The sequence below is a fragment of the Spermophilus citellus genome (genome assembly GCF_964194105.1).
Source record: "Spermophilus citellus genome assembly, chromosome: 15".
Taxonomy (NCBI): Eukaryota; Metazoa; Chordata; class Mammalia; order Rodentia; family Sciuridae; genus Spermophilus; species Spermophilus citellus.
In genome coordinates, this window is record NC_138195.1 from 97,497,164 (window position 1) to 97,637,106 (window position 139,943).

Below are 139,943 nucleotides of genomic sequence, written 5' to 3' on the forward strand. Positions count from 1 at the left end.
CACTTTCCTTCCAAGAACTTTAATATTTCCCTCTCCCTCTCTTTCCTTCTCCATCCACCTTCTCTTCCTCCACCGCTGTCATCGTTATCCCACCGCCTCCTCCTCCTTCCTTCTCTCTCTCTCTCTCTTTCTCTCTCTCTCTCTCTCTCTCTCTCTCTCTCTCGGCCAGTGACTGGACCCAGGACCTTGCACATGCTAGACCACCACTCTACGCCAAGCTGTACCCACAGCCCTTTTTATTTTTCCTGTTGAAGCAGAGTCTAACTAAGCTGACCAGGCTGGCCCGGAACCTGCCTCCATCTCCTGAGTTGTTGGGTTCACAGACTTGCACCACCTCAGCTGGTAGGGTGAGTTTTCTGATAGTCACTTTTCAGTTTTGTCTGAAAATTTATTTATTTTTATTCAATATTAAAAGATTTTTCTGGATATAGTTTCAAATCGACAAACTGTCCCCCCACCCCCAGCATATCACTCCACTGTCTTCTCACTTGCACTATTTCCAGTGGAAGTCAGCTGCTCTCCTTATCCTTGTCTCTGTGCACATAGTGTCTTTTGTCTCTGACTACTTTCAAGATTTTATCTTTGTGCTTGGTGTTGAGCAGTTGGTCATGGGGGCCTGAGCTAATTTTAGTCACATGTCATATGCTTCAGTTTTGATGAGTTTCTTGGATCTATAGTTTCATAGTTTTAATCAAATTTGGAAAATTATCAGCCATTACTTAAACTTTTCTTTTCTGATTTCTACTTGCTTTGGGGATTCCAGTTACTTATATCTTAGGCCTGCCAAAGTTGTACCATGTCTCATTGATATGCTTCATTTAAAAAAAAAAACAAAAAACATTTCCCTGTGTTTTATTTTGAACACTTTCTATACTGTCTTTAAGTTTACTGATTTTTTTCTTCTGTAATATGTATTCCATCATTAACATTAATCAGTGTATTTTCAAATTTCAGATATCATAGTTCTCACCTACAGAAGTTCTGTTGGGTCTCTTTTCTTTCTCTCACGTCTGTGCTTATCTTTCCCACCAATGGAATACCTTTTTGTTGGTTTGTGATACTGGGTATTGAGCCAGGTGTGCTCTAGCACTGAGCTAAACACCAGCTCTTTTTATTTTTTCATTTTGAGACAGAGCCTTGCTAATTTGTCCAGGCTGGCCTGGGACTTGGGATCCTCCTGCCTCCTGAGTGGATGGCAGGTGTGGTCACAGTGCCTGGTGGAATATTGATATAATAACACTCTAACAGGTTTGTCTGCCAGTTCTGTCTTTGGTACCAGTTCTTGGGTGGTTTTGACTGGTTTTTCTTTTTATCAGACATCTATTTTCCCACTTTTCTGTGTGCTTGTACTTTACAATTGGATGCTATACTTTTGTGAATTGCCTTTCTGGATGCTGGACATTTTTGCCCTTCCACCACCTGCTCTGGGACAGCTGTGCTATTAGAAGCAGTCTGATCCTTTCAGGTCTTCCTTTAGGATTCCTAGGCAAGGTCTGCTGGGGTGCTTGTTGGGCTGATCAGCCCCCACCTGAGGCCAGGCCCTTTGTGCATACCCTGAGTGCCCCAGGGCTGGGGAGCACCAGGCATTATTCTCCAAGGAGGAGGATACAAGCGTAGGGAACTCCTCACACTGGCCTGGTCCTACCATCTCCTCAGCAGCCCAAAGGACAGTGCCACTCATTCTGGAAACCACAGAGAGGCTGGTAGGCTGGGAACTCACTAATCACCCCTAACCAGTGTAAGGTCCTTCCTATAGGGTGGGGGGTACTCATAGAGTACAGACAGGCCTTGGCTTAGGAGGAGGAAAGGGAAAGCTGAACAGAGAGACATTTGGGACAGAGGCAGAGTTGGCCACAGGGGCCATGGAAGTCAGAGGAGGTCCTGAAGACCATAGTGCAGGAAGTCACAGAGCCTGAAACCTTGAAGCCCCCCCCCCTTTGCAGAGACAGTATCTCCCCAGCCTGCAGTCCAGAGGTGCTACAGAGTGCCTGCCCCACACCCATCTTCCTCCCATGTCTCCTAGGGCTATCTGGGCAGTCCATGGAGATGTTCACTGCACTGAGTGGAAGAATGGGGCACAGGTGGGTGGAGGTAGAGGAGGCAACGGCCTCTAGCTTGGGGCCTACAGGGCATCCGGAGGCAATGGGTCAGACCTGGGTACAGAAGTGCAGCCTGGCTGCCCTACTGTGCCACGGGTCCCTCCTCTGCTGCTGGGATGCTGGATCCCCCAACTGTGGATGGGAGGTGGTCTCAGGTCTGGTGGGGACAGAGGAACAAGGTTGAGGTGGCTCTGTCCACCCTGGCAGCCTTCCTGCCAGCCCTCTGTGTTGAGCCTCTTCACCTCACTACCTGAGGGCTCTTATGAGCCCACCAAGACCTAGGAAGGGCGATGCTCTCCAACCACACTCAAGGTGGAAACAGATCCTCCTCTTGGGCCCAGTCCCCCCCCCCCCCGGGGAATTTAGGACAGAGGTGCTTGGTCCTCCCACAGGCCACAATGCCTGAAGTCCTGGGGTCCCACCTCAGCTGACCAGGGTGTATCCTGGCTCTGGACACGTTGGCCCTGCACCCTGAGGGTTATGCCAATGTCACTGGAGAGGTCTGTGTCCCAGCTTCTGTCCCTGGGGACAGCGTTTCTCCGGTGCTGGCTGGTGAGGGCTACTGGGCCCTTTAATCACTGCCCACGGCAGCAGTGCATTGTACATTGCCGGGCAGGACTCTCCCAGGCAGCCTGACAATGTGTTCAAAGGGCCTGGATAAATAGGCAGACACGCAGGGGACAAAGGGTTGCTGTCTCCAGGCCTGGAGCTGGGCCTGCAGGTGAGGCAGCCCTTGTGTGGGGTTTAATGAGCTGGAAAATACAATTGGCTCCCCTGGCTGTGAAATTGCTTCAAGGGTCACTTAGCTGCTGGGAGACCCTGGAATTGATCTCCTTTGTTCACAGGGCCCAGCACATCCTTGCAGTTGTGGAGGCCGAGCAGGGCCTCCTCCCAGGAAGACCCCAAGCAGCCCCCAGGTCAGAAGGGACTCAGGAACTCAACCTTCAACCAAATGTCACAGGCCTTCCTGTGCTAGCCATTTCCAGAGCTCCCTTTGGAGTCTTCTCATAGGGTGTGCCCTCCCTTCTGGCCAGGCCAGGAGGGTGCTCACTGGCAGGGACTCCACAGAGGACTCTGGTCACTCACTACTGGGGGCTTCTTGGGCAACCACGTTGCTGCCTGGTAGACCTTGCAGCCGTGGGGCTCATTTCTCTCCAGTCTTCTGTGCTGATCTGAGTTGGGTCATGATGCTCATGAAGCTGTCAGGGCTGCTGTGACCACTGGGAAGGACACGTTGGGGAAAAGCAGCCTCAGCTGTGACAGAGAGGGTGACGCCTTCTTGTGTGCATGGGGCATCAGTTTCTGGAATTCCTGCTGGCTCTCACATCCCTAGGGCAGATGGGCTGGCTGTGCTCAGCTGACCTTGGGAGTTTCGCTGCCTAGCTCAGGGACTGTAGCAGAGGAGACCAAAAGCGGTAAGTGAGCATTTTTATGTCAATCCTAGAGGGTTCATATAGTCATTTCCTACTGGTCTGGATTCAGAGCAGAGATACTGATTCTAGAACCTCCTCCCTGTGGTCTCCCAAAGCCTGGAGAATCAGAGTGAGGAGGGGGTCTGCAGACCTAGGCAGGGTTCTCAGGACAGCATGGTGTCGAGGGGCATCAGCCTCAGGAGCACTGCCCTCAGATGGTCCGTAGAGCTGAGCATCTGCAGGCAGGTGCTGTGGAGCAAGGATGGGAGTGCCACAGGAAGGAAAGTCCCCTCTGCAGAGTTCAGAGGTGCTCTCAGAGCTGGGCCCTCCCAGGCAGGCATGTGGTTTCCTTCCTGCAGCGGGCTCCTAGTTTCCTTCCCCCAAGTCCTGAGAGCAGCTTTCTTCCCTAGCCATCATATCCTTGATATCACAGCCTTCCCTGATATCATAACCTGGCCTAGAAGCCAGTCCTGGGGCTGCCTGCGAGCACTGCACAGACCACTTGTCCACCCAGCTGGCCCAGGCCTTGAGCAAGATGTCCTCTCACCATTCTGGTCCTTGGTACAGACTGTAGTGTGAGAAGCAGGGCTGCTGGGTTCCACAGAGGTGCCCTCCTTCCCCTCCCCACCAGCCCTGCAGCAGGGGTAAGTCCACCAGGGCACAGAGGTCCCTGCTGCGTCTCAGACACTACTAGAGGACTTCTGGGTATGTAATCCAGCTTAATCCTGTTGGGCCTCAGATCAGCCTGTCAGCAGCCCTGCAGGCACAGAAGGCCACACAAAGTAGTCTCCATGGATGGACTCTGGCCCAGTCTGCGGACACAGGTCCCCTGGCACTAGGGCTAACTGCCAGTGCATATAGGCATGGATTCTGGGCATCCAGTGACAGGCACATGTGCAGCCTCATCCTGAAAGAGTCCAATGCACAAGGCAACATCAGCTGTGCTACCCTCTGTTGGGCAGGCCAGACAAACAGGTGACTGCACCGACACATGGTCTTGTCTTGGGAGTGAGGACAAGAGAAGGGTGGCATCCCCTCAGAGCCATGGCTTTTGTTTCTAGAAAGGGGAAAACTGAAGGCCATAACTCAGGTGAGAACCAATCCCGCAAGCTCCAGAAAAAGTCAGCTTTCCCTGCTGGCTCCACCACAGATCCCAGCCCATACAGCCGGACAAGGGGCAAGGGGCTGCACAAGGCCAGTCCACTCTCCACAGTGGCCACGGTGTGAGTGCCTTGACCACTCCAGGGACAGAAAAAAGTGAAGGTCAGTCGCTCATAACTTGGCTTCCCCCAGAGCAGATGGAGAGAGAGGAGAGGGCTGTAACCCTGGTCACCTGGTCACCACTGCCTTATTCCAGCCTTCATGCAAGTCACCAAGCCCAGCCACACTCAAGGGCTAGGAAAAGTATCAAGGACTTTGTGAACACATTTTAAAACTACTTCAAGCCTGAGGCAGTGGTGATCCCAGTGACTAGGATTGCCAGTTCAAGCCCAGTCTGGGCATCTTAGAAAGATCCTGTCTCAAAAAGTAAAAAGGAGTTGGGGATGTAGCTCAGTGGCAGAATGTCCCCAGCACTGCAAAACAAAATGGAACAAGGTAACAACAAACCATACAAAGGCCCAGCCAGGGAGAGAGAGGAAAGAGGTGCAGGTGGTGGACACCAGGCCACTGTGCAAGGGAATGGTGCTAAGGAGGTGACTCCCAGGGCATGGGGCCCCAGGAACAGCCAGGTGGTGCCAGCTTGCCTGCCTGGGAGTGCCCCCTAGGGGTAAAACAGGACTGTCCCCAGTGGGGACAATTCCAACAGGCAGGCCAAAAGGTGGGGCAGTGGGTGTCTGGCCCAGGAGAGGCAGGGAGCAGAAGCACAGCCACCCTGGACAGGGAGACCCCAGAAAGGGGAGGTAGCAACAAGGAACTCCTCAGAGATCGAGGGCCAGTTGGGGCTTGGCAGGGGCCCAGGGAATTCCCCTTCCTGACCAAAAGCAAGCTACTAAGAGTGTGAACAACCCATGGCCCAAGGCTCTTATGTTTGAAAACAATCTAAGACAGAATGTGACCAACGGCTGAGCTTCCAGCATTGGAATAAAACATGGGTGTTGGGTCTGACCTCCAGCTTCTTCCAGGTCCTGGGGGATGGAGACCTCTGGGCACAGGCATGGGTTAGGAAGATCAGCACCTGTTATCACTGAGGTTTTGGCCCTGGGCTGCTACAATGTGTCCAGGACCCTGACTGGCATGTGTGACCTGTGCGCAGTGTTGGCTGATCTTGAACCAGGCCCTGTCTGGCACCTGAGATCTTTATCCATTCTTCATTCTGGGTGACCGACTCCCCAGTGGGCCCTCACTGTGGTCTGTCAAGCTGTCACCCTCCTCATCTCTGGACTTTCTCTGAGCTATGTATGGAATCCTGGAGTAGCAGGTAGAAGGGCCAACAGCAACCTGTGGACAGCCTAGGATGCCGGGGAGGCCCAGGGCCCTGGCTGGGAGATAAGCTAAGGCAGAAGCTCAAGGGTGAGGCCCTGATGCCTTTTGTCCTTACCAAGGACAAGCATGACCCCAAAGGGCTGAGCACAGTTAGGGAGGACATTTCTAACCCCCTGCCTATCCCCAGAGCCCCCTAGGGCCAGTTCCCTGATTTATGGTCACCCTGTCTGGAAGGCTGTGACTGAGAAGGGGGAAGCAGGCAGCCAGCTGTTGGAAGACTGTGGGTTCCTCAGCACCAACCCACCTCTGGGTGGGCTTGTTGGATATCTAGGGGCAGATGCCAGGGCCTGGGATGTCCCTACTTCCTGCTTCAGACCCTGTGTTGAGGAAGAGAAACAGCCCTGGCCTGCAGGTAAGAAGCCACTGCTGGTCACAGGTTTCCAAGGCAGTCTCCGGAACACTGAATGCCCCTCCTAGGCCTTCTCCTAGCAGCAACAGGAAAATCAGCTCAATTTGGCCTACATCCCTGGCTCCCCTCTGCCATAGAAAGCCCCGCCCCGAATCAGCTCTGCTACACTCTAGCACTGTAGTCGTAGCAGGGGTATTTCTTCTTATTCGCTTTTACCCCTGAATAGAGCAGTGCTGCTTTGGTAATCCACGGCGGGCGCGGGGAGCCCTCTGGCCCTTCCTCCACCTCTTGGGGTGTGGGTGGGGTTGAGGGGGCGGGCGCTGGCCGCGACTCTTGGCTTTCCTGCACGCGGGCCGGGCTGCCGGACCAGCGAGAAGTTCCGAGAGGCCAGGGAGCGCTCAGGAGCCAGGCTCGGCGGCCGCATGGAGCGCCAGAGGCGGCGGACCCGCTCGGCTCCCGCGCCCGGGCTCTTTGTCATGCACATGAGGGCGCTGGACTGAGAAAAGGTCTCCGTCAATGCGTCGCCACATGAAGGGCACTTTTCTTCCCCGGTCTGCGTCTTGGCACAGGCCTGCTGCTTCCAAGTGGCCTCTTATTCAAAGGGCCCGGCCCCCATTCTTTGTCCCCCTAGGTGCCCGGCCCGCGGCCCCTGGCAGCTGCTGCGCCGTCAGAGGCCCGATAAAGCCCGCTCCGCAGGTGAGCCTCCCGGTCAAAGGCGCTTTCAGGCGTGTCACCCGGGAACGGATTCCGAGCGTGTCGCTGCTCGCGGCGCCCGCACAATGACTGCGCCACTCAACAGCCACCGCCGGCCTCTTGGCAGCTCTCCTCCTCTTCCTCCCGATCCCTCCTCCTCCTCCCCCCAGCCGTTCACCCCCCCCCCCTCCCAGCTTCTTCCCCTCTCGCTCCACCGTCCCGGTCCCTGGTCTCCGTCTCCACCCCACCCCACCCGGGTAATTGTCCTGGGAGGCGTGGGGCTGCCATCCAGCCGCTTATCTTAATACCTCTTTATCTTTTCCTTTCCATCCTTTGAATCCCGCCAGTGGTTCCGGGCACCAGTTCTGCTCAACGGGGTGACCAGGGAGGATGGGTTGAGGGGGCATTCAAGACCCACAGAAGCCGCCTTGCATCCTGCTGGCCCGCACTGCCCCCGCCTCCCCGCGTCCCATAGCTCTAGTCCTCTGGTTGTGCTAATGTTTGTTAAAAGAATGAGAAAACAAAATTAGAGCTTTAGGTGTCAGACAGCCAACAGGCTGTGCCCCGCTTTCATATAGGACCCCAGAGCTCCAGAGCTGTGCTGCCCCCACCCCCACCCCCAGCCGGAGTGAAGTGTGCCAGGTAGTGGCCCAGGGAAAGAGTCCCTGGGATTCAGCTCCTCTTGCCTCTCCAGCTTGCTTTTGTTTTTTCCTTTTCTTTTTCTTTTTTCTTTTCTTTTCTTTTTTTTTTTCTTTTTTGTACTAGGGATTGTTGAACCAAGAGTGCTTAACCATTGAGCATCCCCAGTCCTTTTTCTTTTCATTTTGAGACCAGGTCTCACTAAGTTGCTTTAGGTCTCGCTAAATTGCTGAGGCTGGCTTTGGACTTTCCATCCTCCTGTCTCAACCTCCTGAGTAGCTGGGATTATAGGGATGCACCACCATGCCCCACTAGAGTTTGCTTTTAAAGCTGAATGTATTTGCTCACATTAGGGAAACTTGGTGTCTGGGTCAGCTCTGTGTTGCTATAATAAATCTCTGAAGCTGCAAAGAGAAAAGGTTATTTAGTCCATGGTTCTGGAGATGGAACTGGTGCTACTCTGAGAACACTTGGAAGAGCTGACTGCAGCTGAATGGGTGTGGTCAAGGCTCTGTCCCGGAGTCCCTCCTTTCTGGGATGACCCAAGACACCCTGAGGCTGGGCCTTCTCCTTCATCAGGTCCTGCAAAGCTGACTTGGATGTGGTGTTTGTTGTGCTGTACAGTCACCTACCAGGGCTCACTCTCCTGGGTCCTAGAGCCCAAGGCCTTGGCAGTCCAGATCTGTTGGTCACTGTGGCCATTGGAGGAACAGGGCCAGGTGTCTCAGTCCCCACATGCCTCACCTTTCAGGTGGGCACCTGAAGTCCAGAGCAGCCTACCTCAGGGCTGTCAGCGCTTCTTTTGAGTTTTCCTATGCTGTCATGTTCCTAAGGCTGTTGTCCCTGGACACAGATAGCATCCATAGGCTGACAGGGCCTCACTGCCACCCACACCGAGACTGGCTTCCAGGGTCAGAATAGGTGGAAAAACATGGCCCTGGACCTGCCTCACCTGGAGCCAGGCAGAGATGGTTCCAGAGATAGCCCTGGATCTGGCTCTGCCCCACCCCATCAGGCACCCCTCAGTGTAGGCCCTTCTTTCAAGCCTGGGACTATAACATGGAGATGTCTCCAAGCCAAGATGCTGTCTGGCCAACCCAGAGGAGGCCTGCACAGCTGGCAGGCACACCCCAGCCACTGCAGCCTGGTATCTTCCTAGCCCTCAGGACAAGTGGAAGGACAACCCGCTTCTCTTCTGTCCTGTCCCATGGGTAGAAACAACATCTGTGTTTTCAGGGGGGTGACAGCATAGAGCCAGGCTAGGCAGGATGGTGCTAAGCAAGCATCTCTTGAAGCTGCTATGGACACAGATGTCCAGGACATTTGGGGCCTCAGGTGCCTGCTCTCCATTCTGAACCCCCGGGCCTAAGGGCAAGATGGGCAGAAAGGTGCTGCAATGCTCATCACTGCCAGTGTCCAGATGCCTGTGCAAAGGGAGTTGGGCTGGTGTTGACTGTCCTATGGTTACCCCAACAGGGCCTGAGTCCCCCGGCATGTCCAGTGGAGCTTCATGGGGAATCAGCACCTCAGTCTATTGAGCCACTGGGGCTGGGATTTCAGGTTGGGCTTTCCCCCAGCTGGGCCTGAGAGTCACTGCTGGTCTCTGGCAGCCTCAGGTTGGCAGCATACTGACTCTACTGCCCCCTTGGGCATGTCCCCTCTTCTAGGGTCTGCTGTGCTCCATGGCTGCCTGGGCCATCTCTGGTTCCTTTTCACCACACACTGGTCTTGCTGACCATGCCTGGTTCATTCCTTGGTAGCTCATCCTCCCCTGGACACCTGCTCCCCTAACAAGCCTGAGGTCCAGGCAGCAGTGGCTGGGACTTGTGGACCAGGCCTAGGCTGTCTCAACATGTCATGTTCCAGCATGAGTCAGCCCAGCCTGGGACTTGGCCTCCTGGGGGAAGAGGCACCCTAAGAGGCACCCAGTAGAACAGACAACGGGCTAGATGGGAGGCTCTGTTGGGGAGACCTTTATCTTCCAGGGATTTTCTCTATATGGAGTTTCAGGGTAGGGGGATGTATGGACTAATCATGAGACTGCCAGATCTTCTGACCTCAAGCTATGGCCTCTAAGGGGCCAGACAGCCCCAACATCACAGGGGCTGAGGGACTCTGGGCATTTGTGCCCAGGCCCCTGAGATGCCCCTCTGCTCAGTGGTTGGAACAGCCTGTTTCTGGCCATCCCCCAAGCTCCTGCCTCCTTGCCAGCCTCCTGCAGTGGGCAGGGTCAGCACCGGGTCCTTGGCAGCCCCCCGGGTGCACCCTGGTTCAGGTGGTTTCTGAGAAGCTGAGACGACACAATGTGGCTCAGAGATCCAGGCAGGGGCAGGCTGTACCTTCCAGGGGTTTGGGGCCCCAGAAGCCCTGCCAAGATGCATGATCCAGTCTGTCTCCCAGGTTGCCCGGCTCTGTCCTTCCCAGCCTCAGGCTCATACTCGTGGGCTGCGTAAGACCGAGACCCTTGCCCCAGCCCAGCCCACCCTGGGTCCTGTCTGTGCTCTGGTTTGGAGTGTCCAGCTTAGGCTTAGCAGGGCAGGGATGGCTGCAGCAGCTTGAACCCCAGGACAGAGAATGGAGTACCTCCTTTGCCCTGGAGCCAGGCTCCTTGGGGTGCAGGACAGTGGGATGTGGCCCACGCTGCTCTGCTCTGCCCCCGACCCACACTGTTGGCTGTTGAGGTGGGCTCAAAGCCAGGCCTGTTTCCAAACCATTTCAGGGAACAAACAAGGTGGGAAGAAAGTGTTCCTGTGCAGCCAGGATTACAGTATGGTCACGTGGGCCTGCTGCCTGAGGGCCTCTTCTGGGCAGCTGCCTTAGAGACCAATTAACGGCTGTGTCCACCCCCACAGTGTGTGCCATCTTGCCCGGAGACAGGGTGCTTTCTCGCTGTGAAGTGTTCTTGACTTGGAAGGCTTCTGGAGGCGCTGGGATACCACTGAGCACCAGTGACCCTTTCTATGGCCAGTGGGCACCTTGGACCCAGCTTGAACAGCCCTGAGTCCTGAGCGCTGAGTCCTGCTTGCAGTTTCAGTTTCCACTTGGTGTCTTGCTCAATGAAGAGACCCCAGAGTATGTTGCCTTCCAGCCTGGCACCCCAGTGCTACTACCCCTTCGTAGTGTGTCCACCCTTCCAAGGCCACATGTGCCTACTTTCAAGACCATATGTGCCTCCCTTCCAAGGCCAAGTGTTTCCTGGGCATCCACAGAGATGTCCTTCAGACATGAGCACAGGCTAGCTTCCAGCAGGGCGAAACTCAGGGCAGTGGAGGTTGGGAAAGCTTCACTGCACAAGGACAGGCCCTGGAGTGGCCAGTGGAAGCTGCTGGTGGGGGCAACTGCAGGCAGGAACTGGCATCTGTGGGGCATACTTGGCTTTCTCAAGCTGGTCTTAAGTTGCAACTGTGCCATTCTGTCTTACTGGAGGAGGCACAGCTCCACTGTGCAGCCAACCCCTACCTGCGCCGCTGCAGTGATAAGACCCTGGCGAGTGGCCCTGCACTGCTGACAGAGGCAATGCCCTTGGGGCTGGCACTTTCGACACTCAGGCCTCCCGGCTCCTGGGGCAGTGCTGGGCCACATGCACAGGAGTGCAGGGAGTCTTAGCAGGCCCTGCTGACACCTAAGCTGCAGTCCCTGCCCCCCCCACCTCTCTCCTCAGTTCCATGTTCCTTCCTTTAATTTTGGAGCAACCCTGCTGTTTTGCTGCCAGTACATTTCTCTGTCCCTCTGTGTGGTTTTTGGAGGTGATTCCCCAAGCAGTTCTGAAGGCTTTTTTTTTTTTTTGGAGAGATACAGAAGCTGGTCCTGGAGCCAGGAACCCAAAGTCCTGCTGTCAGAGGCCAGCATTTCTGCAGAGCCCCAAGTGGGGTCAGTGTATTGCAATGACAGCAGGGTCCAAGGAGCATCTTTTCCCTGCCTGTGGTTGAGCTGCCCTTGGCTGGCTGTGTGGACATGGCTGTAAGTGAGGCCAGGAAAGTATGCACCGGCATCTCACCTCTGCTGAAACCCTTTCTGAGTCCCTGCTACCTGTACAGGCTCCCCAGACATCTGCTGGGTTGCAGATACCAGAAGAAGTCAGACAGACCCTGCCATGGGCCCTAGTCCAAAGCACGAAGGCCACCCCTCCTGCTCCTGCTGTCTGTACTGAGAGCCCAGGGGGTGCTGGTCAGCCATCAGTCCTGTCAGCAGGAAACTGGGAGGCCAGGGGAGGCCTGCATTTGTCCTCAGCATGGGTGCCCCACCACCATAAGACCTGGGCCTGGGTCTTCTCACATAGCAGGCACTTGGCCTTAGCTCTCTGTTCCCCCTCCCCTCCCACTCCCACTCCCACCCTTGAGTTTTGCAGTAGCGGCCTCTGTGAGTGATGTCACCCCTTCCTAGGTTGGTGTGCCTGCCTACAGCGCCACCTCCTGGAGGCAAGTGCCAAGTCTGGATCTCAAGGCTGCAGTGGCGGCCTTGTGCTAGGGTTGCTGGGGTGTCTGCGGGCACTGTCTCTGGGAAACAGGAGCTGTGGGACCTGAATTGCCTGGGCTTTTGGGGTGCTGGAACCAGGGACTTGCGTGTGATGGGCAAGTGCTATATTGCTGAATCTGTTCTACCAGAGCTTCATGTTTGAGTGTACTGGGGACACAGCAGGAAGCAATGCAAAGGTCCATTATCACAGACACATGCAGGACCAAGCTCTGTTTTCCTTTTCCAGAGCCTGTGGTCAGAGGGAGGAGGAAGGATCCTTGTCCTGCTCCAGGAAGGGGTCCTCAAAGATCCCTTTGACTCCAGGCCCCAGCAACAAGGCAGTACCATGGAGGTTAGGGGTGGGCCCTGGACCTCTGTTCTGGGCCTGAGTTTATCCATCTGTACATGAGCAGCTGATCTCCAAAGATCAGTCAACTTTTCATTTTTATTGTTTGCAGGACTGGGGCTCCAACCCAGGGCTTCATACCTGCCAGGCAAATACTCTGCCATTGAGCTATACCACCAGTCCCAACGTAAGCCAAACTGAAGTCTGGTGCTGGGTGGATGTTCCTGGCACCCTCAGACAGCAGCCAGGTGCTGTGGTGCTGTTGGGAACCAGAGGCTGGAGAGCACTGGCTCCTGGGGCCTGGACACCAGCAGGCAGGGGTGTGAGAACCAGAGAAAGAGGCACTCTGGGCAGGGAGATGGCTCTGACCCACTGCTCTCGTCAGTGGTGGGACAGACCCCCTTGCAATTTAAGGGCTGGGCACTGACTGGGACAGCGCAGCCAGGAGTTGGTGGTGGGCACTGCTGCTCTCCAGGAGTGCATCTTGGAAGACCCAGGCCTGCTGAGGAAGCTTGGGGTGCCCAAAACTTTCTTGGGGGCTGTGCTAGGTACCAGGATCTGCTCCAAGCTCCTAGCACCTGTCTCTGAGTGGTTCGAGGCAGGGGCTCAGTTGAACATCCCTCGCACCCCAGGAACCTCAAGGAACTGTGGGGGCATCCTGAGACTCCTGCCTCTGCTCATGGGGCTTCTGTAGCCTTCTAGGGCCCACAAGACTCCACTGATACCTGCGTAGGACCTGTCTCTCAGAGTTGCAGCCTGGGCAGGGACCATGCAAGTCAGTCCAGAGAGCCGGGCCACCCCACCACACCCATGTGGGACCAGGTCAAGCCTATGGATGGCAGAATAGGCTCCCAGGACATGGAGGGGCTGACTCCACACCATGCAGGCAGCACCTACCTTGGCCCCAGAGCCATTCAGCCCCAGAATGCAGATGTTCCAGAGAGCACGGGCGTGCCAGGGCCTTTCCAGAACCCAGACTCCAGGCTCAGCACAGGAAGTCCTGGGCCCAGGGAAGGTGGCTTGACTTCTTTGCCATGTCCAGACACATGCTCACGGACACAGGGACAGGGACATGCACATCCACACATACCCTCGAGCATATGTGCACACACAGATACAGGCACACACACAAACATGTGAACACACACTTGAGCACACACATGCACACATGGCCCCTCAGGCTCTTCCAAGCAGGCCGGTGACTACAATGGCATTCCTGTCCCCCGCAGCTGGCGCCTGGTAGCCAAGAGACAGAGCAGACCAAAAGGATCTCACAAAGTTCTGTCACTTCAAAAAGCCAAGATTTTTTGAAGTCATGAAATAACACATTTGTACACACAGTAAGGGGAGTGTTGAAAAGGAGCCATTTTACGGGGCCATTGACCTTTCACAGGGCGGTGGGAAATCAAAGCCTTTGGAAAGTTCCGCCTCTTTCCAGTAGCGTTAGGGACAGTGATGTGCCTGGTCCCTGCAGTCTGGAGCCCTAACCCAGTCCCTCTCCATTGGGTCACCCAGCACCCACCCCAGGGCTGTGTGGCCCAGACCTGTAGCTGCAGAACACCAGGTTTCAGGCCACCTCCCAGGGCCCTGGACCTAGGGCTGTGCCACATGCTGCAGGTCAGTAGCATCTGTCAGGCCCTGTCCTCTGGATGCCCTACTGAAGTCCCCTTGAGCCCCAGAGGGGGCCCTGGAGTAGAGACCTTCTGTAGGCCTGACCTCCACTACCAGCCCCAGGCAGCCCTCTGAACCTGAGAGACAGCCTTGCAGCACCCCAGACACACTGGCACATCAGGTCCCAGCAGGCTGGGGCGGCTACAGAGGAGGAAGGTGGCATGGGGCTCTCTGTGACCCCAGTCTGGGAGCTCCACCCCCACACACACCTATGGGAAGCATCTTTTGCTGCTGGTCCAGGACAGAGGGAGATGAAGATACTTTACCAGGCTGATGGTCCCCAGGAGCTCCTTCGAGGCCATGGCCTGGCCATCAGTCATGATGAGCCATCCCAGTGGTCTCTCTGCGGGTGGGTGCTGAGGCCTCTGGAGCAGCCCCTCCCTGTCCCAGTGGGTTTCCCATGAGACAGGAGAGGAATGAGGCTGCTGCATCCTGGTAGCCCCCTCCCCCAATTAAACCATGGGCCTGGTTTCAACCCGACTCATCTGGCCCTAATGGCAGGCTCCAGTATCTTGAGGGACCCTCCAGGTCCCTTCATTTGTCTGGACTCTGCCCAGGCTCCTGTGGGCCATCTGAGTCTCACCATGAATCCTGCGGATGGGACAGGACCCCTGTCACAACATTCCTCATCCCTCCTCAAGGACAGCAGGGGCCATCCTGTACCAGTTGAGTGTCTGGGCTTTGGGTCTATGTGCCAGAACAGGAAGACCAGAACGACCATTGGAAGCCCACCTGACGTCCCGAGGCAGGGCTGCAGGCAGTCCCAGCCTCCTGGGTGAAAAGCCTGAGCAGGAGATCTAGGCTGTGAGGGTTTGGCCTCATAGACTCATCTTGGTGGGCAGGAGAAGCAGGGGCCTGAGAGCCTGAGAGCCTTGTTCTGGAGTGAGTTACCCACTCCTTGAAAGAGGGCCCCCGATCCAGTCCCAAGCAACATCTTACAGACGGGAAACTGTAGCCTCAGGGCACAGCTGGCCACATCCCTCCCCATCTACCTGAGCCCCAACTGCTGGCCACCACAGAACCTTCTCAGGGGTGGGAGCCCACCTGGCCCCAGTGGTCTTGGCAGCATGTTCCGAGCAAAGTCCCTTAAATGCCTCTGGCTAACTCCAGCTGTAAGAGGAGTCCTTTCAGACATCTAGGGTGAGCTGCCACCTCTGCCTGTCCCCATACTGCCTGCATCCCAGTAGAACGTGGACACACGAGGAGAGGAAGGCTCCGTACTACAGGACTCCTGGGAGAAGAGCGCACCCCGCTCTTGATTTCCTAAAGCTGCAGCATCACAGGGTCATGCCTGGGTCATTCAGTGGGGTCACCCAGGAACTGGCAGTGCTAAGAGGTACCCATACAAGAGTCACATGGCAACTGATGTCCAGGTAGGGTGGTGAGTGAGACAGTGAGTCCTCAGGCTTGTCCTGGGACGGCACATCTTTGAGGCCACCTCCTGACACATAGCTCCCTCAGATGGCCCACCTGGAGGGAGTTTCCAGGGTCCACTGCAAGAGGGTGATCACCTTCAAGACCATTTTGAGAGGTTTCAGTAAAACCTGGGCAAGAGCAGACCTTACAGGCACCTCAGAAATCCTTACAGAATGCAAGGGATCCCAGGCAGGGTCTGGCTGACAGGCCCAGGAGGGGTCTGGATGCCTCTGGGGCAGGGCCTGGCTTTAGTGGAGGGGGCCAGGGTCCCACCCTCAACTGAGAGACCTGGCCAGCAGGTGCACTGGCTCACCTGAGGTGCCGGGGGTGCAGGGCTCTTACTTGTGGGCAGAGATTAGGAACGATCTTCTCAAACCGTGTGGAGATTTTAAGTTCACAAAGTACGCTCAACTTGTCTAGATTCGAATCTTTAAATTCTGTCTCATGAGCCTGTGGTTTTCGTTTTAAAACAGGTCACCAGATTGTGCCGCTGGCCATCCCAAAGAGTATGTGGTGTATAAGTGGCCTTGCATTTCCCCAGGAAGCATGCCAGTCTGCACTGTGGGATGGTTGAGGTGCCCAAGAGGGTCAGATACATTGATTTGTGATTCCAGTTTGAAACACCTGGGGAGTTTAATCAAGTTTGACATGTCTGCAAAATGTCTATATAAAGTTTAGAGATTTGGCATGGGTTCGATTCTCAGCACCACATATAAATAAATAAATACATAAATAATAAAGGCCCATCAACAACTCAAAAAAATAAAATAAATAAAATCTATCCAAACCATTTAAAAAATGTTTAGAGGATTTAATGTATCAAGTATAAGTGAATGGAATGTTAAAAAATAAGTGGTGTATTTTCACACTAACACAAAAATTACTGGGTTTATAAATAAACTTTTAGGTTGAGCTTTCAAGCTTGAAAAAAAAACTTGTTTTAAGTTTATAATTATAAAACATGCTTTTAGAGCTGGCGTTGTGGCTCAGTGGTGGAGTGCTTGCCTCACACATGTGAGGCACTGGGTTTGATTCTCAGAACTGCAGATAAATAAATGAATAAAATAAAGTCCATCAACAACTAAAAAAATATTTTAAAAAGATGTTTAGCCCAGAAATACCACTTCTAGAACTTAACCCTGAAGATAAATCACCAACCAGAAAAAAACACATGTGCATGACTTAGTCCTGGCAGCACTGTTTGTGTAGCCGACACCTAGAGCAGCACAGCACCACACTCAGCAGGGCACTCAGCGAGGCATGGCTGCACAGCCGTCCTCTGCCCCAGGTCCTGCTGGGCACAGAGCCCCGAGCATGCCTGAGCTGCTCCTGCAGCCACTGCGGACCACACCTTTATGAAGGCCTGAGCTTGTGCTGGGGACGTGACTCAGGCTGGGGGCCCTGATGCTTCAGGAGGGGCTGGTCACCAGAACCCTGAGTCAAGGGTGACAGCTCTGCCCTCTGCCCTGGCAGGGTGTGCCCGTCCCCCGCCACCTTGCCCCCTGCCTTCTACGTGGCTGACCAGGTGTGCCTTCATGACAAACTGCAAACAGGAAATGGAAAATAAAATTACAGGGGCCACTGCTTTGGACTGGGCTCCTGTACTAGGCCCGACAGGCCAACCAAACCAGAATGGAGTCACCTCACGGAAGCTCCACAGGCCAAATAAAAAACAACAACAAAAACAAAACAAAACAAAACAAAACGAGGCTGTTACTTGTCCCATCCGAGGCCAGGAAAGACTCTAGAGTGAGTTCCCAACAGGCCAGCTCCAGTTGGCTCTAGTCCTCTTGCAGAGGTGACCCCAGGCTGTTTGTCCCAACCTTACCAGGACACTAACTTTGAAATGGCCCATCAAGTTCTGTGTTTTTGCTTCCCTCACTCTCTAAAGCCAGCACTTCTGCCCAGCACTCGATATGATTAACATGACTGACCCAAGCCATCAGTTGTTCTAGAGAAGTACTGAGCCTGCCAAGGGGTCCAGGAGTGCGCGGGTCTGCCACCTAGTTGGACAGAAGTGCAGGTGGCCTGTGGATCCTGGGATTCCAGCTTTTGCCCCCTGAGAGAGAGGGCATGTGGGGGTCTGAACCTGTGACCTGTGGGTGTGTGCCCACTCCAGGTAGCACCAGGACAGGATGAAGGACAGGACCTGAGCTGGGGCCAGACAACTGGGGGTTGTCACTGTGGACAAAAGCCCTTCAGTTAAAGTCTAGGAAAGGAGCAGAAAGAGGAAAGTGTATCTGATTATTTTTGCAAAGGAGTTGGAGGAAAGCCAAACTAGACACGAATAAGATGCATTTCCTGATGGGTGGGATGCGGGGGTGGGGTGGGGGTGGCAGGGGTGTCTCATCTGAGCTGACTTTTGGAACCACGTCAAGGTCTTACATAATAGAATAAAAATAACAAAGTGGGGAGAGGCCTAAAACAGAGTACAAGCAATAATGAGCCTCACCCCTCACCGTATTTCAAATCAATAATGTAATCTCACTGATGTGGAAAAAAGGACTAACTCAAATGACCTTTGAGTGTACACTTGGACTTTGTACCTTCAGATTAAAGACCCAAAAGACCCTAAGTTCCAGTTTGCAGGCTCCTTTTTGTCATGTTTGAGTTGCCGACTCTGATGCATTTTAGGACTGAGCAAATAAACACATGAAGGACAAGAGGGACTGGTCTTCTCCCAGTAGAGGGGGCTACAAATAAGGGGAGACTGGAGTCAACCCCAGGGTACTGCTGTCACATGAACTCAAGCAGATTTTACATGTGTGTGTACCGATGTGTTTACAGAGAGGAGATGCAGGGTGTGTGTATAGTGTGTGCACAGAGATGGGGACATGAGGTGTGTGTGTGGTGTGTGCAGAGTCAGGGGACATGGTGTGTGTACAGAGACAGGGGACATGGGGCTTGTGTGGCAGGTGTGCACTGAGATGGGGACATGGTGTGTATCCTCCCAGATCTGCTTCCGACACACAGGTTCTGGTCCATGTTGTCTGGTCCACACTGGAGTAGGGGGCTCTCCCAGGGACTTCCACTGGGGGGCCCCCTGGATGCTAGTGCCCCTCCTGCTCCAGCCGGGACACAGTGGCCCCTCCTGCTTGGAGCTGCTTCCTCATGCCCCACCAAGTACTCTCTGTCATGGCCCCTAACTGCCACCACAGTCCCCAGGCCTGAGCTCACCTCCAACCAGGTGGGATGTCTGGGCCCCAAAATGGAAGCAACAGAGAACAGGTGCTGAGGTAGGCAAGGTGACAGCTGGGGTCATGCAGAGTTGCAAGCTGGCTTGATGGAAGGGCTGGTAGGAGTGAGGGATCTTCCCACTGGGCCCCCTGAGACTGTCCTGTCTAGCTCCCAGCTGGCGGGGCCAGAGCTCACAGACCCTGCAAGGCCCCATTCCCTATCCAGGTGAAGCATTCGCTCATTGCTTCATTAGGACATTCATGGTGACAGTAAGTGATTCCTCTTGGGGTAGAAACCCAGTGCAGGTGCTGCCAGGAGTGTGTGTGTGTGTGTGGGGGTAACCCCAGGAGCCGGGCTACTGCTAGACACGGGTGGCTCAAGGACTAGGCCCAAAACCCAGCAGACAAGCCGGGGATATGGCAGAACATGGGTTTGGCGGTTGACAGAGTCCACCCAGGACTCTTAGAATTCCCTGAGGGCAAGTGAAGTTGTTCCATTGTGGCCAGTCAGGGCAAGTGGAGGACAAGGCCCCTTCGCAGGGCTATGGCCCCCAGCCCAACTAGCAAGGTAGTGGGATCTTCCTCAGCAAGAGCATCCCTGATCCTCCGCCTCAGGAGCAGGACTTCAGGGGTCCCTCTGGGCCCCAGGAGCTCCATCACATGGGGGTTGGGGGCGGGCGGTAGGTGCAGAAAACACAAAGGTCCAGTAGACGGGAATCTTTACTTACAGAAAAGCGACAGAGGCAGAGGCCCCCGGGGCGGGGCTTCAGCAGGGTGCCTGGGGGTAGGGGCACAAACACTGGGTGGGAGAGCAGCGGGGGCGATGCTCTGGTCACAGGAGCTGGCTGGGGAACGCTGCGAAGATGGAGGGGCTGGGGCTGAGCGGGAGGGGCAAGGCCCGGTGTGCAGCCCGCTCCCCGCCCCCCACGCCCACCCGGTGGGAAGAGGCGCCTTGCAGCCCCCTTTCCGTTCGCCTCGCTCCCTGCTCGCCCCAACTACTGCTCAGACTCTGCGTGGTGGGAGTGGGAAGGCGCCGCCTGGGTGAGGTTCTGGCGGGCCGGGCCGGAATGAGGGGTTCCCAGGAAAGCCGAGAGGGGAGGAAGGAGTGTCCCGTGCTCAGAAAAGGCGGCAAGAGGTCAGAGGGAGGCCTCGATGGGGCAGGTCAGCGCCACGAAGTGGCGGACACACCTACCCGGGCCAGGCTGGCTGGAGGGCTCTCACTGTGGGGCCGGGGGAGGTGCGCTACTCGCTGCCTGGCGGGCCTGCTCCTTCTCTCCTTGGGTCGAGGGCTGCCCGGGGGTCTCGGTGGTCACCGCCGCTGCAGCTGCCGCCGCCGCCGCCGGAGTGGACCCCTTGTGCACCTCCTTGGCGGCGCGGTAGCTGTCTCCCCAGGCCGCGGGCATCTCGGTGCCGTGCTTTCGGCCCAGCGGATAGGCCCCAATGGCTGCCAGGATGCTGCGATGGCGCTCGGGGTCCATCTCAGTGTAGTACATCTCCAGGGTCAGCGGCGTACAAATCTTGTGCTGCGGGGGCGGGGGCAGGGGCGGGGCTGGGTCAGGGGCTAGCTGGGGCAGGTGAGGAAGGGGGGTTGGAAGTCCAGGCACAGGGTGCGGCGGGTCTATGGAAATGGAGATCGGTTCCAGTTAAGATCCACCTCCAGGTCAGAATCCACGGAGGCTTCGTGGAGAGCCACAGGACCAGGTGGTCGTGGTTAAGAGGAGGGGGCTCCCAGGGAGAAGCATGTCTGGCGTCAGCCTGGAAGGACTTGTGAAGTATTTGAAGGCATGCAAGGGCCAGGGTGGTTTCTGCTGCTCCCCGCCCAGGCCTCTGGTCTTACCCGAAGCAGAAAACCATCTGGGCAGGTGAACTGGTCATACCAGATGGCCTTGTACATGATCAGCACGCAGCCCAGGAAGGCCATAGCGAAGGCGATCATCCTGGCAGTGGGCAGCTGGTGGAGGGAAAAGAGATATTTGGTTTAGGCAGGGAACCAAGTTGGCCAGCTTCCTAGGGAGAGCCCCCTTTGGGGCTGGGGATGGGAAAGGGATTACCATCCCCAAGCCTTGGCACCTTTCAGGAGGTCAGCCCCAGGGCCAAGTGCCCAGGAACCACTCTTCAGGGTCCAGGCTATGTTGGTGCCCCCTCTGATGGGATTCTGGAAGCATCTGCCATCCAGAAAAGTGCATGTGGCCTTTGACCAGCAGGTGCTTATAAGAACTTGTCCCTGCCCACATGGCACCCAGGGAGGTTAGTGGCCACCATGGCCAGGGTATTGTTTGTTGGGAACATCTCCAGGCCTCCCCAATGAGGAGGGTGCTGGAGCCCCAGACTAGATGGACCTGCTGAAGTGCAGCCAGGCCTCAGTGCCTCTGTGGGGCCCGTCATTGAAGGAACTATGGGGTTAAAAGTGACAGATGTCACTTTTGAAAAATGAGAGGCTTTAGAAATAGTCCACTAAAAATTATTATTAAAGCCACCTTTAGGGGCTGGGGTTGTGGCTCAATGGTAGAGTGCTTGCCTAGTGTGCGTGAGGCAATGGTTTCGATCCCTGACACTACATAAAAATAAACAAATAAAATAAAGGTATTGTGTCCTTCTGAAAAAAAAAAAAGCCACCATTAATAAAGAGGCTAAAAGAAGATGAGGGAAGGTATCATGCCATATGTGCTACAGAAAAGTTAACATCTATATTACGTAGAAAGTCAGCAAGTAGCTTAAGAAAAGACAGTGGTGCCGGACCTGATGGCGCATGCCTGCAATCCCAGCAGTTTGGGGAGCTGAGACAGGAGGTTGTGAGTTCAAAGCCAGCCTCAGCAAAAGCAAGTAACTAAGCAACTCAGTGAAACTCTGTCCCTAAATAAAATACAAAATGGGGCTAGGAAAATGGCATAGTGGTTTAGTGTCCCTGAGTTCAATCCCGGGTACCTCCCCACCCCCCAAAAAAAAGGAAGAAAGAAAAAGAGAAGACAGTGGCCAATTGGGGAGAGGCTGCTTCCCTGGGAAGGGGCAAAAGCCCCAGCTCCGCACTCTGCAGTCAGCCTTGGAAGAAAGTTGGTCTGAGGAAGCTAAAGGTCAGGCAGGCTGGAAGGCCATCCTGAGTGGAATGACCCCCTGCTATGCTCTTCTGTCTGGGCTAGACCCAGTGGGGACAGCCCAGCCTAGAACCTGGACCCCTGCAGCCCGGGCTGCCCCTCCACTTGTCCCTGCCCTGACTCCCACAGCAGTGAGTAGGTGGGTTACCCTGCGCCCTTCCTCTGGATGGCCGCAGCTCAGCCTTTGTCCCTCCAGGTCTGGAAACTTCTTCGGCTGGTCTGGGGAGGACAGCTGGTATTCCGTCTGCGTCTTGATGACCACCTGAGGAGGGAGATGGCCATGGCCTTGCTGGGCAGCTGGCAATGACCCAGGAGAGCCCTAACCTGGAAGTGTTAGGAGCCAGGGTGCAGGGCATGGTGATGGTGTAAAGCTGACCGTCTGCCAGGATCATCTGATGGCAGGCAGAGCTCCAGCAGCTCCAAAATGAAGCCCAGGGAGGTGGATGCTGTGTCTGCCCACCCTCCACTCTAAGGGGGTGAAATCTCCCTGCCATAGCTTCCCTTTTGGTAGCTCCACAGCTTGGAGCTTTGGCTCCCTCCTCCAGAGCCTGTCCTGACTCTCATAGTCTTGGGGCCCCTGCCATACAGCAGAGCTAGCTCTAAACTCTGTGTGTTCTGGAGGATGCAGGCTGGGCCTGTCCATAGTGTCCACTGCTGTAGGAGAAGCAGTTGAAGCCCACCTGGAGAACTGTCCTCAGGGGACCCTACCACCAGGAACTGCCTGGCGTGGGCACAGAGCATGGCCCCTGCCTCCAGCTGGGACAGCTCATACTGTCCTTTATGCCCAGAGATCCTGGAGCTCAGGCTGGGTTAGGGTTGAGCTGGGCTCTTTGCTTCCCACTGATGTCTGCTGAAAGCCCACCCTCCATTAGTCACTTGCCCAAAGAGCCCACCTCTGGCCCCCCACCCAGAACCATGCCTATCAGAAGAGTTTATACTATGGTTTGCTGTCCCTCAGACTGTAGTGTGGGCTGGGTGCTCAAATTCTCAGGTATCCTATGGCCAGTTTGCCCTGTTCTCAGATGGGAAGAGGGGCTCTGGATGAGGGAGCCAAACAGGAGGTCACCTTGGCTGTGGTCAGCTGAGGATCGGCTTTTCAGGACCCTGGCTCCACTGCATCTTGGAGGAGGTCACATCTATATGAACCTCACTCCTGTCTGTTCCCAAGCAGGCCTGAAGAGGCCTCTCCCCACTGGTCAGCTACTCACCTGGTCAGGGAATGGTGGCTGCAGCTGGCTGACATCCAGGGGACTGATCAGAGGGACACTGTCCGTGGCAGCCCCATCCTGGTCCCCAGGGTCTTTGCCTGGCTTCCCGGAGAAGCTGCAGCCCAGCTTCACCATGGTGGACAGTGGCCCTTGTCCTGCCCCAGAGACAGACAGGGTCATTGTTCAGAGGCCACCCTGTGGACAGTCATGCCGGCTGTCTCCAGAGTGAGAGGACCCCTGGCTAGTCCCAGTGCTCCTCCAGCCAAGGCTTTTTGTCTTTTCCTGACCCTGGGCCCCTCAACTCTGCAGGGTGTGGTGCCTCTGGTCAGAGACTACCCAGACACAAAACTGGGGGGGGGGGTGGTCTTCCACCAGCTGATCTGTCCTAAAGGATATCTTAAGGGCTGCTGTTATGCTCAAAGGAAAAGATTCAAAGAGCAGTTTGAATTGGGTTTCCAGTCTTAAGCACATAGGCCCAGATAAATTTGAATTTCAGTTAACCAATGGTTACTTTTTAAAATATAAGTGAATCCCATGTAATACTCAATATGGGACATATCTATACTAAAATGTCAATCTTTGTCTATCTGAAATTCAAATGCAATAGGGTATCCTGTGTTCCTCTGGCAGCCCTGCTGGAGCTACTGAAGGAGGGCATCTGCTAGTAAATTCAGACACTAATGGAAGAACATGGTCTTGTTGGTGCATGGAAGGGCAGATCTCCTGGAAACCCAATATCCCAGGACAGAATCCTCGAGTCAGGATTGGCCCCAGTGGCTTAGGGGAAGGAAGGGGATGCAAGTCCCTTGAGCACTAGGCCAGTCAAGAGCAGACACACATTCACCTCTAGGCTGACCTCTGAGAGAAAAGGGGTACAGCAAATGACCCTGAAGCTGACAGATGAAAAAAGAGCACAAAATACATTCAATTAAGAGAAGAGGTCCTGTGTCCACTAAGAAATGTAGTCTGCCATTAAGACCTCTCAAAAAGAACTCCTGTCCCTGTCAGCCTCACCGCTGATCCACCACCGTTCCAGAAGGAATCATGGGGAAGAGGATTTGGGGACACCCATAGCCGAGGCCAGCACAGCTTGCACCTGGCAGCCTGACAAGGACACAGGAGAGGAAGTCACAGCTCATTCCCACCTGCAAATGCCAGAGCAGACTCCAAGTTAAATCCTAGCAAGCCATAGCCATCAAGGTACAAAAAATGAGGCTGAGACTAGAGGAATGCAAATTTGAGGTCAGCCTCAGCAATTAAGCAAGGCCATAAACAACTTAGCAAGATCCTGTCTCAAACTAAAAAAGAAAAAGGTCTAGGGATGTGGCATGGTGATTAAGCATTCCTGGGTTCAAAACCCAGTACAAAAAAAATCTATATCTTCACCACATTAACAGAAGAAAGAAGGAAAAACATCTGATGAATTTCAATAGAAGCAGAAAAAAATATTTGATAGGATTCAACATTTATTTACTATTTCAAAAATCAATTACATATTAGGGACAGAAGGAATGTTCCTTAATTTGATAGAAGTTAACAGTAAAAACCCTACAGTGAAGCTCACTGAACACAAGTCTGGTGCTGGATACCAGGAAGGAGGTAAGAATCACCTTGACCTGGTCTGTTTTATGACACAGTAGCAGAGATCTCAGCAATGCAGCCACACAGGGCACAGAAATGAAACCCGAGCCTGGGACAAGAACAAGGAATTCTGTCATTGTTCATGGAAGAAATTGCTTTGGTGTGTAGAAAATCCAAAAATGCTACAGATAAGGTCTGAAAATGAGTCTATTGAGATGACTAGAGATAAAGTTTGCAAAGCAGGTATATTTCTTTATGCCAATGGCAAAAAAAAAAGGAAAACAATTTTTTAAAAAGATTCTATTTAAATAGTATCAAAAATATGCAATGTTTGGGAACAGGTATAGCCAGCCAGAATGGGCAGGACCTCCATGTGGAAAAAGTTATTGACAGACACAAAGAAGAGCAGAGTCTCCTAACAGGCAGGGAAGGCTGTGGTGGTAGGTTTTGGAGGTCTCCATGTTGAAATGTGCCCCCTACGCAGCAGTGCAGCAGTGTATCTGTGGAATCAATGTATAGAACACAGAGAAGACGGTGTTGCTCTCACCCAGTGAAGGGCAACATCTCAACACAGGTGCACCAATGCCTGTGTGAAAGGAGCTGGGGAGGGGCAGCAGGAGGCCACTCTGAGGAGGTCACCCTGCTGCTGACCCCAGTCAGGCACTCTGGAGAGAGGTCCCTTGGAAGCATGTTTACTGCCGGTGACCCTGTGTCTGGCCAGACCAGGAAAGAGGTCATGTAGCATGGCCCCACACCCCTAGGGGTTGAGAGGCTCTTCCTGGAGTGGTCTTGGGCCTGGCTTCTTGGCACCTCCCTTGGGCAGGTGAGCGACCGGCTACTAAGGGGATGTGGTTTCACGGTGCTTCATACTTGGCGCACAGCACACAACCCATTGGGCACTGGGTGCTGACAGTATCGCAGTGGGAAGGCAGAGATGGACGATGAGGCAATGAGAATACATATAAAGGCCGGTCTAGATCCCAGGCGAGAGGATGGAACGACAGGAGAGGGTGCAATGCAGGGTGCCCTCGAGGAGAGAGGCGTTAGGATTTTCACGGAGTGCCATTCCGAGGTACACCAGCCTCTGCACAGGTCGGGAGCGGCTAGGCGCAAGCATGTGGGAGAGTCCAATGCGGGATCGATCCGCTTGGGATCATACGGGGCCAACTATGAGCTCCAGCTCCCCTGGCGCTGCGTCATCTCAGGTTCCTACAGCAACAGGGCAGGACTCCCCCCACCCCACACACGCCTCTGCATCTTGTTCCAGGCCTCAGTGTCCGGGCGGAATGCTAGGAAGGGGGCTGCGCTTGGGATCACTCCCCGCCCCTCTCCACACACCAGAACATCCTTTAGGTCGCTGAGTCACGGAGATCCGCTGGGAAGGCGCGCTGGATGCATGCACACAGTAGACAGCTCTGGAATTGTGGGGAGTGGGCATCCTTACTCTTCCTACTGGCTCCTCCCCCACCCCGCTCTGTAATCCTGTCTGCGCTGCTGTTGTGGGGACAGTGCACCAAGCTCCAAGATTGGAGGGTGGGCGGTGCACAAGCTGTTGATGGACAGATGGATGATATCTCTGCTAGAGGTCACGTCATAGAGTTGCTTTCACTCGCACACCCCACCCAACTCTGGGACGTTGTGTCACGAGGGGAGGTGCTTGCGGGCGTGGCTTATGCAGGCGAGCCACCAGCGCGTGCGCGGCGTGCGCGTCGGGCGCGTTCAGGACTGCGGACCTCTGCGGGTCCGCCCCTACCTCGCCCTCGCCTGTCCCCGCCGCAGGCCCCCACCCACCGCCCGACCAGGTGCTTTTGCCCCCCCTGCCCTGCAGCGGTTGGTGATTTGACTCGGGTTTGAAGCCCTGCTGAGCTGCGGGGCGCAGGCAAAGAGAAACCGGGGCGCAGTCTCCTGCGTTCCAGCCACCTGTGGCCGCATATCCAGAGCTGTGGCAGGTGGTTCTGGAGAAATGCCGCCTCCCTACTTTCTGGCCACTTCCTGCCTGTCATGCAGCCACCCCCATCACGCCCCTGACCCCCTGCAGGCAGCAGATCCTTGATGCTCTGGCCCAATGCCCCTTCTGCTACCCATCTTCTCCCCATTCCCTGTCCCTTCTCCCTGCCAATGTCTGCAGGCAGAGCTGAACAGGAGCTGGGACTGGCCCTCTCTGCCCACCTTGGGGATGCATAGCTCCCACTGGCTCTCTCAGACCTGCAGGGGTGGAGCCAGCTCATAGGGAGGAGGCTGCAGTCCTACGCGTCTGCTGCCCGCCTGTGCCTGATAAGGGGATCCCAGCAGCAGGTCAGGTCTCTGCAGGTGGGACACTCAGGTACTTACGGAACGTCCAGGTTGTGACTGTCCCCACTTAGGACTCCCCTGACATCGCCCACCCCCCCGAGAACCACCCCCATCCAGTCAGCAAAACCGGGCAGCATCTCCCGCTTCCCGAGAGGCCTGAGGACCTCCCCACCCCCCAGTTCTGGTTAGCAGGATGGGCCTGGCCTGGGGACAGGCAGAGTCCCCAAGGTAGGAGGGTAGCTGTGCCTGGCCACCCTGGCCACCATTCAATCTGCCCAAGTGCTCCTGCATACACTTGCACTGTACACACACCCAGCACATCCCTGCACACGCACTCTCTCCTGCACACACCAACACACCCTTGCGCTTGTCACATCGTTGCACACCCCCCCCCCCCACACACACACACGGGCCCCTCACCCCACTCCACAAGGAGAAACCTTGAAATGGCTCACAGGCGGTTCCTACTCCAGCTGCTGCAGGACGCGGTCGCGGGAGGGTGAGGATGCGGATGTGGATGCGGAGGATGCAGTTCCAGACGCTTCGCAGCCGGGGGCGGGGCGGGCAAGGGGCTGGAGCCGCGAGACCGAGGCTGTGGTTGCCGTGGTAACCAGGCTGGAGGAGGGACCGCTGCTACTGTGGCCGCACACACCCCCTCCCTCATCAGACGTTGGCCGGGAGCCCCTACCTTCACAGGCACGCACCTGACACACACCTCACACTCACACATGTAACACATGTAATACAGCATAGACACATCTCACATGCCTCAACACCAGACACACACACACACCTCCTAGGAACCCAACACGCCTCAGACCAACACCACCCAAATCCCCACATAAACACCCCCTTAGGGCAGGGGGCAGATACTGGGACCAGCCCAGCCCAGGCTGCTCCTCCACCAGGCAGACCTTGACGGCACAGACTGCCTGTCCCCTCCCCTGCCTCCTATCCCTTGGGGCAGCTGGGGCCAGACACAGCTGGGTTTGGCCCCCACTCACCCAGAGGATGGCCTTCTTTTTTTTAATATATTTTTTTAGTTGGACACAATATCTTTATTTATTTAGTTTTATGTGGTGCTGCGGATCGAACCCAGGGCCTTGCACATGCTAGGCAAGTGCTCTACCGCTGAGAGACAACCCCAGCCCCAGAGGATGGCCTTCTGCTCTGTCAGCTTCTGACTCCTTGGGCTGCGCGCTTTCCCAGGGCAGCCTCGACTTTCCCAGTCACCGTGGTGATGACTGTCTGTAGGATGCCCAGCATGCAGAAGGTGCTCCACAGTGCTTGGCTGAGGGTGTGTGTACCATGATTCATGCAGGGCTCCAAGCACAGTGCTGGCACATGCACTGTGCTCACTCCCATGTACTTGGTGAGAATCCTGTTCCACTTGGGCACCATGTTTTTGATGTCGTTGAACACTCCTGTTCAAGTCTTTGGTAGACATGTGCTTCATTCTCTCAAGTAGATGATGCAGAGAGAAACTGCTGAATATTTGAATATTAAGTGTACATTTAGCTTTTAAGGGAATGCCAACATGTTTCCTGGGCAGTAGCTTTACATCCCAGCAGTATGGGGCTCTCACCAACATCTGCTATTGTCTTTTTCATGGTATCCATCTGAATTAGCCACCTCTGGCTGCCAAAAAATTGCATAGATGGGTGATTTAAACCACAGACCTCATTTTTTCACTGTTATGGAGATGAGGTCTGAGATGAAGGTGTGAGCAGGGCTGGTTGTTCCTGACATGGAAAGGGAGTCTTCTCCCTGGTCTTCACATGGTTGGCCCTGTGTCTGTGCCCTAATCTTTTCTTATCAGGACTCCAGTCCTGTGGGATTAGGGCCCTCCCTAGCAACCTTATTTTAGCTTGTTGCCTCCTTAGGGACCCTAACCCCAAGTGCAGCTGTACTCTGAAGGCTTAGAACTGCAACACAGGACTTGAGGGGAGAACTTGGCACCACCCAGGCAGGTGCACAGTGGGCTGGCAGTGGTTTGCATCTGAGTTACCCTGGTGGCCAGCAGTGCTGAGCATCTTCTCAGGGCCTACTAGCCATTTGCAGACCTTTGGTGGAATGTCCCTTCAGATGTTCTGAGCACTTTTCAGTCAGGCAGTTCATCCTATTATCAAGTCATGAGAGTTCTCTCTGTATGCTGCACACACCCTTTCTTTGTTTTACAATTACTTGTGGAGGGGTGGGGAGGAGACGAGCTGATAAACATACCTGTGTGATGGTCACCACAGTCAAGCTTATTAACACACACTCTTGCTGTGTACCACCCCTAGAACCTGATCATCTCACTGCTGGCAGTCTGTGTCCTGTGACATCCCATTTCCTGGCTCCACCGCACTGGCAACCAGCCCTAACCCTTTGCTTCTGAGTTCGACATTTTTGGACTCCATATGTGAGTGAGCTGGGCAGCGTTCTTCCTGTCCAGCATAATGCCCTTGGGGTCCATCCATCCACTGGAACAGCACAGTGTAGGATGGAGGCAGAGAGAGAGTGGGCACCTTTGTCTTGTTCCTGTCTTAAGGGGACAGATGGCAGTGTCTCATCACTAAACACGATGTGTGCCACAGATTTCTTGTAGGTGCTCCTTTACCAGGGTTAGGGAGTTCCCTTCTGGAGTTGAACCCAGGGCCTGGCTCTAGTGTTTTTGTGCTAAGAGCCACAGCCAAGTAATAGGATGCATGGCATTTTTGGTTGAAAGGTGACGCCAGCTAGCCATGGAGATGATATGATTATGTTAAGATTTGCATTCATATGGATATTGGACTCCTGCTGTCCACCTCGGCCTGCTACGGGACTCCTGGAGAGTCCCCATTGGTTGGGGAAGTGCAGTAGGAAAGAGTTTGGGAGGAGGAACTTCCTCTTGGGATCCGTGTGTCCATCGATCGCCAATCTTCCTGGGAGCGTCCGGGGCACTGGCGGCAGTTTCAAAAATAAAGTTTGTTCCTGCTTGAGTGGCTCGTGATTTTGTGCCCAGCCAGACTGCGGCATTTTTGGTTTGTTTTTGGTAGTGGGGACTGAACCCAGGAGCACATTACCACTGAGCTCATACCTAGATTTTTTGATGTTTTATTCTGAGGTAGGATCTAAGTTGCTGAAGATTTCATTAAATTGCTGAGGCTAGACTCAAATTTGATTTTGATCCTCCAGCCTCAGCCTCTCAAAACACTGGGATGACAGGTGTGTGCCACCATACCTGACTAGTCCTAGTTTTAAAAAAGCTTTTACCATAAACAGGTATTGGATTTTGTCAGATACTTTTTAGGATGACATGAGCTCTTTATCCTTCATAGTGTAATACATTGATTTTTAAATATTGGGCCAACTTTGCATTCCTGGAATAGTGCAAATAACTTCTTTTTGTGTGTTGCTGAATTAAGCTAATGTTGTATTAGTGATTTTTGTGTCTGTGTTCAAGAGTGGTCTGTAGTATTCTTTTCTCATGATGTCTTTGGTGGCTTTGGTAGCTGGGTGTCCCTGCTTCATGGAAGGAGTGTCCTTGTTCCCGCTGTAGCTGGCAGAGTGTTGGTGCTCCTTTTTCATGATTCCATTAGAAGTTAGCCACTAATTGAATGTGCCGTCTGTGCTCTGTATTGAGTATTTCTCTCTTGCTGGTCTCAAGATTTTCTCCTTGTGTTGGGGTTTCAACAGTTCAAATTCTTATTTGGTGCTTTTTGTTTTTCTTTTATTTTTTAGGAGGCAGGGTCTCCCTGTGCTGACCAGGCTGTCTCAGGCTCCTGGCTCAGGCAACCTCCATCTGGGCCTCTGGGGTAGCTGGGACTGCAGGCCTGTGTTGCCAAATTTGTTCTTTCAGTGAACTGCTTATTGAGATTATTTAAGACATTTCATCACACTTTTCTTTAGTTTTCTAAACACGGTTTCCATTACCGTTTTGCTTTTTTTTTGGGGGGAGGGGTTGTACCAGAGATAGAACTCAGGGGCACTTGGCCACTGAGCCACATCCCCAGCCCAATTTTGTGTTTTATTTACAAACAGGGTCTCACTGAATTGCTTAGCACCTCACCATTGCTGGCTTTGAACTTGGGATCCTCGTGTCTCAGACTCCCGAACTGCTGGGATTACGGGCGTGTGCCACCTTGCCCAGCTCCATTGCTTTTTATTTGTGAAGCCTAACACCTACATTCACTCAGAGGAAGTTTCTAGAACTAGCTTTCCCCTAAATACTGGCTATGCTTTTCCTGTTCCTTTGCCTTGGGTTGAAAGCAGGTGCCTTAACCGGCTCAGTTGCAGGTCACAGGCCACACTGCTGCAGGGTGTGATGGGGGAAATGGGTGAGAGGCAGGGGGCACACGGAGCTCGCACCTTCTGCTCACCTTCTCACTAAACCTAAAACTGCGCAAAAAATGAAGTCTATGAATTTAAAAAACTAGATGTTTTAGATAATATGTTGAGGCCTTGAAACCTGACACCTGGCCTGTTGCTCTCTTGCTTGTGGGTTTAGTTACCTCCCTGGACTGAACCTCGTGGCATGTGGCACTGTGTCCCCATGTGTCTTCCTCAGCCTGGCTCCCTTGTGCTGCCCTGTGTGGGCTGGTTGACGGCCCACAAGTCTCCACCCTGGGCTCTCCCTGTGGCTGGGCATGCTGTGTCTAGGTGGCTCTGGGGCTCTCCTTCCAAGTCTCTGGCCTTCTTTGAGCAAGTGTGCAGGGCTTGCTGCAGTTGGAGGTAGGGGGAGAGGCCAGAGAGATGGGGAGAGCTGAGCCCTCATCTTGTGGTTACCCAGTGTGGGGGTCCCAGGCCCAGGTGGTTGCCTCTTGGCTGGGTCTCCTTGTTGAGGCTCCAGCTGACCTGCAGTCATTGCTCGTCCCACTGGGAGGACTCTAGCTCCTGAGCTGCTGCCTGTGGGCCTTTGCTACCCGGCTGGCTGGCGCTGGGTGGCCCAAGGCGCTTTTCACTCTTACCCAAGGTGCATCACTTCTTGCAGTGCAGCGGCCATTTCTCAATGGTTCATGTTAAAGTTTCAGATTCTAAAATTGTTTTGTGATCCTCACTCCATCCTGTCAAAATCCCAGTCCTGGTTTTGGGAAAACTCAGTTATGGGAGGGCTGGCAGTGTTACCGCTGCTGACCGGTGACGAGTCCTCACGCCGAGGCCAGGTCAGAGTAGAAATTAGAAGTTTATTAAAGGAGAGCAGAAAAGACTTCTCCCAGAGGAAGAAGGGGACCCAAGAGGTGGAATCCGTGGAAGTGCGGTTGTCTCCCCTTTTTATAGTTCAGTGGTGGAATGTAGGTGGGAAAGCCCGAGGGGTGGGACACAGGTGGGCCAAAGAAGTAATCTGGGCCGGAAGGACTTCTGAGTTAGCATCTTCAAGTTTGCTGGGGGCTGTTCATTAACACTTCTTGGGGATGGGCTCTGGCCTTGGGCTTTTCCCGGACTTCATGAACATTCCATGAGTTGTCCTGCGTTTCCCGGAATCATTCTCAGCATGGCCTCCATTTTAGATTTCACTCGGTAGTAGACCCGATTTATCTAACTACACTGACTACCTAACTTTAAATCTGGCTTCAGCAGCTCAACCCCATGGCCACAATGCCCCAACACTGCCCTGGCAGGCTGGACAGGGGCAATTTGAGGGCAGGGCTGGGACAATCCTCAGGTTGAAAGCTCCATCCAGCCACACTCTGTCAGGAGTTTCAGTCCAGCTTGGGGTCCATGCTTCTGGCCAGTACCCTCTCCTCCGGGTCACAAGGCCAAGGCCTGCCCATGCAGGACACCTTCCTGGTGTGTCCCCAGGAGAGAAGAGTGAGTGTGGGGGACGAGGGCACTAGCAGGCCAGGCAGGGGGGTGGGCCAGGTGGGTGACCTGGAGGTTTCTCAGGGAGTCATTTCCTTGGGAACACCGGGGTTCCAGGTTGGGGTGGGGCTGGGCAGCCAGGGGCCCAGCCCCTGGGGCAGTGAGACTGTGGGACCCTGACCTCTGGCCAGACACGCCCCGGCTGAGGAAGACACAGGCAATAAAGCCGAGCTGCCTGTGTGGGGAGGGACCAGGAGGTGCCCGGACCTGTGGATCTGTGACTGCGGCTCCTCAGAGCACTCTACCCTGAGAAGGAGGCCCGGCATGAGGAGGTGATGCTGCCCTGAGCCCCGGCTCTGCCCACCCACTCTGGCAGTGGCAGGTCTGGGCGTGTGGTCAGGGCCAGGTGGCTGCAGGTTTTAGAACCCTAGCCCAGAGACTGCCTGACCCTGAGGAAGGCCCGGGAGGGAGTCACTGTCCACAGACTGTGGGGTTGGGCCATGTTTGGTGGCAGTTCTGAGAGGGCTGGCTCTTCCCAGGTGGATGGGAATGGGCAGAGCCCTCCCCTAGGGCCCCCTGGTCTTTGTCCATCTGATGCCCCCAGATGTTTACAAGAGTGCCTTGTCCCCTGGGGCCCCGACCCTGTGGAAAATCACCACAGGCCCCTTGGAAGGCAGGGTGACATGAGGCTGTAAAGGCCCAAAAGAAGGGATGGGGTTCGAGAAGAGCAGAGGCAGCTTGAGCTCAGGGCGGCAGGCCGCAGGGCCAGGGTCAGCCTGCAGGGATCTGGTGCTGAGGACAGGGGGCGTGTTCCTCCCACACTCAGCATAGGAAGGGGCCTCTGTGTGTGTGGGGGGGGGGTCTTAGGAGTAGGCAGGGCAGCTGAACCCCACCAGGCCAGGTCCCCACCCTAAAGTGCTGAGTCACCCTGGGAAGGAGAGCAAAGGTCTCTGGGAGGCTGCAATTCACACACACCACACAACACACAACACACTTCACATGCAAACTGCACTCATGCAAACCACACACCATGCACACTGCCCACACCATAAGCTCTCCTTCCTGCCTGGAGATGGGGGCTGTCTGCCCAGTGGCACAGCTGCAGGGCTGTAGCTGTGTGCTGGGGTCTCTGCATCTTATCAGTGAGGTTGTAGCCCTCATGGGTACTGGGAGCTTTCGATGCTCCTCTCACTCCCCATGTGTGTGTGTGCCTATGTGTGTGCACGTGTGTGTGCAGGGTCCCTCTGAAGTTCTCAGTACTGCCCCTCTGCCCCACTGGTTGCATCCAGGGGTGGCCACCCTGGCCCAGGGCAAGCCTAGTGCCTGACTTCTCAAGCCCTTCTCTGTGAGATGGGACCCTACTTGTGGACCACTCCAGGACTCCAGCCATTCCTCCTGAAGAGAGAAACCATCAGCCCCATTAGCTGCTCAGTAGGGTCCTGCCAGGGTGGGCTGAGGGCTTCCTGGTGGGCAGGTGCAGCCCTCTGCCTCACACTTTCTCCCTGGCCCCCAGGCTCTTCCTGGTCACCTGCCTGGTGCTGCTGCAGGAGGTCCTTGCAAACCCAGCACCCCAGGTACACATGCCTGCCCCCACCCACTGTCACCTCCTGCTCCCTACCAACCAGGATGTTGGCAAAGGCCCCCCCCAAGCCCATGGGCACTGAGTAGGGCCTCAGGATGCAGAGGGTCAGGCACCTTCCACTGGGGTATGACAGGCCATCCTCCATGACACCCAGTGTCTCCAGCTGGGGACGTGAATCTCCATGGCACCTAGGGAGACCCCCCCCAAGAGGTGGGCCCCTTTGATGCTCACCTGGGTGGGGGCCAAGCTGCACTGTTCATGCTGATAACATGGTGGCCTGGGCTGGGAGTCATAGGCCTGCCCTGGGTCAAGGCCACTCAGCTCTTGTCCCAGAGCAATCAGGATCAGGGAGGCCCGCCCTTCCTGCCACTCCACGGCTGCCTTGGCCAGTCCCCCCTGGGTTCTCCTCTGCTTTGCTCTTCTCTCCCCACTTTGCCCCACTGGGTGCTGGACTCAGGGGGCTGCCCCACAACCAGCCAGGGAGGTGGGGTGTAGGAGAAGCCCTAACTTGCCTTTGCAGAAAATAGCCAGTGCTCCCAGGGCTGGTGGGTGAGTGGGACTGCTAAGCCAGGGTGAGGTTCACATCCCTGCCGGGTCATTTGGGGACAGGGAAGCTGGTCAGTCTAGGTGGGCTGGTCATCTGGGGACAGGCTGGTGACTTCACTGCCCTTGCCCATAACCCTGATATCCAAGGTGGCCGTGCTCTGGCCTGTAGTCCCCAGAGACGCTCACAGAGGGTGTTGAGCTGGCCGGCCTTTCCTGTAGCCCCAGGTGGACCTTGGAGCAGCCTCTGCACCATGTGTCCTTCAACCCAGCCCCCTGAATAGCAGTGCTCACACCTGTGACTCACTCTCTCAGGTCCCTATCAGGACCAAAGGCAAACATGAGCAGGACGTGGAGAGGTAAGTGTCCCCAGAAGCCCTACTCACTCACCCCTGAAGCCTAGACCTGTTGGACCCGGGGTGCACATGGTGGGTTGAGAGGAATCCTGTCCTGGAGTTCTCCATGGGAGGCAATTCTCAGGGCCAAAAGGTATTCATCCATCAGCAACAAGCTCTGTGCCAGGAGCAGGGGACCCTGGGGGCTCTGGCCAGCTCCCCTACCCACTGGCCCTAGGCTGGCTCAGTCTTGGAACAGGATGGCTTCTCACCTCCCTGGCCCTTGAGGACCCAATGAGAGAGGGTTGACCAGCATCTTGGGGCTGGTGAGCACTCTCTATGGTGGGCTGGCTACCTGCATGTGGACTGACTTAGCTTGTGGGCAGGGCCTGGGGCAACCAAGCTGTAGAGCCTCTGAAGAAGGATGGTCAGTTGGTGGGGCTGCCCCCAATGCCGAAGCTGAAGCTTTCAGCCTCCGAGGAGAAGCACCCAGGTAATCTGGGGCCAAGACCACACAGGGGGACCCCAAAGGGATAAGCTGGAGAACTTGCCAGTGGACAGGCCAGTGGAGGGAGGGCCTGGAGATAGGAACTGAGGCTACACCTCCATTGATCTGTCTCTAGGCCTCAAAGCATGGGTGCAGACTGAGGACATCCTGGGCCGTTTTCGGATCCCACAGCAGGGTCCTGAGCTGGATCTTGACAGTCTGTACCACCCTCCAGTGGAGGAGGTCCAGGGCAAAGAAAGGCCCTGGTCCCCAGTGCTGCTGCCTCGCCAGGTGCTCGAGGGACCAGAGGAAGACCTAGACCACATCCACCACCCTATGGAGGACTACAGGGAACCCTGACTGCTCTCCCACCTCTGCCTAAAGTCCACCTGCTGCCTCTGCTAATCCTTCCCAGCTAGAAAAATAAATGCCTGCAAACAGAGGTGGAAGGCCACATGTGTCCTTAGACCAGTGACGAGGGTGGGCCTGTTCCTTCCAGGAGGAGTGAGCTGTGTCTGCCCCTTCTGTGGCACATCAAGAGCCTTCCAGGCTGCACAAGGGCCAGCTGACCCTGGCTCTGACTACTCTGGTCCCCCAGGCTCACCCCGTGCATGTGTGGATGGGGTGAGGGGTATGATGGTAGTGAGTGGTGGGAACCAGCGGGGAGCACTGGACCAGCCTCAGCAGAAAAATGGAGTTTAATCTGAGCTCCCCACAGAAAGGGTCAGAAAGGAGAGGACTGGGGAGAAAGAAGATGGCATCAGTGGGCACTCAGGTGAACAGGTGCAGAAGCATGCTGGTGCACCAGTGGACAGATGGATTCAGGAGTTAGGTGTACAGGTGCACAGGTACACAAGCATACAGGGGCTCAGGTGAGTGGAGCAGGACACACTTTGTGACCAGATTTTCTGGGCAGCTGCCTAGCTGTATGTTGGGGGCCAGTCCTCCTCAGGTCCTTGCTCAACAGACCAATGCTTGGCACGGGCACAGGCCACTCGGGTTCTCACACACTGGATGCATTGCGGTCTGGCAACCCTGCCCTGCAGGGAGAGGGAAGGACCAGGGCAAAGTCCCAAGTCACATTCTTGCTGGCTCTGGCAGCTAAGATGGAACTGAGGCAGCTCTCAATCCTGGGTGCCCATCCTGCACACACTGCAGTAGTTTGTCCAGGTGACCTCATGTGCCCTCAAGTTCTGTGTCTCCTCACATGTCTCTACTTCCTTGAGGATACAAATGTGCCACAGTCTGGCTGAGCACCAAATCACGAGTCACCACATGAAAGGGTAAAGTTTCTAAGCTGGAAACCTTGAATTGAAATGTAAAAGATTAGGTACTATTAAGTTCCTCTGTTACACCCAGATTCCTGAGATAGTTAAGACAACGCCCAACTGGCCATTCAGCCTAGGGCCCAGTGCAGTTTGTCACAGGGCCCGAACCAATCAGTTTGAATGTGTACCCAGTTTAGAAGTGACCAATCACCCCTGCCCAGCCTCTTCCCGCCAATGAATGAACTAATCATGTATCAGAGTTGTTGTTCAATTTTCCCGCGCCTCATGATGATTTGTTCTGAGCCCCCCACCCTCCCCAAAAAGTGTACTTAAGCTCTGCTTGACCTCTGCTCTGGGCTCTGGGCTGCTCTCCCTTCTTGAGTGAGCACGGAGCCCCAGCGCGCTGGAATGGATCCCCAATAAATCCCCCTTGCCATTGCATGGAGCTAGTCTCGTGTGGTCTCTCCTTCTCCGACGTTTCGCCGGACCCTTACACACACACCTTGTAGATTCAAACTGTAAAGGTAAAATTTCTAAGCTGATTCTAAGCTGCAAAAGTCTGAGTTAAAGTGTAAAAGACCGGGCATTGTAAAGTTTCTAAATGGCAAGGCCTGGGCTAAAAAGTAAAAGACAAGGCACTGTTACAACTCCTCTGCTACCCCCGGAACCTGTAATCTCTGTAGCTGTTAGGACAATACCTGAACTGCCCAGTAAATATTTCTCCTGGTTCCCTGGTTGTTTAATAGCTAAGGGCTCCAAGTAGCATGGCACGTAAGCATCTAGGCTCCAAAACCAATCAGTTTAAATGTGTACCCTGCCCAGACTGTTCCCATCAATGAATGGACTAATCATGTCTCAGAGTTGTTCAATTTTCCCATGCCTCATGATGATTTGTTCTGATGTATGCAAAGCCCCCCCCCCCCCCCGCCCTCTCCAAAAAGTATACCTAAGCTCTGCTTGACCTCTGCTCTGGGCTCTGGGCTGCTCTATCTTCCTGAGTGAGCCTGGAACCTCAGCATGCTGAATTAATAAATCCCCTATGCCAATTGCATGAAGCCAGTCTCTTGTGTGGTCTCTCCCTCCGACGCTTCGCCGGACCCTTACAAAAAAGCAATTCTTTATTCCCGAACTCACACCGGCCCTCTACAAACCCCAGGTTCTGCCGCAAAATTCACGTACTCCACCAGGCTTTGAATCCCAAATACTTTCTGAATTCCACAAGAACTCAACGGGAACTCAGGTAGCAGGATACGCCCTATTCCCAGCAGGAATAACCTTAAACCTGGAACCGCCCTAAACCCAGATTGTTCTAAACCGGGAACACCCTAAACCCAAGGAGCGGGATACTCCCTAAAACCTGATCCACCCTAATCCAGTAGGATCCTCCTTAAACCCGGATCCACCCTGGTCCTTGAGCAGGGTCACCTTTCTCAAACATACATGCAATGTCACTTCAAATGTCCATTTCCACGAGTCCTTCCTCTAAGCAACATGGGGTATGCTGGCAAGGAAATTTTGATGCGTCATTCCTACTTGGCAATGGCTCTCAGCACAAATGGTAGCCCTGAGGGCTCATGCCCACGCCTTGGCCTCAAACCCTGTGAGCAGGAGCCAGCCTCCCCACATTGCAGATGAGCTGGCCATGGTGGAATAGTGAGTGAGCTTCAGGGTCTTGCCTGATAGGGCCGAGCAGGTCCCGCTTCGCCTTGGCGCACCTTCCCTGTTATCCTGATACCCATTCAGTGGGGCACTCTGAATCCGCATGTCCCTCCTCCTGGACCACTCCTGGCAGGACAGCATTCACAGAGGCTCCAAAATCCTGCCCAAGTCTCAGGTGGGCAGAATTCCTGGGGCATGTGAGGCTCAAGGCCTCAGGCTAACCCACGTCAGGCACAGGTCGTCAGTGGCCCTAAGGTTATGTCTCCCCATGCTGACCCCTTCACCCTCCCTGGGTCTCATGGGTTACTGGGGATGTCAGGCTCAAAGGCTGCCACTGGCTTAGGATGGTGTTTGTGGCTAAGTCTCTCTGTGGTCTTGCCTGAGCCAGGACCCCCTGTGGACACTTCTTTAAACTCCTGAGTGTGACCAGGAGACTTAGTATTGTGCTGTCATGGTGGGCAGGCCAGGTAGGCAGAAGGAAGCAACTGGCCAGCTCAATCCTGCAATTTGAGTCTGCGGGGAAGGTTAACCACCCCAATCAGGTGTGGCTCCTTGGGTGGTGCTCATCTTCGGTCACTGTCCTCTGTTCTCCAGACGTAGCTGGTCAACATATCTGCAGAACAGAGGAAGTGGTGGAGGGATGAATTCTAGGAGGTCTAGGAGGAACAGCTTGGGCTTCACTGAGTGCAATGGCCTAGTGGGGACCTGGGACACTGCCTATGGAACTGTGACCAGAGATGCTGCACAGGGGACCTGGCCTCAGCCAGCGGTGCCCTTCACTCATCCTCACACACCTGAGCTGATCCCCAGCCTGGGAGCCACATCCTGGTTCAACATCTCCACTGAGTGGACTTGTGGCAGGGTGGCCTCTGCTCTCATGTGCATCTGAAGTTTAGCTGGGCCCAACAGATAGCTGGTGGGCGTAGGTACTCCCCAGAAGAGAACGGACCCAGACTTAAGTCTGATGTTAGTGAAAATCGGACACGAGAGTTGAGTATTGGCATCAGCCAAGACAAGCCGTACATGAGAAACAGACCCAGAAAAGATGCTCCACACCAGTAACTGTTGGGGAATGCAAATTAGAACCTAAGGGATACAGAATTCATTTGTTCAACAGGATGGCACAAAGTCAGGCCACAATGAGCACTCAGGAAATGGAGCTGGATGCCCCCTCGTGGTGGGAATGTGAACTAGCACAGCTATCCATGAATAGGGGTCCGGTAGGGGACATTGCTTGTAATCTGTTTTAGTCAGCTTTTCCCACTGCTGTGACTAAGGGGACCCAACCAGAACAATTGTAGGGGAGAAAAAGTTTATTTAGGGACTCATGGTTTCAGAGGTCTCAGTGCATAGACAGCAAACTCCATTCCTCAGGGATCGAGGTGAGGCAGAACATCACGGCAGAAGAATAGTAGAGGGAATCAGAGAGACTCCACTCACCTGTTACAAATATATACCCCAAAGCCATGCCCCAATGCCCCCTCCTCCAGTCATACCCTACCTGCCTCAGTTTCCACTCAATTAATACCATCAGGTGATTAATTCACTTATTATGTTGAGACTCTCATAATCCAGTCACTTCTTCTCTGAACCTTCTTCCATTGTCTCACACGTGAGCTTTTGGAAGATACCTTACATCAAAACCTAACACCAGGCCTCTCTACTCTATACCACCCTCACTGGCATCTGACATGATCACTTTGGGCCATCTTCCCTGCAAAGTGTCCAGGCCAGCCCTGACACTTGTCCTCCTGCTTAGGGGCGAGCAAGGGGTCCTGGTCAAGAACTACCTGTGTCTGCAGCTTGGGGCTGGTGCAGAAGCCTCCACCCGACTCAAGTCACCCAGCAGCCACTGAACCCACCTCCATCCTGCTGCTGGCCCTCTGCCCAGCCCCCAGCCCCAGACCTCATTTCCCACTTCACAGCTGAGTCTGCCTCAAGGGTGGACAGGGGCCTGTTCTTTGGAGATCCAGCAGCTGTCTTGAGCTCAGGGGTAAGTCAATGAGAAAGAACAGAGTCTTTATGCTGAAGGCTGACACTGACTGCATTTCCCCATCATTTTAATAAATCAGGGGAATTCTGGTCATCAGAGCCCCCCAGATCTGCCAGACCCTTGATCCCCTGCCTAGGGCCTGGTCTGGCTCTGCCCTAGGAAGGGCTGTTGGTGGGGCTCAGGGCATCCTCCACTCTCTGTCCCTGGAGTGGTCTTCACCAGGCTTACCACATGGAGCTGAGGATGGGTGTTCCTTTCTGGAGGATGAGGATGCCATCTCCCTCAGGAGGAGCCCAGCTAAGCTGGGGCAGGAGCAGAGGCTAGGGTCCCCTGAGCCAGGGTCTGAACTCAAGACACAGAATGGATCCCATTTGCTTCCATCCTCTGAACTGAAGGTCCAGACACCAGCAGCCTTGGGCAAACCGGGAGCCTGTCCACCTGTAAGGGTCCGGCGAAGCGTCGGAGGAAGAGACCACAAGAGACTGGCTTCATGCAATAAGCAGGAGGGAGTTTATTGAGGATCCAATTCAGCGCGCTGAGACCCCGGGCAGGCTCGCTCAAAAAGCGAGAGCAGCCCAGAGTCCAGAGCAGAGGTCAAGCAGAGCTTAAGTACACTTTTTGGGGAGGGCGGGGGGCTGTGCATACATCAGAACAAATCATCATGAGGCGCGGGGACATTGAACAACAACTCTGAGACGTGATTAGTACATTCATTGGCGGGAACAGATTGAGAAGGGGTGATTGGTCACTCCTAAGCGGGGTACACATTCAAACTGATTGGTTTTAGGGCCCAAATAACTACGTGACAAACTACACAGAGTCCCAGGTTATTAGACAACCAGGGAGTCAGTGGGAATATTTACTGGGCAGTTCGGGTATTGTCCTAACAGAGGATTTTAACAATACCTGGTCCTTCACTTTTTAACTCAGGGCCTGCAGCTTGGAAACTTTACAATGCCCAGTCTTTTACACTTTAACTCAGGCTTTGCGGCTTAGAATCAGCTTAGAAATTTTACCTTTACATATCCAAATGCCCCCTTTGGGTGACCTCAAGTCTCAACTGGACATGAGCTAAGCAGGGGTAGGGGTAGGGGTCTCCTCAGGAGCATGAATAGGGGCACACCTGGGCCAACTAGAGCTTACCCAGTTGCAACAACAGCAGAGGCCTTTTTCATAAAACTCAAATCTCTTTATCTTTGCCAGGGCTTTCTGGAAGAGAAATGAACCAACTGGAGGGACCTAGCTGAGAAACCCTAGCAGGTGGGCCCGAGTCCCTGGGCAGGAGGTGGGGGCACCGGGAGTCACAGCCCTCTAGTCTACTCCTCTGGTTCTCCTGGTACAGTGGTCCCCAGGGTGCTCAGTCTTGGATTTTAAGGACTGGGCAGTGGGTATGGGGCAACTCTCATGCCCTGTCCAGGGCCTCTGGTGGACTGGGTCTGAGGGCAGCTTGGCAAGCCCTCCAGTGCCCCTGAGCTGCCCTGGGGAGTTGCCTCCAAGACAGGAGCCCCTGGACTGCTTCCCTGAGGTAATTCTTGCTCAAGATCTGCCAATGGGGGTGGGGGGATGGGGGGGGGGATGGGTGTGTCCACTCACTTGGCAGGGTAATGAAGCCAGATTCAAAGTTAGGTCCTCAGTGTAGTTAGGTAAATGGGGTCTAATATCGAGTGAGATCTAAAATGGAGGCCATGTTGAGAATGAATTCCAGGAAAAGTTGAACAACTCTTGGAATGTTCATGAAGTCGGGAAAAGCCCAAGGCCAGAGCCCATCCCAAAGAAGTGTTAATGAACAGCCCCCAGCAAACTTGAAGAGGCTGACTCAGAAGTCCTTCCGGCCCAGATTACTTCTTCCACCTGTGTCCCACCCCTCGGGCCTTCCCACCCACATTCCATCACTGAAAGAACTATAAAAAGGGGAGACAACCGCACTTCCATGGATTCCACCTCTTGGGTCCCCTTCTTCCTCTGGGAGAAGTCTTTTCTGCTGTCCTTTAATAAGATTCTACTTTCCACTCTGACCTGGCCTCAGCGTGCTTCTCTGGTGTTACTCTTCAACATTGGGGCAGCCAGGACTCCTCACCGGTCAGCAGCGGTAACAGTGTGAGCCATGTGGCTGCAGAGCAGAGCCAGGATGGGGTGGCCAGCAGGGAGGCCTGAGGCCTGGGGACACATCCCTGGAAGGTCAGGAAGTCCAGAGCCCCCCTCCCCAAAGCTGGCTCCACTGGTACAACCTCTCCCCAGGCTGCTTCCCCACGTCCAGGCAGATAGGTCAGGATCCTGGGAGGGAGGTGGGAAGCTAGTGGGCAGAGAGGGAGTCAGCCACAAGCCCAGATGCACCTCTTCTGTCCCAGCCAGTGGACAAGTGCCTGTGTTCCTGAGCACTGTATGCTGTGCATAAGGGCCATGTGATGGCATCTGCAACTTCATCTTTCACTCTTCTGAGCCTCCAGGAGGCAGAGTCCCTATCCCCTTCCCACAGTCTCACTGTGCAGCCCGCCATAAACAGACTCATAATCTTTCCACAGTGACTCTGCAGGTCCCTCTCCTTGTTGTTGGGCACCAGATCCATGATAGCAGCCTGGGGGCAGGCAGGGGTCAGCTTTGTGGTCCTGGGCACCTTCAGAACTTCCCAGCTAGAGATGATTCAGGGCTCCATGGATCTGGTTAGGAACCCTTTCCACCACCTACTCCAAGGTAGATGACCCTGTGAGATATGGGAAAGGGACACTGAGGCTCAGAGCAGCAGTGTAACTTTGGGGCCCTCCCAGGCTCCCCAGTAGGTGTCCAGAGGCAGGAGCTTCAGCCTAGCAGCCAGGAGCTGCACGATGCCCAGGGCTGGAGGGGAAGAGCTAGGCTCAGACTCGGGCCATTCCCCAAGGCCTGTCCTCCTTCACCAAATTTCACTCCTGGGCCTCAGTAAGTCACAGGTAATGACGACTTAGGGCCCAGGACAGAACTAGGACCACTGCCCACTTCCCAACCTGCCACTGGCAACTGGCTCAGCATCTGCTCGGACTCCACCGGCCCTCACTGGCAGATGGAGGAGGTGGGAAAGTTCACGTCTGCAAAAACTGAAGAGCTGGTCAGCCAGGCCCAGGTCAGCATGGACCCCTGGTGGAATGCAGAAGCCACCACCTGTAGGTCAGCTGGCCTCTGCTCTTATCCTGGTCAGTGGGCCAGAACATGGGTCACTCCCACCCCCCTTCAGAGGAAGTAAGGAAGAAAGGCGGAGGTGTGAGAAGGCCAAACCTGTTCCTAAGAGGAGGGGGCAGACCACCCCATCTTGCACAACCTGGCTCTGGGACCTGGAGAGAGAAACTGCTGAAGACCAGGGTGGCCTGGCCTGGGAAGGATCTGAGGCTGGAGGCGAGCCTGGCCCTCCCAGCACCCTGCTCGGGTTCCTTGACCCAGACACAGGGCTGACCAAGGGCCACCTTGTGATCGTAGGGCCGGACACTGAGGACTTGACAGCAGGGGTAGGCAGGGGGCAGCTGTGGCCTCCATACCTCCCAGACTCCCTGCGAAGGGCATGAGCATGGACAGCACGCCTGCCCGGGGCTCCCCACAACCCAAGCACTAACTGATCTTGTCTCCATGTCCCATCTGTGCCAAGGTGTACAGCAGCTCTGTGGACAGCAGTGCAGGGACACCCTTGAGCCCCTCCATGCAGCGTACTTCAGGATTGGACATGATGGAGGGATGGGATCTGATGGAAGGGCGGAGCAGACTTGCCTAGCATGGGTGAGGCCTGGGATTCTATCCTAGCACTGCAAAAAGCAACAACACTTAGGGTTCAAACACTAAAAGTCAGATTGTGGAGCTGAATGCCCAGCACGTGTGAAAAATTAAATATTGGGGCTGGGGCTGGGGCTGAGCAGTAGCACACTCGCCTGGCATATGTGAGATACTGGGTTCGAATCTCAGCACCACGTATAAATAAATAAAGGTCTATCAGCAACTAAAAAAATATTTAAAAAAAAACAAAAATTAAACTATTATACTGTGAAACTGGAGTTCTCCCCAAAGTCTCATTGGTGAGGGGTGCAAATGCTGGAAGGAGGGGTCTAGATAAAGGTCTTTGGAGAATTCGGTTGGAACCCTGACCTCTCCTGCTGCCTTTGCTTCCCAGCCGCATGAGGTGAGCAGCTGTGTTCCACCATGAGCTCCCCACCATGATGTACTGCTTGGCCATAGGCCCAAAGCAATGGGGTCAAGTGACCATGGACTGAAACCTCTGAAACCATGGGCCACAACAACCTTTTCCTGCTTACAAGTTGATGATCTCAGGTATTTTGTCATAGCTATAAAAACCTAACACACAAATGAATGGATTTTCTGTTTTAAGGTTTTCCTGCTTGGATACTTCAAACTGATGTCTCCTCTACACACTTATTCCAGACTCTAGGATTGATGGTGGCCCAGCACAAACCTCCAGGTGTGTTCAGCTTTAGTCAATGAGCAAGTCCACATCCGGTGTCACCAGGGCCAATCTCCCTGGCTCCCTGCCCTCGGGGAAAGTCTGCTCTGCCCTGTTGGCCTGAATCAAATTCCCTTTGACCCTATTTCTGTAAGTAAGCACATGCCAAAGAATTCAAGATCCTGAGGCTTATCAGCAACACATCATTCCTGTGTGAAGGGGGAACTGTGTGAGAATTCAGTGCTGCCCCTGGTGGGTGCGTCAACAGAACCCATGATGTGCTCCTTCCTCCTGCATCAATTCCTGGTTGCAGCACACAAGAATACAGGCAGATGTGGGGGGATTGCAGAACTGATACCTGCAAGGGACATGGTTCCCACAGTGCATGCAGACATGCTGTGCTGAATAAATGAAGTTGAACAAGAGCTGTCATCTGAGGTGTGCGAAAGTTCTTAGTTCTCAGTGTGGGCGATCCTCCCCTTGTCCAGCTTGGTCCTCACAGGCTCCTGGCTTATGCCAGCCCAAAACCATGACCATACTTCAGACCACCTTCCTACTCCTAGCCATGGGCCAGTATATGGTGCTCTGACATGGTCACCAAGCTGGAGGGCATGTGCTTTCCCATGAGATGAGGGGCCCGAGGCCTAGTTCCCAATAGGACAGGCATCATTTGCTTTGGCCTAGCTGCACACTGTGATGACCATGCTGGTCCCTGTGGCCTGGAGTGCATACTGGCTATTCAATAAACTGCAAGTGCTCCTTACCCTAGAGTCCTAGGCAGGTTTAGACCCCCTTCTCTTAGGCAAAATCCTGTCCGGTGTATAGCCAGCACAGCCAGGCACCGAAGGGGTACCTGTGGGGGCTCATGACAGCACCAGCCTACACTGATTTTCCCTCAAAAGCCAAAGTCAGTGTGCATCAGCAGAGATGCAGATTCCTCAGCCTCTCCTTAGCAGGTCTCAGGATTCCCTAAGGCTTGTGAGCCCCTGACCTGGGGCAGCCAGAGTCATCTTAGGCCTCAGACCATATAGGATGGGAGGTCATCCAGGATGGTCAACTCTCAGAGACACTTGCTTGAGAACAGTTTGGAGAGCTTAGTGTTCTGGGAATAAAGAGGATGCTTGGCAGCAGGGGCAGCGGTTTCTAATAACCAGGTCACCACACTGAGCTCTACTGGGTGCCAGAGGCTGCACAGCAATTCAGGCCAAGGTCAATCCTCCCGGAGTGTGCAGCCACCAGAGGAACCTTGATAGAAGCCCATCCCTCAGGGTAGCTCTCCCACCCCTGTGGACTAGGTCTCCATGCCTTGCATGGCAAGCAGCACCAAGCATGACAATACTTCCTAGATCAGCTTCTCTGTGCTTCAGGAACCAGCAGGTACTGGGCACAGAAAAATCTAAAGGAGGCTACAAACCCAAGTGTTCACAGAAGTCAGACACCTGGGATGTGGTATGGGGATTGCTTGCCTTATGGACTTCTGTTTTGTTTGAATGCTTTCATTTACAATGAAGAAAGTTAAAAACAAAACAAAATACTAATTTATAGAATATTCACCTTCTAGAGATTATTACAAGGCAGAACTAATTTGAAATAGTCACTTTAATCATGATTCTTTTCAAAAGTAGCAACAGCAGCATCTCCTTTTGAGCAGCCACATCCAGCAGCTGCAGGCACAGGACAGACGGCGCCTGCCTCCACCCCAACATAGCACAGCGGTGGCCAAGCAAGCACCTCAGCTCCCGAGGTGAAGAAAAGGCTGAACGTGCCGGGAGTTCCTCAACAGGACCTTTGACTTAGAAAATGTGCTCCAGTCAGAACACAGGTGACTGATCCTGCTAATCACTGGCTTGAGCAATGACCACAGTTCCATAGCCATCAGCAAGAACTCTATGTGGTCTCTGCTACCTTTTCAAGGAGGTGATCTATTTGCTTCTAAGCTGACAGCCTGCAGTTCCCTCTCCATGAAGACTGAAGCCCAGGAAGCTGGTTTCTCAGTGGTCTTTGAAACTGGCCTTCCTCTTCTCCACAAATGCAGCCATGCCTTCTCTCCGGTCATCCTGCAAGAAAGGGAGGTCAGCAGAGGTAGTGCATGCACCTGTATCACCTGGCACCTGTGGGGGTCTCAGGGTTGCTCTTGCTGCTCTCTCCCTGTCTGCTGTCCATGCTCATGGGGCAGGGAGGGCAATTCTGCAGCAGGCCCACCTGCAGCCTGGGAAGAACAGAATTCCTTACCAATAGGCCTAGGCCTGGAGAGGAGATTTATACCCCAGGCAACAGTCACTCAGGAACTACCCATGTGAGTGTAGAGTAGTCACACCTCAGAAAGCCTCAGAGGTAACCTCTGGCCACCCTGGCCCACAAATAGCAGAGGCAGGGTCGGCAGGGTCTGTGTCCGCAGCATACGTGGGGCATTACGTAGGACCACAGTGGAGCCCTGCACCTGTCTCTTCCACACGTGTACACACACACACACACACACACACACACACACACACACACACACGCGTGCACCCACAGACATGCAAACACCTTCACTTTTTCCGTAAAAAAAAAAAGCCATTTCCAATCTAGTAGAAAGGAGACCATAGTCAATTCCGATGTGCCTGATTCACCTCTCCATGCTGAAAACCAAGCAACTGGCTCTGGCTCTGTGTTTGCACCTTTCCCTCCAGTCAGAGGTGCCTTGTTTCCAGTCGACCCAAGGAGTCAGTTCATGAGAAGAGGACCTTTTTTCCCTCCACCTCTCCCAGGAAACTGGTATGGAGAACCTGGAGATTATTTTCCACCGGCCCCACCACCCATTCCATTTCCAATGCAAAATGTCTATGCAGGGAGGGGTTTTCCTCATGACCTTCCCCCACCCCCGCATTCTGAAAGTACAATGAGTTCCCTGAAGGGTTCCTTCCACCTGCAAATAAGACTGTTACTCAACATCCAGAACCAAACAAGAAACCTGATGTTGTTGCTCTCTCTTCAAAAGTAATTTGACTTATCTCTCATTTTTAGTTTTTAAGTAACTGCTTTCACTTCAGTAATTGACTATACTTTGGCTCCAATTGAAGCTCAATGAAACTATAATTCTTAAGATAGTATTTTGTAAATAAAGATGGTTTAAGTAGGAATGAAAAAAAAAGCCATTTCCAAAACCATTCTAAATCTTTCATAAAACACCTGGATATGACTTTCTGTTAACAAAAGAGGTGAATTACAATGGTAATTAGAAGACATTTTCCTTTAAATTACTGGCAAAAATCCTAGAAATGTTGCTTGAAAGTGTAGGATTAGAGTTATTACAATACATTTGAATCACATTCCAAATAAGTGGAATGATCCAGGGAAAATATGGGTGAAGTGAACTATATTTAATTTTTTAAACTTCCATTTCTTTTTGAGAAGGGGTCTCACTATATTGCCCAGCACTCCAGTGATCCTCCTGAGTAGCTGGGATGCAGGTGCCACTACCCACCTAGCTAGGAACTGCTGCTTAAGGTGTGCAACAGGAAGTGGCCTTTTGGAGCATTCCCATTCTTCTAACCTCCATACACTCTACTTTCTTGCTAAAAACATGGCCCAGTGATAGAACGAGTCTGGTCCAGCCAGAGGGTTCGAAAGGGAATGGTAGTTAATCATAGAATCTGAAGAATTCCCAGCAGCTCCCGTAAGTGGAATACGCTCAACTCTCAGCAGAACACGGTTTACTCACGGTGGCGAAGGTCGAATAGAAGAGTTTCTTCTCCAACTTATTTCCTTCTGTTAATGTCATTTCAAAGGCTAGAAGAGAAACCCGGTGGTCATGAACTCAGATGCTATATGTGGGAACATAGAGTGTCCATGTAGTGCTTGTGGACCCAATAGAAACTTGACTCAGTAGTGCCAGGAGGCCCAGCTCTGTGCAGGCCTCCCCTAGTTCAGCTCATGCCTCCCTGTGCATGTATGGCCCCAGCTGAACAAACTGCTCTCCCAGGTCTTTTGAATGTCCTTCAATGGTGGCAGAAGAAACTGAAGGAAAGCCAAAAGGACAAGTTGTCCAACTGTGAGCATCTGAGTGGCCGAGGAACCCAAAGCACAGAGAAACGATAAGGAGGAAAATCAGGAGAGAGTGAGCAGACACCAGCAGTGTCGTATGCTCTGGGCCTCATTCCAGCCTTTCTTTTCAGTGGAGGACACAGGTGTACTGCTGTTTAAACACCTGGAGAGAAGTGCCTTCAGCTGTGATCCTGCCCAAGGTCTCAGCTCCCCCAAACCCTCACATGGCTGCTCCTTGAACTAGCACATCTGCCTAAGGATAACAGCAACCCTGGAGGCAAGTTCTCTCTGGAGGTGGTATCAGGTTCACAGAGGCTGGGGGACTTCCTGGGCCACATCTCTTGCGATGGGCTGACTCTAACAAGCCACTATAGTGAGCAGAGGCCGTCTCACTCTGAATGCCAAGATGGACTGTTACATTCAGGTTCAAGCAGTTCTGTGGAGGGCAGTCAGACTGCTTTGCCAGCAGAGAGAGAACCAAGTGTCCAGACCAAGGAGAGTGTGAAGTCTGCCTGAGGCTCACATGGATGCTCTTGGGGTCAGCCTGTGCTGAGAGGAACCGTGCAGCCTGGGCTCAGGAGGAGAAAACAGGGCTTCCCAAAAGCCACAGACCAGCTGAGCATGGGGACCAGGCTCCTTTCTTGGCCTCTTCCTTCCATATCTGGCACTGTGTCACCATCACCTTCCAGGCCTGGCCCAGTTCTCGAGCCCTGGTACAAAGGTACACTCAGAACATCTCCACAGCCTGAGAGACCAGGAGTCAGCACTCTAATGGCAGAATCACTGTCCTGAAAACCCTTCTATTGCTGCCCAGGACAGGCTGATCTGTGCTGTGTGGAGCCTTACATCTGCGTTGCTACGGCCTGGGACCCTCCACTCTCTTCCTGCAGAACCTACCTGCATTCACAGATTCCTTGGCCATGGCTGCTATAATTTTGGAATTGCTGGCAATTTTTTCTGCACATTGGATGGCTTCTTCAACCAGTGTCTCAACAGGAAAAATCTTGCTCACAAGACCTACAACAAAAAAGGAGATAAGTGAAGTGCAGATGTGGCACAAGTCCACCGCTCGAGTCCACAGATGCCCAGTCAGACTGCCTACAGCATCAAACAGCAGAGAGAGGAGGAAGGTGAACTGTGGCCACCAATGGCAGGGAAAGGGCTGGCCTGCAAGGGTCTAGATTCCCACAGCCCACTTGGTTCTATAGGAAATGGGATGCTGTGCTATTCCTCCTCAACCTGAGAGTATGTTGTCACTCTCTCGAACATAGAATATTTCAAGATCTAAACCCCAAAATAGTCACTCAGGATCTAAAAGCTCTGGTGCCATCTACCCCCAGGACACCTGAGCCAGTCTCTACCCAGCTCCCGAGGGTAGACTTGCATCACCTGCTTGCTTGGCATCCTGAGCTGAGATGCGGTCACCAGTGAGGACCATCTCCATTGCCAGGGACTTGCCGACTGCACGGGTAAGTCTCTGAGTGCCCCCTGCACCTGCAGGGATTGAAACTGCGTATTGTAGCTGGCTACATGACACATGAGGTCAAAAAAAAAAAAAAAAAGAGAGAGAGGAAACCACAGACGTGCTGCTTACCAGTTTATGCTGAAGATAAGGCCTAAGATGAGTTCTAGCCAGGGGTCAGGCAGAACCAAGTGGTCAGCAGGTGGAACAAAAAGGGCTCAGAACCTCAGGGCAGGCCCCTTTCCAAGCTCAGGCCCCCAATTTTAGGATAGTGTTGCATAGCATATGTGGATTCTCCTCAGGTTTTCGCCAACATTCTAGGAACTTCCAGCTTTCCCTCACTCCATGTGCTAGATCCTTAGCAATTGCTTCCCTATCCAAGACAGACCCTGAAAATTCATGAACCTTGTAGCACAAAACCTCAGAAACTGCCTGGCTGAACCAAAAGGGCAGTGGAAGGCTCTTGGGAGTATGCCTGATCACCCTGAGGTCTGCTCCCACCCCAGGTCTACCAGTGGACCCCTGCACATAGATAGAGTTGCTCTTGGCCCAATACCCCAGCTCCCTCCTAGGCAGGGGATGATGGGGATCTAGACACCTGCATGTGCTGAACTTGGTAAAGCCATGTGACCTGCCTCAACCAATGACATGGGAATGGACAGGCTGGGGTCACACTGGTCAGACCTCCTGGCATCAGTGCGAGATCACTGTTTTCTCTCCAAGGTTTCTGACCTATAGGGATCCGCCTCAAGTATGGATCATAAGCAGGAAAGAACCACTGTGGCTGGGGGCCAGAGTCACGTGATCTGATGTCACCAGAAGTGGGATATGGTTGTAACCACAGGAACCAAGCTGTGTTCTGAGCTGTTATGTCCACTCTGTTCTTCATGTGCTGGTCCACAAATAGAGAACGAATCAGACCTGGGGCTGTCTTTCTGGGGCTTTTGGTTGGATGCAAGCTGTAGGCCCCAAGGCATGGCTAGCCTTGAAGAATTACCTTCAGAGTGCCTGCTAAAGCTACTATGTTCTCACCTGGGATGGTCCCCAGAAGGATTTCCGGCTGTCCAAACTGGGCTTTCTCGCCGGCGTAGATGATATCACACATCATAGCAAGCTCACAGCCCCCACCAAGCTGCAAGATAGTGTTCAGCAGTTTTTCCAGGGAAGTCCAGTCCGAAAACCAAAGTCTGCTTGCTCTGCTCATTAGGAGGGCAAACTCTTCTGCAAAGTGTGGACAGTAAGTATTCTCAGTTCTGAGGACACTGAGCTCTGCCATAGTGGCTCAAAAGCAGCCACAGAGGATGTGGATGTGGAGGACGTGGCACACATGGAAGGGGACTTCATTAAATTAACACCATGTGAAATGACCGTATGGCTTCCCCAATCCACGCCAGGGGCCCTGATACATCCAATAGAGGATGTGATGCCTTCGCAGGTACAGCATAGGTCTGATAACATTATATTAATACAGAAAAGTCCATTAACCCATTTGGAAAGAACCAGTAGCTGAGCATTCACAAAACGAAGTGGATGCAAAAGATTCCTATTCCTCATTCAGCATTACCAGCAGAAAGGGATTGCTAGCCTACAAGCCACACACAAGGCCTTTCTAAGATAAGGATCCTGCATGCTCCCTCTCACAAGCAGAACCCATCAACCACCCCAGGAGCAGATCCTTGATGTCCACACTCACAGCATAACCATTGACAGCAGCAATGACTGGCTTCTTGACCCGAGTTAGATGGTCCCAGTGGCTCAAGAACTTAGTAGAGTAACAGTCCTGGAATGTACGGCTCTGCATTTCCTTGATGTCAGCTCCAGCTAGGAGTGGAAAAGAGGCAGCAGAGATCCCACCAGTCCTATAAACCCCAAACCCACAAGTAGTTATCCCATGGACTATGTCAGGCTCTGGGAACAGCAAGGAGCAGCCAATACTGAGATGCCTATTGTGACCAGATAATGCAGAAAGGTCACAGGGCAGGCAACAGATGCCTGGTGGACTCAAGAGAAGGCAGTCTTGTTTATCAGCACTTAATCTGGCTGGTAAAGACCTGAGTCACTCTGAATATGCTGCCTTCTGCCGATGAAACACACTCGAACGTCCAAGAGTGCTGTTCATCTAAGCAGCTCATTTGGGTAGATCCTAAGACACCTGCCAACACCAAGAGGCCAGTCTGTCGTGCCACTTTCCACAGGCCATAAGCACCCCTCCCATCTGCCACCACTGCTGCCAGCACACCTGCAAATGCCTTATCTCCACCAGTGAGCACGATGGCGCCCACGGTGGGGTCTTCCTCAAAGGTCTCTAGTGCCTGATTGAGTTCCTTGATCAAGCCGTTGCAAAGGGCGTTGAGTGCTTTGGGGCGGTTCAATCGGATCAACCCCACGTTGCTATTCTTCCCCTTTTTTTCTGTGATGATGTACTCAAAGTTAGCCCCTAGGGCAAGAGAGCAAAAGGAGATCTCTGTCACACAGGTGTCAAAGGTAGGGACACAGAGGTACTCAGCCTGCAGCCCCCACCACTCTGCTTGAATCCTTAAGTTAAAGAAAATCCCCAGCACAGAACACAGCTGTCCCCTCTGATATGCCTGGTCAGTCTTCCCTGGCATCAAGGAGAGGAAAATGCCTTTTCACAACGAATGCCCACCGGAGGACAGCAGGACAGGGCTCTGGTCATACAGGGTATACAGGCTGGCAGGAGGAAGACAGAGACAAAGGACAGAGGGGCAGCTAGCTCAGACTTGGAGGGAGCAGTCAGGGACTGGAGAGGAAGGACAGTCTGATAAGGGGCATCTATATGTTGAGTGGTCAGTCCTCTTACACAGAACCTGTCCCATGAACATGCAGGTGAATGACTAAAATATCATGGAGTAAGTGTCCTTTTGTGTGTGTGGTGCTGGGGATGGAAGTCAGGGTCTTGTGCATCTAAGTAAGTACTTAACTACTGAGCTGCACCTACTCCTTGGGTGTGAATGTTGAGCAGCAATGTGTCTGCCATCAAGAAACACAGGAATTTCTGCCAACCCCAGGCTGGGGTGCTGAAGTGAACAGGCAAGAACTGGGGGTGCAGCCAACTACTATCCACCACTGGATAGTTAGTTGGACCCACAGGGTATGGGAGGAGCCCAGCATGGGGTATGGCCAAGAATTCCTTGCAATACTGGAGCAGTGGTGTATGCAGGAGAGCACAGCCAAGGTGAAGGAGCGGGAGTAAAGGACAGGACTGTTCTTTCTACAGCCGGCTGTAGGAGGAACCTGAGTGTAAGCATGAGCCTTTCTGAGTGGATGAGCTGAAGGGCAGGCTCAGGGAGGAATGGGCACTGAACGTGCCTGGACAGGGGGCACTGAGACAAGCGAAGCCTGCATTTTCAATTCCCAGGCTGACTTGTTCAACAGGACTACAGGTGCTCTTAAAGCTACCTAAACACATGTGGAATTTCACAACCAACATTCAAGTGCCCAGTAGGCCACAGGTCTTGGTCTTCAGCCTAGGTACAGGAGTTGAGAAAACAGTATTGACCCACCCAGAGTCTGGACATGACCTGCAGGCACCGGGATCAGGAAAGTTAGGGTGATGTAGCTGGGGTTAATCTGGGGGCCAAGATTTGGGAGGTGTGGGGGGATGGGTCCAAGAGAGGGGTAAAGAAGCCCAAGGTCAGGGGAATGAGGGTGTCCGGGATCAAACTGAGGGGTGTGGGGAGGGGTCAGGAGAGGGGCTCAGGGCTGGGACCGGGTCAGGAGTCCAGGGTCAAGCCGGGATGGGATGTTGGGGGGGATTCAGAATCAAGTGTCTGGGGGAGAGGCCCGGGGTCAGGGGTGGTCTAGTCAGGCGGGGATCGGGAGTGAAGGTCGGGGGTGCGGGTCAGGGTCAGTCGGGGACGTCCAAGATCCAGTGGAGGGTGCGGGCCGAGGGCACCGGGGCGTCGAACCCCCTCCCGGCCCGCACTCACCCGAGGCGAAGGGCCGCAGCGCTGGGCAGCGGGCAGGTAGCTGCAGCTGGTTGCGGACACCCAGCAGTAAGACGCGGAGGGAGGCCATGGCGTCGAAACCACCAGCTCCGCCCGCGAGCCGCTGGGCCCCGAGAGGCGGAAGCGGAAGAGGCCGCGCCAGGCCGGGGCGGGGCGAGCCGAGGCCCCGCCCCGTGGCGACCCGACGCGCCGGTCCCGAGGTGCGGGCGCCTGCCCCGCCTCCGGCCGCGCTGGGCCGGTCCTGGCTGCAGCCGCGGTCGGCCTAGCGCCCGGAGGCGGTGCGCTCGCCCGGCTCCGGGCCGCCGAGGCCCTCCCACTCTTCCCGCCCCGGAGGCCCTCGGTCCCCCGGGTCGCGCAGCGCACTGGGTGGCGCCGGGCGGCCGCGCGTCACCGGGGTCGGTGACGGCCGCTGCGAGACGCCCCCGGGTAGGCCCAGACCCAGCAGGCTCGCGGCGGCGGAACCAGACCAGGACACAGATGGGATTTAAGTGAATTTAAAATCAATGGGATTTTTATTAGTTCAGATGATTCTGAATTATAGCTTTTAAATATTTAGACAAGTACGACGGCCTTCATTTGTATTTTTTTTTTTTTTTTTTTTTTTTGGTACCGAGGCCTGAACTCGGGGGCACTGAACCACTGAGGCACATCTCTAGCGGTTTTTTAAGTGTCGATGAACCTTTATTCATTTATTTATATGCGGTGCTGAGAATTGAACCCAGTGCCCCAGGAGTGAGGCACCGCTCTACCACTGAGCCCCAGCCCCAGCCACCCTCCCCCACAGCCCTTTTTGTGTCTTATTTAGCGACAGGGTTTCACCGAGTTGCTTAGGGCCTCGATAAGTTGCAGAGGCTTTGAACTGAGATTCTCCTGCCTCACCCTCCTGAGCTGCTGGGAATTCAGGCCAGTGCCATTCCGCCTGGCTCTTTCATCTGATTCTTGCATAGATTCTGCAAATGCTAGGGTGGAGAAAAGACAGCACCTTCAGATCACTTTTCAGAAAAGCAAGACTGATATTTTCAAGAAAATAATTATATTCAATTATTTTGAAATAAATTTAAAAATTAAAAAATTTTGAATCTTCTTCTGAGGTAAAATTTAAAATCTTCATATTAATGGAAACCCATCATCCACATACTTTTACTAAGGGTTAGTAAATGTTAAGCCATGTGACAGACCCAAAATGAAATGACTCAAACATTGAAGAAGTTTTTCTAACAACCTAGGGCTGGTGTTGAGGGCAGGGCTACTGTCTTTTGTAAGGGAATTTAGGGACAAGAGCACAAATAGTAAAAGGGAAATATAAATTGGATTTAAGTAAAGCTAAAACCTTTTTTGTTTCAAAAGATAAGATAGTGAAAGACTCCCATAGAATGAGAGAAACATTTTACAAGTTTTATACCTGGTAAAAGTCTTGTGTCTAGAATGTGTAATGAACTCTCAAACCCAGTAATGAAAGAATACCCAACTAAAAAGGGGCAAAGTATTGAACAGATATTTCTCCAATAAAGACACAAAAGTGTCTGAAAAGCCCACGAAAAGATGCTCAACATCATTTGTCACAGGTATGGTACAAGCCCAATGCTTTCACATCTATTGGGCTGGCTGTAATAAAGAGATGACAACGTGCAATGAGGGAGGATATGGAGAAGACAGAGCCCGCTACTGGCGAGTCGAAGGGTGCAGTCACTTTGCTCCTCTTTTTGCAGTGGTGGGAATGGAACCCAGGCCTTGCAGAAGCCTGGCAGGCCTCAACCACTGAGCCACACCCCCAGTGCCAAGCACAGCCACTTTGGAAAGCAGTCTGGTATTAAACAGCAGTCCGGTGTGGTGGCCCATGCCTGTATCCCAGCAGAAGCTGAGACAGGAGAATCACAAGTTCAAAACCAGCCTCAGCAATGGTGAGGTGCTAAACAACTTAGTGAGACCTTGTCTCTAAATAAAACACACACAAAAAATAGGGCTGGTACCCCATCCCCCCCAAAAAAAAGGTTAAATAGCAAACCCAACCCCAGGTACAAGCATAAGAGGAGTGAAGACATGGCCACATGAGAGTATATAAGTGAACATTCACAGCTGCACTACTCATAATGGCCAAAAAGTGGAACAATCCAAATGCCCACCAATTCATGAATGTTTTGTACAATTGACACATTAAAATATACTAGAAGATACCCTGGGGGCCAAGGGTGCAGTTGAATCATAGAATACTTGTCCAGTATCCACAAGACCCTGTGTTGGATCCCCCGACCCCGCGAATATAACTGGAATACTGGGGATAAAAAGGAATGATGTACTAATACACACCACAATGTGGGTGGACCTTGAAAGCATGTCAGTAAAAGAAGCCAGACAGGAAGACCTGATGTATGATCCTGCTTATGTGAGACATCCAGAACAAACAAAGCCTACAGGAAGTGATCAGTGGTTGCAAGGGGCTGGTGGGAGTAGGCCATGGGAGTGACTGCTAAAGATGGGAGTATTCTCTTTTATGGTGATGGGGACATTGTAAACTTGATCATGGTTAGAGCTGCACAACTCCACACTGAAAATCATTGAACTGTATGAATGGGCAAAGAATATGGCACATGAATTCTATGTCCATAAAACTATTTTTTTTTAATGAAACAAACCTGATTTGGTTAAGCCGTCTGGGTAGTGTCACCCGTGAAGGCATCACCAAGGCCCTCAGTGTCAGGAGAAGCACATGACTTTGTCCCCATTGGTTGACACAAGGTGACCTTGTGTGCTAGAGATGGTGGCCTAGACCAGCAGGATGCAGATTGGTGAGCTTTCTATTTCAGAGGATGTGGGGCTGGGTGAATGACCAAGGTGCAGGTCACAGTGTCTAGAGGATAAAAAGAACATTGATCATCCCCACCCTGCACCTCTTGGGGTCCATGGTGGTCTCATCCCCTGCATTGGAGTTGGTGTCCTCTCCATAGCCATAAGGGCACCTGTTCTAGGCCAGGTGCCCTTTCTTCTATCACCCTCACCCCATCAGATCTCCAGCCTAGCTGTGGGGTGTGTGTAAGTGGGACAGGGGGTTTCTACCCTTAGGTTGCTGTGGGGTTAACCAGAAGTGTTCCCAGGCAAGTGGTCCTTGTCTTCATGCTGCAGCTTCATGATTGACAGAGGAGTCTAGCGATTGAGCCAGAAATAAATTTGAACACTTCAGGTCATTCATGGCTGGATTCTTACTAGGAGGGTATGCCAGGAGGCTGGCCCCAAGACCAGGGGTGGTCAGGGCAGAATCTAGGCTTTTGGTGGGGAGGTTGAGATGCTTTATCATTCTGATCTTTAACTAGAGAAGGGCTGGCCAGGATGATGGACTGGGCTGAGAGGTATAAATTTGCTGATTTGACATTGAGGGGCTGCCTCAAGGGGAGGTGATGCGAGGCACCAGGGGACTGAGCATCACTTATACTTTGACTACTGCCCATTACTGATTGGCTTCCAACAAAGGCTGGCCAGTGGCAGACTGGATAGAGTCCAGAAAGCTGGAAACATGAGACAGGCATTATAGAATGGGACAAGGACTTTGCAACCTGAAAACATGGCAGCAGCCATGAAGCACTACCACAGACCCCAGGGTGGGCCAAAGATCTGATGTGGCCATCTGCCTGGAGCCATGAGACCAACACTAGTGTAGGACACACAGGAGTCCAACATGGCACACACAGTGTCCATACAGAGGGTGGGGAGCTGGGCCATGCTGCCTAAATAGCAGCTCAATTTCGGAAAGTCAATTAAGGAATCAGCCCTCACTTTGGGCATATGCATGCGACCTAAGGCTTTTGCCAATTTGGATTTTAATCTGCTAAGGACAGAGGTTGGGCACTGGGTGTTCTGAACCATAGCAACACATGAGACCATTGGGTTTCAGCTCAGCTGGATCTTCAGCTCCCAGCTCAAGCCTGCAGACAACCTGTGTGTGGAGGGAGGTAGAGCTAGTGCTTTGCTTCAGGCAGCATTGGGTTGGGGAGAGGACCAAGTCCCCTCTAAGGGAGATCAACCCTACCTAGGAGAAACAAGTGACACTAGAGCTACAGTGGTCACACCCCAAACAGTCTTCTTCTCCTCCTTCTTTCAGTACTACAGATTAAACCCAGGGACTCACATGTGCTAGGCAAGTGCCATACCACTCAGCTGTATCCTCAGCACTTTTTATGTTTTTGCCCTTTTTATGTTAAATTGCCCAGGCTGGCCTTGCACTTGCAATCTTCTTGCCTCAGCCTTTGGAGTAGCTTCCGTTACAGATGTGTGTCACCAGCCCAGCTTGTCTTCTGCTTCTAGTGGCCATTGGCTCTCTCCTTGTCAGTCTTCCCCAGGTAAAGCAAGGATGTGTCTTAAAAGGGGTGTGTGGGGTATGTCTGTACCTGCAGTTGGGAGGCCACTTTGCTGACCTGGGACCTGTCCCAGGGCTACTGTAGAACCTTAGCTACTTTTAAGAGAGTCTCTGGCACATTCTGGCACTGGGGTGAATCTGGTGAACAGTACACACTGTTCCCACTGCAAATATCATTGGTTCATTAAGTAGTTGAACTTCCAAGTTTAACCTCCAAGTCAGTCCCAGGAGTTGGGGTTGTGGCTCAGTGATAGAGCACTTGCCTAGCACATGTGAAGCACTGGGTTCCATTCTCAGCACCACAAACAAAAATGAAATAAAGATATTGTGCAACTAAAAATATTGAAAAAAAAATCAGCCCTATACCCATCCTAGTTCCTCTTCCTCCCTGCCATCTATGTGCAAACCCTTCAGTTCATTCCAAGTCCCTGTAGGACTGCAGAGGCTTCAGGGGTTGGGAGCAAGCTTTGGCCCTGCCCCAAGTCATAGGGTGGAGAGGAGGGGAGGTGGGCTAGGAGTGAGGGGGCAGTGGAAAACACTGACCTTTGAACAAGGGAATTGGTAGGGGCCTGACCCATCTCATAGTCAAAAATCCACATGTAACTTTTGACTTCCTCAAACTGAACTAATAATAATCTGCTTCTGATGGAAAACTTATGAGATAACATTGCAGCCAATTAACCCATATTATATATTGTATATATTATATATGATGAAAGCATACAAGAAGCATACTTGAGATGGCTTTTTACTGGGATAGGAAATTTACCAGAGACAAACTGCTCAGCAGAGACCTTGAATATCTGCATCCAAAAGCAACAAGGTTGCTGTGAAATTGTTAACTGCAGTGCAGTAGACAAGACAGTCCCTTTCATGTAGTTAAGATTTACCTCTGCATTTCTGTTTACATTTCTTTGAATTGCAAATGGCTCCATGCTTGACCTGTATTTGTATGAGTTTTGACAATTTTTAATTTTTTTTTAAAATAGATTTGTGTATGGTTATGTTAGTAAATGATATAATAGGCACTTGTCTATATATACTTTGTGCCTTTATTTTATGCCTACATTTTTCTTCTTCTTGGTATTTCTAGGCTATAAGGTTTATCTCTATGAGTTTTTTCAAATTGTGTTAACACTTGAAAAATTAAAAAAAAATAATGAGAGAGAGAGAGAGAGAGAGAGAGAGAGAGAAGGAATATATCCAAATATAGGACCCTCCAAGCTCAAACTTCCATTGTTCAAGGGTCAGCTGCACTGTAACAAAGTCTACCGCTCTCTGGACACCTGCGCTGGAGGCGGAGCATGTAGTTTCCCAGAGTGCCAGAGAAGCAATAGGAGGAGAGGGCAAACCCCAGCCTGGAATGGCCTGGGTCCCTGGCTGTCCTCACCCCAGAGAAACAGGCAGCTACAGATGACTGGAGGGGTGGGGGGTGTTTCTTCCTAGGCCCTGTGTATGGCTGAAACTTGGTGCCCCTGGGTGTTCAGGGAAGTTCAAGGCCTCCAGCTCCTTGGACTGCAATGTAGTGGAGAACTACCCAATTGAATCGGGACCTTGGCTGAATACGCAGTCAACTTCCTTGGAGAGAAGCCCAGGAGGAGAGGAGAGACTAAGAGACTTTTCTCTACGTGTCCTTTGTTAATGTTGAACTTTGCACTTAACCTTTATCACATCCTGTCTATGCACAGACATGTGACTTATGGAGGACCCTTACTTAGTGTGGTTTGACTTATCGTCTTTAGACTTTACAATGGTGTAAAAGCAACAGTAGAAGCTGAATTTTGAATTCTGATGTTTTCTTCGGCTAGGAGAATGTAGGACTATCTTGCTCTCTGAGAGCCACGATGCAGGGGATAAACAGCCAATGCTGTAGCATACTGCGCAGCTAAGCTATGATGTTCCTAGTTGAAGGAATTAAATGCATTTTAGGCTTGCGATATTTTCAGTTTACAATGGGATTATCAGGAGGTAACCCAGGTAAACAAGAAAGCGCGCGCGCACACACACACACATACGTCGTCCCTGCCCGGGCTATCTCACAGCTTCCAGGGGAGATCTCTCAGCCTCACTCCAGGCACCCACAGACCCGTTCTTGGATTCCTAAACTGAGTCCACGGTGCCTGTGAAAGGGGCCCTGGGTGACTGCGCTGGCTACTTAGCTGAACCAGGAAGTGCTTATCCGGCTAGACACTGGTGAGTTGCCCCACACCTCTCGGCACACCTCTCGGCAGCGGGGAGTCACACTCCAAACCCCGGTTCTGCTGCCCCCAGCTCCAGGCGCCGAATGACCCACCCATGTGCGCCGCCGAAACTGGCCAGCAGAAAGGCGCCCCTAGTGTCCAGTTCTCCAGGGTGGCAGGCGTAACTCGGAGGCTAGCGGAGGCAGGAGAGGCTAGGGTCACACTGTGCGCTCTCCACCCGCAGACCTCTGCCCCTGCCCCACTCATCCGCTCCCTCTGCTCCCCGCAGGGCCCCAGCCCTCAGGCTCCGCCTCATTAGGCCCCGCCCCGCCCTCAGGCCCCGCCCTCGACCGCCTCCTCACCAGGCCTCACCCGGCCCTCAGGCCCCGCCCCCCATTCGCTCCAAACCCGGCCCCCGGCGTCAGGTCCCGCGGCTGGACGCTAGCACCAGCCATGGCGTCAGGCGGCGATGGCGCGGAGGCCTCGGGCGGCCGGCGGGTGCTGGTGGTGGGCGGCGGCATCGCGGGGCTCGGAGCGGCCCAGAGGCTCTGCCGCCACCCGGCCGCCCAGCTTCTGCGGGTCCTGGAAGCCACGGCCTGCGCCGGGGGTCGCATCCGCTCGGAACGCCGCTTCGGTAACCGCCTCGGACCCTTTCGCGGAACCCCTTCCTGATCCCCGCTCCGGAGCCCAGTCCACTTCACCAGGGCACCAGGGCGTCAGGCCGGTGGCCTCACCCACACAGCCCAAGCTCTCTGGGCGCGAAACCTGACCCAAAGCTAGTCAGGAGGCGTCTGGCCCGGGGAAGGCAGCCCAGGGCCCTGCACCGTGCCGCTCCAGCCCAGGGTCGTTCCAGGCACCCTCTCTTTCCCTCCAAGTCTTTCCTATAAGTGCCCTGCGGAGGCAGGTGCGGCCAGCAAGCACCTCTCCTGGGTGATCCCCTTAAGCCAGGTCTGTCAGAGTCCTGCCAATGGGAACTACCTGGCCCTCGAGGACAAAATCGATGGCTGTCATGGGAAGCGTGGCCCTTCAAGTTGGTCTTCAGAGCCTGCTTGGGAAGCGGAGGGCTGGGGTGACCTTTCTGAAGAGGGGACCTCCAAATGGCATTTCCTCTGCCCCCAGGTGGCGTGGTGGAGGTGGGTGCACACTGGATCCACGGGCCCTCCCAGGGCAACCCTGTCTTCCAGCTGGCTGCTGAGTATGGTCTCCTAGGGGAGAAGGAGTTGTCCAAGGAGAACCAGCTGGTGGAGACAGGTGGGCATGTGGGCCTGCCTTCTGTGTGCTGTACTAGCTCCGGGGCACGTGTGAGCCTTGAGCTGGTGGCAGAGATGGCCAGTCTGTTTTACGGGCTGATAGACCAGACCCGGGAGTTCCTTCATGCAACTGAGACCCCAGTGCCCAGCGTTGGGGAGTACCTCAAGAAGGAGATCAGCCAGCAGGTAATCGGCTGGACAGAGAATGAGGAGACCAGGAAGCTCAAGTTGGCCATCCTGAACACCTTCTTCCACGTGGAGTGCTGCTTGAGTGGCACCCATAGCATGGACCTGGTGGCCCTTGCGCCCTTTGGAGAGTACACCGTGCTGCCAGGGCTGGATTGCACCTTCTCTGGGTATGGATGTGGCCCTGCCTCCCCAGAAAGCCCTCTGTACACCCCAGGGCCAAGGGGCTGGCTGGACTCTGTTCTCTGACTTTGAGAGGCAGAGGAGGTGGGGGAAGACTAGAGATATTTGCCCTTCCCATTCAGAAAAACCAGTCACTATTTTTCCTAGCTTTGTTTACTTAAGCAAAAGAGAGTTATTTTTCAAAAGCACAACTGGGAGAGGAAAGATATGTTGGAATGCCTTCTCTCTCCTGTCCCTGAGGCCTCTTAAGTACAAAGTGCTAACAGAGGGGCTTCAGCTGCAGAGTGCCAGGCAGGCCTCTCCCCTGTGACAGGGTGGCTTTGCAGGGCTGATCCACTGGACTCTCAGAAGTCAGCCCTGAGGCTTCTGCCCAGGAGATGGGCATTTGTGACTCAAGAAATGTGCAGACACAGAAGTCTTGGGTGGTTAGGAGGGAGCCCTGGTTCTCCATGCTTACCTGGACAGCTTTGTGTCCATTATCTCAGGAAGGTGGTGTTAACATTCCTGTGGCTGACAGGAAAACCACAGGAGCTGCTCCCCACTTCTGGGCAGACTCTGCACCTACCTCCCCATGCCTGGCTGGGAGTGGTGCTCCGTTTGACATCTGTGGGAGCTTGGAGGACTTATTTCCATCAGACTTATGGTTCTCTTAAGCAATTCCGACATCTCTCTCTCCTAGGGGCTACCAGGAACTTACCAACTGCATCATGGCCTCCTTGCCGAAGGACGTGATGATTTTCAACATGCCTGTGAAGACTATTCACTGGAACGGGTCCTTCCGGGAGGGCACATTTCCTGGGGAGGCCTTTCCTGTGTTGGTGGAGTGTGAGGATGGCAGCCGCCTTCCAGCACATCACGTCATTGTCACCGTTCCCTTAGGTAGAGTCCACTTTCAGTCCCAATACCCCTCCCTGGTACAATGGCCTCAGGCTGCATAGGCTCTGGGATGTTTGCTGGGCTGTGGGCTCCCATTCTTACTCTGATAATGTTTGGATAGATGGAAGGAACCACTCTCATGTTTGTAGCAATTGCCTGCCTTGGGTTAAGGGTTTCACAGTAAGAAAATGCAAGAAAAGTAAGCTCTGCTTGTTTGGTGGGCCGGGGGTGGGGTGGGTGGGGGGGTGGGGGGGTGGGGGGGTAGGGGGGGGGATTGGAAAGGCTGGAACTGCGTTGTGAAGTTTCGCTTTCTTGGGGAGGAAAGGGCAGGAAGAATCTGATCTGCAGATTAGGTCCTGTGGGGATCCTTGGGCCCAAGGATCTGCCCAATCTGCCCAATTCCAGATCTGGTACTTTACACCTAAGTGTGTGAGCCAAAGTTGTTTGGCTATTTGATAGCAGTGGGGCTGGCTGGAGGTGGAGTGGCCAGCGTAATTGCTGTGGGCTGGACTTGGGCTTTGTGTGTGTGTCAAACCCATGGATCTGTGTTTCTGTTGGGTCTTTTATTCCTTTAGTGCAGCTTCAGGAAGTGTCTGCCACTCCCTGCTGTTGGACAGCTTTGAACATGTAGGTGATGAGAGCAGTCACTTGATTGCCCAAGTCAGGGCAAGTGCCAGAGCTGACTTGGGAGTCTAGGTTTGGTTGAGGGTGTGAGATGAAAGCCCTGAGGTGGCTGCAGCTGCCATGCTATGTGCCCGGGATGGACAAGATTGTGCTATTCTCACAAATGGAATCATACTGGGAATATTAGCATCTGCTCTGCTTCCCTTTTTTTAAAAAAATATTTTTTTAGTTGTTGATGTACTTTTATTATTTATTTATTTATATGTGGTGCTGAGTATCAAATTCAGTGTCTCACAAATGCTAGGCAAGTGCTCTACCACTGAGCCATAACCCCAGCCACAGCTTCCTTTGTTTTTAACAGAGCTTTCTATATCTCCAAATCAGCATGTATGGATCTGTTATGAGTCCTTTTTGTTGAACACCAATGGCTTAATTCATGTACATCTGCAGTTCATGCTAACCAAGCTGCTAGGGCTGAACCCTGGGTATGTGGTCAGTAGATTGACCTGACCCCTGTGTCCACATTGTTCACAAGGCAGTGCTCCAGGCTTATGTCTGCTTTTAACCACATGGTAGTTAATCATAGTGATGGACGTGCAGTGGTCCTCACGCCTGTGTCTGTGTGCATTGGAGACTGAGTGGCTGGTCTGAAAGTAGATTCCAGCTGGGAGTTGCTGGCTGAAGATCTGGACAGGGTGACCCCCCCTGTGTCCCCATGACCACACAAGGGAGCCCTGTCCCCATTCACTGCCTGTTGATGACCTTGCTGTTTGCTGCTGGTTGTTCCTCCTTTCCTCGCTGACTTTGGGAAATTGGCTTGCCGTCACGTGCTGCATATGTTCCATCACCTCATTTGACTGTGCTATTGTTTGTTGTTCATCCTCTTGTCTATCTCTGGACTGAAGTTACATTTTTGCCATGCAGACTAATTTTTATATAGCTTCTGATGTGGTATGGGCCTATATGTTTAACTGATCTCAAGCCACATGGCTTGTAGAGTGGAGAGACAGAAGGCTCAAGAATGAACTTTCCTGCAAAGCAGTGTGTGGGTTCCCTCATGCAAACTGCTCCACATGACCAGTGGTGGCCACTGGGCCTGTAGTATTCCTTTAGAGTCCCAGTGGGCAGGGCCAGCCTCGTCTCTGTGTCCCCAGGGTCCTGAATGAACATGTGGCATGTTTAGATGCCTCACTGTCATTCAGGCTGGGATCTTGTTGGCACAAATTCTAGTTTCAGGACTATGTGGTGTGAATCACATCTAATTCTGAATTCCAGGTTTTCTCAAAGAACAACAGAATGCCTTCTTTGATCCTCCACTGCCTGCTGAGAAAGCAGAAGCAATCAGGAAAATAGGCTTTGGGACCAACAACAAAATCTTCCTGGAGTTTGAGGAGCCCTTCTGGGAGCCCGACTGCCAGCTCATCCAGGTGGTATGGGAGGACACATCACCCCTTCAGGACACAGCTCCCTCAATGCAGGATGCTTGGTTCAAGAAGCTCATTGGCTTCTTGGTCCTGCCACCCTTCGGGTATGTCTGTGTCCTAAGGGCTCTGAGGGAGGCTGGCCCATTCACTAGGTCTGTCTGCTTGAGAAAACAACACGTGGGGCTCTCTGCCAGCCATTTCTGAGGGCTTAATGGGTGGGGGGCCATGAGCCTTCAAGGGGCTGACTACTGACATCCTGGGCCTGACTCCTGCAGGGACAGATGGAGGTTAACTGCACACAGGTTATCAGTGTCTCAAAGGGCCAGAATGTGCTGGTGGATTGAAGGAATGTTTGATTCCATTGCACTTACTGGGATTCTGTAGGAAACTGGGACTTGTTGATGCAGAAGAAATTTGAAATATGGGTCTGTTCATTTTTGGGGAGAGATGATACTTGAAGGGGATGCAGTTACTGAATACTTATAAGTAATGGATCAAGCACCATAGGGGAAGGCTTGACTTCATGGTCCAGCAGCATAACATATTTAGCTGGTGCTAATTCAGGAAGTAGCACCAGGCATGATCAGAGGGTGGGGCTCACACTTTTAGGGTGAGACAGAACAGGCAGTGTTCTGTGGTCTTGTGGCAAAGAGAAGTTTATATTATACTCAAGGACCTTATTTCCAGCATGAAAGACTAGGGACCCAGATGGGAGCAGGAGGCGTGGCCTCTGAGCAGCCCTTCCACTATCCCCTCTCATTGAAGAGAAAACTTACTTTCAAGAGTTTGGAAACCAGTGTGGCAGGTGATGTGTGGCTCTCAGACTTGTGGCCAGGATCCCTTTATAAAGTGGTGAGGATCTCAAGAGCTTTCATCTATGGGGATCATGTCTGCACTTACCATGTGAGAAACTGAAACTCAGAAATTTAAAGGTATGTCTTATTTAAGATGACAGTAATAAACGTATTCCATAGCATTAGTAGCATTTCACAATTAAAAATAACTATATTTCTCAAACAAATTTGATGAGAAGGGTGGTGGAGTTTGCTTGTCTGCAGATCTCTTGGAGTCTGGCCCCAGAGTTGCTGTTCTCAAAGCTGCTGCTGGGTTTGCCCTGCAGCGGTGTTTTGTTTTGGTGGACAGGAAGAGGGCCGAGCTACACAGACTTGCAGCTGGAAGGAGGGAGTAGTGAGTCACAGCTTTCAGACAGCTGTACCATTCAACATGTGGTGGTTCTTGAGGCCCAGGCGTGGAGTCTGAGGCCATATCCAGGGACTTTGCACTTTGTTCCACTGAAGTCCATTCGTCTGTCCGGCACTTTGAATGGATCCTTCACCGATCTCTGATTTTGGTCATTCAGAAAATATTGGTTCTTGCAATCTTCCAAATGTTGACACATTTTGTTATATAATAAGAAAAAGTTTGGAGCTGGGCATGTGGCACAATGGTAGGAGGCTTGCCTAGCACCCGTGAAACCCTGTCACCACCAATCTCAGAAAAGTCTCTTGGTGAGGACCCCGAGTGAAGCCAGCATAGTCAGCACTGTTTACTGCACATGTGTATGGCCATGCTCACAGCGCCCCGCATCTCGCGTCACGTCACTGCCAGTGCACATCTTTGCAAATGATGGCCGGAGCAGCAAACATCATCTTGGCGTTATGCAGTTGCTCAGACCCTTAGAGCGCTGCCCTGGAAAGCTCTGGGACACTGTGTGGGTGTGGTGGGGCCCACAGAGTGTGGGTCCTTGCAGAGGGACAGCAGAGCTGGGCTAGCTGTGGCTCTTCTATGGTCTCTTTCCAGCAGGTCTGTGCATGTGCTCTGCGGCTTCATTGCTGGCTTGGAGTCTGAGTTTATGGAGACTCTGTCTGATGAAGAAGTACTTCTCTCTCTAACCCAAGTGCTCCGGAGAGTGACAGGTGCTTAACTCGCCAAAGCAGATTTACCTGCCTTGTGCTGTTGGGTAATCTGTAGGCAGGAAGTTTACATTTCAGAACAGAGAACTAAATCAGCTCTGTGCATCTCCAGGACAGCCCTTGCTCCTCCTGGTGGAGTCAATAACATTCTTATCATGGAGGAGCTAAAATGCCTTTATAAACACTTACTACTTCTTTTTTCTAAAATCTGCCACCAAAATAAATGCTGTTTGTCCTTTAACTGAGACTTTCAGGTGAAGAAGCTGAGGCTCAGAAAAGTTGCTCAGGCAGCCAAGGGTCAGTTGGTTAGCAGGGCCTTTGGCTCAGTGGTGTTGGCCCTGGCTGTGTTTGCAGCATTCAGCAGAGCAGCTGAGAAGGGAAGAGCCTCTTAGGAACAGTCTTGAAGCTGGACACAGTGGTGCATGCTCTGTAGTCCCAGCAGCTCTAGAGTCTGTGGCAGGAGGATTGCAAGTTCAAGCAAGGCCAGCCTCAGCAACTTAGTAAGACTGTCTCAAAATAAAAAATGAAAAGGACTGAAGATTAAGCACCCCTGGTTCCATCCCCAGCACCAGGAAAAAGAAAGAAGGAAAGCACTTGGTGGTTCAGTTTTTCCCTAGCCAGTGTCTTTCACTTTAAATTCCTCAGTCTTTAAAATGAATACCAGACACATGATTGAGGGATCCAGGTTGACATGCTACATCTCTGGTTCAGGAAACCCACAGCTGCCTGCGCCTAAGAGTGTGCTGAGGTCTTGCTGGCATAGTGCCCCATACACCCGGGGTTCCTACAGCTACGTGGCCGTGGGCAGCACTGGAGATGACATAGACCTGCTGGCCCAGCCTCTCCCTGTGGATGACTCCAGCACCCAGGTATGATGGCAGGCCCTGGTGGGGTACCAGCATCCCACTGCAGATCTAGTCCCTGTGAAGACCCAGAGGCACTGGAGTACGAGTGAGTGGTGGGTAGGGCTGGACCTCCAGACTCAGCCATTTTCTTTTCAAAATTAAAAGTTAATTTAAAAGTACATTGGTTATATCAAAACTATATATGAAAATAGTTTCAAGATCATAATTCTACAATACTGGCTAACAAAGTGAAACAAAAGTAGCTGATGGGCAACTCATCCCCTACCCAGACTATTCTTTCAAACAATTTTTTTTAATTCTTTTTTGTGGTGCAGGGATAAACTCATAGTCCCATGCACGCTAGGCAAGGCTCTACCCCTAGCTACATCCTCAGCCCCTCAGCTGACTTGATCTCTAAATTTACTCTCTCTGTAAAGCACATGTTTATATTATCACTTTCAAAAAAAAAAAAATTGTGGAGGGGCTGGGGCTGTAGCTCAGTGGCAGAGCACTTGCCTAGCATTTATGAGGCATTGGGTTCAATCCTCAGCACTACATAAAAATAAATAAAATAGAGATATTCTGTCCATCTACAACTATAAAAAAATATGGAAAACATCAAATGTATACAGAAGTAGGCAGAAGCTTGCAGGGGCCTACCCTGTCCTCGGCAGCCTCCCTACCCATGGTTTCTGAGCATGGTCATACGCACATATATTATGTGTAACTCTAAACAATAAGGACACTCTTAATAAAAGTATGGTCGGGTGCAGCTCAATGTAGAGCATTTGCCTGGTGTGCACGAGGCCCGGGGTTCTAATCCTAGCACTACAAAACCATAACCACAACAAAAAGCCCAGCAAACATATGTAGCTGTACTATTACCACACTAAAAAAGAAACACTCTTGAGCAGCATCCAGTACTCACCATTCAGTTTTCCAGTCATCTTATGATCTTTTTTCAGCTCGTTTATTGGCCAAGTCACTTATTGGTCAACTTCTGCCCAGCTCATAGGCTCTAGCTTTTGTCTCCTTCTCTGTCTGCCGAGCTCTGGAGTCTCTCCTCATCCTCCTGGGGGACTCAGCAGTTCTGGTGAGGTCACTATTTACTGCCTCACAGCTTGGTTTCTCCAGGTGCTATTCACACCTGCACAGTCCAGGCATGAGGTCTCCTGCCAGTCTTGGGAGTGAATAGTGAGCATGGGGCTCTGTTTTCTGTTTCTGTGTCAGCTGTCTCAATTGCATCCAACCCTGACCCTTTTCTGCAGCTCCAGATCCTGTTTGCAGGGGAAGCCACACATCGGACGTTTTACTCTACAACGCATGGGGCCCTGCTGTCTGGCTGGAGGGAGGCTGACCGCCTCATTGGTCTGTGGGACCTGCAGTCCCAGCAGCCCCGGCCCCGTCTCTGAGCTCGGTTTCAACCTGGGTTGCTCCCTTGGGGGATGCTGGGACCTGCCTTCTTTCAGTCTGGCTTGAGATTCCAGGACCTCACTGACAGTCCTTTTTGGATAACTGGGTCACCTCATTTCTTATGTCTGTCACTGGAACCTGCCAGGATTGAGCTTGGACTGATCTGGAAGTCACTGGATGCCACTGCTAGTGGGGATGCTATGTACATAAAGCAATTAATGCCACCTCCTTTTGTCTAGAGTTGTCCTTGTACCTGGGGCTGCAAAAACTTCCACCTTTGTTCTTGCTGTGCTGCAGGCCAGGTTGGGGCCATGTCTCTGACCCTTTGGCCCCTAGTGTGTACTCTGTCCCGGGGTACCCTTGCCCCTCTCCCCTGATCCCTGGCATCTTAAGGTGCTCCCTGTGTTCCCATTGCTGCAGTCTGGGACTACAGTGTGGTTGGCGAGCCACCCCACCTTACCCATCAAAGATGCTGCATCAGGCACCCTCTGCACATGGGCTGGGCAAGGGCGAGAAACTGGAGAGATAGATGGTGCATGAGGCACCCCATCCTCACCTGGAGGTTCCAAGTTTTCTGGAGGAGGGGAAGATGGGGGAGTAGGTTGGTCAAGCACAGCAGTAGGCGTGGGGAGGGTATTGGGGAGCTAGACAGTACTGGCGTGGATCTGCTGGGTGCTTTCTATTTGGTCTCACTGCATCCTTATAGCAGTTCTGGGGGATAAGCCATGATACTCCTGTTTCACAGCAGAAGAGACCGAAAGCTCAGACTGAGTAACTATCCTGCACCAGAGCTCCATGGGCTCTTGACATTTCTCCTGGAGCACTATGGCCAGAGGGCAGGTGGGTATAGCTGGGGGGGCACTTTGTAGGGAGGCACAAGGACATCACAAGTCTGCTCCCCACCCCCACAGGCTGGGGGGCTGCTGGAGGGCTTGTGTGGGGGAGCTCCTGGCCTAGGTACCTCAGGACAGTCTGTTCATCCCCATTTGGTTTTAGAATCTGGAAGGAAGGTCTCAAGGCCACACCCCTCCAGAGCTGCCAGGCTTATGCCCTTACCTCTGCAGCCCAGCCCAGCTCTGCCTGGCCCTTCCTTTCTCATACTTCATGTCTAGGTTTATCAGTCCTCTAGGGCATGCCGTGACCCCTAGATGGCCCAGAGACTACTCAGGCTCCCCCCATAGCATGTCATATCCAGTGCTTTGTAGAGTCCTTGCTGCCTTGTGCTGCATGAGGCACCTGCCAATCAGACTGGTGTGGGAAACATTCAACAACGCTTTGTTATAGTTTATGGTCCCAGGATATGAAAGTGCAGCTTTCTTCAAGGGCAAAGATCTTCATTGTTGATTTTGAAGTTTCACCAGTTCACATGCCTTGAGGAAACATTTCTGTTTTCACAGACCCAGGCTGCCCTCTCTTTGTAAGAAAGAGAGGCTCTGAATGCCTCATTGGGAAGGGCTCTGCTGTGTACTGTGGGGACCCAGATCCAATCCAGGAGCAGCCTTAGGAGCTCAGTGTTAGAGGTTAAGCATCATAACATCATAACATGGTAATCTGAGAATGTGTAGTGTTTAGGACATTGTTTCAATGATGCCATTGGAGGGAGGCTCTTGTAGCCCTTTTGGGGTGAGTGGTTTGGCCTGCTCACATGGGGGCAGCCTGGTCAGGCTCATCTTGTCCTGCAGCCACGGAGCACTGCAGTCTCATTGTATTAATGGGTTTCATTTAGCATGGTTGCAGTCAGCGTTTGGAAGCATTGTTACACTAAACTTGGAGTATTGAAAAAGAAGTGGAGCTGTTTAAGTGTATAAGGTAAGTTTAAAGTATGATAGCGTTTTAAAACAAGTCTGAAAGAAGGGGCCAAACATTGACACGAAGTTTTGCTATATATACTCAGAATATGCTTAAGGGGCAACTGGGATTTTTCAGTTTTTAATTTTATTTTCTGCGGTGCTGGTGATAGAACTCGGGGCCTTGAGCATGCCAGGCAAGAGCTTCACCGCTGAGATGCATCCCAATCTCTGGATCTTTTTAAATCTAACTAGGGTTAATACGTGCCTTAATTGCTTAAGAAAAATCCCACAAAACCCAGAACCTGAGCGACAACTGCCCCGCCCCGCCCCGCCCCGCCCCGCCAAGGGGGCCCGCCTGTACGGGCTTCCTCACGGCCAGGACAGTGGTGTGCGCATGCGTAACCGCGCGGCTGCGCCCTGGAGCGCCGGAAGCGCGGCTGTGGCAGGGTCGCGGGCCGGGCGGAGGCTGTGCACCGAGGGCGCTTCCGGGACGCGATGCCATGCGGCTGTCCGCCGTCGCGCTGCGCGCGGCCGGAGCCGCCTGGCGCGAGTGCTTCCCCCTGCAGGGCCGCGACGTGGCCCGCTGGTTCCCGGGCCACATGGCCAAGGGTGAGGTCGGGCGGGAGGCGCGCTGCCCGGGCGGCGCTCGGCGCGGGAGAGCAGCGGGGCCGCTCCGGGCGCAGGGCTTCCCGCTGCGGTCTGGCAGCGCTGTCGCTCTTCTGTGGACGTTTGCCCCGTCTCGGAGTCTCCAGTTGTACACCAAGTTCGGCCCTGTGCGGCCGGCTGAGGGACCTTGTGGGGACCTGACTCCACCAGGGGCGTTCACTGGGTGGTGTCCTCCCTGACAGGCCGACTAAAACTGCCCCTCTGAAAGCTCGCGGGCCCCGCCCTTAGTGCTCTTGTGTTTTGCAGGGCTGAAGAAGATGCAGAGCAGTCTGAAGCTGGTGGACTGTGTCATCGAGGTCCATGACGCCCGGATATCCTTTCGCCGCGCAGTCGGGAGCCAGACTGTGCCTGAGACTGCAAGCAGGCAGTACTGGTCTCCGCCCACCTTTGCCTGGCCCTGGCCCGGTCAGCTGCCTGCAGCAGCCAGCGGCCTGACTTGTCCTTACTGTCATTTAAATCAGCGCTTTTATATGTTAGAAGTACCCGGAGGCTTTTAAACATGCTGGTTGCTAGGCCCCCTTTCAGATCACAGTCTGTGTTGCCGGGTCCAGGCCACATGTGTTCTGAAGCTCCACACCTGTGGTGTTGGTGCCTGAATGGGCCACTCAGGCTTTCCAGGGTACCCCACATGGAAATTTCTAGGTAGGGTATGAAAGCTGAGATTAAAGGTTCCTGCCAACCCGGGCTTTCCTCTTACCTGAGTGAATCATGGACAAGACTTGGTGATTGTGCTCATTAATTTGTTCTGCTCAGACCTGGTTTCCTCACTTTTGAAAAATGTGGAGGTTCTCCTGTGGTGGTGTTTGCCAGCTGTCACCAACCTGCCTGTGTAACCCCAGAAAAGCTGGGGATGCCAGCCCTATGGGCCTGTCCCTGTGGACCACCCAGGAATAGCCAGGTGCAAATGTGTGCCTGACCTCCACTGCCTGGAGTCTCTGGAAGTAGAAGTGGAGGATGACCATTTTCAGGGCTCAAAGGCTGGTTGGAACTTAAGTAACAAAATAGCAGGAATTTTTGCATTGGGCTGTAAATATATATCAATTTACTGACAGGCTGGTCAAAGGTGTTTACTGGCAATTATATGTCTGATTGTTCTTTAAACTTTATAACTTTTACCTTTTTTCCGTATTGGAGATTGAACCCAGGGCCTCACACATGCTAGGCAAGTGCTGTAATGGGCTACATTCCTGTTCCTATGTCTGATTATTTAAAAAATGAATAAAACCCATAGTCATTATTTAGTGTGTGTGATGACAGGACTTTTTTCCACCTTTCATCTCTAGAACATTCTGCTTTATCTAGGATATGGCAGGGAACCGGTATTGGAGAGTAACATCCTGGGAGAGAGTGCTGGAGGCTGGTGGATGACTGAAAGAGCAGAGACTTGGTCAGCACTGAGGGAGGGTCCCTTTGTGTGGCAGGTAGCGGTTAGAGTGGAAGCCTCACTAGGGCATGTCAGAGGCCTCTGGACTCTCAAAGCTAGACTCCCTTGGAGAGACAAGTTCTAGGAGAGCCAGGGGTCTCTACACAGTGAAGAAAGAAGCTGCTGCCTGCCTGTGTTCGTCTCACGTCCAGTCCCAGAGTCCCTGGCTGAGGGCAGTACTGAGAAGGCAGCATCTTCCTTGGGGGTCTCTGGGAGAAGGCCTCCCCTCCTGTAGGGTGGCAGCGACCCCCAAGTCCTTGGTGGCCATAGGTGGGTGGTACTTTGAGGTATTCTATGGGAGGTTCTCCCTGAATGATCAGGTCATTGTTTTGAGCCCAGGTGCCTTGGCAGCTAAATAGTAACTTGCTTATAAAACCTCCCTCTGAACTGGTTTCCCATTTGGGAAGCTGAGTGAAGCCGTTGCCTTGCTGACTGCCTGTCCTGGCTACTGCAGGAGGTACTGTCCTCAGCCTGAAGGGCAGAATCTGGGTTGGCTTGGCAGCCGCTAGGGTAAGAGAGTGGACTGGGCTGGCTCCTAATCTGAGATAGGGCTTTGTCCTCTGCCTTCAGCTCTTACTGACAGGAGGTAGATAAGGTAAAGTAGGTTCATGGGCTGGTAAAGCTTTGAGGAAATTTTGCCTTAATGTTGCCACATCCCACTTTCAGGCCGCAACCCTCTGTTTCAGGAGACCCTTGGACTAAAGCCTCACTTGCTGGTCCTCAATAAGATGGACTTGGCAGACCTCACAGAGCAGCGGGTGAGGGCCTTTCCAAAGGATGCCTGCAGAGCATGACACAGATGTTGCTGGACAGACTCAGAATCATCCAGGCTCAGTGTTCTCTCTCTAGGCGGGTTCTGCCTCAGAAACAGCTCTGCTTTTTTTTTTTTTTTTCCAGTTGGATACAATACCTTGATTTTATTTATTTATTTTTACGTGGTGCTAAGGATTGAGCTCAGGGCCTCCCATGTCCTAGGCGAGCGCTCTACCGCTGAGCCACAACCCAGCCCACATCTGTGCTTTTCAGGAGGACTTGACAACAGAACAAGAAAAGCAGAGGCACCACCTCCAGTAATATTTCCAGTCTCCATGTTTCCTTTTCCCCTGGGCCTTGTGTCCCCATTCTGCTTAGCTCTGGAGAAATCTGTTAGCTACTTGGGGCCTGCCTTCCCCACCCCCAGTCCTTCTACCCTCTAGATCACAGGGTGTACAGAAGGCAGCTGGCAGCAGAAAACCTGGGTTCAGGCTGGGGAGCATGGATGTCTGGGGGCATTGCAGCCATCACAGAGACCAGAGCTGCCCAGCACAGTGTGCTTGGCATCCTGATCTTGGATGTCTACTTGCAAATGCTCAGAATTGACACCATTTCCCCAGGAGGTGGCAGTGTGCCACTGGAGGCCGCCACAGCTGAGCCTTCCCTTAGGCCCTTCTGAAACCATGAATGCTGTGTCTACTTTGCCCCACGTGGTGGCCTCTGGCCAACAGTGATCACTGCAGCTGAGGAACTGACTTTCACATCTTACCTAGTTTTAATTAAGTTTGAGAAGCTGCATGAGGCCAATGCCTGCAGCTCTGGACATCGCTAGTCTAGTCTGGAGGTCTGTGATGGCTGCAGCACCCCCAGGTGTCTGCACTCACCAGCCTGACCCTAGGTTTTCTGTGGTTGGCTGCCTTCAGCACACACAGTGATCTGGAAACTGGAAGGGCTGGGGAAGGTGTGGGAGGTCCAGTTTCTCCAGAGCCAAGCCGAATTGGGCACAGGTGGGAGGGTACTTTCTGTGTGACCAGGAAATGTGGAGGCTGGAAATGTTATTGGAGGTGCTGCTTCTGCTTTTCTTGCTCTGTGGTTGAGACCTTTGCTAAGTGGTGTCACGGTCTTAAATTCAAGGCAATTTTTAAAAAGTTGTTAGCAGCATGGAAATTTCCTTGCTGCAGCAGCAGCAGTGCCTTCATTTTCCTAGGTGACTGGCACACCCCGGTGGCCTGCAGAGCTGAGGTGGCTCTGAGCAACGGTGCTCCTGGCCAACTGTTCCTTGGAGCTCAGTCCTGGAGTTTGATTGTGCCACCCATATTTGCATTTAATATGTAAAATGTCAATATTTCTTTTAGAAAATTCAGCAGCACTTAGCAGGAGAAGGCCTAAAACATGTCATTTTTACAAACTGCATAAAGGATGAGAACATCAAGCAGGTAGGCCTTTTTCTGCTCACATGTTTCTGCTTTGTAACATTATTTTATAAGAAGCAGTTTTGGGGAAGATCCTGGGGTTGGCTTCTGCTTTCCAGGGATGTGGGCAGTCAGCCAGAGTATAGCTGTCCTAGAAGCCCCCTGGGGAGCCACCTATTCCTCCCTAGTGTAGGGGTGGGGACAGTCTGCTTCTGGGTCTGTGATCTGGGCACTTGAGAGTACTACCTTCAGAAATTCAGGCAGGTCAGGCCTCCCTGTCAGCTGCTGGAGTCTGTGTGTGAGGTCCGTGTCTCCTGATGAGTGGCAGGGAGAGAGTCCCTGATGCTGGTGTGTGGAGGTGGCTGCAGGGGGGTGCATTAGAGGATGTCAGGCTGAAATGAATGGCTTTTTGTTTCAGATAATCCCAAAGGTCATAGAACTGGTTGGGAGCAGCTACCGCTACCACCGATCAGAGGTTGGTTATGGGGCCCAGAGCTGGTAGTGGGCCAGCCCTTTCCTGCCTGTGAGAGGACGGGGAGTGCCCTAGCAGGAGGCTTGGCCTTTCTCCTGGGTCTCTTCAGCCAGCAGGGCTGGGTGGCCCATCAGGTGGTAGGTCTCTGCCTGACCTCCTTCCTGGGCTGAGAGTCCACGGCCTGGGCAGGATGGGGCTGAGGGTCTTCCCTGCCCCTGTAGAACCTGGACTACTGCATCCTGGTGGTTGGCGTTCCCAACGTGGGCAAGTCCTCCCTCATCAACTCCCTGAGGAGACAGCACCTCAGGACAGGTGAGCCTGCGCCCCCTGCTGCTGAATTGGCCTTTCTGCATCCGTGGGCTCTTCCGCCAGGACAGCAACAGAGAGGGCAGTGTGGGGGACAGCTGTTTGTTGCACTGGATTTGTTTTCTAATGGCTTTCATGTGGGATGGTTTTCTAAACTCGGTGGTTTTTGTTTTTCATTTGTTCAAAACCCTTTGGTGCAGATAATTCCACTTGCTATAGGGTAGAAGGTGCGGGGGGTGTTCTCATCCCAGGTTTCCTGGACTTAGTTTGGAAACCTGAGCCCTCAGCACTGGTCTCCTGCTCATCCTCATGTTTGATAAAAATATGGCCTGCTGTGCTCATTCACAGTGCCTTGACTGACCATTTTAAAGTTTAATGCTGGATCTAACTGTATTGATTTTGTTGTTCATGTTAGTATTACAGTGTTTATTAACAAATCTATTCACAGTATAAAATCTGAGAACTTTAAGCCATGCTGAACCATTATTCCAGAGAGTAATTTTGGGCATTAATTGGAGAGTTTTTAGTTATCTGGTGATCTGTTTTTTTTTTTTTTGGGGGGGGGGTGCACTGGGGCACTTTACCACTGAGCCACATCTTTTTTATTTTATTTTATTTTTTTTTGGTGCTGGGGATTGAACTCAGGGCTTTATGCGTGTGAGGCAAGCACTCTATCAACTGAGCTATATCCCAGCCCTCAGCCTTTTTTTAATTTTTTGTTTTAAGACAGGGTCTTGCTACGTTGCTTAGGGCCTTGCTAAGTTACAGAGACTGGCCTTGAATTTACAATCTTCCTGCCTTAGCCTCTTGAGTTGCTGGGATGACAGGCCTGTGCCACCATGCCTGGCCAGTCATCTGTGTATTTTCCTCTGTCCTTTTGTGGTCAGTGGCATTCAGTGTGTTCTTCGTGCTATTCAGCTATCCTCACTGTCCCCAGACTTACAGCAAGACAGCTCCTGGTCCCCCCACCCCCGCAGCCCTGGTCTGTGTCTGACCAGTCTGTGTCAGTGCAGCCCTCCTCTGACTGGCTCAGGCCATCAGCAGTGCAGTGCCCGTGTGCACTGTGTTGGAGCTCCTGTCAGAACTCTTTCTTCCTGAGGCTCCGTGTCCTCTGCTGTGTCTCCGCCAAAGCTTATTTGGATTCTTGCTCCTCTTACTCCTGAGTTGGTTTGGCAGTGGGTAGAGCAGTCCTTATGGCGTGCCCTCAGCTGGGACCTATGCAGTGGCCTTGGTATTCAGAGTCTGGGCAGGCTGGTCAGACCTGCTGTGGGCTGTTGGAAGGTGGGCAAGTCCAGGAGGGTGGGGAATGATGAGGGACAGCTCAGGTCTTGCTGTTGTGGGCCTTCCCAGCTCTGGGGAATGAGTCCTGGGCATTTGTCAAGCCTTGTGGCCCCTGTATCTGGTTTTTAAAAAGAGCCCCTGCGTGAGCTGTTGGGGCTAAATGTGGGTAATCATAGCCCTGGGAAGGTCGTTTGGCCTTTGGGGTTTTCATTCTGCTTGTCAAATGGGTTAGTTACACGTGTGTCTGACCGCGCGTTCTGTAGTTGTGTGTCTTGAACACACGAGAGCCCCCTTCTGTCTTACAGGAAAAGCTGCCAGGGTGGGTGGTGAGCCTGGGATCACCAGAGCTGTGATGTCCAGAGTCCAGGTGGGTCCTCTGTGGCCAGGCACAGGTGCTTGCCTGGTGCTGCTGAGCAACCTTGTCCTGCCCATGACCGTCCTTTCCCACACTCCACTGCATCTCCACTGGGTACTCACCTGTGCCAGGCACTGCCCTGTCCTGTTGCCCAGCCGCCAGGGCACCCCACTATCAGGAAAGAGCAGAGCCCACTCTCCACATGTTCCTTTTTGTTCTCCATGAGACCTAGTGCTCTTATTTATTCTCCAAATCGGGTGAATGAAAACCTCTGGCCACCCCTGTGCTTGGTGAAAATGATGACCCTTTGGGGATGGGTTTGCTCCTGGGCCCTCCCATGGAGCCTCTGAGGCCTAGTGTGTGGGGCCAGCCCATCAGGAGGCTGCTGTGGGGGCCTTACTGTGAACTCTGTCTACATAGGTGTGTGAACGGCCTCTGATATTCCTGATGGACACCCCTGGGGTGCTAGCTCCTCGGATTGGAAGTGTGGAGACGGGCCTGAAGCTGGCCCTGTGTGGTGAGCTAAGCCTGGTGCCCTCCCTCCTACCTCGAGTGCCCAACACTGACCTTGCCACAGACCTTCAGCAGGAGTAGTTGTTCCACTTTTGCCCTGGCTGCTACTAGATGCTTCTCAAAGCTTAGCTCACGGCAAAGCATGCTGGTTGCTATCTGACCCTGCCCAGTGAGAGTGACTTTCAGTCTCCCCTTTGACAGATGTGGGCAGTCAGACCTTATAGCAAAGGCTTAGCCCAGTGGGAGGAAGGTCAGAATGACAGCTGTGTTCTGTGGAGAGTCTCTGTAGCAGCTGAGACTGGGAGGGGCACAAGCTTGTTGGGGACACAGATGCCAGCTGTTGGATGTGCTCACCTTTGCTGCCATCTTCCAGGAACCGTGCTGGACCACCTGGTCGGGGAGGAGACCATGGCCGACTACCTCCTCTACACTCTTAACCGACACCAGCTGTTTGGGTGAGTGGCAGTGAGGGCAGGGCAGGGTGGGCAGCCCCTGCTTGCTTGTCCTGGCCAGGTGCGGCTCTAGACACAGCACACAGATACTGTAGACGTGATAATCTGCACACTGTTAAAAATTGGGTAAGTCTGACATGAATGCACTTGAGACCATCCGATAATCAAGAAAACAGGCACTCCCATTGCCCATTGTGCTTTGTAGTCTTCCCTTCCTGCCCTCTGTGCCCAGGCAGCCCTCTGCTGTCTGTCACTAGATATGTCACTAGAATTTTGCACAAACAAAAGATGCCTTTCTTTCAATTGGCTTGTTTGAAATTTATCTTTGTGTGATCTGCTAAGTGGTGCTCAGTGTTCAGACCTTGCAGTACGTTTATCCAGTCACCTGTGGGTGGACACCATGTTGTTTGCAGATCTTGGCCAGAGATTTACTTTTATTTAATGTCCAGAGAGTCAGCTTTTGGTTTCATTGACGTTCTCTGTTATCTTTCTGTTTTTTACTTCACTGATTTCAGTCTTTGTTGTTTCTTCATTTATACTTTGCTGATTTTCCTTCCATCTGTACTGCTGATTGTTGAGAAGGGCATTGAAGTCTTCACCCCTCACACACCAGTCTGCTTCCCTGGGAGTCCTCTTGCACTGTCATTGTGCATTTTGAGGCTCTGTTGTAGGTGCAGTAGTGTGCAGGGTGTTGTGAAGTGCTTCTTCATCTTCAGAGAGCTCTCTGTTCTGGGCCCCTTGTCCACAGCACAGAATGCTAGGTTCTTTTGATTGGTATTATCATGGTATATCCTTGCCCACCATTCTACTTTGTGCATTTGTCTTTATAGTAAAAGTGCATTTCTTATAGGCTGTGTAGAGTTTGGCCTTGTTTTTATCCAATGTGGCGGTCTCTACCTTTCCTATTAGATATTTAGACTATTTATGTTTTGTGTCATCGTTGATGGTTTGAATGTGTTATGCTGTTGGTTTTCTAGTTGTCCCAGGAGTTTTGTGTCTTCTCTGCCTTTTCTACCTCTTGACATCCAGCTCCATCTCTTTTGTTAGTCTGGTGCCTGTGGTCTTATGCTTCAGGTTTGCAGGAGTCTGAGGAGTCACAAGAGTCACCTGCAGCACTCAGGCAGGCCCTTTTCCTCATCTGATGAGCTTGCCACTGTCATCACACATTCCACCACTGCATGTTGGATAAGTCCTGCACACACTTTCCTTCTCTTCTGTTTGCATAAACAGTCATCTTTTAAGGAGACTCAGATGGTAAGAGGGGCACGTTATATGCTTACCTAGCACATTGCTGTTCAAGGTGCTGCTTGTTTCTTGAGTTCATCTGGTCTTTCACTGTGTGTGAAAGGATTTTCCTCAATCTTTACTGTGGGGCAGGTCTGCCTGGCCCCTCCCTCTGTGGGGTAGGTCTGCCTGCCCCCTCTCTCAGGGCAGGGGTCTGCTGAGATGTGTCCTTTTTAGCTCCTGTTGTCTGTCTCCTTTCACCTCACAGGGAGATGCTTTCCCTGTGGGCAGAGTTTTGGTGGGAAGGGTGGCCCAGCCTCGTGCTGGTTTTCCTCTGGTGAGGGGTCTGCTTCCTGCCCTCCTGTTCTTTGTCTTCATATTCCTCTGGCTGCTTTGAGTGACTTCTCCTGGTCACTCCTTGAGCAGTATGTGGGCCCTGCTGTGCTCTTCTTTGTGTTTCTGTGCTTTAGTGTGTTGGTTTCCGGTCTGTGTATTCATGTGTTTGTTTCACTTGGCTAATTTCCAGTGTTATTTCTTCCGTGTTTCTTTTGCCTTCTTCCTGCTCACCAGGGCTTGGGTGCCAGCTGCTGGGCACTTGGCCTGTGTGCTGCTTGCTCTGAGATGCTGGGTCCTGTCTGGGTCCTCGCTGGGTTTTGGTCACTTGTCTTCTGTGGTGTCTGGTCTGCTGTTCGTCCTATCTCATTGCTTCTCAGGACCCTCGAAGCTCAGATCCTTCCTTCTCTCATCATCTGTTCCTCAGCTCTTGTAACCACATGGCACGTGAATGTGAGTCTGTACATTCTGATACCTGCCACTTCTGGGTCCACTTCAATTTTTCTCTCATTTGGGATCTGACTTGCTTTGCAGGCTGGTCAGTGTTATCAGGTACCAGACTTTGGATCGCACCTTGTTGGGCCTTGGATCTTTCTTTCCTGAAGGAATTCTTGAGCCTCGTCCTGGGATACTCAGGAGCTTGGCCACCGGCTGCTCTGGGTTGTGGTCAGCAGGCCCCCAAGGTCTGATGTGGCTGTGGCCTGTGTGTAGGTACGTGCAGCACTATGGCCTGGACGGCGCCTCGGACGACATTGAGCGTGTGCTGAAGAGAGTGGCCATGCGGCTGCGGAAGACCCGGAAGGTGAAAGTGCTTACAGGCACCGGTGAGTGAGGCTGTGCTGTGCCACTCAGGGCCTGTGTGTCCCCTTGCTGTCCCTAGAGGAGGCAGGAGGAGGGAGGCGTGGGGGTTGCAACTTGCATGGGCGCTGGTGCTGTCCTGGGGTTGGGGACTGGGCAGAGGAGCTCGTGAAGTATCCAGAGAGAGAGGAGCTTGTAGTCCAGGCTCCAGAGTGTGGGACTGGCCCTGTCCCCTGTCCTTGGGTGGTGCTGAGCGGACATCATGCTCTTCTCTATGAACAGGCCTGGCCTGAGCTTTACTCACTGATGCCCAGTGTGACTGTCTTGGGGCTGGGCCATCCTTCTTGGAGGACCCTTTCTCATCAGACCCACTGTCTCTAGGGGATGTGAATGTCGTCCAGCCCAACTACTCTGCGGCAGCCCACGACTTCCTCCGGACCTTCCGCCGTGGGCTGTTTGGCCCGGTGATGCTGGACCGTGATGTTCTGCGGGACTGCCCCCATGCCACAGACTCGGCGCCTACTGCGTGGCAGATGGCTTCCCGGACCTCATGTGGACAGAGCGTTTGAGGCTTACGACTTCCCACTTTTTTCCAGAAGCAACCACGCTGGTCCCTTTGATTCAGGGCCCCACTTTCCCACTCAATGTGGCCTGGCGAGCCCTATGGAGCAGGCCTGCATGACTGGCCTGGTGAGGCGGTTCCTGTTTAGTGTCTCTAGGGAGAGGCTAATGCTGTCTCGAGGAGCTAAAGCTGTAATCTGTAATGTTTAGAGTTCTGGATGAAAAGATCTCTCTTCTGGCTCTTTCATTGCACACCCATGCTACCTTGGGCCCACATATTGAAGTCCCTCGCACCAGTGAAAGCTGGAACAGGCAGGTCAGGAATGGGGCTCTCGATGTCCTATGGCCCTGCAGTGACCAAGAGTCTTATTCCCAGTGAAGGGGTTTATTTTGGTTAACTTTGTTATTAAATGAATACATAAACATGGATGGAGGTTCAGAGTAGTGGAACCCAAGGATTTCCTCCCCCCTTAGTGCTCCGCTTTCAGGAGGCCACAGGCCCATGGCTCAGCTGTACAACAGGCCAGAGAGTCATGGATGGCCAACTCCTAGCCAAGGGGACAGTGGCCCTCTGCTTCAAGGGGACTCAGACCACCTTCTAGCCAATGGGACAGTGGCCCTCTTCTTCAGGGGGGTCCAGAGGAGGTGTCAAGGACCCATCCCAGTGTTGTGTAGGGAATGTTGCTGTCAGCAGCCTGCATTCTAGAAGGCAGGGTGGTTGGATTAGCGTAGACAGGAGGTGCTGGTGAGCCTGGACCTGGTGAATAGCTCTGACCTCATTGTCTGGTGGTGCCTAGCTTTCCCGCAGCTGCCTGAGCATCTGCCAGTCTCTGATGCTCAGCTGACTCTCCATGCTGTGGGCAGCTGCTCCCAGGGGCTGGTCTTCCAGTGGTGCCTCCCACTGCAACTGCCACATGATTGACCCATTCTGAGGGTGCCTTCTTAGCATTGTCTGTGTCTTGCTGAGGAGGTATTCAAGGGCCCTTGGCTGGGCGAAAAGCTAAACACACTTGAGGTGAGGCTGGTGTGAAGCAAGCATTGAAAAATGTTTTCGTTGCCTCTGGAACCTTTTGACACTCATGCGCTATGGTGTGCCAGGGTCTGGTCCAGTGCAGCCCATCAGGGAGTCATCTGAGAAGCCAAGAGGGCTTTGGTGGGTCTCCCTGTACCAAACTGGATGATGGAGGGATCTCATCTGCTTTTGAGAGATCGGCGGGCTTGGCCTTGGCTTGCTGGTCTTAGGTGGCATCCAGCTTGGTCTGGAAGGTATGGAGGAGCATCGGGGCTGGCTGTGCCCTGAGCAATGGCAGTGTGGATGACAGGATGCAAGGAGTAGTGAGTGTCTTGTGACTGCTTGGCCCAGGTCTTGACAGTAGCCTTAAAACCTATCCCCAAACCAGAGCCTTGTGCTGGATGGAGAGATGCTGGTCTCAGCATTGTTCTGGCTAAGCCCAAAGGCTTTTTGGTCCCGAGGGTGAGGGCAAGTCCTGGAAAGAGATTGTCTGTGGGTGAGGGTCTCACAAGAGCACCTAGGGGCTGGCCTCAGGTGCTTAGAGATAGACATCTTGGCAGAGCTGGGAACCCCTGAACTGGGCTCGTGGGCACTGTGCTGGTGGGCCCTGGAGACACAAGGGGCCAGTCTATGCATGAGGTGTTTGGGAGTTGGAAGCAATCCTTGTAAGGACTGCCAGCATCTTGAGGCTGTTCTGGGTACCCCTCCCCTCAAGATGTCCATGTTTAGATAGCCCTTGGTGGAGTAAGGAGCTCAACTCTCTGTCCTGAGCCCAGGCTTGCTGACTATACCTGCTGGAGCCTTGGCCCCACTGCTTTGGTCAGCCTTCCTCCAAAGACCTGCAGGTGGCCCTGGGTCTGATGAACCATGGTCTCTCCTGTCTGTCCTCGGCCACTGTGCCACAACCTTACTGAGGACCCTCTGCCTCCACCTGGTCCATCTGCTCTGAGGGAGGGACTGCCCAGTTGGAGATGCTGCTGCTCACCAGAAGTGTAGGGACCACTTACAGCACAGGGGGACTCTATAGTGGGATTGGCAGCTGCTGTCCCCTGAGTGATCACTGGATGTGAACTTAAATTACAAGAAAATGGAATTCTCTTGAATGTGGGTTTTTCCCCAGAATGAGTCTCAAGATGAGTTAAATGATCCTTAGGGCCCACTGGCTCTAAGGTGGAGACCATCACCTGGCAGAGGGGTTTGTGGGAAGTCTGCCAGGCAGAGAGGGATGCTGCCGTGGCCTCCCAGGGCATGTTCTGCTGGGAGCTCTGAGAACCACAGTGGGCATCTTCTGGAATGGATGGCTTTCCTCCCCAAAACATTACTGTGCTGTGAAATCTTCAGGACCTGCCCTAGGCGAGTGGTTAGCACCTGACGTTTCTCACTGCAGCCTAGTTGAATGTTCCACACTCGCTGATATTCTGCTCCTGTGGGAAGTCCATTCCAGCTGCTCTGGTGGGAAGCCCTTGGTCCTCCATCCTCAGGGCTTCAGTGGCAGAGTGGAACCTTTCTGAAGGTGGCCTCTGCCTGGTTGGTCAACACTGTCTACACTCTTCTGTCCAGGGAAGGCCAGGGAACAGGAGTGGCCTGAAAGCCTGGTCTTGACACCTCCCAGCCTGCAGGCCTGAGCAGGAGCCACAGCTAATTGCCTCTCTCAGGGGACCCTGAAATCCTGGAGCTGGGGGTGCTGCTGATTCCATGGTAGGGTGGGGAGATGGGGAGACTGGGACAGTCTTAGGTGGAGGGTGGGGTCCTCCAGGGCCTGAGGACTGTGGGCAGTGGAGGGAAGAAGTGTTCAAATGCTGTTGGCCTCTCGGACAGCCTGAGGGGCCTATGGAGAAGGCTGGGCTGGGGGCCAGGATATGGATCCCAAGCCCAGCTGTGCCTAGGGCTGGAGCAGCCCCAGGGTGCCCAGGGCTCCAAGGGCACCACCCAGCAGCAGGCAGAGGCACAGGTGGTGGGTGGACTCTGCACCAGAAGTCCAGGTCCAGTAGCTGTACACACCCCTGCCTGTCCCGTTGCCGCCGGGTGCCCAGTCCTCATCGTCCTCCTGGCCACCCTCCTTTGGCCCTGTGGCCCTTCTCCAGCCTGGGCCCCCAGCCAAGCTGGCAGCTGCCCCTGCCGCAGCCCCTGCTGCAGCCCCTGCTGCTGCCACGCGCAGAGTTGAGCCGGCTCCGCTGTAGCGGGGCGCAGGCCTCACACGCACCCTTGAGGCCCCACGTGCTCCACCGCGCAGGCCTCCACGGGCGCTGCCCCGGGCTCCTCCACGGCCACCTTTGGCTGCACCGCTGTCGCAGAGGAAAGCTGCAGCCAGTAGGAGAGCCCAGCAAGTTGCAGCTGTCCAGTTCATCTTCATTGGCAAAACTGCAGAAAGGAATCAGAAGGGACTTCAGCTTCTGCAAGAAGGGGCACAAGGGCATGGGGCAGAGATGAGGTGACAGGGAACTTAGGGCCTGGGGACAAGGTCTGGAATTAGGGTCTGGATACAGGAACATGAGAGCTTGGAGACTTGGGAGGCTCAGGGTCTGAGGAGATACAGGTCAGGACTGGGGACCAGGCTGTTGGGTGAGGGGGTTCAGGGCCTGAGGCCACAGAGGTTTGTGATCTAGGGACCAGGATGGGGTTAGGGGATTCAGGGCTTGCTGACAGTGGTGAAGTGGCTCAAGTCCGGGGAGGATAGGGTTCAGGATCTGGGAACAGGGGCTCAGAGCCTGAGGACAGATTGAGCTGCTTTTGTGAAGATCTGGGAGCTTACCACTTGTGGTGAGGCTGGACTGGGCTGTGTGTGTGCGTTCAGGCCTGGGGTAGGGGCTTGGGGTCCTGTTCACCAACTGGGAAGGGTATGGGGTGGGCTGGGAGGGATTAACACGGCAGGACTGTTAGGTGCCTGAGGTGGGATGGGGCGCAGAATTGGGGGGTGCTGAGCGCCTGTGGTGGGGGTGCTCAGGCCTAGCGGTAGGGGCTTCATATTCCCGGCCTTGCGCAGCCATGTTGGGGGTGTTGGAGGGGGTCGTGACTGAAGGATGCCAAACACTCAGATCAGCATCTAGAGGAAGAACGGGCATGTGACCCGACCTGGCATCCCCGATCTGGGATCTCCGGAGCCTGAGAGCCAGTGGCCGCGGCGAAATGGGTGCGGGGTAGGTAACACCGCTTGGACTCCGCCCGGGAAGGCCCCGACCCCGGAAATTTCCCTTCCTGCCCCCGCCCCGCGCCCCACCCTTCCAGGCCGAGGCCCAGCAGTGGGGGAGGGGAACCGGACAAGGATGGGCCCACCCAGCTCTGCGCCGAGGGTCTGGGCGGCGTTTCCATCCTCTCCAGGACCGCGCAATCGCCCCCACTCCAGCCTCTCCGGTCCGCTCCCGGATCCCCCGCTCGGACTTACCCGCTGCGGGCCTGGGTCGGAACTTCTGCCCAGATGCTGCTCCGGGGCCGCAGCCGAGTGGGAAGACGGGCGGGGGCGAAGACCCTCTGCCAACCCGGCGCGGCCGGATGCTGCCGAGGCCTCCGCGAGGACTGAGGGCGGCAGCGGCGGCGGCGGCTCAGCCCCGGGAGACCGGAGGGGAAGGGAGGAGAGAAGGCAGGCTCGGAGGAGGGCGCAGCCCCTCTTGTGGTCCGGCCCCCATGGTCGCCGCGCCCCCTCCTCCTTCCTTCTCCCCGCCTCCCTCCCCAGCTCCTCACTTGCCCACAAAAGACCCTCTTGTCCCCCTCACCCAGGCGTCTCTGATGGCTCTTACCCAGCGGAACACACCAGCCCCCTCCCTCCGCGCCCTCCCCACCTGCCCACTTCGTCCATTCCCCTTCCCCAGGGCTTCTCCCCAGCCCATCCACGCTCCTCCTTCCGGTCTTCCACATTATTATCCCCACCTGAGTGGACATCCCAGCCACAGGGGCCACAAAAATGTGCCAGGAGGAGAGGAGGGGATGCCTGCCCAGGGTCCCAACTTTCTGAGTCCCACCAGCAACAGGCTCCCTTCCCAGGTCTGTGAGACTTGCTCATGGGCACTGGGATGTGCCCCTGACCATAATTTGGGACTCAGGGTCATCCTGTTGTTCTTGCAGTGCTACTGAAAATGCTGCCAGGCACCCGTGCTCCACCGGGAGTGTCCTGATGGCACTAGATGAACTTGCCAGGCCTGGCTCCCGGGGACCACTTCTGGGAGTGCTCTCCTGGGGAGCCAGCCATGGGGTCTGTCTGTTGCTGTGCCCTCCCTGGCCCTTGGAGGGGCATATGACCTCTGCTCCAAAAAGCATGCAGTTTCCTGGCCACAGGGTCTGCAGCCTGAGTTCTAGGAGCCCCACCGAAGCTGAAGTGGAGCCTATTACAGATGGGGCAGAGGAAGGGAGCTGGTCAAGGTGACCCAGTTTTATTTGCCCCAGCAGATCCAGGTTAGTGAGGGAAACTTCTCTTCCCATTGAAGCCAGTTAGATTTGGGTTTCTGTCACCTGCAGTGAGGAGGAGCCCAGCCTGGTGCCTGGCTCCCTGCCCTTCGTTCTAAGGGCCCCACTCAAGTACATAGAGTTCCCAGGAAGCCTCCCATAGCTTTATGGCAACAGCATAAATGACAACCAGAACCTCTCAGACATTCAAAGAGCTAGACCAAGATAAAGAGACGGAACAGTGGAAAAAGAAGTTTGAGGAATCCGAGGGAAACTTCAAAACAGACATTAAAGGATACATAATCTCAAAGGCTTAGAATGACCGGCAGACACAATATTTATAAAATAAGAATAGGTTGCTGTGAAAAAAGAATAAAAGAAACTTTTCAATCTCAATTTGTTGAAAAAAAAAAAGAGAACAGACGGATTGAGTAATAAAGCTAAGGAAATCTCAGGCAAAAGACAGAATATGAGAGGAGAGGGCTCTGACCCCTGACAGTTGTGCAAAGGTGAACATGGAGGCAGGAGGGTTAGTGACCCAGCAGGAAATGCACGGGAGAGGTCCTCTCACCTCCTCTTATCTGAAGATTGTAGGATGGTCTCAGGATATGTAGGGAGGCAAGGAAAACACTTGGACTACTTTGAGTGTGAACATGAAAGTTCTTAATGGAATACTAGCAAAATGTGCATGGTGGTGCGGCAGGAAGCATGCCAGCATCCAGTGGGACTCAGGTCTTGCCTCAAGACATGCCAGCGACTTCATTCCTCAGTGGGTAGAGGGAGAGACTCTCTTAATTTTCTCAGAAGAGGAAGACAAAGCATTGGATTTCAACCAACACTCATTTGTGGTGGGGGTGAGGGGAGAAAGGCCAAGAAAGTGAGTCAAGGAAATGAATTTTCTTTACTCTGCTGTGTTTCAGAACCACAGCAGACATCCTGCTCAGTGGTGGGGCTGTACCTGCACTCCTTTGAGAACACAAATGAGAATGGCCTTGCTTTCACCACTTTTGTGTGAGACAGGACTGGCAGGGCCACCTACAAGACAGCAGTATTTGGAGTGGGTGAAGTCAGCAGTGGCAGGACACTTGCTGCTGCCCACTGGTGCTGACTTCCCACCTGCAATAGGGGCCACAAAGCACTGGGGGGCCCCTGAGACCCACGAAGAGGGCTCTGGGCATTCCAGGGGGTCTCTGTTCCCCCTAGGAAGAGGGTCTGTGTGGAGATTGAACAACCTTTCCGTATCCTTCTGTCCTGCCTGGACATGGTGCCCAGGGTGCTGCCATCATCTGATGGCCACAGGGTGCTGTTGGCAGAGTGAGGGTGGTGGGTGGATTTCTGGGTCCCCGCTTGTCGTGGCTGCTCCATCGCCTGTGCTGGGCATACCTGGCCTCCTGACTCTGCTTGTTAAAGTAGTTATCAACTGGATATTCTGTGTCAGCAAAACTGCATCTTAGACTTGAGTAAATGCACTAGCTTTTCTCCCCAGAATGAGAAAGCAGTCAGCAGTGCAATTAGCATTCTACAATGCAGATGGCATTGTTGGAGAACACAAAGGGAGACCTGCTTGCATGGAGGCATGAACGAGGATAGGACAGCTCAGGACTGTGGAAGTGATGATTCTTCACCCACAAGTTAATTCATTCAAAGAAATACCAACAAAAATTCCTGCACATTTTTTTTATTAGAGCATTATTTCGGTATGATTTTTAAAGGAACCTGCTGTCGGTTAAACTGCACCCCTGTGAAATTCATATGCTGACTCCCAAACCCTGGTGGCTGTATTTGGAGACAGGACCTTTAAGGAAATAATTAAGTTTATTTATGGTCATAAGGAGCTGCCCTGATCCAAAGGACTGGTATCATTAATAAGGGGAGATCAGACATGCACAGAAGGATGACCATATGAGGACACAGGGAGGAGAGGAGGTGCTGTCCACAAGTGATAGAGATAGGCTTCAGAAGGAACCATTCCTGCCAAATTATGAATCATTCCTGCTAAATTTCTATCGTATAAGCTGTTTGTGGCACTTTGTTTTGGTACTAAAACTAATATAGACCCAAGGGATCATAAACTCTGGATAGAACATAAAGGCCTAAAATAACTAAGATAATTTTTAGAAAGAAGATCAAAGAGGACTCACTATATCAGATATTGAGGCATCACAGAAAGTCATGGTGAGGAAGCATCCTGGGCAAGGGCCAGGCAGACCAGCACAGGGGACTAGGGCATGGGTGACTGTTCCTTCCAGCTGCTCTCCCATACCTTCATCATACGTTTCTTCATCTGCATCCCCTGAAGTCCTTTTCATAAGCTGCATGTGTAAGCAAATGTTTCCTGAGATCTGTAAGCTCCTTTAATAAAATAATCCAACCTGACGAGGGGTTGTGGGATGCCAGTTTATAGCCAGTTTGTCAGAAGTGCAGATAAAACACCCAAGGATTAAAACTGGCATGGAAGTGGTCAGGTCCTCAAGTCTGAGTCATGGGGGGAACTGAGCTACCTCCAGGTGAACAGTGTAGGACTGAGCCGAATAGAGGACACCCAACAGTGTCTGCTGCAAGACTGTTGCTGAGTGTGTGGGGACCCCTGCTTGGCCTCAGAAGTCTTCTGTGTTGACTACTGAGCAGGAGCTGGAGAAATTTGGGTTTATATCTACTCAGAAAACATAAAAAGGACAAAATGAAAATTCTGGAAGTGAAAACAGAAGATTGGACATGGCTAGAGAGATGGAAGATCAGAAGAAATATCCAGAGGAGAGCATAGGATCGGGGCGGGAGCAGAGGGACACTGAAAAGGTCTGGTACATGATTCTGGAACCAGAGGAAGAGGAGAAAGTGCATGTGGTAGAGGCAGTGTTCAAGGAAATGCTTTCCAAAATGGACAAGAGGGCAAATCATGAGCTTTGGAGGCATCTAAACCAAGAGCAACAGAAACAGAGAAGCAACCCAGGAGAGACGCTGGAGGTCAAAATGAAAAATATCATAAGGCTTCCAGAAGCAGAGGAAACCCAAGTCACCTGCAAAAGGAATAAAAATAAGACTGACACTGAGCCTTCAACAGAGCCACATGGAGAAGCATGGCAGGCAGCCAGGAGCTGAGAGGCAATGATTCCTGTATCAGGAAAATGCCCACAGGAAACTGATGTCACTGTATTAGTGTCAGACAAAGTAGAATTTAAGCCTTAAACATTAAGGCAGGGAGCTGTTTAGAGGCAGAGTAGTATCTCCTAATGATAAAGGTTAAATTGACCAAGATGATAAAATGACCCTAAATTTGTATGCATTTTGACATACTTTAAAATGCACAAAGCAACATGATGAGAAAGATGATGTTCATAGCACAAAACTTTTGCATAGATTTAACTCTCACACAGACCATAGGATACATCTGTCACATATACACACTGACAAGGCACACCTCCTGGTGCCATTACTAAGGAAATGGGGCAGGAGTGGGAACCAAGTGCCCAAGTGCCCTGACAGCACTGGGCAGGGAGTGCATGGTTTACCAAGTTCCATGATCCTGAGAAGAAAGGGGGCAGAAAACTCGGGCATGGGCATGTTACCTGGTCACAAAACCTACCAGGCATCAAGCAGGAGGATGCCCTTGTTTCTGGGGAATGGTGTCACCTGTGTGTTGGGGTGCTGCTGAGACCTGCGGCCTGGGGATCCTTGGTGCCCACTCTGAGCCTTCTGAAGTTCTCATGGGAAGAGGGCAATCCATGCAGGCTTGGGGGTAAGGGATGCAGGGCTTAGGAGAGGGAGAGGGGGCTGGCTACCACCAAAGCAGTCCAGACCCCAGTGGTCAGGGGAATGGCACTAGAAAGGGACTATCTGTGACTCTGCACTGAGCTTTTCAGGCTGTGTGGCTGCCAAGGTGCTGATCTTGCTGGGAGAGGTCCTGGGAGCTAGGGAGCCATTCCTGCTCCAGTGCTGATCTCCCAGGGAGAAGCCTGGGGAGCTGGGAGCTGTCCCCTGTTCAGTGCTGATCTCACTGGGAAAAGCCTGGAGAACTGGGAGCTGTCCATTGTTCAGTGCTGATCTCCTGGGAAGCAGTGTCCAGGGCCTGGACATAAGTCTTTAGGTCTCAGTCACCTCCTGTGCTCATTCAGATGTCCACTTGAGGCCACTGTGTCCTGGGCAGCTCTAATCCAGGGTGGGATGGGGGAGGAGAGGAAGGAAGTTCTGCTGCCAGTTGAGACAGCTGGCCTGGTCTTGGTGGTGAGGCAGTGTCTGCAAGCAGGGCAGAGTGGTCAGCAGTTCCAGAGTGCATCCTGCTGCTGGTCCTCAGGAGGGGTCAGGGACGTGGAGGAGTTTGGTCAGGGCCTTCCTAATGTCACGGTTTCGCAGGCAATAGATTATGGGGTTGAGCAGGGGAGTGACAACCGAGTAGACCACAGACACCAACTTGTTGAGGTTGAAGGAGCTGATGGCGTGAGGCCGGGCATACATGAAGATGGTGGTGGTGTAGAAGATGACAACCACCACCAGGTGTGAGGCGCAGGTGGAGAAAGCCTTCTGGCGGCTGCCTCTCCCTGGAATCCTTAGCACTGTGGCCAGGATGTGGGCATAGGAGACCACAGTCACCAGCAGGGAGGTGGCAAGCACAGCCAGGGCTGCCACAAAGTCCAGAGTTTCGATGGTGGTGGTATCTGAACAGGACAGCTGCAGCAGGGGTGAGATGTCACAAAAGAAGTGATTGAGGACATTGGGGCCACAAAATCTGAGGCGGGAGATGAGAGTTATGGACACAAAGGAGGCCAGGAAGCCACCAAGCCAGGCACTGAGCGCCAGGTACAGGCAGAGCCTCCAGCCCATGAGGGCTGGGTAGCGTAGTGGGTGGCAGATGGCCAGGTACCGGTCACAGGCCATGGTAGACAGAAGGAAGCACTCAGAGGAGCCTAGTGAAAGGAAGAGGAACAGCTGGGTGAGGCAGCCGGAGAAAGAGATGATCCCTACTCCTGCCAGGAGGCTGACCAGCAGCTTGGGGACAGTGACTGTGGTGTAGAAAGTCTCCAGCACTGACAGGTTGGCCAGAAAAAAGTACATAGGTGTGTGCAGTTGGTGGCTGGCCCTGATGGTGCCCACGATGACCAGGTTCTCCAGGACTGTCACCACATAGATGGTAAGGAATGACCCAAACAGCAATCCTTGCAGGTGGTGCAGCTCAGGGAAGCCCAGCAAGATGAATTCTGCTACCCAGGTGTTGTTGGGGTTGCTCATGGCCCTTCCCAGAAGGGGAGGTCACTTCTGAGCACCCTGGAACAGTGACACTAAGATGTGGCATGTGATAGGGCCAGGCTTACTTCTACACTGGTGAGAGCAGCTGTGAGCATTGCACTCCTTCGGGGGGTCTCAGAGGCAGGGCTTCCCTCCCCCACCCCCTTTTGCCTGCCCAAGGACTGAGGGACTAGCAGAAGACATCATGACCACAGCATGCCTTTGGGACCCACTGCAGCCAACCTCACCTCTCAGCTCAACTTGCACACCTACCCAGGGCTAACATCTATCAGTGGCCACAGGGCCTGTACACACCTGTCTGAGCAGAGGCACTCCTCACAAATATGCCCTCAGGCATATATCCTCTCCTGCCTCAACATACAGAATGGAGTCAAGGGTGTGCACTCCCAGGTGAAATCTACATCAGATGCACACCCCAAGATGCACATACACACAGACTTTGGAGGTGTACACACACATGGCCATGCCAGAACACACACAGCATCAGGAAGACTTATTTTGCCTGGTGTGCCCTGGGGCACTTCCCTATCTTCCCTGCTGACTCCCAGGCCTCCTGGTTGGTTCATACTGCTTTCTGTGGCCAGGGGACCCTCGTGCTTCAGGAAAGACAGGGAGAGAGGATACTACTTTCATTAACTGCAGGGCAACCTGCAGGGTGAATAGAACTTGGGGGCTGTAGAGAGGTGGGAGCGAGTCCCCACCTCAAGGTTCCGATTGGCCTGGCCTGGAGCCTGCGCTTTCTGAGCTTGCGAAGTGGCTGTGGGGAATGGGTGGAAGATGTCCTCTCCCAGCCTCAAACGGGATGTGCAGTTTGGGAACTTTTGTTAGGACACCCCTGCAGGTAGGTGCCTGAGGGCAGATGGGCTGATTGCACGGAGGAGGTGGCCTGAGATACAGGCTGAGGAAGGGTCCCACTGGCCTGCCAGGCGCTCCTGGCCCTGCCTTGCGGCTGCTCCTCAAGGCTTCTCCTCTCCTCGCTTGTACTTGGGTTCCTTCTGGGCTGATGGTGCGGAGGGAGTCCGAGGTCCTTGGACCCTCTGCGTGCTCAGCTTCTACTTCTGCAATTCGCCCTTCGCAGAAGGGCTCCACCAAGGTGAATTCCCCAAAGCCGCCGCCGAGGGCTAAGGCAGACGCCAGACTCCCGCTGGGGCAAATGGCTAGCTCTGCGGATCCCGCCAGAGAGCCTCTGGCGGAGGAGCCAGAGCACTGGCCCCTAAGTCTCAGCACCCGGTTAGTGAGATGGGTCAGGAAGCTGCGAGGGGCCTGCCAGGGTCTGTGGGCCCGCCTTGGACTTGCAGGCTGAAGGCGCGCAGGACCGCTCCGGGTCCCGGTTCCTGCGGCTAGGGCCAGCTAGCCCGCCGGTGGCAGCTGGGGGTCGCCGGAAAAATGCTGCGCTCACGGGGCCTTTCGGGGCGCTGCCTCAAGATCAAGGTCCGGGCTAGGAAAGCACAGTCCCCGCCTTGGCCTTGTCTTGGTGAAGCTCGGACAGGGTCTGGGAGAGGCTGGGGGTGGGGGGCGGGGGGCCTACAGCCTCTGGCTCCACATGATCTTTATTTGGCCCCTCAGGTCTTCTTTCTGCTCCCTAACTTGGGGGACTCTTAATTGCTCTCCAGGCAATTTGTGGAGGGAGCCGGGAGGTGCGCTGCTGGGAGTCAGCCCAGAAGAGGTCTCCAGAGGAGTCTGCTCTTGGGTGCCGGCGGGACGCCATCCTGGGGAGGCCCCAGCCTGATTATCGCCTAACATGGATTCCCACCCTCTCCGACAGGCCAGGTGGCCACAAGCTCAGTCTTTGCTAAGTCGTGTTTCCCTGTGCGGAGGCTTGCATTTCCCTGCTTCTCATGGGTGTTTTCTATAGATGTGAGCTTCTGCTTCTGTGAGGTGCCCCATCTTTTGTCCATTTCTTCCAATGGTGTCCTCTTTTACTTGATTTGTAGGAGCTCTTATTTTTAAAAATCACTTTCTTTAAATATCTCTTTGAGGTGTAATTTATGCTGTGTGTTGAGTTTGATGGATTTTGACCAAAGTGCACGTGCGTGCGTGGAAATCACGCTCATCAAGGTAACTCCTTGGCTGAGAGATGTCCTGATGCCCTTTCCTAGCCATCCCTGCTCGGTTGTGATTCTTTTCCTTGCAGATTAGCTTCATTTGCTCTGGAAGGCAATGTAACTAGAGCCACAGGCTTCCTGCCAGGCATGCTTCGGAGGCTCTGGATGTGGGGACCCTCTGCATGGCTGCGGGGTTTTCTTTGCAACCTCTACTTTCTCCTTTATTTGTTCCCAACATCTGGAGATGCCTGGCTTTCTTTCATTCATCCCATATCAATTCATGCCTGCACAGAGGCCTGAAGACTCACTTGGGACCTTTGCAGGTTCACCTTGATCATTTCCATCTCTTGGCGTTGTTGTCCTTCACTGCCTGATGTGCAGTGTCTTAAAAGCCTCTTTTTCATTTTCTGCTACTCCATTTTGGCTGAAAGTGGATGTCTTTAAATAGTTTTAGAATATTTTGTTTGACAGGTCATTATTTAAACATGTTAAAAAATATCCAGATATGGGGGCATTCAGATTTTTGTTGTTAATTTTAAATTTAATTTTGTTGTAGTTAGAATGTATGCAGTTATTTCAACCTTCCAACTTTACTAGCCCTGCCCTATGTGTATCGTACATGCACCTGCAAAGCATGTGGGTCCTGTGACTGCTGAGCAGAGCACTTGTGTGGGTTGATGTCCCCTGGTGTGGGGTCCTTGTGCCCCTCCTTCTGGACTCTTGCACTCACTGGGCATCAGGTCGTTACTTATGTGTTTTTTCTTTCCCTTTCCTCCTCTGTCTGGGAGTCCAGTTACATTTACTGTAGCCTGCTTGTATCTGCCACAGGGCAGTGAGGCTTGGTTTACATCTGAGTCTTTAGAACAACCTCCATCTTGTTATCAGTTTCTCCGAGCTATTATTTTCAGTGTCTAATGTGCAGTTTAGCTGTGGCTGTGACATTTCATTGCTTTCTGTGTCCTCGATTCTCAGGCATTTGGGAGTGATCCTGGAGAGATGTCCCCTCCCAGCCTGGCTGCTTCCTGCACAGGTGAAGGGCCCGTGACTGCACCTTGGATACACCTATCCAGGGCCCTCATTGCAACTATCTCCTTTACCAAACTCACACACCAAGCTGATCTTCTCCTGACCTAAGTTGCCCTAAGACCAGGTGCCTGAGGGCTAGAGGCCACCCACAGCCCAGAGCCCACTGAAATGACCCCAGTGACCCAAACTTCTGTTGACTCAATCCTTTGCTGACCCTGGGGGACCTGCTGATCCTGCTACCTTGTGGCACTTGTCCCTCCCCAAACTCCATGGGCTCTGGCCCTTCCCCTCCTCCTGCCTCCTGCCCCTTCCTGTCCTTCCTGTTGCTGGCTGACTGGCCTGCTGTGACCGTGAGCACCAACTCTGTTCCTGATGTCGTTTCTGTGTCTGCAGTCTTACTGTACCTCACTCTAGCCCATCCAGTGAAGTTTTAGCCAACACATTGTGTTTTCATTTTATAATTTCCAAATTGTTTCTTTTATATAATTCCCCTTTCTCACATTACACCCGTGTGCTCCTTTAATGCATGATCATATTTGTGATGGAAATTTGAAGATGTTTGATGTCTAGTTCTGATGTTGTTGTCACTAGGGGTTTGCTTCTCTTGATAGACTTTCTTCCTGCTTCTGGATCGTATAGTTCTGCTCCTTTGTGTATGTAATAAATCGTGCATGGCTTCAGGTCATGGGCTCTGTGTTACTGTGTGTGTGAGTGTTCTATCTTCTGTTTTGGTAGACAATTAGCTCAAGTAGAGACACTGTGACCCTTTAGTCTTCTTTCTAAGCTCGATACAGCAAGTCTAGAGCCACAGTGCTGGCCCCAAGGGGTCTAGGTCTGGGGGGGCCAAGAGTCCTTGCTAAAAGCACCAGGTTCTCCACAATTTCTGTCTGCCCTGGCCAGCTGGAGGTGGGACACGCCAGCCCATAATGGCCATTTGTGGCTCTGGATAGGTGCTGTCCTTGAAAATGTTCCTCTGTTGCTGGTCACTACTTCCTGTCTTCCTGTGGAGTCTGTCCTGTGCCTGTGTGGCTTCCTGGAGGGCTTCTGCAGCTTCTGCAGCTCCCCTTCCCCTACCCTGCTTGAAGTCTTCACTACAGAGTACAGGTTAACAATTCTGTTGCCACCCTGAATGTTGTTAACAAGAGGGACATCAATCATTTTACCCCACAAGGGTAAAAGTCAGGGAGGAGCCGCCAGGCTGAGGGGCAGGAAAGGCTAGTGCCATCGGGCTCACACCTAGGCCTATGCCAGCCCCTTCAGCCTCCAAACCCTGGAAGCCAGGGACTATGTGACCCACCCTGCCTGGTGGGTTCCAAGGGCTGAACCCAGGATCGAGGACAGTAGATAGGACCCAGCCTCTGTGGGCCAAGGACAACTTGGGATCACCAGTCATGTCAAAGTGCGACCTTGAACTTGGAGTCACATGATGCTAGACTTCTACTGTCTGGAAGAAGTAAAAACACACAAACAGTCCCTTCTAGAGGAAGTCAGTGTCAGAGTGAGTGGAATCATTCCCTCAAGTAATCTTTCCAACAGTGTCCAACACATGGAGATGTCCCAGGAAGAAATAAGAGCTGGTGGAAGAGCACGCATCAGGCTATCAGGAAGCAGCCTTCAAAGCAGCTCTGTCCTGCTGAGGGCCATTGCCAAGTAGAAATGACGCATCGAAAGTTCCTTGCCAGTGTACCCCATGTTGCTTAGAGGACATTCGCTGGGACATTGCATGTATGCTTTAGTAAGGTGACCTTGCTCAAGGACCAGGGCGGATCGGGGTTAAGAGCTGATCAGGTTTTAGGGAGTATCCCGTCCTTGGGTTTAGGGAAGTTCCAGGTTTAAGGTGTACCCTGGGGGGGGGGGGAATAGGGTGTATCCTGCTGCCTCAGGCACGCCCGATCCTTGAGTTCCCGTTGAGTTCTCGTGAGATTCAGAAAGTATTGGAAAAGAAAGCCTCGTGGAGTAGGTAAATTGGGCGGCGGCAGAACTGGGATTTCCCCAGAACGTGTGTAGAGGCCGGTGTGAGTTTGGGAATAAAGATTTGCTGTTTGAATCTACAAGGTGTGTGGTGGCTCGTGATTCTGTGCCCAGCCAGACTGCGGCACTGTCCATGAAACCCATTAAAAGGGGCCAGCAGAGGGGCTGGAGATGTGGCTCAAGCGGTAGCGCGCTCGCCTGGCATGCGTGCAGCCCGGGTTCGATCCTCAGCACCACATACAAACAAAGATGTTGTGTCTGCCGATACTAAAAAATAAATATTAAAAAACTTCTCTCTCTCTCTCTCTAAAAAAAAAAAAAATATTAAAAAAAAAGGGGGCCAGCAGAAAGCAAGAGGGCATGGAAGGCTGGACTTCAATCAAGGTGACCCAGGTGATATTCACAGAGTGCTCACCCAGCAGCAGCATGCACATTTTTTTTTTTTGTACCAGGGATTGAACCCAGGGGCCCTTAACCACTGAGCCACATCCCCAGCCTTTTTATATTTTATTTAGAAATAGGGTCCCACTAAGTTGTTGAGGCTGGCTTTGAACTTGGGATCCTCCTGCCTCAGCCTCCGGAGCTGCTGGGGTTACAGGTGTTTGCCACCAGGCCTCGCTAGTACACACATTCTTTCCTGGTGCATGTGGGACATTGATTAAGATAGAATTATTTTTTAGGCCATGAAAGAAATCACAAACTTAAATAACTCAAAATGACACATGGTATGCTTTCTGACCACAATATAATTAAAATAAAAATTAACAAAAGAGAGATATTTCTGGAAAATGTCCTAATACTCAGACAATATATTTCTACATAGTCCATTAGTCAAAGAAGAAATAAGGGAAATTAGAAAATATTTGGGGGCTAGAAGTGTGGCTCAGTGGTGGAGCACTTGCCTGGCAAGTGTAAGGCTTTGGTTTTGATCCTCAGCACTGAAAAAAAGAACAGAAGTATTAGAAATGCTGAAGTGCTACAAGAAATTAAACACATAGTCAGCAGTAGGTTGGCAAGGCACAATTGTGCTTCTGCAGAAGGGCACTCAAAGGGAATCTGGTGAGCAAGCACACCTGGGCAGGCAGTCTGCCAATATTTATTCTTAAGGAAGCACTGCCCCTTGCTCCTGACAGGAAGAGGGACAATCTACATGATTAGCTAATTTAAAATTGGGGCAGGCATGGAAAAGGGCTATAGTTGTGATTGGGCCTGTTAGGGAATTTAAAAATGGCTCTGTGCTGACCACAAGATTCCCTAACTTAAGATAGCTCCATTATACACATGAAACTTACATTGCAGTAAACATGCCTGTGTTGCATTACAGGTTTAGCTTTGATAGAGAAGAAAACATAAATCTTACAGAAGGAAGAAAGGGAGGAAGAAATAAAGTGAAAAAAAAAAAGGATCCAAAATGAACTTGAAAACACAACACATCAAAAATCACAGGATGCTGCTAAAGCAGTACTTAGAAATAACACCACAGACTGTATTAGAACAAGAAAAAGGTCCTAAATCAGTGACTCAGCCTCCACTTGAAGGAGCTGAGATATAGTGACCAGTGAAGCCCGAAATGAGGAAAACAAGGGAGTCGTGGAGATCAGAGCAGAAATCAGTGGAATAGAAAATGGGAAAGGTAACACATAAAACCAGTAAAACTACAAGCCGTAGAGACAAGCTTACAGACCTGTGAGCACACACACTGGCCTGCACACTTGGGTCCCTGTGCAATCCCCCCGTGCCTGTGCCGTTCTTCCCCACTGGTACTCAAACCTAGTAAGAGCTGCCAGCACACCTTGGAGGAGCAGCTTCCAGGGTGGAGCAGGAAGCACAGGATGGGCTTGGAGCATGTCTAGCCCAGGGTGCTAGGAAATGTTAAGCAGAAGCAAAACCAGCAATGGGGTGTCAGAGGCCAGAAACACCAGGGAGCAGTGGCCAAAGGAGAAGAGTTGGAGCAGGAAAACAAAGCAGGCCAAACACCTTCTCGTGTTTCCCACCAAGTATCTGTGGTGAAGATTCAAGTCTTGATACAGCCAAATTTCCATCTTTTATGGTTCATGAGCAGCTCTTGGCTGCCCTGAGTTTGGAATTGTAAGGTCCTTGTGTTAGACCCTGATGCAAAGAAAAAAAAAAAAAACCCAAAACAACAACAACAACAAAACCCCACCGATTCCAGTTGAAATCAAATTAAAGCAAGCTTATAATTTCGACCAGCCAGGCTATCTCTCCCAAAAACCTCGGGAACAGAAGACAGCCCCGCAGCTCTCTAGGAACACAGCTTTATAGCCCAGAAAGTTACAAAAAGGGGGGTGTCTTGAGAACTTACAGATAACAAAATTTTGACAAGCATAATAACACAAAGGCTAGTTAATATTTTAGCTGGCCCTGACATCAGAATTTATGAGAGTCATCACAGCTTCAGAGAGGGCCCTTATCTGGCCAGGGAAAGCCAGAACTTATGAGGCACCACTAAAGTTCCAGAGAAGGTTGTTATCTCGCCAGGGAAAGCCAGACATGGGTGAGTTCAAGGCAGAGCAGGCATTCCCAGCTTAGAAATCCCAGTAATTTATAGTAAAGCCGAAATTAGCTTTTCATGCCTTTGTGGTGAGATAGCTCCCAATCTTAAGAGGGAATTAGGCTGGGTTTATCACTTGCTTAGCATCTGGATGGCCGTCTTAAGTGACAGCAGCCATTTAAGGACAATTTGGCTTTCCTGCCCAAGGGTGTGCCTGAGAAAGGTTCACCACTTGCTCACAGCAGCCCCACCCTTCACGGCCTGCATCAAGGCCCCCAAGCCTGCCCCGCTCTCTCCGTCCTTGGAGAAATGCCTTTATTTGTCAGCTCTGACATTAAGTTCTCCTGCTATGACTGCCGGTCTTGTCTCCCGGTTCCTGGCTTTCCTTTCAGGAATGACATCCACCTACACTTTCGTGAAGTGTCTTCAGGGTCCTTCTTTCTTAGCTTTCTCCTCTTTGTTATTTTTTAAACAATCGAGGTGGAACTCCACAACATAACATCAATGATTCAAAGCGCACAGTTCTGTGGAGTCGAGTCCGTCCACAAGGTCCTGAGACCACTGCCACAAGCGTCCGGCCCTCCTGTGGGCCTGTGCTCTCTGGAAAGCACGCAGGTTGCCCTCTGCCCCATGGATTTGCTGCTCTGCTTCTTCTTGGAACCTACTTCGGGGTTTGCGGCCTCGTGGGCGCCTTGGCGCTCCTTTCCCTCCAAGTTGAGAAGCTGCGCACTTCCAGGTTTTGCTGGTGGGTCCCGAAGTGCTGATGGGCAGTGGGCTGCCACCTTTCCGCGGCTGTGAGCGTCCACGCGGGGCCACGCCCAGGAGTGGAGTTTCCTGGTCCTGTGGTGACTGCGCCGAGGCGTGGCCCTCCGGCGGCCACACCAGCTCGCAGGGCTCTGCATCCCCCGCTGCCAGCCGCGCTCGCTTTCCACTAGGACTCACCGCTGTCCTCGCGGGTGTGGGGCCTCCCGGGGTTTTTTATTTTACTTTTTTTCTGATTTGGGGCACTGGGAGTGACATCCGCGGCCTGGCACGAGTAGGTAAGCGCTGTGTCGAGAGCCACAGCCGCCCTCACTGGGGAGCTCTGTCGCCCTAACGGCGGTGCCGTCGGTGGTCTCTCTACGCGCTTGGAAAATGCCTGTGAGGTGTTTGGCGGCGCTTGGATTGGGCTGTTCCTCTTTTTGTTGTTGAGTTTAGAAGCCCTTTACACACTCTGGATACTGGAGCCTCATCAGTAGGTGGGCTCTCCCCGCAGCCTGGAAGAAGTCAGCCCTTCCTGCGCCTTGACTTTAGCCCAGGGACACCTTGCGCTTTGGCCTGCAGACCAGGACACAGCCTGCTGCGCTCGGTGGGGGTCTCTATTCAGCCGCCAGAGGGCGCTCGTGCACCAGGCCACCTGGAGCCAGCTTCCTATTCCTATTCCTGGGCAGAGCCCTCTTGGGCTCTTTCCGGGTCTTTGCAGGTGCCTGTCTGTCCCCAGGTGTAAAGACGACCAACACCACAGCCGTTAGGGAGATAGACCCAGCTACAGCGAGGGCGGGGTGTGGCTCAGCGGCACAGCGCTTGCCTAGCTCGTGCCAGGCCGCGGTCCATCCTCAGTGCCCCGACAAAGAAAAAAATAAAGAAAAAACCCAGTGAGGCCCCATCCGCGAGGATGGCGGTAAGTCTACACTGACTCAGATGATCTGCCAGGGCTGGTAGATCCACTCTGCTGGACCCAGCTGGGGTGGCAGTGCAGCGAAGTCAAGGGCAACTAATGAGTTGTCGTGAGTGAGCTGCGAAGCTTTGAGTTCTGCTCCTCATCCTTTGATTATGATAGTTCTCAGCATTATGAACCAGCAAATAGGAACTTTATAAAAACATGAGATGTCTTTCTCCTGTTGTTAATGTTCAATTCCACTTTCCGATAATGTCACAGTTTTCTTGGAAGTTCTGTTTTCAGTTAATAGATAATTTGCTGTGTTCAGCACTTGTTGTTTTAAACTTCCCTTTGCCCTATTTCTTTACAAGGTCTATCTTTAGAAAATCATCCACAAGCACAGGATAGAGCCAGAAAACCAAATGAAGTCAATCATGGCAGTCAGTGTGCCTCACTGTGAACTCCAAACTTCTCCCTTTAAAAACATTTAGTAGTAAAAGTGCCATAGCAGTGAGTTCTGGTGCTGGTGTGGTAGGTGGTGGCATAGTGATGACAGGTGGCATACACTGCTGATTCATTCTCTTTAGCAAGCAAACAGGTTAGGTGGATCACAGTGAATCAGTGAATCATCAGCCAGGAAAAAGCAACAATATAGGTAAGATCCATCTTTGAAGATTTATTCTGCAAACCAAGAAGAAGGAGAAGGATCATGTAGAAACTGAACTCACTGTTGGAATGCTTTGCTTTGCCCTTGTGTTTTTAAGAATGAATTTGTTGGGCTGGGATTGTGGCTCAGCAATAGAGCGCTCGTCTAGCACGTGCAAGGCCCTGGGTTCGATCCTCAGCACCACATAAAAATAAATAAATGAAGGTTGTGTCCAACTACTTCTAAAAAATAAATATTAAAAAAAGAATGCATTTGTTCATTCAGTTCTTGGTGCAAGGCATTTACATCCTTTCCCAATGGGAAAGCAGATGCAGACAACAGTGAATTTTTCATAACAGACAAATTTCCACAGGAGTCATTATGTGGTCATGGAGTGATGCAAAATCTGTGCTTTTCTGAACCACAGAAGCCACAAGGCTTCTTGATGTCCCTCAAGCCAGACTCTGGTGCTTCTAGAGGGTCTAAGCTTTGTAAGATTTGTTGATCTGTAAAAGTTTATTCTTGTAAGTGAGATGTAACATTTTTCATGTAACTATTTATTTGTTGTGCAGTTTGTAATGAAGTAGCCAAGGCAGCAGCTGGGTGGCAAGGATGGCAGATGTGACTATAATAGCAACAATTGCAACTATCCATGTTGCAATGAATCCTTTTTGTTTAACAGTTTGTAGGTACATCCATTAAGGAAACCTTGTTATGCAAATGAAGTGTAAGACTGATGGGCAGGCATCTAACCATTATCTCCTTACTTGAGGATAAATATAGCAAATGTATTTACTGTGGTAGGGCAACTCCTCAAATAGCAAGGAGTTATGCAAGTATGTTTTACTACTAATGATATTTTATGGGCCAAGAGGTAATTAATATATGTATTAGAAATATTAATTGTTTGGACTAAAACTAAAATATATGGTTTGGGAGTATAAACTGTGGTGAATGTTTCAGATTCATCCCAATGCCAAACCCATTATAATTTATAGAGTTCCCATGTGCACATTATTATCAGTGTTACATGTTAGCAACCAAGAACTTAAACTATAAAAATACAAAGGCACATGGGAACACTCTAAATACAATGGATTTGGAGATCATTGCCAAGAAAAGATTTTCAGGTGTTTTTGCAGCTTGGGTATTCTCTAATACCTTTTTATAAACATGATTTTGTACAGCTGTTAACTTATGATCATTTTGATTTAAAAAATTTAAAGTGAATAATTCTTGCTTTAATTGTTCATGTGGTGAATGAGTCTATTCCCCTTTTTATTTAAAACACGTTTTTAAGATTTTGGGGCCCACGTTCGATTATGGCTCGTCCTTGAAGATTATAAGGAATACCATGTATAAGGATAATATTCCATTGAGTACAGAAATTAGAAAATGCTTTAGATGTATAGGCTGTACCATTATCTGTTTTTATTATTTTAGGTTGTCCTAAGAAGGCAAAGGCTGATAGCAAATGTTTTCTTATTGTTTTAAAATTCTCAGAAGTTTGTACTATAGCAAAGATTATAGTAGAGAAGGTATCAATGGTCACATGTATATATTCACATTTTCCAAAGGGAGTGTATTGGGTTTCAGTTCCAATATTCTGACAAGCCTTTAGCATGTCTACTATAATCCTGGGTGGCATTCTCATAAGCAAGAGTAAGCACAAGCATGTTGGCAACTTCAGAATTTTCTATTTTCCTTTCAATAGCATTTTGGTCTATTAACAAAATCCATGTAGGGTTTAGTGGCTTCTTGATGAATCTGGGAAACGGAGCCTGTAGGAGTCTTCATGTCGGGCACTTTATCCCACACTTTCATGGCAGCCTGAGAGGATTACGAGCTGCATGTGAATCATTAATTGGTTGAGCCCCAGTACTAGAATTTCCTTGACCACTAATCTGGTTGAAAGAAATAAGAATGCCATTATTCAAATTGTCAATGCCGTTATGACCTTCATCTTTCCATTCCTGTAATCGTAGCCTGTACTGAGCAGTGCAAGGCTGGCTTGCATCAGGGCCATCCAGTCCCGGGGACTCCTTCATACACACAGGCAAGTTCCTCTGTTAAACTCCAGTAACATGACTTTGTATATCATTTTATTCCATTGACCTTTGTGATTCCTTAAAAGTGCAAATGGCAGCCTATTATGTTGAGGATCATGATTATTTGTCCTCAAAACTGGGAAAGCTTTAATAATTTCTCCTGCTTGTTTAGCTTCCTCAATATGTCTTTGCATAGCTGGTACCTTAGTCTTATGGAATCTTTGCTAGAGAAATGGAAGGTAAAGAAAGAGGAGCAGGAGGGGGGACAAAGGTATGCTCTCCCCTTTTTGAAGGTTCTTTTTATTTTGAGCTTGTGGAGGTAGTTTGTCTAGAAGGGGAAGGTTGGAGGATAACATTTATAAATTTTGAATAGGTTGAAAATAGCTTCACAGCATAGATTCCAAATAGTTAAATGCTTGAGACTAACTGGCCCGATAGACATTCTAAGACATTCATTCCCGTGTTTCTGCATCTAAGCTACCAATGTCTGGATACCTCGGTATTGTTCCCTAATGACAGTTAAGAGTTTTGATGTATCTCATGAAGGAGCTGATTTATCTCTTCATCATCTTTGGTGTATATCTTCCTGTTTTTTTTAAAATTAAGCTTCTTAACTGAAAAGCATGCCCTTTAACCTCAGGAGAAATGGAAAGTAGTTCCTTAACAATGGAGCATCTACGTTCATCAAACAAACTCTTCTCAAGTTCAAGAGTCAAATAGACCTCAACACAATAATATTGGGTGACTTTAACACACCCTCTTTCATCACTAGATAGATCTTCCAAACAAAAACTGAACAAAGAAACTATAGAATTCAAAAATACAATCAATAACTTAGGCTTGATTGACATATAGAAAATGTCATCCTTCAATGAGAGAATACACTTTCTTCTCAGCAGAAGATCCTGAATATCCTAGTATATGATCTATTTAGAGAAGGATCCTTCTCTAAATAGACCATATACTATGCCACAAAGCAACTCTTAGCAAATATAAAAAATTAGAGCTACTACCTTGTATTCTATCAGATCATAATGGAATGAAATTTGAAATCAATGACTTGAACAGACACTTCTCAGAAGATGATATACAATCAATCAACAAATATATGAAAAAAATGTTCATCATCACTAGCAATTAGAAAAAATGCAAATCAAAACCACTCTAAGATTTCATTTCACTCCAGTTAGAATGACAGCTATTATGAAGACAAACAACAGTAAGTGTTGATGAGGATGTGGGGAAAAAGGCTATACTCATACACTGCTGGTGGGACTGCAAATTGGTGCAGCCAACATGGAAAGCAGTATGGAGATTCCTTGGAAAACCGGGAATGGAACCACCATTTGACCCACCTATCTCACACCTTGGTCTATATCCAAAGGACTTAAAAACAGCATACTACAGGGACATAGCCACATCAATGTTTTTAGCAGCACAATTCACAGTAGCTAAACTGTGGAACCAACCTAGATGCCCTTCAATGGATGAATGGATAAAAAAATGTGGCATATATACACAATGGAATATTACTCAGTAATAAAAGAGAATAAAGTCATGGCATTTTCAGGTAAATGGATGGAGTTAGAGAAGATAATGCTAAGTAAAGTTAGCCAATCCCCCCCAAAAAACAAATGCCAAATGTTTTCTCTGATATAAGGAGGTTGATTCATAGTGGGGTAGGGAGAGGGAGCATGGGAGGAACAGAGGAACTCTAGATAGGGCAGAGGGTGGGAGGGTAAGGGAGGGGGCAGGGGGTTATTAATGATGGTGGAATGTGATGGTCATTATTATCCAAAGTACAGGTATGAAGACACGAATTGGTGTGAATATACTTTGTATACAATCAGAGATATGAAAAATTGTGCTCTATATGTGTAATAAGAATTGTAATGCATTCTGCTGCCATATATAAATAAAAAAATCTGCATTTAGGAAAATGCATGGAACTGGAGGTCATCATGCTGAGCAAAACAAGCCAGACATGGAAAGACAGGTGTCACATGTCTTCTGTCATATGTAGAAACTTGTGGGGAGCCATTCTCACATGTGATTGGGCAACTCCCGGTTTGGGTGTGAGGCGCTCTGGCTACACTGTGTCGGAGCTTTCCCGACCCTCTCCTGGTGCGAGAGCCTGTCCGTGTGGGGGTGTGACTGACCACTGACCCTGGGGTCAATCACTGACCCTGACCTTGGAGTGCTGCCCCCCCCTTCATTGGATGGAATTCTCCCCTGAATTTCTTGTTTCCCAATAAAAGGCCACTCCCTGGCGTGCTCTCTCTCTCTCTCCTGCTAGCCCTGAGTAATCCCTGCTGCCCTACTGGGTGGTTCGAGGTGTGAGTCAGAGGGAGAGCTGTCTCGGACCTGGTCATAGAAAAAGGTAACTGAGTCTGTGTGTTTATTTCGATCTCACTAGCTAACTTTTATGCCAAGAACCTCTTTAATGAAACCAGTGCGCTGGTCACATGGTGGAGAAACTGAAAAAAAAAAAGACCCCTAAAGTTGAAGAGAGGCTGTTGGGGAAGAGGACAGGGACAGGGGAGGGAGGAGAGTGGGAGGGCATAAGTGTGGGGGGTGCAGTCACAGCACAGTCTGCAGGTGGGGGAGGGTGAGTTACCCTTCATGGTCACAGAAGGCAACATGAAATCTGCCCTTCTCCTGGGGCTGCGATTCCATTCAGCGTGGAGCTGGAGTGGGCAGGACCAGCCTTGTTCTGACTGTTCCCTCCACCCCCCGGCCATGCACACATGTCCAAGGAGCCTGGGGACAGGGACACACCCCACGCTCACCAGTCTCTAGTGTTCTATGGCTCATGTCACATTGATCCTTGAGGCTGAGGTTCAGGGACAGACCATGATCCCTGTTGGAGAATGGGATTCCCAGAGTGGTCTGGCAGGAGGGTGAGCCCCGAGAGTGAACAATTCTGTGAGGAGGGATGTACTTAATACTCCCTTCACCTACAAGAAGCAAATTACCAGGCATCCAGAAGAAGCTGTCAGTCAGCGTGGGCATGAGAGCAGGACCTGCAGCCAGGGGAATGGTTTCCAACTATCGGCTAGGGGTGACCACGGTGGCCTGCAGTGTGTGGGAAACATCTTGTAATATTGAGAAAGAAAAGGGGTCAGAGGCTTTGGGGAGGGAACCCTGAGGCTGATGTGGGAAGCTTCAGGGAATGGGAAAGAAACACTACCAAATCCTTGCTACTGTCCAGGCTTTGAAAAACTTTCTTCTACTTCTCTGTCCTAGAATGCTGGTACAGTGGGAAGATGGAGTTCACTTAGCCAAACAGAAAGCAGCCCTGTGTTTTCCAGACCAGGGCAGCTCTGTTGTAGGGCAGGTCGCTCAGAAAACACACCAAGTCCCAGTTTTGTCCAAATTGAAGAGTCTTTATTTAGCCGACAGGTTAGTGACTGTTCCCCTCAGGACTCGTAAGTGCAAAGAACAGCCTCGAGCCTCAACATTTTAGGATACTTAAAGGCAAAATCTGCAAAAAACACATCCAGGTTGACGTAGCTGCAGGCAAGCAGGTATAGAAGCTGAACTGGGCAGTCAGCAAGACAATGCAATGGGTACATTGGTCTTCCCCACGGGACTTTCCAGGTTGGCATAGCAGAAAGCAAGCAGCCGGGAAGTGGGTCAAAATGACCCTAGTTAAGTACAATAGAGAATGGTAACTAATGTCTAGATAATCAATCTCTGACAAGGTACATTGCCTAAGAAACATGAGAACCAAAAAGAGAATTTTATATTGTATAAGAATTGCTATTTTGTGGTGCCAAGTATGCTATAGTAGCTACCTATTAATGGGTACAGAGGTAGGGCTTTCCCATGGGAGAAGTATTTCTTATATGATATGGAGTCACAGGGTAAAATGGAGCCTGGCCCATAACAGCTCCTGCAGTGGGTGCTACTTGCCAGATGCTCACTCTGGCCTGCTCAGCACCAGGGAGACTGCACCACCTTTAACCAGCTCCCAGCTGGGGTGGCTGCAAGGAGCTGGTGTTCCAGGGCAGTGTTAATCCACATGTGGCTGGCCAGGGTCCCCACTTCTCTTGAACAGCTGCCAAATACCTGTGGGGCCTCAATGTGCTGACCACGGAGATTGGCTGCAGGTAGGGTGGGGCCCACCAAGAACCCCTACCCCAGGTGGCTGTGTCCCTGCTACTGACGCCCAGATGCCATTTGGCTAACAGCATGCAGCCTCTTGTGAGCCCAGTACTGGCCACAGAGGCCTAAGGTGCCCACAGGTGTGGCACACAGGTTCCCAAAGGCTCCTGCTTGCAGGAGCTGAAAGGATCTCAAGGGCCTGACAATGGTGGCTCCTTGCCCAGGCCACAGCCTCTCCACTGGCTGAGGATCCCATCTCCCCCTCCCCTGTCTGAGAAGAGGCCCAGCTGAGGGACCCAGCAGGAAAGAGCCCAGCCAGGCCCCTGTGGAACAGCTCTCCTGGGAGGCGATGGTGGGGAAGGGCGAGCAGCTTGCCATCCTCCTCCCACCCTGCCAGGGCGGTGCAGGGTCTGTGGGGGCCACTGCCTATTCACAGTGGGAAACAACATGCCCAGCGTTGCATGCATGGCTGGGCCACTCCCTGGAGTGCCTGGCCTGCTGCTCCCCTAGGCACGTGGTTCCCGGCGTGGGGCACTGCCCCAGGAGATGGCCCCGGGTGGGTGAGAAGTTGGGCACAGCCCTAGGGCAGGCAGTTCACCCTTTGGGCCAGCCAAGCTCCAGGGCCAGGCTCTTGCCAGCCACGTCACTGTCAAGAAGGTCCTCCCAGTCCTGAGCCCGGAGAGGCCAGGTGGAGCAGCAGTACCGAGCACCAGGTGCTGCCTGAGGTGCACAGGGCTTGCCCTGTTGCTCCTGTGGGCGAGCAGGTGGGCCAGGTATGTTGGCTGCAGGGTGGGGACCTCACTGCTGCCCTGTCTCATGCTATTGCCATCGAGACTGGGAGTGAGTGCCAGCAGGCTCAGGGCTGGGTCTCTGGACAGCACATGTGCTGATGGATGGCAGAGTTTGGGTCAGGGGGACATTGCTGGGTGGGCTGGTGGGAGTCATTGGTGGCAGTGGAGCCTAGGAGCAGAGCAACAGCAGAGGTGCTGCTGGCTCCCTTCCTGTGCCCCCAGGCTCTGAAGTGTCCCCTGGGCAGGGGCAGGGCCAGGGCTGGCTGCTCCAAGGGACCACAGCCAGGGCAGACTGGGCAGAGCAGCCTGGTGGACTTGAGGCCTGGGCAGTCTGCCCAGGGGCTGTACTTGGGTAGGTGGAAGGCAGCACTGGCCACCACCATGGAGGAGCTGAGGGAAGAAGAGTGTTGTGTTCCTTGAGCATCCAGAGTGGACTGAGACCCCTGTGCCCTTCTTTCTCACCTCCTCTGAGGAGATGGGCAGCAGAAAGCAAGTGGCTCAGCCCATGGGAGACCTTTACAGGAGGTCAGCCAGGCAGGACAGTCAAGCTTCCCCTGGCCTGGGATGCATCCTTGCCTGGAGTGGCTATGAATTGCCCCTGCTGGTCCTCCTGGTCTCTGGGCTGCTACAGAGGATGTATTCTGGAGCTGGGTGAATGGCCCCACAGCCCTCCATCCCCATGAGGGGCTGAAGTTGGCCCTAGACTAACCTGGACAGGGGATTCTCAGCCCTGTGTGTCCATCCCCCACCCCCAAGCACCAGGCCACATGGGGTGTGTCTCAGAGGGCTCATCTCCTCCTGGACAGTGTGAGTCCCACATGCACACAGGGTCTGTGGACCCCACGTGGCCTGGCCCAGCTCTCGAACTTCAAGCTCATCTTCCAAGCCTCAAGGAATGTCTGTGACAGCAGACCTGTGGTGCAGCTTCCCCCACCATGCAGGCAGGCCCCCCACCTGCACACCCACACGTGGCCAGCTCCCTGGATGTGAGACTGAGCAGGGCCTCCTCCTCATCTGTGGGGTACAGTAGGAGACTGGAGGTTGCTGCACGGGATGACCACTGGAGGGTGGTTAGGCCCCATGTGGAGCAGAAGTTGTGGGTTTCTTTTCTTCTTTCAGCCCAGGAAGTTTGTCCTTGAAAGGAGAGGCTCTCTGAGTCAGGGCTGAGGGACTTCAGTGCTGACCCCAGGTCAGGACCCCCAACCCAGGGAGGAGTGGCTGCCATCTGGATGAAGAAGGCAACTGTGGCTACAGAGTAAGGGCTGTCCAGCCCACCAGCTCAGGGGTAAGCCGGCAGGTTCCCCAGGTTCAGGAGGTGGCCTCAGGAAGCAGTGTCATGGGGAAGATAAGGTTGTTCCTTCAGGGCAACACCGGGTGGTCTTTGCCTCTCTTCTTGGGGTTTCCTTTTGCAGGAAGTGTCCATGCCTGGCTGCCTATGGCTGGAAACTCCTGGGACAGGGGCCACACAGCAGAGTGTGGCCTCCACCTGGGCCACACTGGGTCAGGCCTGAGGTGGCCCATTGTGCTGGTTAGTTGAAGACGGAAGCAGATGAAAGGCGGCTGTGCAGGACTGTGCCAAGGATCTGCAAACGAGGCGGCAGCCAGAAGACCCACGAGCCTTCCTGGGTGGCGGACTCTGCTGGTTTACGGTCAGGAAGAGGGTAAGTGCTCTGGCGTAGAGGGCTGGCCCAGGGACATGTGTTTGCGTGTGGCCAGGGAGAGGGAGGGAGCAAGAGGATGGCTCTGGGTTCAGCAGGCCCCAGAGTGGCTGGTGGGCAGTGCCTTGAGCTCCAGTCCTCCCCACATAGACCATCCTTGATCCTTTAGGGCAATAGGATGTATTAAACAGATATAGTCACCTGCCCCTGCCTGTGCCTCTCCTGCCCACTGACTTCTGGCCAGGAGGGGGCACTGGTGACAGTTTTCAAAAGTCATATTTTGGGAAGACTACCTTCCTACCTTCTAAGCTAGCAAATAGACTCAGGTTACAGCCCCAGGTAGGGAGGAGTAGGGCCATCCAGGGGATCCACTCCTGAAGGCTGTCCTGTGGGGGGTCTTTATGGTGCTCAATGATAAGGATGTTCTACTAGGACCCTGTCTGGTTTGTTGGAGGAAAATGCTAAAACAAGACCAAGTTCATTTCATTTGTGAAAAGCTGACTGTTCCTGCTTTTTTCAAGGCTAATTAACTCTAGAATAAGGACATGTTCTTCCTGGGTGACAAGGACTCTAGAATAAGGCCATTCCCTTCCTCCCCCAAGATGACAAGCAGCAACTAGCTGACACCCACAGGCATTCTGGCCTTTCCTGCCGGCACAGGGGTGATCTACGTTGTCCCTTCACTTGCTCCCACAGGATGTTGGGCCTGCCTGGTGAGTAGACTCCAAAGAGGGTGGGGAAGGGCCAGTGCCTCGGTTCCTCAGCCCCCTTCCTGGCTACCTGGTTGCCCGACACAGCGACATGGTCTGGAGTCAAGGCCAGAACATGTCCACGCAAGGGCCCTTCATCCTTTTGGGTTTCCCAGGGCCCAAGAGCCTGCGTGTGGGGCTCTTCTTGCTCTTCCTGGTCATGTACCTGCTCACTGTGGCTGGGAATCTGGCCATCATCTCCCTGGTCGCGGCCCACCGCCGCCTCCAGACACCCATGTACTTCTTCCTGTGCAACCTCTCCTTCCTGGAGATCTGGTTCACCACGGCCTGTGTGCCCAAGACGCTGGACATCTTCGCCTCTCGGGTTGGAGCCATCTCCATGGCAGGCTGTGCCGCGCAGATGTACTTTGTCTTCTCGCTGGGTTGCACCAAGTACTTCCTGCTGGCCGCCATGGCCTATGACCGCTATCTGGCCATCTGCCTGCCGCTGCGCTATGGCGGCATCATGACGCCGGGCCTGGCGGCGTGGCTCACGCTGGGCTCCTGGCTGTGCGGCTTCTCCGCCATCGCGGTACCCGCCGCGCTCATCGCGCGCCTCTCCTTCTGCGGCTCACGCATCATCAACCACTTCTTCTGCGACATCGCGCCCTGGATCGTGCTGTCCTGCACTGACACGCGGGTGGTGGAGCTGGCGTCCTTCAGCATCGCCTTCTGTGTCATCCTGGGCTCATGCTGCGTCACGCTGGTCTCCTATGTCCACATTATCGTCACCATCGTCAGGATCCCTTCTACGCAGGGCCGGCACCGCGCTTTCTCCACCTGCTCATCCCATCTCTCGGTGGTGCTCATCTGGTATGGCTCCACCATCTTCCTGCATGTGAGGACCTCGGTGGAGAGCTCCCTGGACCTGACCAAGGCTGTCACGGTGCTCAACACCATCGTCACACCAGTGCTGAACCCCTTCATATACACCCTGCGGAACAGGGATGTGAAGGAGGCTCTGCATAGGACCATGAGGGGGAAGTGAGGGGCGAGCTTCCCCCTGCCCTCCCCCTTGGTCGCTCTGCAGGGTGGGAGTCAGTTCTGGGACAACTACCCCACCCCTGTGGCTGAGTAGTGTCCATCACTGCCTGGATCGTCCTTGGGCCTTTGTCATCCATAAAGTTGTACAGTCCCCCCCCCCCGCGAAGGGGGTGGTTTCTACTCCCATCACAGGGTTTGCCCAGAGGCTGGGGCTCAGGGTCCAGGCAAATTCTGGAAGAGAAATAGGGTGCAATTACCCAGGAGGTGTCTCCATAGTGCAGTTGCAAGGCCCTCAGCACCAGGGGCTGGTCAGCCTCTGAGACCTGGTCATATGGTCTGGGACCAACAGACTCTCTACCACCGTCCAGACTTCACCACCCCTATCTGGGGTCTCCAGAGGTACTCACTGGGAAAAGTACACCTGAGCCCTCTGCAGTGTGCTGTCAGGGGCTGACTACAGTGGCCAGAGCACAGATGGACACACTGTGGAAGCCTCTCTGAGGGGCCTGCTCAGCCTGCAAGGGCTGCTTAGGATCACTGTGTGGCTTGCCTCACACTGGGGGTCCTCAGCACAACTGCCAGGTCTCACACCACCCACAGGCCCTGAACTGTGGGAACAGAGGTACAGGAGGGGTCAGAGTCAGGCTGGGGCTCCGTGCAGCTCAAGAGACCTGTTGGCTTCAGACTCTGGTCAGACCCTCTAGGAGGACAGCCTGTTCTTACTTATTCTTGGAGCAATGTGGGTGGGGCTAGAAACAAATGACTTGGGCCAGTTGTGTAACCACTGCACACCTCTGTTGCTTCATCTGTGAGCCCTGTGAAATTGCCATCTGGTGGATCCCTTGTCACATGAGATGACAATGTGTCCAGCTTAGGCCCCAGGAGTGGGCCCAGGAAGGGCTACAATAAGGGTTATTTTCATAATTTAGCAGAACCATGTATAGGTTATCCCCCTTGTCTTTCTTATTTTATCTGAGATGACTGACAGGGGCACTGTCCTCCACCCAAAGTCCACTCTGATCTTTCAGCTCTCAAGGACCCCTGAGAACTAGACTCTCTCTAGTGGGCCTGGATAAAAGATGAGGGGTGGTTACTTGGAACTTAGCAGGGCCCAGTAAAAGTGAGTTTGCACTTGGAGCTACAGGTCCACCCAGGCCCCAGGGTTGGCTGTGTGGTCATCCAGGTGGCGGGGGCATGAGATGGCCGAGCCCTAGCAGTGGGCTGGATTAGAGCTGCTGGGCAGAGGGTCCGAGCCCCAGCCCTACTGCCCTCTCTGCTTATGGGGCGCTGGAGCTTCCCAGAGCTGAAGCAGGGCCTGCTGATGGGGTCCCTGGGTCTTGGCTCAAATACCACTTTTCGGGCTTATCACAGACCTGCCTCCTTTAACTGGCCTTCATCTCCTGTCCCTGTCCATTCCTCTTCAAGGTCCAATCTCATGCCTCTGTGCTCTGCCCTCTCCTCTGGTGTGGGAACCTAGGTGGGGTTTGGGTTCTGATGGCTCCTCTTTGCAGTGACCTGTGCTCAGGATAGGGCAGGCCACGGAGGCCTGTAGGTATCTGCCCAGGGCCTGGAGGAACCATCACCCATGCCAAAGTTGGTGTTCCCACAGACCTCCTTCTCCTGGGGCCAGAGGACACACTGACCCCAGGGACTGCACACTAGGCCATCCGTGGCTCCTGATAACTGTGTAGTGTTTGTGCTTTTTTTTGTGGTACCAGGGATTGCACTCAGAGGCACTTGACCACTGAGCCACATCCCAGACCTATTTTGTATTTTATTTAGAGACAGGGTCTCACTGAGTTGCTTAGCACCTTGCCATTGCTGAGGCTGGCTTTGAACTCACAATTCTCCTGTCTCAGCCGCCTGAGCCACTGGGATTACAGGCATGCGCCACCGTGCCAGGCCATGTTTGTGCTTTTGTGCAGTTACTTTTCAAGTGAATTAAAGAGCACTCTGATTTCATCAGTTCATGTATTTGCTACCCAGATGGGGTCAGTAAAGGCCCACATTACAAGGGCTTGATGATCTCTCAGCTACACCTGGGGGAGAGGGGCAGTGGTGGGAGAAGCAGGGACCCACACTGGGACCTGCTGTGCAGCAGCCACAGACCCCAGCAGGGCAACCTCCTCCTTCATTGCTGCAGACTAGCTAGAAGCCAGAGATGCTGAGAAGCAGCACAGTGTCATCTGGAGTGCAAGACCCTGCTTCACTTCTGGAGGGCGGGGCCCTCAGATCCTGGGAGGAACAATTCACAGGAGAAAAGACCTATTTGTTTTTATAATCAAATATTTATTCGTATTATCAATTCAGTAATTAATAGGGACTCGAGTGTCCTTTCTCATATGGAGAAACAAAAAGCAATTGGGTAGCAGGGCGTTGTAGGGGTAGAGGTCTAGCGGGCTATTTTCCAATCTATAGATATGTAGTAATAACAGCCAACAATTACACTGTGTTTGCCAAGTACCAGAAACTCACAAGCATATTTGCAGATTGTAACTAATTTGAGCTGCACAATAGCTATGTAGGAGAGATACCATCATCAACCCCACTTTGCAGATAAAGAATGTGATACCAATGGGCTCAGGAACTTGTCCCAAGTCACATAATTAAAATGCAGCCTAGGGTTGGGGATGTGGCTCAAGCGGTAGCGCGCTCGCCCGGCATGCGTGCGGCCCGGGTTCGATCCTCAGCACCACATACAAACAAAGATGTTGTGTCCGCTGAGAACTAAAAAATAAATATTAAAAATTCTCTCTCTCTCAAAAAAAAAAAAATGCAGCCTAGGTGGGATTTAGCTGGGGCAGGCTGTTTTCAGAGTCCCTGCAACAATGCAGAGTGCTCCTCTGTTTCTCCTGCACAGCAAAGTAGTGCTATGTCAGGTGGGAATGGGAAGCTTTACATTTGAACAGGATCTGAAAACCATGTAATGAGCATTGTATTAGCAATTCTATTTCCATTTTCTTAAATAGATAAAACCATTTTTATGCCATTTTCTTGTCTATTGGAAACCACCAGTTTAAAGAGGAACAAAACAGGAAAACCTCCAGTTAAAAAGATTTCAGATAAGTATATTTCAGGAAATAATAATTATACATTCAAAGGAATGTTGGTGTTTTTTGCCCCTGATAAGCTAGACTCTTACTTAGCAGTTCTAGAATTTCCCCCTAACTCAGAACAATGATCCTTGCATGGGTGTGCATTTAGAACTGCATGTGTGTGCACTTGTGTATGCACTGTTATGTCATGCACACGTTCTCAATCATGGACAACTTATGTTCTCTGAGGATGGATTTTATTTGCAGATAATCAAAGTATTTGAGCCAAGTTGGGCCGATGAATTAGAATTAACAATATTTATTTGAAGTAAAAAGAAGTTTTGGCTGAAAATAATGAAGTGGCCTTTTAAACATGCGGTTATCAACCATGACATTTACTTTTTTTTTTAAAGAGAGAGAGAGAGAGAGAGAGAGAGAGAGAGAGAGAGAGAGAGAGAGTTTTTAATATTTATTTTTTAGTTTTTTGTGGACACGACATCTTTATTTTATTTTTATGTGGTGCTGAGGATCGAATCCAGTGCCCCGTGAATGCCAGGTGAGCGCCACATCCCCAGCCCCCATGACATTTACTTTTGCTAACAAAGGATCCAGATATCTTTGAGATTTAATTCCAGAAGGTTGGACTTCTCCCTCCATCTTCCCTACAGGGCAATTATTTCTGCTCCTCTTCATTAGTAAGTTAGAAATTGGATGATAACTTGTTTGAATAAGAACTCCATGCTGTTTTCTAGATTATGCAATACTAGGTATGCACTGTGTTAAAACAAACAAAATCCAAAATTCAGATGTGCTGCTATGAGGAGGTACACATTTCAGTCATCCAGTGAAGTCTGCCTTCATTCACAGTTTATCAGAAGAACTGAAAAGATCTGTTTTGGTCCCTGGCTTTACTCCATGCTTGGGCCTGTGGTGAGGCAGAGTATCATGTTGGACAGGGTATGGTGGAGCACAGCTGCTTACCTCATGGTGGCTGGGAGAGAGAGTGGTGGGGGCCAGGGACAAGCTAGAGTCTGCAAGGCACACCCTTAAGGACATACTACCTCCACTGGTTCTCACCACCACCTCCCAGTCATCCATTCAGCTGAGTCCTTCAGTGGATCATTCTGCCAGTGAGATCAGAGCCCCCCCTTCCCCAAAGCCTCCTCTCTGAATGCTGCTGCACTGGGGACAAGCCTTCAACACCTGAGGCTCTGGGGGACATTCCAGATCCAAGCTGGGACAGAGTGATTCAGATGCTGACTTGGGTCACCTTTCTCTGGGAAGATGAGCGGGATGCCCCCACAGTTTCCAGTTAAGCAGCATGGCTTCCCGGTCCTCTGTGACTCGGTGATGGCAGACTCCTGAGTGCAGTGTTGAGTGCAGTGCTGAGTCAAGGGCAAAGCCAACCTCCAGCTCCGTCTCACAGCTGTCAACTCCCCCAGAAGAAAATTGGCTTTATTCCCCTCCTTTCTTTTATTGTTGGCCTTTCTTCCAACGAGACAACTCACAGTAGCTGCGGGGTGCTCTTCTTTACAGGCCTGGTGGCTTAAAGGTGCTTTTGAGGGTGAACCTCACGGCCCTGCGCCCAACTTGCTCCTTGCTGTGGGGTGGTTTGTGCTGCCACTGTGTGGTGGCTGGAGTTGGGCTGTCGACTCTGGCTTTGGTAGAGATTTGAAAGATGAATTTGGGAGAGTAATAACTGGTTTAGGTGCCCCTTGAACAGGGGTGCAGCTGAACCATGTGGATGAGGCAGGTGCCAGCCTGGTGACTGCATGCTGGGGGCTCAGGGGATGGGTAGACCAGGGAGGGCCCCCCCCCCCCGACATCGTCAAAATGTAAGCACACTGGAGAGAAGGGAATCACAGATCTCAGACCATTCGCTTCAGTACATTATAAACGCATGTCCAGTCTCCTCTTGTCCTCACTCCCGTCCTTCCTTCCAGGTCACGCAAGATCAGTACGTAATACAGTTTTATGCATGAGGAAAGCTAAGGACCGAGGATGTGGTTGAAAACAATAGTCATGGTCACACTGAAAGGCATCTGCGCTCCTGGATCTTTCTCTTCCGCTTCTGTGGCCTCTTGGCTGCTCTTTGTGGTTGAGCCTTACGGCTTTCTACATTGGGATGCAGGTCAGTTACAACGAGAACACTGAGTTCAGGGTCTGCTGGCCTGTTTCCAACCTCAGCAGCTGGAAAACAGGAGGCGCTGGGCCCAGGTGGTGAGGCCTGGAGCGGGGCAGCTGCCATAGCTGGCTGCTCCTGGGCAATGGCCCCCCACCATCCTCACCCATTGCCCGACTGCGGCCCACTACACAAGATGGGTGCTTCTTAGCCTGTCAGGTCAGTGCTGTGAGAGGAGGACTCCAAGAGAACCCTGCTGAGGGACACCTGGTGAGGGGACACCTGGTGAGGGACACCTGCTGAGGGACACCTGCTGAGTGGACACCTGCTGAGTGGACACCTGCTGAGGGACACCTGGTGAGGGACACCTGCTGAGGGACACCTGCTGAGGGACATCTGCTGAGTGGACACCTGCTGAGGGGACACCTGCTGAGGGACATCTGCTGAGTGGACACCTGCTGAGGGACACCTGCTGAGTGGACACCTGGTGAGGGACACCTGCTGAGTGGACACCTGCTGAGGGGACACCTGCTGAGTGGACACCTGGTGAGGGGACACCTGGTGAGGGACACCTGGTGAGGGGACACCTGGTGAGGGACACCTGCTGAGGGACACCTGCTGAGTGGACACCTGCTGAGGGACAACTGCTGAGTGGACACCTGCTGAGGGACCCCTGCTGAGTGGACACCTGCTGAGGGACACCTGCTGAGGGGACACCTGCTGAATGGACACCTGCTGAGGGACACCTGCTGAGGGGCCACCTGCTGAGGGACACCTGCTTAATGGACACCTGCTGAGTGGACACCTGCTGAGGGGACACCTGCTGAGTGGACACCTGCTGAGGGACACCTGGTGAGTGGACACCTGCTGAGGGACACCTGGTGAGGGACACCTGCTGAGGGACACCTGCTGAGGGACATCTGCTGAGTGGACACCTGCTGAGGGGACACCTGCTGAGGGACACCTGCTGAGTGGACACCTGCTGAGGGACAACTGCTGAGTGGACACCTGCTGAGGGACCCCTGCTGAGTGGACACCTGGTGAGGGACACCTGCTGAGGGGACACCTGCTGAATGGACACCTGCTGAATGGACACCTGCTGAGGGACACCTGCTGAGTGGACACCTGCTGAATGGACACCTGCTGAGGGACACCTGGTGAGGGGACACCTGGTGAGGGACACCTGCTGAGGGACACCTGCTGAGTGGACACCTGCTGAGGGACAACTGCTGAGTGGACACCTGCTGAGGGACCCCTGCTGAGTGGACAACTGGTGAGGGACACCTGCTGAGGGGACACCTGCTGAATGGACACCTGCTGAATGGACACCTGCTGAGGGACACCTGCTGAAGGGACACCTGCTTAATGGACACCTACTGAGTGGACACCTGCTGAGGGGACACCTGCTGAGTGGACACCTGCTGAGGGGACACCTGCTGAGTGGACACCTGCTGAGGGACACCTGCTGAGGGACATCTGCTGAGTGGACACCTGCTGAGGGGACACCTGCTGAGGGACACCTGCTGAGTGGACACCTGCTGAGGGACATCTGCTGAGTGGACACCTGGTGAGGGACACCTGCTGAGTGGACACCTGGTGAGGGGACACCTGGTGAGGGACACCTGGTGAGGGGACACCTGGTGAGGGACACCTGCTGAGGGACACCTGCTGAGTGGACACCTGCTGAGGGACAACTGCTGAGTGAACACCTGCTGAGGGACCCCTGCTGAGTGGACACCTGGTGAGGGACACCTGCTGAGGGGACACCTGCTGAATGGACACCTGCTGAATGGACACCTGCTGAGGGACACCTGCTGAGGGGACACCTGCTTAATGGACACCTGCTGAGTGGACATCTGCTGAGGGGACACCTGCTGAGTGGACACCTGCTGAGGGGACACCTGCTGAGTGGACACCTGCTGAGGGACACCTGCTGAGGGACACCTGCTGAGGGGACACCTGCTGAGGGGACAACTGCTGAGGGGCCACCTGCTGAGGGACACCTGCTGAGGGGCCACCTGCTGAGGGGACACCTGCTGAGGGACACCTGCTGAGGGACACCTGCTGAGGGGACAACTGCTGAGGGGCCACCTGCTGAGGGACACCTGCTGAGGGACAACTGCTGAGGACCACCTGCTGAGGGGCCACCTGCTGAGGGGCCACCTGCTGAGTGGACAACTGCTGAGTGGGCAACTGCTGAGTGGACAACTGCTGAGGGACACCTGCTGAATGGACACCTGCTGAGTGGACACCTGCTGAGGGACACCTGCTGAGGGGACAACTGCTGAGGGGCCACCTGCTGAGGGACACCTGCTGAGGGACAACTGCTGAGGGCCACCTGCTGAGGGGACACCTGCTGAGGGACACCTGCTGAGGGGACAACTGCTGAATGGACACCTGCTGAGGGACACCTGCTGAGGGGACAACTGCTGAATGGACACCTGATGAGTGGACACCTGCTGAGGGACACATGCTGAGGGGACACCTGCTGAGGGGACACCTGCTGAGGGACACCTGCTGAGGGGACACCAGCTGAGGGGACAAATTCTGAGGGAGACCTGCTGAGAGATATCTATTGAGAGACACCTCTTTTTTTTTTTAAAGAGGGAGAGAGAGAATTTTAATATTTATTTTTTAGTATTTGGTGGACACAACATCTTTGTTGGTATGTGGTGCTGAGGATCGAACCCGGGCTGCACGCATGCCAGGCGAGCGCGCTACTGCTTGAGCCACATCCCCAGCCCTGAGAGACACCTCTTGAGGGGACCCTGCCCCTGGATGTCCGCAAGGCTTGGGCACATCTGGGTCTCTGCCCAGGACTGATTTTCATGCCTGGGCCCTCTGCTGTCCTGCAGGTGTGTCTGGCAGCAGGTGGTAGCAGATGGCAGCACATTTTTTGCAGAGACCTGAGCTGCTGGCTGCCTGCAGGGTCTCTGCACAACCAGCAGCTTGCATCCCCAGGGCACCCTCGCCTTGCCTGCTCCTGACCTGCTCCACCCAAGGGGCTGGCAGCACTGGGTGACAGATATTTTTTTTTTTTCCTGAGACCTGCATCTGATAAAAAGTTGCACTTTGGGCACTAGGGAACTGTGCATAAACCTCTTGGTACCCAATCCAATTTACAGTTTATGAAGATTTCAGACAACTTTTACGAGAAAATTCTAAGAGCCAGGGGACACTGAGTTGCTTTCCCTGGAGCACCATTAAAAAGCAGCTGGAGGCTGGGGAGGTTGGGCAGCTTGGGCTGGGGTGCCTGGCCTGTGTTCAGGAAGTTGCGTGGTTTGGGCTCATTAGGCAGGGTAGGGTCCAGGGGACCACTGTGGATGGCAAAGAGTTTCCCAATTAATAATGCTTTGAGTCTCCATGGAGTTCATCTCAGTGGAGTTAATTAATTACAAACAAGCAATTATGTATGGGCAAGGTGCCCTCCTGAGGTGTGGCCTGTCAGCAGCTGGAGGTGGAGAAGTGAGGCCCAGGGGAGTAACCATGAGGGAGAGGCAGCCAGGGCTTCTTGGCCTGGCAGCCACCTCCTTTCCTGGTCTTTGTGGAATTTTCCTGCATAGAGGCACTGCCTCCTGAAACCTTCAGGTGTCTTGCAGCTCTCTCAGGAGTCCTGAGCTTGTCACCAATAAAGCACATGTGTGTGCCCGGGAGGCAGCCCTTCCTGACATGGCCAAGGGCTCTGGATCCTGACTGCCCTGTGTGGTGTCTGATTCTCAGCATCTCTGTATTCCTGCACAAGCTGTATTTTAAAGGGATCAGGTGCTGTTTTCTGAGTGTGTAAACTGATTTTTTTCCAGGTGGATAATTTTTTTAAAATTTTTTTTTAGTTGCAGTTGGACACAATACCTTTATTTTATTTATTTATTTTTATGTGGTGCTGAGGATCGAACCCAGTGCCTTGCATGTGCTAGGCAAGCACTCTACACTGAGCTACAACCCCAGACCTTCAGGTGGATAATTTTTAATAAGAATACATAATTTAAAAATTACAATTATCCAGTGGCTTGGGAGGCTGAGATAGGAGGATCATGAGTTCAAAGCCAGCCTTAGTAATAGTGAGGCACTAAGCAACACAGTAAGACCCTGTCTCTAAATAAAATACAAAAAGGGCTGGGGATGTGGCTCAATGGTCAAGTGTCCCTGAGTACCACACACACACACACACAAATTACAATTACTTGGCCTCATGCCTAAATTGGCAGGAAATATGCTTAAGTTCATCACATTCAGTTATTACATTCTTTTTGCAATGCACATACTTGTTTACAAAATAAAAAGACTGAAAAACTCAACAATCAGCAAATAATGCAATTAAAAATTTAAAAACACATAAACATAAACAGGTATTTAATTGAAGAGGATTATCAAATGACAAATAAGTGTATGAAAAAAATATCCAGCATTATTTGTTCTTAGAGAATTTCACATTAAAACCATAATGGGCATTTTTTCATGTACTTGTTGATTGATTGTATGTCCTCCTCTGAGAAGTGTCTGTTCAGGTCCTTGGCCCATTTGTTGATTGGGTTATTTGTTATCTTATTATCTAATTTTTTGAGTTCTTTGTATACTCTGGATATTAGGGCTCTATCTGAAGTGTGTGGGGTAAAGATTTGTTCCCAGGATGTAGGCTCCCTGTTTTTCTCTCTTATTGTTTCTTTTGTTGAGAGAAAACTTTTTAGTTTGAGTAAGTCCCATTTGTTGATTCTGGTTGTTAACTCTTGCGCTATGGGTGTCCTATTGAGGAATTTGGGGCCTGACCCCACAGTATGTAGATCATAGCTCAACATCGCTAGCAGTCAGAGAAATGCAAATCGAAACCACCCTAAGATACCATCTCACTCCAGTAAGATTGGCAGCCATTAAGAAGTCCAACAACAACAAGTGCTGGCGAGGATGCGGGGAAATGGGTACACTTGTTCATTGTTGGTGGGACTGCAAAATGGTGCAGCCAATTTGGAAAGCAGTATGGAGATTTCTTGGAAAGCTGGGAATGGAACCACCATTTGACCCAGCTATTCCCCTTCTCGGTCTATTCCCTAAAGACCTAACAAGAGCATGCTACAGGGACACTGCTATATCGATGTTCATAGCAGCACAATTCACGATAGCAAGATTGTGGAACCAACCTAGAAGCCCTTCAATAGATGAATGGATTAAAAATGTGGCATTTATACACAATGGAGTATTACTCTGCAATAAGAAATGACAAAATCATAGAATTTGGAGGGAAATGGATGGCATTAGAGCAGATTATGCTAAGTGAAGCTAGCCAATCCTTAAAAAACAAATGTCAAATGTCTTCTTTGATATAAGGGGAGTAACCAAGGACAGGGTAGAGACGAAGAGCTGGAGAAGAAGAATAACATTAAACAGGGATGATAGGCGGGAGGGAAAGTGAGAGTTAAGGGAAATTGCATGGAATTGGAAGGTGAGCCTCAGGGTTATACACAATTACATATAAGAGGAAAGGAGGAGTAGGAGAAAAATTATATAAGTGGAAGAAACGATTTATAGTAGAGGGGATGGAGAGAGAGAAGGGGAGGGGAGGGGAGGGGAGGGGTGAGGGGACAGTGGAGAATGGGATAGACAGCAGAATACATCAGTCACTAGAAAGGCAATTTGTAAATCAATGGAAATGTAACTGATGTGACACAGCAATCTGTATACGGGGTAAAAATGGGAGTTCATAACCCACTTGAATCAATCTGTGAAATATGGTATATTAAGAACTATGTAATGTTTTGAACAACCAACAATAAAATAATAATAATAAAAAATAAAATACTAGCAGAGGAGAAGTAACTGTAAATAATACAAAATGCTAATACCTTTATAATGATTATTTATATTCTAGTTTAGAATATTGTGTGTTCTTTTACTGGCAAATAGGTACATCTTCTATTTTGTCACTTCACAAAGCCATGCTCTTAATATTCAGTAGTAATCAAGATTTCCATTTCTTTTGTTTATATCAATCTGAAATTCATTCTTCAGTAAAAGATATAATTTGTAAAAAAAAAAAAAAACATAATGGGATACCTAAGAGATTGCCTATGGTTATTTACACACACACACACACACACACACACACATATGTACATATACGCACATATGCATATATGTATACATTTTTATTTGAAAAATAAAAGTGTTAATAAACATAAGATAAATCTATTGGTGTTTATCATATGAGAGTGAACAATTGCAACAAAAGCATTCCAACAATATTCTCTCTGAGCTGGACAGCAGAACTATTCAACTCGTCTTCCAAAATATAACATCATCAAAACTATCATTTACCCAATTTTCCGCTGACTTTCATGTCAGGGGTTCTTTTTTAAAAAAAAATACTATCAATAACTAATTTAAATATAAGTGATCTAGATATTGTAATGAAAGGTGTGAATGTTTGACATGTGTAAAAAGCAAACAATAACTATATGCTCTATACATATGTCACACTTTAAATGCAATACGCCCATAGGTTAAAAGCAAACTAAGGGGAAAATAAGCATGAGAAATCTGAAGTAGAGCTATTAATATAAAATAAATTTCAAGAAAAAGTATTTTCAGACATAAAGGAGAACATTTTATAACCATAATAGGGTAACTTCTTCAAGAAAGTATAATAATTCTAAATGTGTATGTGCCTAATATCAAAATTTCAAAATACATAAAGTAAAAATTAATAAAACTAGAAAGACAAATCCACAATCATATTTGGGGATTTCAAGCACCCTCACTTTGCTGGAAGGAGAAGTGATATAGAAACCCTAACAACGTTATTAGCCACCCTGATCTACTTGTTATTTATAAAGAACTAAACACAAAATAACAAGTAGGAAATTAATAAGGATAGACTATGTTCTGTCATAAAATAAGCTTTGAGAAATTTAAAAAATTTGAAATTATGCAGACTGTGTTTCTTAGAAATTTTAAGAAAATTTCTTAAAATCTTCACTTTAAGATATATAGAACCCCACCCCCACATCTCAACTACTTCCAAATTAAATTTCGCATTATAAATATCTCACAGATCAAAGAAGAAGCACACGAAAAGTAAATAAAAAGTGATTTGAACTAAGTGATAATAAAAGCTTAAAATATCAGAGTCTCTGGGATGAAATAGAACTCAGATGCACACTTATAACCTAGAAAATTTGTATCAGAAAGAAGGTAGATTGAGTGGATACTGATCCATAATAGGGGGGCATGGCAAAAACAGAGGGACTTTGGGCCAAGAGGAGTGGGTATGGGGGCAGGAATGATGGTGGAATGAGATGGATGTCATTATCCTCTGTATATGATGACTTCACATATGGTGCAATGCTACATCATGTACAACCAGAGAAATGAAAAGTTGTGCTGCAATTGTGTATAATGAATCAAACACATTCTGCTGTCATGTACACCTAATTAAAATAAATAAATTAATTAATAAAAATAAGCTAGATTAACAATCAAATTATTTTCAAATTAGGTAGTATGAAGGAAAAAAATGAGAGTAGGAGCAGAAATATGTGAAATAGAAAAAAATACAGCTAAAATGGATAAAAATCTAACACATCTAATCAAGAAAAATATAAATGGAAAGGGAGCTATCAAAACAACCCTACAGACACTAACAATGTATTAAATTGATAATACAATTGTATAATTATAATTATATAGCTTACATAACAGTCTATTTTAGAGGATAGAAACCTCTACTTGTTTACATGATCCCTGTGAGTGATCTGTTTTCTCCATCCTTTCACCTTCAGTCTGTGGATATCTTTGTCTATGAGGTGAGTCTCTTGGAGACAACATATTGTTGGGTCTTGGTTTTTAATCTAATCTACCAGTCAACGTCTTTGGTTTGATGAATTTAGACCACTAATGTTCAAGATTATTATTGAGGTATGATTTTTGTTCCTGGTCATTTGGGTTTATTTCTAGTTACTAATTTGAATTAGTTTCTCCTTTGATCAACTATTCCTTTAGTATAGTTACTCCCTTTGCTGGCTTTCACTTTTTTTCCCATTTCATCTTCTTGGAATATTTTGTTGAGAACATTCTGAAGTTAAGGCTTTCTGGTAGCAAATTCTCTTAATATCTGTTTATCATGGAAGGTCTTTATTTTATTGTCAAATCTGAAGCTTAATTTTGCTGAATATAGGATTCTAGGTTGGCATCCATTTTCTTCCAGAGCTTGGTATATGTTATTCCAGGACCTCCTAGCTTTGAGGGTCTGGGTTGAGAAATCAGCTGAGATCTGAACTGGTTTCCCCATTTGTAATCTAATACTTTTCTTTCACAGCCTTTAAAACTCTAACCTTATTCTGTATGATAGGCATTTTCATTATAATATGCCTTGATGTGAATCTGTTGTAATTTTGCATGTTTGGGGTCCTGTAAGCCTCTTGCATTTGCGAGAGCCAGGGTGGTGGAGCTCTGGAGGGACCTGGCGGGGTCTGAGCCAGGGAGGAGGAGCTCTGGAGGCCCTGGATGGGTCTTGGCCAGGTGGAGGAGTCCTGGAAGGCCCTAGAGCTGTCTGGGCCAGGGTGGAGGAGCTCTGGAGGGCCATGGAGTGTCTGGGCCAGGAAGGAGGAACTCTGGAAGTCCCTGGAGTGGTTCTAGTCCAGGGAGCAGGAGTTCTGGTGGGCCCTGGTGTTGAGAGCCACAGCCGAAGGGGCCCCAGCAAACTTCCAGCTGATTGGCTCACAGCGGCCCCAGCAAACTTCCAGCTGATTGGCTCCTCTGCGGTGATGCTCATTGGGCTGTTTCCCTGCCCTTTCAGACCACGGAGCTGCTCATTGGGGGACTCTTTTGGCTCCGCCCACATGACCCAGCCAATTGGCCTTAAGAGCGGGAGGAGTGGGGGTTGAGAGGCTCGCTGGAAGCTGGTGGTGGCAGTTGGGCTCTGAGGGAATTCCTGAAGAGCTCGTGTGGTGCGGTGTGTGTGTTCTAAAAATAAAGTTCATTTCTGCTTGACAAATGGCTCCTGAATTGTGCCCAGCCAGACTGTGGCATTTGGTGGCCTGCACGGGGAACGGCTGAGGGTAAGTGATAAGATAAACTGCTCGCCCCTGAGGGCAGGGCGAGAGGATGGGTAGCCATTTTAAGATTCTTCTTTCGTTTTGTTTCGCTTTTGTTTTAAGTTGCCTGTCCCTGGAGATGGGTGAGATGGGAGAAAAACCACTCACATCTGAGGAAAAACTATTAGCATCTGAGGAACAGATAGGGAGAAAGGACGGATGGACATTTCAGGAGGATAGAAAGGCTGATATAATGAATTTTTGTTCCATTTTTTGTTTCATTCTGTTTCAGTTTTGTTTGGTGTTATCTTGTTTGGTTGTGTTATAGTTATAGTAGAAATATGGGATCAGAAATTAGTAAAAAACAAACTGAAAGAGTGTTAAGTATATTGTTAGAGGAAGGAGGCACCCCAGTAATATCAAGAACAGTTAGGGCATACGTTGATACAATACAAAAATGTAGCCCATGGTTCATTAAAGAGGGGTTATTAAATATATCACAATGGAACCATCATGGTGAAGATTTAAAAAGGATAGAAAACCCAGGAACTCTGCCAGTTGGCACATTGCCATTGTGGATGATGATGCGATTTTGTTTGCCTAATCCAAAGCTTTCAGTGAAGATTATGGTGGAAGACATATTAGATCAGGAAAAAGAGGAGGCCTCTTGAGATAGTCAGAAAGGGGAAGAAAGTTTAGAGCAGAAAAAGCTATCAGGGGAAAAGGTTACAACAGGAGGCTGCTACTAACACCTTTCTATCACCAGAGGGCGTAAGTGTCCAACCAACAGCTCCACCTATGGAGACAACATATGCTGAGTGGCCCTCAACCCCTGTAGTTGATAGATGGGATCCTGAGACAGGACCTCAAAGATTAGCATGCCCTGTATTTGAGCAGGCAGGAGGGCAGCGAATTCACCATGCTTTAGATTTCAAAACAGTGAAGCAGCTAAAAGAGGCTGTAACAACCTATGTCCTCAAGCACCCTTCACTGTAAGCATGGTCGAATCCATTACCAACTTGAACATGACGCCAGCAGATTGGACTAGTATGTGTAAAGCTGTGCTAAATGGAGGACAATACCTGTTATGGAAGGTTGCCAATGAGGAATTTTGCAAGGAGATGGCTAGATGAAATGCAGCAGCCAGTTATCCTCAGGGAAATCTAGATATGTTGTTAGGAAAGGGACCTTATGAGGGTCAGCAGCAACAAATTGCATATGATCCTGCCATATACTCACAAATTGCTGTAGATGTGGTTAGAGCATGGAAGACTTTACAAGGACATGGAGGTTTACAAGGTTAATTATCTAAGGTAATACAAGGAGCTAATGAACCTTACGTTGAATTTGTAGATAGGTTTATTCAAAAGCTACCAGAGTTTTTGGGAATACAGAACAAGCAATGCCATTAATAAAACAACTGGCTTATGACCAAGCAAATCGTTGGTGCAGAGAGGTCATTAGACCATGGAAACATGAAGATTTAAACACATATATTAAATTATGTAGAGATATTAATGAACAATGGCAAGTCTTGGCAGCTGCAGTACAACAGGCTTTAGATGCCAGGCCAAAAACATGCTACAATTGTGAACAAACAGGACATTTTAAAAGTAATTGCCCCATAGAAGGAGGGTTTAACAAAACTAGGTATCAAAGGAGTAGAATACTGGGTATTTGCCCATGATGCCATAGAGGGAGACATTGGGCTAATGAATGCCGTTCTCAAACCACCATAGAGGGTACTCCATTATCAAAAAATGGACAAGAACCAGGTGTTTACCCACGATATCATGGAGAAAGGCATCGGGCTCCCTTGCCAAAAAACGGACAGGGGGGCCCAATGCTCCAGGGCCCATGACCATAAATATATGGGGCACTGGAGGAACCCAGCAACACCATGGAGGAACCCAGCAACACCATCAGGGTAGTGCCCAGGACACATTATCAATTAGATCCCTCACTAGACAAACCAGAGGAAGCACAGGATTGGACATCTGCTGCCACAGTCTGGCTGGGCACAATTCAGGAGCCACTTGTCAAAATAAACGAACTTTATTTTTAGAACCACACACGCCAAACAAAACAGCTCCTCAGGAAAACCTTCAGAGCCCAACTGCCACCACCGGCTTCCCACAAGCCTCTCAACCTCCCCCACTCCTCCTGCTCTTGAGGCTGATTGGCTGGGTCGCGTGGGCGGAGCCAAAAAAAGTCCCCCAATGAGCAGCTCCATGATCTGAAAGGGCGGGGAAACAGCCCAATGAGCATCACCACAGAGGAGCAAATCAGTTGGCAGCTAGAAGTTGCTGGGGCCGCTGTGGGCCAATCATCAGCTGGCAGCTGGAAGTTTGCTGGCAGCTGGAAGTTTGCTGGGGCCCTTTTGGCTGTGGCTCTCAACATCTCCCCTTCTCTGTTTAAACAACAAGCATGTGGCTTAGGGATCATGCCTGCCTTAGGTTGTCCAATAGTACATATGGTCCTTACCCGTTATCGGATGAGCCGACCTCAAGGCGTCAGCCTCCTGTCTTAGGTTGGTACCATTGCAATTGGATCTTACCCGTCACTGACTACTGGTCCAGTATACAGCCACAACTGTGGATAGGTCTTTGTATCAGCGGGCGGGTGAGGTTCTTTGCCTCACCTCTGTTGGTCCCCAAATTTTAGCTGAACGACCATGACAAGCAGAAGGGAGGAAGATACACCAAGCCAATTGATGGTTCCTTTTGGAAAAATTGTACCACCAATGACATCATCAGCAAAAATACCCCAACACTACCACAAGTCACTGCACCAACAGATAGTTCACAATGCATACAAGTGAGTTCACAATGCATACAAGTGATACATAGTCCAGGCAAGTTTTGCAAGCAGTTCAGTGATGGCTCCTTTTGGAAAAATTGTACCACCGATGACACCATCAGCATAAATACCCCAACACTACCACAAGTCGCTGCACCAACAGATAGTTCACAATGCATACAAGTGATTCATAGTCCAGGCAAGTTCTGCAAGCAGTTCAGTGATGGCTCCTTTTGGAAAAATTGTACCACCGATGACACCATCAGCATAAATACCCCAACACTACCACAAGTCTCTGCACCAACAGATAGTTCACAATGCATACAAGTGATTCATAGTCCAGGTAAGTTCTGCAAGCAGTTCAGTGATGGCTCCTTTTGGAAAAATTTGAAATTTAAAGCATGGTGAATTCGCTGCCCTCCTGCCTCAAATACAGGGCATGTTAATATTTGAGATCCTGTCTCAGGATCCCAACTATCAACTGCAGGGGTTGGGGGCCTCCCAGCATATGGAGATGGCGCTGTTGGTTGGACACTTACGCCCTCTGGTGATAGAAAGGTGTTAGTAGCAGTTTCCTGTTGTAACTTTTTCCCTGATGGCTTTTTCTGTTCTAAGCTTTCTTCCTCTATCTGACTAGCTCGAAAGACCTTCTCTTTTACTTGAATCTTTTCCTCTTTCTGACTAACTTGAGAGACCTTCTCTTTTACTTGAATCAATATGTCTTCTCCTTCCTCTACCTTTGTCTGAACTGAAGGCTTTGGACTAAGCAAACAAGATACCAATGTCCACAATGGCAATGTGCCAACTGGCAGAGTCCCTGGGCTTTTCTTTTCTGTTCTTTTTAAATCCTCACCATGATGGTTCCATTGTGATATATTTAACAACTCCTCCTTAAAAAGCCATGGGCTACATTTTTGTATTGTATCAACGTATGCCCTGACTGTTCTTAATTTTACTGAGATGCCTCCTTCCTCTAACAATTTACTTAACACTCTTTCAGTTTGTTTTTTACTAATTTCTGATCCCATATTTCTACTATAATACAACTCAACAAGATAATGCCTAACAAAACTGAAACAGAGTGAAACAAAATTGGAACAACATAAAATCATTATAATAGCCTCCTGAAATGTCCATCCGTCCTTTCTCCCTATCTGTTCCTCAGATGTGAGTGGTTTTTCTTCCATCTTACACATCTACAGGGACAGGCAACTTAAAACAAAAGTGAAGCAAAACAAAATAAAAATCTTAAAATGGCTACCCATCCACTCGCCCTGCCCTCAGGGGCAAGCAGTTTACCTTATCACTTACCCTCAGTCATTCACCGTGCGGCCCACCAATCTGCGCCTCCACCAGAGCAGTACTAACTCCAGAGATGGGAGTTCAAATCATTCCTACAGGGGTAAAAGGGCCTCTTCTCCAAGGAACAGTTGGCTTATTATTGGGATGCAGTTCTTCTACTCTAAAAGGACTTATGATAAGTCCTGGGGTAATTGATCCTGATTATGAAGGTGAAATAAAAATTATAGCCAGTTCTCCAAAGGGTATATCAGTAATTTCACTAGGAGATAGAATAGCACAGTTATTAATAATACCCAGCCTACATGATAAATTTTCCAGTCGTACTGTAGAAAGAGGTTCCAGAGGATTAGGCTCCACAGGTGTAGATTGGGCTATGCTTTCTTTAAATTTAGATTCTTGCCCCATGCTAAAACTAAATATTCAAGGACATGAATTTAATGGGCCACTGGATACAGGTGCAGACCTTAGCATCATCTCTCATCAAGAATGGCCAAAATATTGGCCGTTACAACAAGACACTCAAACACTTCGAGGCCTAGGAGTGGTGACTAATCCCCATAGAAGTGTGATGGTATTAGATTGGAAGGATCCTGAAGATGTAAGGGAACTATACAACCATATGTATTGGATCATCTTCCTGTAAATTTATGGGGACGAGATGTCCTAGATCAATTAGGACTAACATTAACAAATAACATCAATTTAAATGCATCCACTATTATGGCTAGACAAGGTTTTAGGAAAGGAAAAAGATTAGGAGAACAAGAACAACGTATAGCAGCACCAATACAAATAGATCAAGGAACAGGCAGACATGGATTAGGTTTTCAGGAGGGGTCACTGAGACAATAAAAATTACTTGGAAATCAGAAAGGCCAGTATGGATTCCTCAGTGGCCCCTGACTAAAGAAAAGATACAAGCAGCCCATGACCTGGTCAAACAACAATTAGCAGAGGGACATATACAACCTTCCATATCTCCCCATAATACTCCCATTTTTGTCATCAAAAAGAAATCTGGTAAATGGAGATTATTGCAAGATTTAAGAGCCATTAATAATGAAATGGTTATTATGGGACCTGCTCAATCGGGGATTCCTCAATTGTCTGCTTTGCCAAAAACCTGGTATGTTTTAGTTATAGATATTAAAGTTTGTTTTTTTCAATTCCAATTCATCCTGAGGATAGTCCATGTTTTGCATTTACTATCCCTGCAATGAATCATGAAGGTCCTGATCAGAGATATGAATGGAAAGTACTCCCTCAAGGGATGGCTAACAGCCCAACTATGTGTCAAATTTATGTTAACAAAGCAATCCAGCCACTTAGAAATAAAAATCCTGAACTACAAATATTTCACTATATGAATGATGTATTATTAGCACACAAAGATAAAAACACATTGCTAGAATGTTATGCTACACTTACAAACTTATTAAAAATTATAATCTAGTGATAGCAATAGATAAAGTACAAATTTTCCAATTAATTATTTAAGAGTTCTATTATCCTCAACCATGGTCCATCCACCAAAAATTCAAATACAAGTAGATCAACTCAAATCACTTAATGACTTTTAAAAGTTATTAGGAAGCATAATTTGGATAAGGCCTTATCTAGGCATACCAACAGGAGAGTTGGGACCTTTATTTGATATCCTAAAAGGTCCATCAGATCCAAATTCACCCCAAATGTTAATTCCTGAAGCAAGAAAGGCATTAAAAATCATTGAAACATATATGGAAAATATGTATTTGGATAGAATTGATATGTTTGCCTTTATTATTTATTGTACTACCAACAAAAAATATTCCTAAAGGAGTATTTTGGCAAGAAGGTCCATTATTATGGATACATTCATCTTATTCTCCTAACACTATTCTTACTAGGTATCCTGAGGCTGTAGGACAATTAATACTCAAAGGAATAAAAGCAGCAAAGGGAGTGTTTGGAATTTCTCCCAATAAAATTATTACTCCATATACTATGGATCAAATTGATGAGTTAGCTATTGAGTTAAATACTTGGGCAATAATCATGTGCAAATCTAATGTTTCATTTGATAACCACTTACCATCTAATCCTTTGTTGTCTTTTTGGTCATTGCATCCTGTAATTTTTCCAAAAATGACAAGAAAAACACCTATCATGAATGCTCCAAATATATTCACTGATGGATCAAATAATGATACAGCAGCAGTAGTTACCCCTGATCAAACTTTTACATTTTTAGTACCCAAACAATCAGCTCAAAAGGTAGAGCTTAATGCAGTATTACAAGCTTTTGTGATGTTTAAAGATTCTGTATTTAATTTATTTTCTGATAGTCAGTATATAGTTAATGCTATAGTATCCCTTGAAGATGCTGGTAGGATTTCCCCTTCCTCTACTTTTTCTCTTTGTTTTCCACTCTAAAAAGTCTAATCTGGGACAGAAAAGATCCATTCTTTATAGGACATATCAGGGCACATACAGGATTGCCTGGAGCCCTTAGTTTGGGCAATGACTTAGCAGATAAAACTACACACGACATACATATTTTCTCTACAATAGAAGAAGCTACAAATTTTCATAAAATGTTCCATGTCAATGCTAATACTTTACAAAAGCGTTTTAAAATAACTAAGGAACAAGCTAGACAAATAATAAAACAATGTCAAAATTGTGTGACCTTTTTACCACAAGTTAATCTTGGAGTCAATCCTAGAGGACTGATACCTAACCATATTTGGCAGATGGACGTCACACACTTGCCAGAATTTGGAAAATTAAAATATTTGCATGTTATAGTTGATACTTCTTCCAGATTTTTGATGGGCTCCCTTCATACTGAATAAAAAATTAAAGACATTATAGCTCATTGCTTACAAAATTTTGCCACTGTAGGTGTTCCAAAACAGTTAAAAACAGATAATGGCCCTGGTTATACTTCTATCTACCACGCGGCCTGCGCAGTGGTTTCATTAATGAGGTTCTAGGCATAAAGTTAGTTAGAAGAGATCGAAATAAAACACACAAACTCAGTTACCTTATTTATATTGCTAGGTCCGAGATGGCTCACCTCTCTGGTTCCCACCTCTAGCCGCCCAGCAGGGCAGCGAGGATTACTCAGGGCTAGCAGGAGAGAGAGAGAGAGAGCGAACACGCCTGGGAGTAGCCTTTTATTTGGGGAACAAGAGATTCAGGGGAGAATTCCATCCAATGAAGGTTGAAGGGGGGCTGCACTCCAAGGTCAGGGTCAGTGATTGGGTCCCCGAGGTCAGTGGTCAGGCACACCCCCACACGGATGGGCTCTCTCATCAGGAAAGGGTTGGGAAAGCTTCGACAGAGCCAAAGCGCCTCAGGCCCTTAACGGGAGTCACCCAATCACGTGTCAGAATGGCTTCCCACATATTCCCCCTTTCTTTTCTTAACAATGAGGTGGCGGTTCACTCTCTGGAGTTCCTGGATTCTTGATTGGAAGACTCGCCATCCTATAGTTACAATACAAAAGAGAATTAACAGCAAAGAGAATAATCCAATAATGTACCAAGTGGAGTGTTTAAGAATATTTCCAGGGTTGAATCCATTTAACTCCTTTAATATTTGGTTAGCCAAAGAAGAAGGATTTGAAAAATCAGCTCTATTATTTTGAATGTCTTGGATATGGTGATGAAGTTCCAGAATATCCAAGCTATTATTACTATTTTGCCAAATACCTAATAAATGGTTTTTAACCTTCTCCCAATCCCAGAGAGAAGCATTGTACTTGGCAGCTGTAACACATACATACTTATAATTAGCATGGCATTTAAGCCTTTCCTTAAATTTTAAGGCTGAAAGTTCATTACCTATGTTTATAACAGTCGCCTCTAAGGCGTTTAATTTAGTCTCAATCCTTTCATCAATATTTACTTGATTACGCAGAGCCTTGGAAGTATTTTGAGCTAAATTATTAAGAAATTTTGCATGCTGAATATTCTGAGACAATGTCAGAGATGCAGAGACAGTTGAGGCAATAAAAGAGACCAGCGCTAACACACCAACAATTATGACTCCAATAGCATGCTTAGGTCTTGTTAACTGGGCATGAATTTGCTGCAAGACTTGTAAACCAGCATCAGCATACCATGGCTCTGAAATATTAGCAGGTAATAAAACAAAAGAGGGCTGATGAAGTATCAGCACTCCTTTTCCTCTATTATATCTAGTAATACAATTGGTTAGGTTGCACTTATTACAAGTAACAGCATATCTGTCATCTATCCATCTAACCTTTACATTTCCAATAATTAAAACATAAGGAGATTGGACACAAGCTCTTAAGCCATAGCAAGATCCTTCTTTACAGTTCTTGCCAACAAATTTTGGTAAAGGTTTATCTGTAAAATGTAAATATTCTGAGGCAGCAATTAAACGCCAAATATCTTTTTGAACACCTCCTTCACTATAAGTCAAAATATTACTAACAAATCCTGTAGGTGTCATAGCAGAATTTCTTTGTTATTGTCTCTTATCAATTTTTGGAGACCAGTCTAAAATATACCCACTATCTTTAAACACCTTATGTTGTACAGGAAAGGTATTTATACAATCCATCCATTTAGGAAAGGTGCCAATTTCAATTGTAGAACTATTTGGACAGTGGGATATCTGTGGAGGTTTTGCAGAAATGACTGGCTTGTTATGGGAAAGTCCCATCTTAATTACTGATCTAGTATTAGGTTTTAAGTCCCCATAAATAGAATTATTTGTCAGTCTAGGTCTACCAATCGCTGTCTTTTCTTCGAATGATACTTTCAGACAGCCAGCATGTTTATCATGTGACCAACACAAAGGTAATTGGGCACTGTAGCCAGAATAATTAAATCTAGTCACATGATTGGGAGTAATATGAGTATCTGTAAATCCTCCCATCATGAATGAGTCATTAGTAAATACTGGAATAGATTCTCCAGTCCACACAGCTGGGTGTACCAGGGGTGGATCTGGGAAATATGTCCAATAAGTGTCTACTTGATTCCCTTTTACCTGACAGCCCAGTAGGGCAATTACTGTCGCTACCATCAAGACTGGGGTCCTGTTCTTTCCTAGGCGTCGAAGTATTCGGGAAGCCTGGGTTGTTAGCTTCTTCACATCTTTCCATGAAATCAGCTTTTCGGCTGGTTCAATCTGGTCTTTCTTCATCTTTTTCCGATATCTCCTCCTTCTGGGTAGTGGCTCCTCCAGGTCGATCCTCAGTCGCTTGAATCTGGGTTCTATCTCCTCCATGTCTGATAGCATGTTCAGGCACCCAAATAGGACGGAAAGCACCTTCTGGGAAGATACAAGCATGACCCTTTCCCCACATTATTACCGGGTCTGGGCCCTTCCACTGACCAGTCTGTAAATCTTTCCACAGAACTCTGCCTAAGGGGCCTGTTACTGAGGGAGACATTTGCCTCTCAGCAGCAGTGTGACCTTCTGCGTCACAGTTTAAAAAATTTAAAACAAATAAGGCATGATTAAGGCTATTTGGGGGAGTCACAATCCTATTCCCCCCTTTTAATTTTTGTAATTGAAGCTTAATAGATAAATGAGCTTGTTCCACAATGGCTTGACCTTGGGGGTTATAAGGAATTCCTGTTTTATGATTAATTTTAAACTCTTGGCAAAATTGTTGAAAAGAAGAGCTTATGTAAGCTGGAGCATTATCTGTTTTAATCTGCATAGGGCACCCTAAAACGGAAAAGGCTGCTAAGCAATGAGAAATTACATGTTGAGTATTTTCCTTAGTACGTGCTGTGGCAAAAATAAATCTAGAATAAGTGTCCACTATGACATGCACATAACATTGCTTACCAAATTGAGGAATATGAGTTACATCCATTTGCCATATTTGATTTGGTTTTAATCCACGGGGATTTACCCCTGATGGCAGGGATGGAGTGTGAATAACACACTTAGGGCATTGGCTTACAATCTGACGAGCTTGTTCTCTAGTAATATTAATTTTTTTATGTAAGCTAGAAGCATTTTGATGATGTAAGGAATGGGAAGCTAGGGCACAGTCATACAAAGACATCTGTTGACAAAAAGCTACTAACTTATCAATTTTGTCATTACCTGAAACTAGAGGTCCAGGAAGATTAGTATGGGCACGGATGTGTCCTATGAAACATGGGTACTTTCGCATTAGCACTGTCTTTTGTAAATTATGAAATAATTCAAATAACTCCTGTGATGAAGTAAACCCAATAACTGAGGTTTCAATATTTTTGGTAACTCCGACTGCATATAAGCTGTCAGAATAGATATTAATAGGCTCATTTGAAAAGTAATCTAAGGCACAAATCAGAGCTTGAAGCTCTGCTATTTGGGCAGAAGTATAAGAAGTTTGTATTACCTCTGTGTGAACACGGCTGAAGAAACCTGCCTTACCGGAGTTGGAAGCATCCGTAAACACCGATAAAGCTTCCTCTATTGGATAAGAACGTACAATTTTTGGAAAAATAAGTGACGTTAATGATGCAAATTGTACAATTTTATCAAGAGGATAATGGCTATCTATCTGTCCAGGAAAATCTGCAAAGGCTATCTGCCATGAGCTAGAAGTTTGAAAAAGCCAATTAGTCTGTTGAACAGAAAATGGAATAATTATAATATCAGGCTCGGATCCAATTAACTGTAATATCCTAGTTTTACCTTTAATTACTAATTGAGCTATAGAATCATGAAAAGGAATTAATGTTTTTTGAGGGGAGTGGGATAAATAAATCCACTCAATAACTCCTAATCTTTGCCATATGGCTCCTGTTGGGGTATGCTCAGTTGGAAATATTAATAAATACATTATTTCTTTAGGATCTATTCTAGTAAGCTGTGCATTTTTAATTGCAATTTCAACTTTCCTTAAGGCTGCCTTAGCTTCTAAAGTTAGTTGACGTGGAGAGGTTGGAGAAGGATTTCCTTGTAATATCTGAAATAATGGACTTAACTCAGAAGTAGTTAGTTTTAAGGATGGTCTTAGCCAGTTAATCTCTCTTAAAAGCCTTGAAAATCATTAGGGGTTTGTACGGAAACTGTTTGTTCCGCTCCGGTAAAATTAAAGATGGCGGCCCCCATGGTCGGCACGGAAACTGTTTGTTCCGCTCCGGTAAATCTAAAGATGGCGGCCCCCATGGTTGGCACGATGACGTCACATTGCGTGACCACCTACTTCCTCATTTTCGTCCCGGGGGCGGGCTGACCGGAAGTTTGCGTTCCGGCTAGGCGGAAATGATGACAAGAAGGCGGGCTCATCCGCGCCATCTGAATCTACCGCTTGGCGCTGAGTCCTGCAATATCTATTATTGTTAGTAAATGGAGCTCTGAACTTAAAACCACGCATGCGACACTTGCGCACAAAATGATTATTTTTTCCACAAACGTAACATCTCCCGCTCAGACACAATCTGGCTAAAGAAATCCAATCGCTAGGAGGAAGGGGTTGTGAGCAAATATTTTTTATCAGGCTCTGTACAAAAGGTGAATTTGGACCATACGTCTCACATGCACTTTTTAATTCTTTAATAGTTTTAAATGGGATTACAGCATGAACTCTAACTCTCTGATCTTGTTCATTAGTTTGCTCAAAAACTGGAAAGAGGTGAAAACCAGTAGTATCCTCTCCCATTTCTTGAGCCTTCCTAATACCTTGCTGGACTGGGGTAAGAAAAGTCATCTTTAATTCAGCATACCTGTTAAATTTGGTCCTTCTAGCAGGTACTGGCCGAATTCAAATAGCTTGGGCAGGCGGTGCTAAACGCAGCCTATTAAAATTTCTCTCTAAGTCCTGTATTTCAACGTCTGATTCTTCTTCCTCAGACCGTGAGCCGCGGTCAGACTCTGCACTATCGCCATTTCGAATTTGGGTTTCTAAACCACGTGGCTGAGAAGAACCCTGAGCCCCTCTAGGAGTCTCTTCCATATTTTCCTCTCTAGGAAGATCGTTTACCTCTTCCGGAGGGCTCTCTAAGATTAGGGATGTTTCTCCTGTATGATGCTGTTCTGTACAATCTGCCTGCGGGCTAGCATTTTTAACCTTTGGCTTGGCCCCTAGTGCCTTTGTTTTTAAACGGCTCAAGGGAAAGGGAATTAACTTAGCCTCGGGCTGATTTTCCATTTGAATAGACTTAACAGCTCTTTGAATGCCTTTTAAAAGGTCTTCAGGGGGCCACGAGCTTTGGCCCATATATTCAAAAAGACAATCTTCTAGGGCCTTCCAAGTTTTCTGAATATTTTCTATACCTCCAGGTAGTTCATTAGAAAGACAGACTCTCTGTAACTTCCTTCCTAATTTCTCCCAAGTAAGTAAATTTGGAGACTCTTGGTCACAAAACCAAGGACAATATTCACCTACAATCTTTAAGAATTGTAATAACTGAGTTTTCTTTATCTGTTTTCCTTTCTGATTAATTATACTGTCTAAAATAGTCAGATACATTTCCTTATCCGTAGAAGTAGAATTTCCCATTTTAAGTAATTTAACGTCTCTTTCCTTCAATATCTCCAGGTACTTTTGTGACCCAATTGCCACCTCTTCCTTTATCTTTATTTTTATTCCTTATCTTCCTTTATCTTTATTTTTTTCCTTATCTTTTTAGCGCGCGCTCCCACTCAATCTAACTAATCTAGAATGCCCCCCTCATGGGCGCCAATTCTACCACGCGGCCTGCACAGTGGTTTCATTAATGAGGTTCTAGGCATAAAGTTAGTTAGAAGAGATCGAAATAAAACACACAAACTCAGTTACCTTATTTATATTGCTAGGTCCGAGATGGCTCACCTCTCTGGTTCCCACCTCTAGCCGCCCAGCAGGGCAGCGAGGATTACTCAGGGCTAGCAGGAGAGAGAGAGAGAGAG

The 139,943-nt window shown here is 50.9% G+C and overlaps 7 protein-coding genes across 8 annotated transcripts; 3 read left to right on the plus strand and 4 right to left on the minus strand.

The window, feature by feature from the left end:
• Positions 1 to 19,453: 19,453 nt before the first annotated feature.
• Positions 19,454 to 27,445, minus strand: CALY (calcyon neuron specific vesicular protein). The gene is made up of 6 exons (XM_081267615.1): positions 27,369 to 27,445; positions 23,041 to 23,195; positions 21,981 to 22,094; positions 20,578 to 20,691; positions 19,933 to 20,263; positions 19,454 to 19,585 (listed from the first exon to the last, which is right to left on the minus strand). Exons 2-5 carry the CDS (start codon positions 23,173 to 23,175, stop codon positions 19,958 to 19,960), a joined length of 669 nt encoding a protein of 222 aa, XP_081123741.1. The 5' UTR covers positions 23,176 to 23,195; positions 27,369 to 27,445; the 3' UTR covers positions 19,454 to 19,585; positions 19,933 to 19,957.
• Positions 27,446 to 46,538: 19,093 nt separating this feature from the next.
• ECHS1 (enoyl-CoA hydratase, short chain 1) lies at positions 46,539 to 54,552 on the minus strand. Its single transcript, XM_081268009.1, has 8 exons — positions 54,396 to 54,552; positions 52,685 to 52,882; positions 52,139 to 52,266; positions 51,478 to 51,577; positions 50,373 to 50,477; positions 49,881 to 50,000; positions 48,661 to 48,728; positions 46,539 to 47,014 (listed from the first exon to the last, which is right to left on the minus strand). Exons 1-8 carry the CDS (start codon positions 54,481 to 54,483, stop codon positions 46,949 to 46,951), a joined length of 873 nt encoding a protein of 290 aa, XP_081124135.1. The 5' UTR covers positions 54,484 to 54,552; the 3' UTR covers positions 46,539 to 46,948.
• A 6,772-nt stretch (positions 54,553 to 61,324) lies between these two features.
• On the plus strand, positions 61,325 to 69,879 carry PAOX (polyamine oxidase). Of its 2 annotated transcripts, none has more exons than XM_081266983.1 (7): positions 61,325 to 61,575; positions 62,061 to 62,547; positions 63,240 to 63,439; positions 65,336 to 65,588; positions 67,288 to 67,400; positions 68,109 to 68,266; positions 69,511 to 69,879. In XM_081266983.1, exons 1-7 carry the CDS (start codon positions 61,395 to 61,397, stop codon positions 69,652 to 69,654), a joined length of 1,536 nt encoding a protein of 511 aa, XP_081123109.1. In that variant the 5' UTR covers positions 61,325 to 61,394; the 3' UTR covers positions 69,655 to 69,879. The 2 variants fall into 2 exon arrangements, with proteins under 2 accessions (XP_081123109.1, XP_081123108.1); XM_081266982.1 differs by having other exon boundaries at positions 61,326 to 61,575; positions 67,285 to 67,400.
• A 1,982-nt stretch (positions 69,880 to 71,861) lies between these two features.
• MTG1 (mitochondrial ribosome associated GTPase 1) lies at positions 71,862 to 82,223 on the plus strand. Its single transcript, XM_081267291.1, has 11 exons — positions 71,862 to 72,054; positions 72,358 to 72,422; positions 74,188 to 74,292; positions 75,643 to 75,723; positions 76,118 to 76,174; positions 76,393 to 76,483; positions 78,064 to 78,125; positions 78,534 to 78,630; positions 79,000 to 79,081; positions 81,347 to 81,459; positions 81,815 to 82,223. The coding sequence occupies exons 1-11, from the start codon at positions 71,946 to 71,948 to the stop codon at positions 82,000 to 82,002; spliced, it is 1,050 nt and encodes a 349-aa protein (XP_081123417.1). The 5' UTR covers positions 71,862 to 71,945; the 3' UTR covers positions 82,003 to 82,223.
• A 142-nt stretch (positions 82,224 to 82,365) lies between these two features.
• Positions 82,366 to 86,806, minus strand: SPRN (shadow of prion protein). The gene is made up of 3 exons (XM_081267294.1): positions 86,389 to 86,806; positions 82,590 to 85,367; positions 82,366 to 82,539 (listed from the first exon to the last, which is right to left on the minus strand). Exon 2 carries the CDS (start codon positions 85,357 to 85,359, stop codon positions 84,889 to 84,891), a length of 471 nt encoding a protein of 156 aa, XP_081123420.1. The 5' UTR covers positions 85,360 to 85,367; positions 86,389 to 86,806; the 3' UTR covers positions 82,366 to 82,539; positions 82,590 to 84,888.
• A 4,864-nt stretch (positions 86,807 to 91,670) lies between these two features.
• Positions 91,671 to 92,625, minus strand: LOC308634541 (olfactory receptor 226-like; the record flags this gene model as incomplete). Its single annotated transcript, XM_081268400.1, has 1 exon — positions 91,671 to 92,625. Exon 1 carries the CDS (start codon positions 92,604 to 92,606, stop codon positions 91,671 to 91,673), a length of 936 nt encoding a protein of 311 aa, XP_081124526.1. The 5' UTR covers positions 92,607 to 92,625.
• Positions 92,626 to 111,868: 19,243 nt separating this feature from the next.
• On the plus strand, positions 111,869 to 112,804 carry LOC308634540 (olfactory receptor 287; the record flags this gene model as incomplete). The annotated part of the gene is made up of 1 exon (XM_081268399.1): positions 111,869 to 112,804. One exon carries the CDS (start codon positions 111,869 to 111,871, stop codon positions 112,802 to 112,804), a length of 936 nt encoding a protein of 311 aa, XP_081124525.1.
• Positions 112,805 to 139,943: the final 27,139 nt, after the last annotated feature.

Bases quoted from the DNA above. Each gene is read 5' to 3' on its own strand.
- CALY (XM_081267615.1), bottom strand. From the start codon at position 23,175: ATGGTGAAGCTGGGCTGCAGCTTCTCCGGGAAGCCAGGCAAAGACCCT. The intron at 20,692-21,980 runs GTAACCCACCTA...TCCCTCCACCAG, and splicing joins ATCCAGAGGAAGGGCGCAGG to CTGCCCACTGCCAGGATGAT. The intron at 20,264-20,577 runs GTAAGACCAGAG...CCGCCCCCGCAG, and splicing joins CAGATGGTTTTCTGCTTCGG to CACAAGATTTGTACGCCGCT.
- ECHS1 (XM_081268009.1), bottom strand. From the start codon at position 54,483: ATGGCCTCCCTCCGCGTCTTACTGCTGGGTGTCCGCAACCAGCTGCAG. The intron at 50,478-51,477 runs GTGAGAACATAG...CAATCCCTGCAG, and splicing joins CCTTCTGGGGACCATCCCAG to GTGCAGGGGGCACTCAGAGA. The intron at 48,729-49,880 runs GTAGGTTCTGCA...TTTCTCTTCTAG, and splicing joins CAAGGAATCTGTGAATGCAG to CCTTTGAAATGACATTAACA.
- PAOX (XM_081266982.1), top strand. From the start codon at position 61,395: ATGGCGTCAGGCGGCGATGGCGCGGAGGCCTCGGGCGGCCGGCGGGTG. The intron at 61,576-62,060 runs GTAACCGCCTCG...CTCTGCCCCCAG, and splicing joins CCGCTCGGAACGCCGCTTCG to GTGGCGTGGTGGAGGTGGGT. The intron at 68,267-69,510 runs GTATGATGGCAG...CCTTTTCTGCAG, and splicing joins TGGATGACTCCAGCACCCAG to CTCCAGATCCTGTTTGCAGG.
- MTG1 (XM_081267291.1), top strand. From the start codon at position 71,946: ATGCGGCTGTCCGCCGTCGCGCTGCGCGCGGCCGGAGCCGCCTGGCGC. The intron at 72,055-72,357 runs GTGAGGTCGGGC...TGTGTTTTGCAG, and splicing joins CCCGGGCCACATGGCCAAGG to GGCTGAAGAAGATGCAGAGC. The intron at 78,126-78,533 runs GTGGGTCCTCTG...CTGTCTACATAG, and splicing joins CTGTGATGTCCAGAGTCCAG to GTGTGTGAACGGCCTCTGAT.
- SPRN (XM_081267294.1), bottom strand. From the start codon at position 85,359: ATGAAGATGAACTGGACAGCTGCAACTTGCTGGGCTCTCCTACTGGCT.